This window comes from Aquarana catesbeiana, linkage group LG01, assembly GCF_042186555.1.
Source record: "Aquarana catesbeiana isolate 2022-GZ linkage group LG01, ASM4218655v1, whole genome shotgun sequence".
NCBI classification, from domain to species: Eukaryota; Metazoa; Chordata; class Amphibia; order Anura; family Ranidae; genus Aquarana; species Aquarana catesbeiana.
Genome location: NC_133324.1, coordinates 970,331,933 through 970,476,111, shown reverse-complemented (window position 1 = coordinate 970,476,111; position 144,179 = coordinate 970,331,933). Strand labels below are relative to the sequence as shown.

The 144,179-nt window shown below is 44.9% G+C and overlaps 1 protein-coding gene across 1 annotated transcript; it reads left to right on the top strand.

Moving 5' to 3' along the window:
- The first annotated feature begins 75,657 nt into the window (after positions 1-75,657).
- Positions 75,658-136,109, top strand: LOC141122850 (uncharacterized). The gene is made up of 11 exons (XM_073612009.1): positions 75,658-75,864; positions 102,997-103,284; positions 104,511-104,561; positions 111,988-112,038; positions 114,948-114,998; positions 116,220-116,270; positions 121,289-121,361; positions 130,607-130,704; positions 131,648-131,679; positions 134,284-134,400; positions 135,763-136,109. The coding sequence occupies exons 1-11, from the start codon at positions 75,822-75,824 to the stop codon at positions 135,913-135,915; spliced, it is 1,008 nt and encodes a 335-aa protein (XP_073468110.1). The 5' UTR covers positions 75,658-75,821; the 3' UTR covers positions 135,916-136,109.
- The last annotated feature ends 8,070 nt before the right edge of the window (positions 136,110-144,179 follow it).

The following is a 144,179-nucleotide window of genomic DNA, read 5'->3' as shown; positions in this document are numbered from 1 at the left end:
TAGTATCAACGAGGCATCCTCCTCCGATCACAATGTTTTGGTCTTTTTGGATTTTTGGGATGTGGCACACCCTCTGCTTAGTACTACTCCCTGTCAGAGACCTCTTTTTCCCTCTTCAAAGTTAGGACGTATATCGGCATGCGGCGGTCTGGAAGTGGTTAACGTGTGTTGCTGTGCAATGTGGATATGAATGGTAAGGGGTCTGTTACTGCAATGAGAGAAATCCATGAACATTTTTCTATTATGCAATTCACCGCAGAGCACCACCATATGCTGCAAGGAAGGTGACCTGTCTTCGTGCATTGGGTGCCGTTCATTGCAGCAATGGATGTAACAAGAGCTGCTGTGTATGTGGCTCCGCATTGTGGACGTGTAAATAGGCCTCTAATGATGTATAGATGATTACAGAACTACATGAATTTGTGTCTATTATATCTGAGTTCAGCTATAGTCACAGAAATCGTATCCTGTTGGTACAATGAGGTAAATGTTCTCCTCGTTCCTCTCTTTCAGCTTTGCACCGTTGTACACCACCATCACCACCTTCACCATCATGGTCTCCCTCATTGTGCTTCTGCTCATTCTGGCTGGCTACTCCCTCGGTCAAAGGACAAAGAGAAACGCACAAAGTAATTAGGAAATGCCGGATGTTCTTCCAAAATTAGAAAATCCGAAAATCCGAAAATTCAAAAGAACGAAAATAAGAGCGAAAATTCAAAAATTTGAAAATCTAAAATAACTAACTAATAATATCTTAACTATTACTAACTATTAAATTATAGGTATTGGAATTTCCTTTCAAATTTGGCTGTTAGTGAACCTAACGAATACAAATTTATCTGAAGTTACGAATCACCCTTAATGACGAATGCTGCATCTAATCGAATGGAACGTAACAAATTAATAATAATAAATAACAATAATAATAATAATAAAAATGTATTATTATTATTTATTATTATTTTGTTCCGTTCCATTTGTTTAGATGCGGCATTCTTTATTTCGGACAGTTCGTAACTTCAGATAAATTGGTATTCGTTACGTTCACTAACAGCCAAATTTGAAAGCAAATTCCAATACCTATAATTTAATAGTTAGTTATTATTAGTTAGTTATTATTTAGAATTTTGGGATTTTCGCTCTTTCGAATTTACGGATTTTCCTTTCTTATTTTCGGATTTTCGAATCGACAAATTCCGAATTTCTGAATTTTCTGAAAACAAAACAAATACGTTTTTCAGCAGTGCACATGTCTAATGTACATTCCCACTAATGAACGCAAAAGCAGACTGGTGACAGTACTGGCAGTGCGGCAATCATATCCACCAACTCGGGTTCATTTCATCTAAGATAAGAGCTGATTTTGGATTGGTTAATATGGATGGCGGCGCACATCATGGTCGCTCCTTGACGGTATCCATGGGCTTATAAAATGAATACGTGAAGGACAAACAGTGTTGGGTGAACAATCTTATCTGTATAGGATAAATTGAGTACAGCACAATCATCAGTAAAGTAGTAATACACATATAAACATATACATAAAACACAATATAAGTGTAACAAAAAGAAAAAGTCTCTTAATATTAGAGTATATCAACACAATTCACTTCTTCTTTCCAGAAACATGAAAAAAAAAAACCTTTCAAAATTAGAAAGAAAAATCTAATAAATCCTTAGATCAATAATCACAATAAATCAAAAGCAGGCGCTCATGCAATCCACCACCAGTGCTCTCTAGCAGCTCACCTCCAGCTCCTGTTTTACCAGAGAGTCAAAGCATACAGTTCCCCTTGAGGGATAAATGGAGATCTGTGCGTGTGGATGGATGGATATCCTTATGGCTTTCACAGATCAGCTCTCTTCTTCGTGGATGTTCACATGTAATATCAGCCATATAAAACAGAAAACATACCTCTCTGTAAAAAAAATATTTTATTGTCATAAAATCTGTAACGAAACGTCCCACACTCCACGTGAGTGCTTTCGTCATATACCTCCAGTTTGAATATCAGATATTCCAAACCACTGACAACCAATAACTAGGCAGTACTCGTTTTGGTTGCTCAACATGAACTGTTTATTGAAGCACAGGTACACAGGGGTAACACTCCCTTTGCATTCAGACTGTCCAATCAGCAGGGAGAGGAGAGCTGTTGGAGGAATTCCCACTCCCTCCTCACAGCAAATACACATACACATCACATTATAGCCAAGGCAGACAGACACAATAGAACAATGGAATACAGCCACACCCCAAACGACCCACCAAAGAGTCCCCAATAGTATGAGACTATATATATATATATATATATATATATATATATATATATACAACATTCCAGTGTGGTTGTACAGTGAGTCCGATTGACACAGATCAAACTGGGGTTCTCGGTCGCCCTGTGCCCCTAATAGACACAGGGTGACTTAGACATAGGAGGTGCATGGAGAGCTGGAGAAAGGGTTTCCCAACCTCTCCAAGGGATTCTGTGTTCCATGGGCCCCCCGCTCAAAGTGACTCCCGTCACAAAATCTTATAGTGGTTCACTCACATAAAAAAAAAAGCCGGTCGTGAGACCCTTTTTTTCTGATTGGCCAAAGGAGGATGGAGGAGACGCGCGGCCGTAGGAGAAGCAAGGGAAGAACGACTGACCCACCCACTGCCACTGTGACTTCAGGGATGGCTCACCCGCAGCAGCTCAGACATTCAACACTCCCCGGCTCGGACAGGGGAGGGAGGAGGAGGGGAGATCGGAGTCATCCAAGGCAGGACATCTTCCCCTCCTAAGGAGTCCGTCCTTCTCCCACCGGGGGGGGGTTGTTCTCATGTTCCCCGCATTCATGTCTGTCCCGGGGAGGGTGTCCCTTTCCCCCTGGATTATTAAGCACCAGCTTCCACTGGTGGAGTTCTTTATGTGGACCAAGAATCAATTAAAATCATAAGTTAATATAGATGTTCCCAACATAAAAAGTGTCCCTAACACTAAAGAAGCCCGCCCACTGGGAGTACATGAGCCCATCCCTCTTTTAACCCTTTGCTAGACTCCCTGATGCTATGGGCATACAGACTTTTCTGTAAAAAAGTAGTTACTAGATAAAAAGGACAGTATACTTCACAGATCAGTAAACTGACTGCACCCCGCTCTGCTCCACAGGACATTGAGGTGTAGACATGGCCAGAGTCTACCTACTGATGAATACTGTATATCAACTATACAGTTGGCCAATAAACTATTCAATTTTTAGCTGTGTCTTTGCAAACACCCATTGTCTGAGTAATAGTTTCATTATTAGCCCAAGGCTCCACTCTGTGTTAGCTTTTGTGGTTCTGCATTCATTTTTCTTTGGTTACTGATTTTGGTTTGTATTTGACTACGATTCTTTACTACCCATCCTTTTTTTTTACCCATCCTAACCTTTGACCCATTCCTGTGTCTGAATCTGTCTACTTTGTACCACACTCTGCTTCTAACCCCCTAGCCAGCTGCCACATGCCTATGTGTGCCCCACGGGCCCAACCTGGTACACCCTCCAACTACCCTGCTAACTCCTGTGCTCTGCCCTCCTGACCCCTGTACACTGCCATGATTACCTACTTCTTTGCCCTGCTGACCCTTGTCCTCTGCCCTGCTGACCCCTTTCTTCTCCCCCTTGCTGGCTCTCATTCTCTGCCCTGCTGACCCCTGTCCTCTGATAACCCCTATACTCTACCTGATGACCTCAGTTCTCTGCCCTGCTGACTCCCATTCTCTGCCCTGCTTACCTCTGTTCTCTACTCTGCTGACCCCTGCCCTCTGCTCTGATGACCTCAGTTCTATGCTCTTCTGAACCCATTTTCCACCCTGCCTACCATTGCCCTCTGCCCTGCTGATCCTTGTACACTGCCTGCTGACCACTAACCTCTGCCCTAGTGACCTCCTGTACACTGCTCTACATACTGCTGCCCTCTGTACACTGCTCTACATATTACTGACTTCTGTACACTGCCCTACATACTACTGACCTCTGTACACTGCCCTACATACTACTGATCTCTGTACACTGCCTACATACTACTGACCTCTGTACACTGCCCTACATACTACTGACCTCTGTACACTGTCCTACATACTACTGACCTCTGCACACTGCCTACATACTACTGAGCTCTGTACACTGTCCTACATACTACTGACTTCTGTACACTGCCCTACCCACTACTGACCTCTGTACACTGTCCTACATACTACAGACCTCTGTACACTGTCCTACATACTACTGACCTCTGTACACTGCCCTACATATTACTGACCTCTGTACACCGTCCTACATACTACTGACCTCTGTACACTGCTCTACCTACTACTGACCTCTGTACACAGCTTTACATACTACTGACCTCTGCACACTGTCCTACATACTACTGACCTCTGTACACTGTCCTACCTACTACTCACCTCTGTACACAGCTCTACATACTACTGACCTCTGTACACTGCCCTACATACTACTGACCTCTGTACACTGCCCTACATACTACTGACCTCTGTACACTGCTCTACATCCTACTGACCTCTGTACACTGTCCTACATATTACTGACCTCTGTACACTGCCCTACATACTACTGACCTCTGTACACTGCCCTACATACTACTGACCTCTGTACACTGCTCTACCTACTACTGACCTCTGTACACTGCCCTACATACTACTGACCTCTGTACACTGCTCTACATCCTACTGACCTCTGTACACTGCCCTACATACTACTGACCTCTGTACACTGCCCTACATACTACTGACCTCTGTACACTGCCCTACATACTACTGACCTCTGTACACTGTTCTACATACTACTGACCTCTGTACGCTGCTTTACTTATTACTGACCTCTGTACACTGCTCTACATACTACTGACCTCTGTACACTGTTCTACATACCACTGACCTCTGTACACTGCTTTACTTATCACTGACCTCTGTACACTGCCCTACATACTACTGACTTCTGTACACTATTCTACATACTACTGACCTCTGTACACCGACCTACATCTTACTGACCTCTGTACACTGCTCTATATACTACTGACCTCTGTACACTATTCTACATACTACTGACCTCTGTACACCGACCTACATACTACTGACCTCTGTACACTGCCCAACATACTACTGACCTCTGTACACTGCTCTACATACTACTGACCTCTGTACACTGCCCTACATCCTACTGACCTCTGTACACTGTTCTACATACTACTGACCTCTGTACACTGCCCTACATCCTACTGACCTCTGTACACTGCCCTATATACTACTGATCTCTGTACACTGCCCTACATACTACTGACCTCTGTACACTGCCTACATACTACTGACCTCTGTACACTGCCCTACCTACTACTGACCTCTGTACACTGCCCTACCTACTACTGACCTCTAAACACTGCCCTACCTACTACTGACCTCTGTACACTGCTCTACATACTACTGACCTCTGTACACTGCTCTACATACTACTGACCTCTGTACACTGCTCTACATACTACTGACCTCTGTACACTGCCCTACATACTACTGACCTCTGTACACTGCCTACATACTACTGACCTCTGTACACTGCCTACATACTACTGACCTCTGTACACTGCCCTACCTACTACTGACCTCTGTACACTGCCCTACCTACTACTGACCTCTGTACACTGCCCTACATACTACTGACCTCTATACACTGCCCTACATCATACTGACCTCTGTACACTGCCTACATACTACTGACCTCTGTACACTGCCCTACCTACTACTGACCTCTGTACACTGCCCTACATACTACTGACCTCTGTACACTGCCCTACCTACTACTGACCTCTGTACACTGCCCTACCTACTACTGACCTCTGTACACTGCCCTACATCCTACTGACCTCTGTACACTGCCCTACATACTACTGACCTCTGTACACTGTTTGTGACAGACCTAGCCGGGAGAGAGACTTTAGGAGGTGACTGTATGCTAGCCTCTTGCCGATCGATCGTGGGCCCTGGCATTTGGGGGAACGGTGCTTTTTGTGAGCTGTATGCCTGGGGACCCTTGAGGTGGTATTACTGTGGATTCGGGTCCTGGTCCCCCAGGACACACAGACTCTGGGGACCCTGGATTTGCCATATTGGAATAGTGACTGATTCATACCATTGGGACTCCTACTGTTAAATGCTAATGTCATCAATTCCAGCTACCTGTCTGTTGTCTGCTAAAATGTGTATTGTAAATAAGTCTCTAGTATGGGATCTAAGAGTCATTAGATCCCCATTGTTGTTTGTGTTTAATTAACTCTGCTATTGTGATAATGTTGATTGGGGGTTCTAAGCTACAAGAAGGCCAATCTGGCCTAAAGGTCATGTCTGAGTCATCTAGGCTGTCTAAAGGGATTAGTTAATTAGCCCATGTTAATTAGGTTAATTAGGTTACAGGTGTATTGTTAAAGTAATATGAGCAGGAGGTATGCACCTCCACTGTTAGTGTATAAAAGAGCCTGTATTTTTGAATAAAAAAGAGTCCTGGTTGAACTTACATACAGCCTGCCTGGTGTTTGTTCTGAGCTATCACAACTGGGTTAGAACGGCACATAGCTGTAGTTCTAATCCCAGAGCATTGGATGACCGAACAATCAGATGTTGCGATCTGCAATCTGATTCTATAGCTGCAGAGGAGTGTCGGGAGAGTGGAACCGAGCGAGCAAAGGGGCTTGTTACACTGTTCTACATACCACTGACCTCTGTACACTGCCCTACATCCTACTGACCTCTGTACACTGCTCTACATACTACTGACCTCTGTACACTGCCCTACATACTACTGCCCTCTGTACACTGCCCTACATACTACTGACCTCTGTACACTGCTCTACATCCTACTGAACTCTGTACACTGCTCTACATCCTACTGACCTCTGTACACCGTTCTACATCCTACTGACCTCTGTACACTGCCCTACATATTACTGACCTCTGTACATTTCTCTACATACTACTGACCTCTGTACACTGCCCTACATACTACTGACCTCTGTACACTGTTCTACATCCTACTGACCTCTGTACACTGCCCTACATACTACTGACCTCTGTACACTGCCCTACATACTACTGACCTCTGTACACTGCCCTACATACTACTGACCTCTGTACACTGCCCTACATACTACTGACCTCTGTACACTGCCCTACATACTACTGACCTCTGTACACTGCCTACATACTACTGACCTCTGTACACTGCCCTACCTACTACTGACCTCTGTACACTGCCCTACATACTACTGACCTCTGTACACTGCCTACATACTACTGACCTCTGTACACTGCCCTACCTACTACTGACCTCTGTACACTGCCCTACCTACTACTGACCTCTGTACACTGCTCTACCTACTACTGACCTCTGTACACGGACTACATACTACTGACCTCTGTACACTGCCCTACATGCTACTCTCACTGGCCAGAACTCAGAGCAGACAGCCATTCCTGAAACTAGCCCTGTTGGACTCCTACTGTATATCAGAGTTGCTGACCAATTATTCCTTAGTGATGAGAAAAATTGTGAATAAACATGAATTTCTTCATGCCATCCTTACTTTGTATTTGGGCCTTATTTGTTAATTTCTTTAAAGAAAGAAAGGGTTCCACACCCCAGTGATCTACTGGGTTCTTTGTAGCTCTATGTTGTTTATGTAGATTTACACTTCTTTAAGGTTGCCTACCCCTAGTGTATGCAGAGTGATCTGACAAAATGGAGTTTATAGAGAAGGATATATATCAAAAATTATCTGATAGTGATCTGCATTGTTAAGGCTCTGTGATCCAGATATCCCTAAGTATATAATGATGAAGTGTATAATATGTATTGTGTCATGTAGGATAGTGACATTTATAGAAGAAGAGTATAGTTTAGGGCCTAGACTGTAAACATCACTATCAGATAATCATCAATATATCTCTTTGAAGGCAGTGTGATCTGGGATAGTGGACTATATATCGGGAAATATACTAGATGACTCTAGTTGTCTTTTTTTTCCTTTTAGAATTCGTCTGAGGTCATGCACAATCCTCTCCACATACCCCATGGGTGACCTTCTCAGGAGCAGCCCTTGGGGTCACAGGGTCAGCCTCCATCCAATGGACAATACAGCCTCCTCCAATTACCAGTCAAATAGTGATGGCAGCGAGAAGATGGTGGAAGAGTTTGAGCTGGACATTAGTGGTTCCAAATTAAAGCGGAGTGCCGCCGAAAAATTTTTTTTTAAAAGTCAGCAGCTACAAATACTGCAGCTGCTGACTTTTAAAACATGGACACTTACCTGTCCAGGGCGCCCGCGATGTCGGCACCCGAGGCCGAAGCGTCTCTCCGTCCTCGGGTGCTGCCGCCTCCATCTTCGGTAAGGGAATCAGGAAGTGAAGCCGTGCGGCTTCACTTCCTGGTTCCCTACTGCGCATGCGCGAGTCACGCAGCGCAATGCGGATGGTCCCTGCTGCCTCTGGGACCCATGTGTTTCCCAGCAGGCAGCGGGGAGGGAGCAGGAAGTGGCGTAAATAACCGCAGATTCTGCGGCTATCTATGCCGGAAGTGGGTACAGATACCTGTAATATACAGGTATCTGTACCCCCCTCCCCCCTGAAAGGTGCCAACTGTGTCATCGGAGGGGGGGAGGAATCTGATGAGTGGAAGTTCCACTTTTGGGTGGAACTCCACTTTAATAATAACTACTGCAGTAGGGAACAGACACAAAAGATACTTTCAGCATCTTTCCAAATAACTGTTCTGCTTTATTATGATGCAATTGCAGGTTTTTATACACATGATTGCGTAGGTATCACATTAATATTGCAATTGTATTTTATGATAACAAGGGGGGCGTAACATAGGCAGGCCAATTCTAATCAGGACTTAAAAGAATGTAAACATGTACTGAAAACATTATTAGTGCCATGTGCACAGTGAGGGCAGTGTGTAATACATGCAAAATAGAATACAATTATATACAGAACTTACAAATTTCCATTACAATCTCCTCTCTTTTGATCAGTATTTTGATCACTAACCATACCTGCTATCACCTTTAACCTGGAACCTCCACACGCTTAGGTGGAGGTAGTCCTGGCCAAAGAGGCAAAAACTTCATTGTGGAGAATATAATAGCTGCGCAGCTTTTTTTCATTACAAAATGTCTTTTCATTGTGAAAAACAAATGATTGATAAGACATATTTACAGAGTACTGGCTGTACACTCCTGTGGCCAGAATGGCCTTCTAGCTGAATTGTTGGCATGCTGACTTATCAGTATATGTAAACACAGACAATTCTACATATGACTTCAACATGGCTGAACTACTTTTCAAATCACATTATATATATTATGATCTCTCTCTCTCTCTCTCTCTCTCTCTCTCTCTCTCTCTCTCTCTCTCTCTCTCTCTCTCTCTCTCTCTATATCTATATATATATATATATATATATATCCCTTACAATTAAAGTAATTGAATCAAAAAGTACCCAAACTGTGATCACAAGAGGGAAACAAATCAAATACAGAGATTTCTTTAATTTAGTCATTTTTCCACTGTCTGGTGTGGATCCAGGCGACTTTTCCTTCAAGTTTTGCACAACTTGTACATGAAATAGATGCTGTATTGAGTCTCTAAACATTTCCTTATATATAAATGTCTCTTAACAATCTACAAGTCACCTGGCTTTAGTTTTAGATCCTTCCAAACTTTTAGGATCTGGAATTGGGGAGAAAACACATAAATTAGTTTGTCAAAAACCTTAAAAGATCAGCAACGTTCTCTGTGAGATCCGAATGGAGGACTTCAGCTGCTGAGACAAAACATAAGCAAGTGAGTAACACACTCCCAAACCAAATCCCATAGGGAGAGAGTCCAACATCCCCCTTAGGGGCTTGATAAAATATAAGAAAACATTCAAGCAAAAGTTTTCTAGTTTCTTACTCTACTTTTTCCGCTACATTGTAGACAGTAGGGGGTGTAAAAATAAAACCTCAAAACTTCTAGTAAGGATTCTCCTATAAAAATTATTTCCTCTGTTACTCTCTGTACTTTCTGGCACTCTGTACTGACAAACTACTTCTGATAACACTTTTTACTGTGGCCTTTGCAGTAACATTTGCCACTGGACATCCAGAAAACATGTCCATACAGACAAAATGCATACTTGTAAGATCCTGACTTGGGCATCTGGATATATCTTTTTGTAATATCTGGAAGGGATGTTCAGCTTTTGGTAACACCTTTGGTAACAGGTAAAACAAGAAGTGGTATGTTATAAAAACAACTGTGGTGAACCCTGGCTCTGTCCCACGCTCAATTACTAAGGCAGCCATAACTGCTTGTGACTGATGACACGGTCCATGTGTCAAGCTGGAGAGAAAAGAGTGTCTGGCAGACATAAATGATCACCTTTCCCAAAGTCCTGTTTCATAAGAAGTTGCCCCCTGTGGACCACTTGTTGTTCTCGTTCTGGGGTCCTTAAAGTTGAATTATTAATCCCAGCTATACTGGGCCAGAACTAGGGTGGAATCTGTGAGCTGCACAGACCCATCAAGTGTCCAGGGCTGTAAATGCAGTATCCTTAGTCACCTGGTCTGCTTCCATGTGTGAAAGTTAATATGGCTACCTTAGCAAGAAGCTGGAAGGCTGAAAACAGCCAATCAAATTAACTTGGCATGCTTGATTGGTTTACCTGCCGAAGTAAAAACAAACTTCTGGCCCTTCAAATGAAACCAAAAGCTCTCTATATCTCGACTATCTATATAAATATACACTCTTTTTATAGCTCACAGGCTTTGCTAAAACATGGAGCTCTGCTTCTTGAGCTGGGGAAAAAGGATCCAATGACTCTGAATACAGAGTGTCCTTCTGGGTAATAAACGGCATCCTCAGTATGGGTATTGCCATCCTCAGTATAAAACCAGGAATAGCTCTACAAAAAATGTAATATCTGGGTCTTCAGGGAGTGTGTCCTGCACTGGGCTCACAGCAGCTGATTCCTACGTCATCAATGTAACACATGTGGTTTTTCTTTGTCTCCAGCCTCCTCCAATAGAGGCAATAAGGTGGCTGGACTCAAATGTACGCATTTTTCATTGTTAGATTTGTACATAAACTCATATTTTGAACCTTTCATTAGACAAACATTTAGTTAGCTGTAAATTTGCTGCGCAGAATGTGGGACCATTAAAAATTAAAAATTTGACCAAAATCATGTCTGTAACTTTGTCTAATAGCACCTTTGCATAAGGCTACAGCTCTGATATATTGGGGTGAACCCTTCATTACTGGGTCCAGCTTGCATAAATATATTACAATGGCTTGTTTTTTATCATGCTGTTTGTGTAAGAACTCCATTTTTATGTTTCAAAAAGACAACTTTTACCTGGCAATATTATAATAAATGATAACAATACCCTGCGGTCGTGCAGAGATGTCCAATAAATCAAAAATATTCTTCTGCTTACAAGGCACTTACAAGGAAAAGGGGACACATCATTTCACAATCCACACATTCTGCTTTGGATTTCAAAAATAAAAATAAATAAATACAAAAGGACCAACAATCTGTATGGTGGACCAGAAAGCTCTCAGCCACATCAAAAACTATAAAACAACTGGCTGCAGGTGGGATCTATCCTAACAGGGTTAAGTAGAGACCCTAAAAAAGGGCACAAGTAACCCCCAGTACAGTGGGACTTTATGGGCAAACAAAAAGAAAATCATATATCATAAAATATCATTTATTTGAAAAAGTTATTCTTAAAAACACATATGTGTAGTGACAAACACGTCAACAATTTGTACCATACATTTGTATGAACAGACAAAACATTATGCTCATAATGAGCTATTACAAATTCCAGTAAGGGTAATTTTCCTCCTTTGGCCTGACATGTTTCAGGAATTTCATCCCTTCCTCAGTGGCATTATAGGAGAGAGTACAAATACATTCTGAAAAAGAGCAGGAATAGTTTTAACATGACATTTCAAAGTGGCATCAACATTGTAGCACATGAGCATGTCCAACATACCAACCAATACTGGATTGTAAATGATTTTCATAGAGATGCTTCAAAATCAAAATTTCATGAAAAAGCAAATTTGCTGCTGCTTGTCCATCAAAAAAAACGATGAACCTCCACGAAACAGCCCCCACAGTTCAGCCACAAACAAATTCTGGTAGGTGGTCAAAAATCCTGATATAATAAAAATGTATATGTAAACATACAGAAAATTAAAATCGTTTAACGATATACAGCTAAGTGGCCAAAATATTGTTTATCACATAATAAATAGTGTATAAATAATACACACTATTATTATAAAAGTAATGAAGGAAAAGGGGGGAAAAAAAGAAAAAAAGGAAAGTTTCTCTTCCCCCTTTACAAGAATCATTTGAGTATATGAAAAAAGAGAGAGATACAGAAAATAGCAACGAAAAGGGTACATATATTTTAGCTCACCTAAGATGGATATATATGTATACGTGGCTAGAATGTTGTTAATCCTGAGAGGTAAAGTCTGCAATGGCCGGCGCGCATTCTGCAGACTTTTTTTTTTTTTATTTGGAATATATATTTGTCCACCAGACAATACTGTTTACATAGCATATAAAAACATTACAAAAGCAGACAAAACTAAATACAACCAAACGCTTTTCCCCTTTCCACCCTTCCCCCCCCCAACCACTCCATCCATTCTTGCCTCACCTCCCCCCCACCTACCCCAAACTTTCAACCCACACTCACTCCTACCATTCTACCTAACCAACTTATTCCTATTCACGGCACTCCAACTCCAGCCATAACTTCCATATATTCTTATATTTCTTCATATTACCTCTCTTCCCATACCAGAATTTCTCCTTCACAATCATATCTTTAACCTGGTTCAACAGCTCTCATGATTGGCTGGCAAACATTCAAGGGTATACCCTATACCGCAAGGATAGAGAGGATAAAAAAATAATACTGGGAGTATGCTATAGGCCCCCTAACCTGAGGGAGGAAGTGGAGACGGATCTCCTATCACAAATTGGATTAGCAACAAGGATGGGAAGTGTTATCATAATGGGGGATTTTAATTATCCAGACATAGATTGGGCGGAGGGAACCGCGCATTCATTTAAGGCTCGCCAGTTACTTAATGTCTTGCAGGACAATTTTATGGGTCAGATGGTAGACGCACCAACTAGAAATAAAACATTACTGGATCTACTGATTACCAACAATACAGACCTGATCACAGATGTGGAAATACGGGGCAATTTAGGTAACAGCGATCACAGGTCAATTAGTTTCAGTATAAATCACACAAATAGGAAACATGAAGGGAACACAAAGACACTGAATTTCAAAAGAGCCAACTTCCCTAAACTATAAACCTTGCTAAAAGGCATAAATTGGGATAAAATATTAGGAACAAAGAATACGGAGGAGAGATGGGTTTGCTTTAAGAGCATATTAAATAAGGGCATTAGCCAATGTATCCCATTGGGTAATAAATTTAAAAGAGCGAACAAAAATCCTGGGTGGATTAACTCCAATGTAAAAATGCATATAAAAGCAAAGGAGAAGGCCTTCAAAAAATACAAGGTTGAGGGATCCTCCTCAGCATTCAGACTTTATAAAGAATGCAACAAGAAATGTAAGGGTGCAATTAGGACGGCTAAGATAGGACATGAAAGACACATAGCGGAGGAGAGAAAAAAAAATCCCAAGAAATTCTTTAAGTATGTAAACAGTAAAAAAGGGAGGACAGACCATATTGGCCCCATAAAGAATGAGGAAGGACATCTGGTTACAAAGGATGGGGAGATGGCGAAGGTATTGAATTTATTCTTCTCCTCAGTCTTCACGAGTGAATCTGGGGGCTTCAGTAACCAAAACTGCAGTGTTTATCCTCATGACACAACACAGGAAGCACCTCCATGGTTAACAGAGGACAGAATTAAAATTAGACTTGAGAACCTTAACATTAATAAATCACTGGGACCGGATGGCTTGCATCCGAGGGTACTTAGGGAACTCAGTCAAGTGATTGCCAGACCGTTGTTCCTAATTTTTACAGACAGTCTACTGACTGGAATGGTACCAGCTGATTGGAGAAAGGCCAATATAGCACCAATATTTAAAAAGGGCCCAAAATACATCCCTGGGAATTACAGACCAGTTAGCCTAACATCAATAGTATGTAAACTCTTGGAGGTGATGATAAGGGACTATATACAAGATTTTAGTAATAAGAACGATATCATTAGCAGTAATAAGCATGGATTCATGAAGAATCGTTCTTGCCAAACCAATCTATTAACCTTCTATGAGGAGGTGAGTTGCCATCTAGATAAAGGAAGGCCCGTAGACGTGGTGTATCTGGATTTTGCAAAAGCATTTGACACAGTACCCCATAAACGTTTACTGTACAAAATAAGGTCCGTTGGCATGGACCATAGGGTGAGTACATGGATTGAAAACTGGCTACAAGGGCGAGTTCAGAGGGTGGTGATAAATGGGGAGTACTCAGAATGGTCAGGGATGGGTAGTGGGGTCCCCCAGGGTTCTGTGCTGGGACCAATCCTATTTAATTTGTTTATAAACGACCTGGAGGATGGGATAAACAGTTCAATCTCTGTATTTGCAGACGATACTAAGCTAAGCAGGGCAATAACTTCTCCGCAGGATGTGGAAACCTTGCAAGAAGATCTGAACAAATTAATGGGGTGGGCGACTACATGGCAAATGAAGTTCAATGTAGAAAAATGTAAAATAATGCATTTGGGTGGCAAAAATATGAATGCAATCTATACACTGGGGGGAGAACCTCTGGGGGAATCTAGGATGGAAAAGGACCTGGGGGTCCTAGTAGATGATAGGCTCAGCAATGGCATGCAATGCCAAGCTGCTGCTAATAAAGCAAACAGAATATTAGCATGCATTAAAAGGGGATCAACTCGAAACGATAATTCTCCCGCTCTACAAGACTCTGGTCCGGCCGCACCTGGAGTATGCTGTCCAGTTCTGGGCACCAGTCCCCAGGAAGGATGTACTGGAAATGGAGTGAGTACAAAGAAGGGCAACAAAGCTAATAAAGGGTCTGGAGGATCTTAGTTATGAGGAAAGGTTGCGAGCACTGAACTTATTCTCTCTGGAGAAGAGATGCTTGAGAGGGGATATGATTTCAATTTACAAATACTGTACTGGTGACCCCACAATAGGGATAAAAGTTTTTCGCAGAAGAGAGTTTAATAAGACTCGTGGCCACTTATTACAATTAGAAGAAAAGAGGTTTAACCTTAAACTACGTAGAGGGTTCTTTACTGTAAGAGCGGCAAGGATGTGGAATTCCCTTCCACAGGAGGTGGTCTCAGCGGGGAGCATTGATAGCTTCAAGAAACTATTAGATAATCACCTGAATGACCGCAACATACAGGGATATACAATGTAATACTGACACATAATCACACACATAGGTTGGACTTGATGGACTTGTGTCTTTTTTCAACCTCACCTACTATGTAACTATGTAACCTCTTTCATCCATTCTGCCATTGTCGGGGGATCTTTTGCCTGCCACTTCCGTGCTATTAATTTCTTTCCTTGGAACAAACATCTAATTATTGCAGTCTGGGTGTCTTTTAACATGTCATTCTTCTCCATCAAGCCCATAAGACAAGTCCTAGCCTCCATGCCTAACGATGCCCCAAACACAGAGTTAATTTTATCAATTATACCTTCCCAATGCCTATGCAACTTGGGGCATCGCCAGAACATGTGTATCAAATCGCTTTTCCTATCCCCACAGCGTTGACATTTAGCATCTGGCCTCTTTCCAAACATGCATAATTTTAGTGGTGTATAATATGACCTATATATCAAATACAGGTGGGATACCCCCTGTGACGAAGAAAGAGAGACCCTGGGCCCTAATGCTAAGACATATTTCCATCATTCCTCCGTTATTGTGCCAACATCTCTCTCCCATTCGATCCGGTTTTTAGACTCCACCACTCCCTCCTGCCTCGCTATGTTTATATTCCTATACATATCGGATATTAGCCCTCTGGAAGATCTAGTATTCACCAGATTCCTAAGCAAGGGCATTTCACTCCACTCTATCACCTTCCCTTGTACATTTAGGGCATGCCTAACTTGTAGATAACTAAAAAATAGTCGGTTAGGAACTGCATACTCCTCTCTTATCTCTTGAAACGATTTCAGCCTACCTGCCCTATACAACTATGCCAAGCAATGGATGCCTCTCCTGTCTCATTCCTCTATTTTACCCATCACATTGAGCTCTTTTAAATTTTTGTTGTTCCATATTGGAGAGAACTCAGAGAAACCAGTGTAACCCAACACGGCCTTAACAGTCTCCCAGCTTCTAACCATTAGCTGAACTGTAGGACAACTGGAGCCAAAAGAATCTGCCTCCATTGCTTCCACTATTGTTTCATGGCTAATACTGTTCATCAATATATTACTTCCTCCTCCCCTTTCTTCGGGCAAGTTACTACCTCTCATATACTGCATTTGAGCCTCAAGAAAATAACCCCATGGGTCTGGTAAAGCCAGGCCCCCCGCCTCTCTCGATCGCCGCAATACCTGTAAACGAACCCTTGCCGCCAGTGACGGCCCATCCATCCCACCCAGTGTCTATCCATCCATCCATACCACCCAGTGTCTATCCATCCATCCATCCCACCCAGTGTCTATCCATCCATCCCACCCAGTGTCTATCCATCCATCCATCCCACCCAGTGTCTATCCATCCATCCCACCCAGTGTATATCCATCCATCCATCCCATCCAGTGTCTATCCATCCATCCCACCCAGTGTCTATCCATCCATCCATCCCACCCAGTGTCTATCCATTTATCCATCCCACCCAGTGTCTATCCATCCATCCATCCATCCATCCCACCCAGTGTCTATCCATCCATCCATCCATCCAACCATCCCACCCAGTGTATATCCATCCATCCATCCATCCATCCCACCCAGTGTCTATCCATCCATCTATCGCACCCAGTGTCTATCCATCCATTCATGCCACCCAGTGTCTATCCATCCATCCATCCATCTATCGCACCCAGTGTCTATCCATTTATCCATCCCACCCAGTGTCTATCCATCCATCCCACCCAGTGTCCATCCATCCATCCATCCCACCCAGTGTCTATCCATCCATCTATTGCACCCAGTGTCTATCCATCCATTCATGCCACCCAGTGTCTATCCATTTATCCATCCCACCCAGTGTCTATCCATCCATCCATCCATCTATCGCACCCAGTGTCTATCCATTTATCCATCCCACCCAGTGTATATCCATCTATCCATCCCACCCAGTGTATATCCATCCATCCCACCCAGTGTCTATCCATCCATCCATACCACCCAGTGTCTATCCATCCATCCATCCCACCTAGTGTCTATCCATCCATCCCACCCAGTGTATATCCATCCATCCACCCCATCCAGTGTCTATCCATCCATCCCACCCAGTGTCTATCCATCCATCCATCCCATCCAGTGTCTATCCATTTATCCATCCCACCCAGTGTCTATCCATCCATCCATCCATCCATCCCACCCAGTGTCTATCCATCCATCCATCCAACCATCCCACCCAGTGTATATCCATCCATCCATATATCCATCCCACCCATTGTCTATCCATCCATCCATCCCACCCAGTGTCTATCCATCCATTCATCCCACCCAGTGTCTATCCATTTATCCATCCCACCCAGTGTCTATCCAACCATCCCACCCAGTGTCTATCCATCCATCCACCCCACTCAGTGTATATCCATCCATCCCACCCAGTGTATATCCATCCATCCCACCCAGTGTCTATCCATCCATCCCACCCAGTGTCTATCCATCCATCCATCCCACCCAGTGTCTATCCATCCATCCCACCCAGTGTCTATCCATCCATCCATCCCAACCAGTGTATATCCATTCATTCATTCCACCCAGTGTATATCCCTCTATCCCACCCAATGTCAATCCATCCATCTGTCCCACCCAGTGTATATCCATCCATCCTTCCCACCCAATGTCCATCCATCCATCCCACCCAGTGTCTATCTATCCATCTATCCCACCCAGTGTCTATCCATTCATCTCACCCAGTGTCCATCCATCCATCCATCCATCCATCCCACCCAGTGTCTATCCATCCATCCCACCCAGTGTCTATCCATCCATCCATCCCACCCAGTGTCTATCCATCCATCCCACCCAGTGTATATCCATCCATCCATCCCATCCAGTGTCTATCCATCCATCCCACCCAGTGTCTATCCATCCATCCATCCCACCCAGTGTCTATCCATTTATCCATCCCACCCAGTGTCTATCCATCCATCCATCCATCCATCCCACCCAGTGTCTATCCATCCATCCATCCAACCATCCCACCCAGTGTATATCCATCCATCCATCCATCCATCCCACCCAGTGTCTATCCATCCATCTATCGCACCCAGTGTCTATCCATCCATTCATGCCACCCAGTGTCTATCCATCCATCCATCCATCTATCGCACCCAGTGTCTATCCATTTATCCATCCCACCCAGTGTCTATCCATCCATCCCACCCAGTGTCCATCCATCCATCCATCCCACCCAGTGTCTATCCATCCATCTATTGCACCCAGTGTCTATCCATCCATTCATGCCACCCAGTGTCTATCCATTTATCCATCCCACCCAGTGTCTATCCATCCATCCATCCATCTATCGCACCCAGTGTCTATCCATTTATCCATCCCACCCAGTGTATATCCATCTATCCATCCCACCCAGTGTATATCCATCCATCCCACCCAGTGTCTATCCATCCATCCATACCACCCAGTGTCTATCCATCCATCCATCCCACCTAGTGTCTATCCATCCATCCCACCCAGTGTATATCCATCCATCCACCCCATCCAGTGTCTATCCATCCATCCCACCCAGTGTCTATCCATCCATCCATCCCATCCAGTGTCTATCCATTTATCCATCCCACCCAGTGTCTATCCATCCATCCATCCATCCATCCCACCCAGTGTCTATCCATCCATCCATCCAACCATCCCACCCAGTGTATATCCATCCATCCATATATCCATCCCACCCATTGTCTATCCATCCATCCATCCCACCCAGTGTCTATCCATCCATTCATCCCACCCAGTGTCTATCCATTTATCCATCCCACCCAGTGTCTATCCAACCATCCCACCCAGTGTCTATCCATCCATCCACCCCACTCAGTGTATATCCATCCATCCCACCCAGTGTATATCCATCCATCCCACCCAGTGTCTATCCATCCATCCCACCCAGTGTCTATCCATCCATCCATCCCACCCAGTGTCTATCCATCCATCCCACCCAGTGTCTATCCATCCATCCATCCCAACCAGTGTATATCCATTCATTCATTCCACCCAGTGTATATCCCTCTATCCCACCCAATGTCAATCCATCCATCTGTCCCACCCAGTGTATATCCATCCATCCTTCCCACCCAATGTCCATCCATCCATCCCACCCAGTGTCTATCTATCCATCTATCCCACCCAGTGTCTATCCATTCATCTCACCCAGTGTCCATCCATCCATCCATCCATCCATCCCACCCAGTGTCTATCCATCCATCCCACCCAGTGTCTATCCATTTATCCATCCCACCCAGTATCTATCCATCCATCCCACCCAGTGTCTATCCATCCATCCATCCATCCCACCCAGTGTCTATCTATCCATCCATCCCACCCAGTGTCTATCCATCCATCCATCCCACCCGGTGTCTATCCATCCATCCCACCCAGAGTCTACCAATCCATCCCACCCAGTGTCTATCCATCCATCCACCCATCCCACCCAGTGTCTATCTATCCATCCATCCAACCCAGTGTCTATCTATCCATCCCTCCCACCCAGTGTCTATCCATCCATCCATCCATCCCACCCAGTGTCTATCTATCCATCCATCCCACCCAGTGTCTATCTATCCATCCATCCCCCAGTGTCTATCCATCCATCCATCCCACCCAGTGTCTATCCATCCATCCCACACAGTGTCTATTCATCCATTCATCCCACCCGGTGTCTATCCATCCATCCATCCATCCATCCCACCCAGTGTCTATCCATCCATCCATCCAACCATCCCACCCAGTGTATACCCATCCATCCATCCATCCCACCCAGTGTCTATCCATCCATTCCACCCAGTGTCTATCCATCCATCCATCCCACCCAGTGTCTATCCATTTATTCATTCCACCCAGTGTCTATCCATCCATCCCACCCAGTGTCTATCCATCCATCCACCCCACTCAGTGTATATCCATCCATCCCACCCAGTGTATATCCATCCATCCCACCCAGTGTCTATCCATCCATCCCACCCAGTGTCTATCCATCCATCCATCCCACCCAGTGTCTATCCATCCATCCCACCCAGTGTCTATCCATCCATCCATCCCAACCAGTGTATATCCATTCATTCATTCCACCCAGTGTATATCCCTCTATCCCACCCAATGTCAATCCATCCATCTGTCCCACCCAGTGTATATCCATCCATCCTTCCCACCCAATGTCCATCCATCCATCCCACCCAGTGTCTATCTATCCATCTATCCCACCCAGTGTCTATCCATTCATCTCACCCAGTGTCCATCCATCCATCCATCCATCCATCCCACCCAGTGTCTATCCATCCATCCCACCCAGTGTCTATCCATTTATCCATCCCACCCAGTATCTATCCATCCATCCCACCCAGTGTCTATCCATCCATCCATCCATCCATCCCACCCAGTGTCTATCTATCCATCCATCCCACCCAGTGTCTATCCATCCATCCATCCCACCCGGTGTCTATCCATCCATCCCACCCAGAGTCTACCAATCCATCCCACCCAGTGTCTATCCATCCATCCACCCATCCCACCCAGTGTCTATCTATCCATCCATCCAACCCAGTGTCTATCTATCCATCCCTCCCACCCAGTGTCTATCCATCCATCCATCCATCCCACCCAGTGTCTATCTATCCATCCATCCCACCCAGTGTCTATCTATCCATCCATCCCCCAGTGTCTATCCATCCATCCATCCCACCCAGTGTCTATCCATCCATCCCACACAGTGTCTATTCATCCATTCATCCCACCCGGTGTCTATCCATCCATCCATCCATCCATCCCACCCAGTGTCTATCCATCCATCCATCCAACCATCCCACCCAGTGTATACCCATCCATCCATCCATCCCACCCAGTGTCTATCCATCCATTCCACCCAGTGTCTATCCATCCATCCATCCCACCCAGTGTCTATCCATTTATTCATTCCACCAAGTGTCTATCCATCCATCCCACCCAGTGTCTATCCATCCATCCACCCCACTCAGGGTATATCCATCCATCCCACCCAGTGTATATCCATCCATCCCACCCAGTGTCTATCCATCTATCCCACCCAGTGTCTATCCATCCATCCATCCCACCCAGTGTCTATCCATCCATCCCACCCAGTGTCTATCCATCCATCCCACCCAGTGTCTATCCATTTATCCATCCCACCCAGTGTCTATCCATCCATCCCACCCAGTGTCTATCCATCCATCCATCCCACCCAGTGTATATCCATTCATCCATTCCACCCAGTGTATATCCCTCCATCCCACCCAATGTCAATCCATCCATCCATCCCATCCAGTGTATATCCATCCATCCCACCCAGTGTCCATCCATCCATCCCACCCAGTGTCTATCTATCCATCTATCCCACCCAGTGTCTATCCATCCATCCCACCCAGTGTCTATCCATCCATCCATCCCACCCAGTGTCTATCCATCCATCCCACCCAGTGTCTATCCATTTATCCATCCCACTCAGTGTCTATCCATCCATTCCACCCAGTGTCTATCCATCCATCCATCCCACTCAGTGTCTACTTATCCATCCATCCCACCCAGTGTCTATCCATCCATCCATCCATCCCACCCAGTGTCTATCCATCCATCCCACCCAGAGTCTAGCCATCCATCCCACCCAGAGTCTAGCCATCCATCCACCCATCCCACCCAGTGTCTATTTATCCATCCATCCAACCCAGTGTCTATCTATCCATCCATCCCACCCAGTGTCTATCCATCCATCCATCCATCCATCCCACCCAGTGTCTATCTATCCATCCATCCCCCCCAGTTTCTATCTATCCATCCATCCCCCAGTGTCTATCCATCCATCCATCCCACCCAGTGTCTATCCATCCCACCAGGTGTCTATTCATCCATCCATCCCACCCGGTGTCTATCCATCCATCCATCCAATCCAGTGTCTATCCATCCATCCCACCCAGTGTCTATCCATCCATCCATCCCACCCAGTGTCTATCCATCCATCCCACCCAGTGTCTATCCATCCATCCACCCCACTCAGTGTATATCCATCCATCCCACCCAGTGTATATCCATCCATCCCACCCAGTGTCTATCCATCCATCCCACCCAGTGTCTATCCATCCATCCATCCCACCCAGTGTCTAGCCATCCATCTCACCCAGTGTCTATCCATCCATCCATCCCACCCAGTGTCTATCCATTTATCCATCCCACCCAGTGTCTATCCATCCATCCCACCCAGTGTCTATCCATCCATCCCACCCAGTGTCTATCCATCCATCCATCCCACCCAGTGTATATCCATTCATCCATTCCACCCAGTGTATATCCCTCCATCCCACCCAATGTCAATCCATCCATCCATCCCACCCAGTGTATATCCATCCATCCTTCCCACCAGTGTCCATCCATCCCACCCAGTGTCCATCCATCCATCCCACCCAGTGTCTATCTATCCATCTATCCCACCCAGTGTCTATCCATCCATCTCACCCAGTGTCTATCCATCCATCCATCCCACCCAGTGTCTATCCATCCATCCCACCCAGTGTCTATCCATTTATCCATCCCACCCAGTGTCTATCCATCCATCCATCCCACCCAGTGTCTATCTATCCATCCATCCCACCCAGTGTCTATCCATCCATCCATCCCACCCGGTGTCTATCCATCCATTCCACCCAGAGTCTAGCCATCCATCCCACCCAGTGTCTATCCATCCATCCACCCATCCCACCCAGTGTCTATCTATCCATCCATCCAACCCAGTGTCTATCTATCCATCCATCCCACCCAGTGTCTATCCATCCATCCATCCATCCCACCCAGTGTCTATCTATCCATCCATCCCACCCAGTGTCTATCTATCCATCCAGCCCCAGTGTCTATCCATCCATCCATCCCACCCAGTGTCTATCCATCCATCCCACCCAGTGTCTATTCATCCATCCATCCCACCCGGTGTCTATCCATCCATCCATCCATCCCACCCAGTGTCTATCCATCCATCCATCCAACCATCCCACCCAGTGTCTATCCATCCATCCATCCCACCCAGTGTCTATCCATCCATCCCACCCAGTGTCTATCCATTTATCCATCCCACCCAGTGTCTATCCATCCATCCCACCCAGTGTCTATCCATCCATCCACCCCACTCAGTGTATATTCATCCATCCCACCCAGTGTATATCCATCCATCCCACCCAGTGTCTATCCATCCATCCCACCCAGTGTCTATCCATCCATCCATCCCACCCAGAGTCTATCCATCCATCTCACCCAGTGTCTATCCATCCATCCATCCCACCCAGTGTCTATCCATTTATCCATCCCACCCAGTGTCTATCCATCCATCCCACCCAGTGTCTATCCCTCCATCCATCCATCCCACCCAGTGTATATCCATCCATCCTTCCCACCCAGTGTCCATCCATCCATCCCACCCAGTGTCTATCTATCCATCTATCCCACCCAGTGTCTATCCATCCATCCCACCCAGTGTCTATCCATCCATCCATCCATCCCACCCAGTGTCTATCCATCCGTCCCACCCAGTGTCTATCCATTTATCCATCCCACTCAGTGTCTATCCATCCATCCCACCCAGTGTCTATCCATCCATCCATCCCACCCAGTGTCTATCTATCCATCCATCCCACCCAGTGTCTATCCATCCATCCATCCCACCCGGTGTCTATCCATCCCACCCAGAGTCTAGCCATCCATCCCACCCAGTGTCTATCCATCCATCCACCCATCCCACCCAGTGTCTATTTATCCATCCATCCAACCCAGTGTCTATCTATCCATTTATCCCACCCAGTGTCTATCCATCCATCCATCCATCCATCCCACCCAGTGTCTATCTCTCCATCCATCCCACCCAGTGTCTATCTATCCATCCATCCCCCAGTGTCTATCCATCCATCCATGACACCCAGTGTCTATCCATCCATCCCACCCAGTGTCTATTCATCCATCCATCCCACCCGGTGTCTATCCATCCATCCATCACACCCAATGTCCATCCATCCATCCATCCATCCATCCATCCATCCATCCATCCCACCCAGTGTATATCCATCCATCCATCCATCCCAGTGTCTATCCATCCATCCCACCCAGTGTCTATCTATTTATCCATCCCACCAGTGTCTATCCATCCATCCATCCCACCCAGTGTCTATCCATCCATCCATCCCACCCAGTGTATATCCATCCATCCATCCCACCCAGTGTCTATTCATCCATCCATCCCACCCAGTGTCTATCCATTTATCCATCCTACCCAGTGTCTATCCATCCATCCCACCCAGTGTATATCCATCCATCCCACCAAGTGTCTATCCATCCATTCCACCCAGTGTCTTATTCATTTATCCATCCCACACAGTGTCTATTCATCCATCCCACTCAGTGTATATCCATCATCCATCCCATCCAGTCTATATCCATCCATCCCACCCAGTGTCTATCCATCCCACCCAGTGTCTATCCATTTATCCATCCCACCCAGTGTCTATCCATCCATCCCACCCAGTGTCTATCCATCCATCCATCCCACCCAGTGTATATCCATTCATCCATTCCACCCAGTGTATATCCCTCCATCCCACCCAATGTCAATCCATCCATCTATCCCACCCAGTGTATATCCATCCTTCCCACCCAGTGTCCATCCATCCATCCCACCCAGTGTCTATCTATCCATCTATCCCACCCAGTGTCTATCCATCCATCCCACCCAGTGTTTATCCATCCATCCATCCATCCATCCATCCATCCATCCCACCCAGTGTCTATCCATCCATCCCACCCAGTGTCTATCCATTTATCCATCCCACTCAGTGTCTATCCATCCATCCCACCCAGTGTCTATCCATCCATCCATCCCACCCAGTGTCTATCTATCCATCCATCCCACCCAGTGTCTATCCATCCATCCATCCCACCCGGTGTCTATCCATCCCACCCAGAGTCTAGCCATCCATCCCATCCAGTGTCTATCCATCCATCCACCCATCCCACCCAGTGTCTATTTATCCATCCATCCAACCCAGTGTCTATCTATCCATTTATCCCACCCAGTGTCTATCCATCCATCCATCCATCCATCCCACCCAGTGTCTATCTATCCATCCATCCCACCCAGTGTCTATCTATCCATCCATCCCCCAGTGTCTATCCATCCATCCATGACACCCAGTGTCTATCCATCCATCCCACCCAGTGTCTATTCATCCATCCATCCCACCCGGTGTCTATCCATCCATCCATCACACCCAATGTCCATCCATCCATCCATCCCAGTGTCTATCCATCCATCCCACCCAGTGTCTATCCATTTATCCATCCCACCAGTGTCTATCCATCCATCCATCCCACCCAGTGTCTATCCATCCATCCATCCCACCCAGTGTATATCCATCCATCCATCCCACCCAGTGTCTATCCATCCATCCATCCCACCCAGTGTCTATCCATCCATCCATCCCACCCAGTGTCTATCCATCCATTCCACCCAGTGTCTATCCATCCATCCATCCCACCCAGTGTCTTATTCATTTATCCATCCCACACAGTGTTTATCCATCCATCCCACCCAGTGTCTATCCATCCATCCCACTCAGTGTATATCCATCATCCATCCCATCCAGTCTATATCCATCCATCCCACCCAGTGTCTATCCATCCCACCCAGTGTCTATCCATCCATTCATCCCACCCAGTGTATATCCATACATCTATCCCATCCAGTGTCTATCCATCCATCCCACCCAGTGTCTATCCATCCATCCATCCATCCCACCTAGTGTCTAGCCATCCATCCATCCCACCCAGTGTATATCCATCCATCCATCCCACCCAGTGTCTATCCATCCATCCCACCCAGTGTCTATCCATCCATCCATCCATCCCACCCAGTGTCTATCCATTTATCCATCCCACCCAGTGTCTATCCATCCATCCATCCCACCCAGTGTCTATCTATCCATCCATCCCACCCAGTGTCTATACATCCATCCCACCCAGTGTCTATCCATCCATCCCACCCAGTGTCTATCCATCCATCCATCCCACCCAGTGTCTATCCATCCATCCATCCATCCCACCCAGTGTCTATCCATCCATCCCACCCAGTGTCTATCCATTTATCCATCCCATCCAGTGTCTATCCATCCATCCCACCCAGTGTATATCCATCCATCCATCCCACCCAGTGTCTATCCATCCATCCCACCCAGTGTCTATTCATTTATCCATCCCACACAGTGTCTATCCATCCATCCCACCCAGTGTCTATCCATCCATCCCACTCAGTGTATATCCATCATCCATCCCACCCAGTCTATATCCATCCATACCACCCAGTCTATATCCATCCCACCCAGTGTCTATCCATCCATTCATCCCACCCAGTGTATATCCATCCATCCATCCCACCCAGTGTCTATCCATCCATCCCACCCAGTGTCTATCCATCCATCCATCCCACCCAGTGTCTATCCATCCATCCCACCCAGTGTCTAGCCATCCATCCATCCCACCCAGTGTATATCCATCCATCCATCCCACCCAGTGTCTATCCATCCATCCCACCCAGTGTCTATCCATCCATCCCACCCAGTGTATATCCATCCATCCATCCCACCCAGTGTCTATCCATCCATCCATCCATCTATCCCACCCAGTGTCTATTCATTTATCCATCCCACCCAGTGTCTATCCATCCCACCCAGAGTCTAGCCATCCATCCCACCCAGTGTCTATCCATCCATCCCACCCAGTGTCTATCTATCCATCCATCCCACCCAGTGTCTATTTATCCATCCCACCCAGTGTCTATCCATCCATCTATCCATCCATCCCACCCAGTGTCTATCTATCCATTCATCCCACCCAGTGTCTATCTATCCATCCATCCCACCCAGTGTCTATCCATCCATCCATCCATCCCACCCAGTGTCTAACCATCCATCCCACCCAGTGTCTATCCCCCTATCCCACCCAGTGTCTATCTAACCCTCCCTCCCACCCAGTGTCTATCTATCCATCCATCCATCCCACCCAGTGTCTATCTATCCCTCCCTCTCACCCAGTGTCTATCTATCCATCCATCCCACCCAGTGTCTGTCTATGTGTCCATTTATCTGTCTATCTAACTATCTGTAGGCGCTATTGCGGGCAAGTGACCGGCGGGGGGGTTTGGGGGTTGGTTAGGGCTTTGCGCCCCCCCAAAAAAATTAAGCACCAGCCGCCACTGCTTGCCGCCCCATTTTACCAAATTAATTCTCTAAACACGCTATCCAATTTTTTGAACCAGTGTTTTGGAATCCAAACGGGGGAATTGTGTATTACACATAAAATTTGCGGCATCCATACCATCTTAATTAAATTGCACCAACCGGCGACCAAGAGAGGAAGGCGACCCCACACTTGACTTTTCTGTTTTAGTCTTACCATAAGTGGTACTACATTTCCCGTTATGTACTGCCCCGGGTCTCTTGTTTTATTTACCCCTAAGTATCTCATTTGACTTACTACTTTTATTGAGTCCACCTGTTGCAAAAGAGGTTCTACAAGGGGGTCTATTGGCAAAAGTACAGATTTTTCCCAATTGATTTCCAGTCCAGAAAAATATCCAAACTCTTTAATTATCCCATAGCTGCTTTCAAAGAGACCTGCGTGTCTTCCAAAAATAACAGTATATTATACGCATACATTGCGACTTTCTCCTCCTTCCTTCTTCTTAAAGCAGCAGCCAATGGCTCCAGTGCGAGGGCAAAGAGCAGGGGTGACAATGGGCACCCCTGTCTCATTCCCCTCCCCAACTGGAACCATTCAGAACACTCCCCATTGACCCTAACCTTGGCCCTCAGTTTATCATATAAAAGTCTTAACCATTGCACAAAATTAGGGCCAAATTGAAACTCCGCCAATACCTTCCACAAATTGTGCCACTCGAGGCTGTCAAAAGCCTTGACCGCATCTAATGATAGCATGGCTCTATTTCCCCCATTCTCTACTGGCAGCTGCATATTTAAATATACTCGCCTTACATTCACACTCACCGATCTATCCGGTATAAAACCGGTTTGGTCTGGGTGTATTTCTTTAGAAATTATTCTTTTCAGCCTGGTTGCCAGGGCTTTTGCCAAGATCTTGACATCAGAGCACAAGAGCGAAATCGGTCTATATGAGGCTACATCAAGCAGATTTTTCCCTTCTTTTAATAATACTATTATTGTGGCTTCAGTCATAGATATGTTCAATCTTCCTTCCACCACGGCCCCATTAAATACCTCCAATAGTTTTGGGAGCAATACGTTCCCATATCTCTTGTATATATCTATGCAGACCATCAGGACCTGGTGCTTTCTGATTCGCCATATCTACTATTACCCTTTGCAGCTCTTCCAATGTCAACAGGGCTTCCAGTACTTCCCTATCCTCGCTGGATAAAGGGGTTATTTTCAGTTTTTAAAAAAACTCCCACATTTCCCCCTCTAAAATTAATTTGTGGGGTACTATACAGGGCTTCATAATAATTTTTGAATACCTCTACTATTCCCAGGGTAGCTCTTATAATTTTCCCTTCCCTATCCCAAATTGCTGATATGGTGGATGATGGACCATTTGCCCTAGCTATCAATGCCAGGGTTCTCCCCACTAGTTCTCCTTCCCCAAAAAAACTCTGTTTTTGAAACATTTTCCTTTTTTCCTCTTTCTCCAATACTAATTTCCCGTATTCATCCTGGCTCTCTACCCACTCACCATATCTGACTAAAGTTGATTCCTCCACATACCTCACTTCAGGCCCCCACACCCTTTCTTTTGCTTAATATTGCTTAACCTGTGATTGTTTCCTAACATAGGAGATTTTTTGTATTAATACCCCCCCGAAGAAAAGCCTTCAGGGAGTCCCACATTATGCCCAATGGGGCGGTTCCTGAGTTTAAGTTGATAAATTCCTCTAAACTAACTGCAATAACCCCATCGTCCTCAATTACTTTGAGCGAAAAGGAGTTCATTTTCCAGTCCCCCCCCACCATAGCTCGACCCAATTTTAATTGAAAAAGCTACTGGTGAGTGGTCCGAAAGCCCCCTTGGCTCGTAGTCTACCTCTGGCATTAAATTTAGGGCTTCCTCATTTCATAGCACAAGATCGATTCTAGACAAAGTGGCATCCTCGAGTCCTCGAGTGGCACGAATACTGCTTCACACCCAGATGCCACTTCCTCCAGATATCCACCAGCCCTACCTCCTCACAGAATTGGAGAAGCGGGCCTTTGGGGACCCTCCAGAAGCCACCCTTGATGGGAGCCTGTCTATGCTGTTATCCATGGTCATATTAAAGTCTCCTGCCACTATGACTGGTACCCCGGGTTTATCCGCTATAAAACGTATTAAGTCACACATTATCTCTGTATTAAATGGTGGAGGGATATATACATTAGCTAATACACATTCTCGACTTTCAATAATACAAAAAAGAAAACATACCGTCTATTCTCATCCGTCTTACTCTGTCTGCAGGAGAAAACCAGTCCAGAGTTTATCAATACACTCACACCCCTTGAATAGGAGGTATGAGTTGAGTGATACTGCTCTTGGTAATTCCTGTCCTTCAAGGCACTAGTTGTACCTTTGTCAAGGTGAGTCTCCAGGAGGAAGAGTATCTTAACACCACCCGTCCTGGCCATAGAAAAAAATTGCCTGTTTTTTGGACATCTCCCTTACCCCCCGCACATTCCATGAGCATATCTTAACACGCCTAAAGGGATCTGGGGTTTTCCCTCTACCATCTTTGGTACCTATATTTCTCCTGCCCCTGTACCTTGTCTCCTCTCAAAATAATTCTTACCCCCTAAAGCCATTGTGTCCAGTGTTTGAAAATATTAGTGATTTTAGTTCTTGTGCCAGCTCAAAACATCTTACTTCATTCCACTCCACACATCTTCCACCCTCATACACCCTTGCAACCTTATACATACCCCATACCCCAACCCTCTCCCCCCCATGCCCCCACCCCTCCCTACCCACCCCCCTTCTCCAATCCTACCTCCCCTTTTCCCCCTTTCCCCCTTGCCCAACCTTGGGCCCATACCAAGGGCTTCTAAAGTGACCGTATTAACCCCCTAAAAGTGAGTATAACTCTTTTTTTCCCTTTACGTTGCTACCCGCACCTTATAAGAGGGGAATTAACCCCAACATGACCAGTGTATTCAAATAAAAAAAAATATAATATATACTGCCCCTCATACCCTCACCTCTATAAATGCACAAATATAACAAGGGGAAGCACAAAAAAAAAAAAAAAAAAGGCCACAGGAGCCTTCAACTGAACAGGGACCACCAGAGTCTAGTTTTTGTCCCATTTTCTCATGTCCCTTCACCCCGCTGTAACCTTCCTTCATTCTTCTCCAACCATAATGATACTTCTGTAGGAGCATTGAAGAACTTCACCTCCCCAAATGCTGTTATACGTAAGCGTGCAGGATAAAGTAATGCATAGCTAATTTTAGACTGCTGCAGTCTGCGTTTGCACTCTGTAAATTTTGCTCTTTGTTTCTGTAGCTCAGGGGAGAAATCTGGATATAAAGAAATCCTTACGCCATTATACTGTATGCTTTTCATTTCTCTTGCTTTCTGAAGAATAGTGACTTTGTCCCTGAAGAACAGGAATTTGACAATAAGAGGCCTTGGCTGACCCCCTGAGGATGGCCCCCTGAAGGCGACTCTGTGTGCACGCTCAATTGCAAAAAAGCTTGACAAGGAATCTTAACCAAACATGTCTCTAAACCATCCTTCCATAAACTCTATGGGGTTATTACCCTCACTTCTTTCAGGAAGACCAAGAACTCTTACATTCTTCCTGTGTGACCTGTTCTCTAATTCATCCAGTTTACGTATACACATTTCCAATTGATCCCTCATGATTTTTACTTCTTGTCTCATCGGGTTCACATCATCTTCCACCTGACTGAGTCTCCCCTCAAGAGTGGTAGTCCGAGCACATATCTCCTGCACATCTTGTCTTAGGGTAAATAAATCATCCCTAATACCTCTAAGCTGATCAGATAGGTCAGATAGTGAAGTCTTGCAGTTATTAACTGCTAGGATAATGTCCTTTAAGGATGGTTCCTTCGTAAAAACACCCCCATTCCTTCTGCTAATACATTACTCTAGAAGAGGAGGATTTTGGGACTTTATATGAGGCATGGGTAGGTGCCTCCATCCCTATTTCAGATACATACCAAGGGGAATTGGGACTTTATATGAAGCAATCGGAATGCAGAGGTGAGAATAAAAGGGTTTTAATTGTAACATAGTAAAAAATGAATTGCATATATACATACACAACTGTACTTGCACAAAATGTAGGCATAAATAGGATTACATATAAATATCATATGTCATAATAGGTACACAACGCGTTTCGTGAATACCTTTCACTCATCAGGAGCAGATACATTATATTACCTGTAGTAATTATATTCACCATGTATGTTTAACCAGGCACACTTACCAAAGCAGCAGTGAATACGGCATGTGGTAACCTGCACGAGGTGCATAGGAGGTTACCACATGCCGTATTCACTGCTGCTTTGGTAAGTGTGCCTGGTTAAACATACATGGTGAATATAATTACTTAATGTTTTTCCTCCACTATACAGAGTTGGTTTACCCTATCTATATCTTCTACAGGTAATATAATGTATCTGCTCCTGATGAGCGAAAGGTATTCACGAAACGCGTCGAGCTATAAGCCACATCCAATGGTACAATCCACCCATTATGTATTTACCCTTTTACATCATTACGATCACAGATGCAGTGTCGGGCTAGCTACCTGGTACCTGCAGGCTATGCCATTGTGTAATATCCATTTAACTTCATTACTATTATGTACCTATTATGACATATGATATTTATATGTAATCCTATTTATGCCTACATTTTGTGCAAGTACAGTTGTGTATGTATATATGCAATTCATTTTTTTACTATGTTACAATTAAAACCCTTTTATTCTCACCTCTGCATTCCGATTGCTTCATATAAAGTCCCAATTCCCCTTGGTAGGTAGCTAATACATTACTCAGTCCACACTCCCCTTCAAGGGCTGTTTGTGAAGCAGATTCTGCCAATGCGGATGCACCTATTGCTGCTGAGCCTTGACTTTTGAGCTTGATTTGCCTTATCCTTGGGACCACGCTGGTTGTGGACACCGGCTCCATCCTGCACTGCCGCCTCCTCCGCACCTCTCTTTCTGGTCATCTTAGCACAAACCTCCCCCAGGTGTGCGCTTCCTCCCTTCCCACTAGGAAGTGCGCTGCTGGATCCTGGATACTAGATCCTGGGAGAGAGCCGCAAAAGAGCGCCGAGCGGACACAGTCTCCTTCCTCTCAATCAGCTGTTCAACTTTCCGGCGTCCCCTTCCCTACGCTGCTAGGCAGGCACACTGGGGAACACACTGTAGGCTCCTATCTCAGGGAAGCCACAGGCGGACGTGCAGGCAGAGTGCCGAGTGATCTCTGAATCCGTCCACCTGATCAGCTGTTCAGGCTCCCGGCGTCCCCTTCCCCACATTGTTAGACAGGCTCAAGCATAGGAGAAGCAGCAAGGTCCGGGCACACAACGGCCTCCCCCTCACTTCAACCTCCGGTCATACCCATCTCCCCGTCTGCAGACTTTAAAGGACGCCGGCACATGCGCAGTAGGCAATTCAACTGCCATTAGGAATGTTTCCTGGTGTCAGTGAAAGACGTCACCGCGTGAGATGACGTAGTGACGTCATCTCACCGCGACTAAAGGTAAAGGCGAGTGGGTAACTTGCAGGGCTCAAAAATGGCGTAAGTATGGTGTCTCTGTGAATCAAACATGGCAAGAAGATATCCCCGACAATCACCTTGGCAACCGCTGAGTACTACAATGCTGATTGGATGTCAAAATATTGAAAAAACAGAATAGGGAATGAACACTGAATCAAAAAGAGGAAGGGGTCTAAGTATGTAAAGAAGAACATGGGGAGACATGTAAATGAGATCCTCAGGGCAAAGGCAAAGGCTGCAGGGCGTCAACCCATTCACCCATAAACATGAGAGAACGTCATGCAGATCAAGCCCACCGGCGCAAAACAGCAGCAAAAGCCCGGGTATCCCATGGATAATCAAGGGGCATCCGGGCACGCCACGTATAACAGGTACCCGCCCTCCCAGAAGGATGAAACGGACTCCCGTGCGCCGGGCGGGGATGAACCGAGCCTGAAAGGTGGGAACATGTATGCAGCAGCAGGATTATTTTATTCTAATGGCTTGATTTGTATCAAATAAAGAGAAAAAATTGAGCAATCCTACATGAAAGCCAAAAAATAATGGCACCATATAGGTAATGATAACTATATATAGAGGTGGAAGAGGTGGACTGCAGACATGATCAACTGCATTTAATGGAGCCCATTAGGAGAACAATTGTGAAGGCATACAATCATAACATACATGAAAAAAAAAAGGGGAAGAATAAGAAGAATATAAAACGCATCAACGGTTTATCAATATTGACAGACATGAGTAAGGTATAATGTTTTTCAACATATTTGTAAACATAACTACAGATATGAGGTTACAAAAAAAAATGACTCTTTTTCACAACCTTACTGAAGTGAAACCGCCCAGAAAAGATTGGAAACTTATTTGGGTGTTAAGGCCTGGAAACGAACTTACATTAAGGTCAGCAATCCCACGAGCCTCCATTTGGAGCAGAACTTTGTTCCAGTCACCACCCCTGCCGTCCAGATGGACTCGGTCAAGGATGGTGAATAGAATACGGTGGGGTATGCCCGCATGATGATCTCACACATGTCGTCCCAAAGGGAGGTCGGGATTGGCACATTTGATGCTTGTAATGTGTCGTGCTGCTCTCTTGTAGAACTCTAATTTAATTTTGCCTATATAAAAACATTGGCACTGGCACATTAGTAAGTAAATGACCCCGGGCGTTTTGCAATTTGCATAGTGTCTCGGTTTATGCATTTTGCCGTTTGGTAACATGAATTTAAATTGTGTATTTATGTAACGACAACATGTGCATCTACCGCAGGTAAAAGTACCAAGTCTTCCACAAGGGTCGGACCGAAAGGTCCCAACATACTCATTTTTGACCAATTGGTCTTTTAGTGATAGTGCTCTTCTAAAAGTAATGATAGGAGTTGCGGATATATGTGGACTTAGGTTCGGGTCAATTTGTAATAAGTGCCAGTGTTTTTATAAGATTTTTTAATAGCTTTATGTTGCTTGTTATAGGTCGTTATCAGTCTGGTGACTGATTTTGAAGCATCAGATGTTTTTTTGGAGAAGAGTAAATCTTGTCTCATTTGTCCATTTGCTCGTCTAAAGGACTTTTTGAGGCATGTAGATGAGTAGCCTCGATCTAGGAGGCGATTCTTAAGAGAATTAGCCTCCCGAATGAACTCTGTATCTGTAGAACATTTGCGTCAGGTACTGTTCATATGGAATGGACCTAACAAGAGGCTCAGGATGCGAACTGGACACATGTAGAATGGTGTTTCCAGAGGTCTCTTTGTGATATAGACCGCTGGAAAGTGAACCATCCACTGATTTGGTAATTTTCAAATCAAGAAATGTGATGGAAGTATCACTGAACGTCATTGTAAAATAGAGATTAGAAGCATTCTTATTCATGGCACAAATAAAAGCTTGTAAATTGTCTGGTGTACTGTCCCATATCATCAGAACATTATCTATATACCTGAACCATGATAAAACATGGGTGGATTTTAGACTTTATTCTAACACACAACACCTTTTCTTTTGACGGATCCCACTACCTCCAGGTGCAGGGGGTTGCGATGGGGACTTGTTGTGCCCCATCTTATGCCAACCTGTACCTGGGGGAGTGGGAGCGATCTCTTCTATCTAATGACAGATCATCATCAAAAACCACCCATGTTTTATAATTTGCCTGAGTGCTTGCGTAGCCCCTTGAACGCCTACGGAGCACCGTTGGTTCAGAGGAGAAATATGCAGAGGAAGAGGCCATAGAAGAAGAAGAGAAGGGGGTGGATGAAAGAGCTGTGGCAGACTCACCACCAGCATTTTGGAGGCGTGGTGGCGGAACAAGCTCCAACAATACTGAACCCTGTCCTGCATCCTTCTCAGCTGCCAGCAGAGTTAGCCAGTGCGCCCTGTAAGAAAGGTAAGTTCCCTGTCCATGTCTGCTGGACCATGAGTCAGCAGTAATATGCACCTTACTGCTGACCGCCCTGTCCAACGAGGCCAAGACATTGCCTTCCACATGCCGGTAGAGAGCCAGAATGGCCTTCCGTGAAAAGAAATGGCGTTTGGGAACCTTCACTGAGGTACCGCACATTCCACAAATTCACAAAAGGAGGCAGAGTCTACCAGCTGAAAAGGCAGCAGTTGCAGTTCTAGAAATTTGACCAAGCTAGCATTCAGATGCTGAGCATGTGGATGGCTGGGACCAAACTTCCTGCCTCAAATCACACCAATTCCTGCACCTTCACCCCAATTCCTACAACTTCATCCCTCAGATCACCCCAATTCCTGCACCTTCATTGGATTACCCCAATTCCTGCACCTTCACATCTCAGATCACCCCAATTCCTAAAACTTCACACCTCAGATCACTCCAATTTCTACACCTTGACACCTCAGATCATTCCAATTTCTACACCTTCACACCTCAGATCACCCCAATTCCTGCATCTTCACCCCTCAGATCATCTCACTTCCTACACCTAAACATCTCAGATCATCCCCATTCCTGCATCTTCACACCACAGAAGACCCCACCATTTGCACTTTCACTACTCAGATCACCTTGCTTCCTGCACCTTCACACCTCAGATCAGCCCAATTCCTGCACCTTCCCCACTCAGATCACCCCAATTCCTGCACCTTTACCCCTCAGATCACTCCAATTCCTGCACCTTTACCCCTCAGATCACCCCAATTCCTGCACCTTCACCCCACGGTTCACCCCAATTCCTGCACCTTCACCCCTTAGATCACCCCAATTCCTGCACCTTCACATCTCTGAACACACCGATTCCTGCACCATCACATCTCAGAACACACCGATTCCTGCATCTTCACACATCTGATCGCTTCAATTCCTGCACCATCATCCCTCAGAGCACCTCAATTTATGCACCCTTACAGCTCAGATCACCCCAATTTTTGCACCTATACATCTCAGATCACCTTAATCCCTGCATCTTTACCCCTTAGATCACACCAATTCCTGCATCTTCATACACCTGATCACCGTAATTCCTGTACCATCACCCTCAGAGCACCCCCATTTTTGCACCTTTACATCTCAGATCACCCCAATTCCTGTACTGTCACTCCTTAGATCACCCCAATTCCTGAACCTTCACCCCTCAGATCATACTATTTCCTGATTCTTCATGTCAAAGATTACCCCAGTTTCTGATTCTTCTCACCTCAGATAACCCCCAATTTCTGTACCTACAGAAATCAGTTCACACCAATTTCTGCACCTTTACCCCTCAGATCATCCCAATAGAGCCCTTAGGGTCAGGGACTGATTATGTCATGTTGGTAAATTGATGGTGCTACATAGACACCTTTAATAAATAAGCTCTGTTATATGTTACATGTTACAAGTTATGTGATGAAATAAAACTTAATATGTTTTTTATCCATGTATCAGTCTGAATTTTAGCATATCACAAATATCACCTTGTCTTCTTTTTAAGGTTTCCTTATACTTATTATAATAAAGGTTGTTTCCTCTGACCTCCTTCTTTTCTCTTTGTGATGACCACCCTTCAGGAGTGCCGGGAACCGCACTGCGTTATATCATATGTGTAATAATCTCCCTTTCCAGGACTCTCTGAGGAGAATCTGTAAGGTATCTCAGGGGGAGAAGAAGGAAGGTCTCGGTCTCCTGCAGTGATAACCACCAGAGCCCTACGGAAGGTCATGAGAAGGAAATTCATTTATGGTGTGATAACAGAGAAATCATCTGCCCAGTAATCCCAAGTCTGACCAATGTCAGCATTGATATGAAATCCCAGGAACTCAAATGTGGGATAACGAAGAGATCAGGAGAGGGAAAAGGCAAGACTTACTATTGAGAATAAATAGACAAAACGCCAACGATAATAGATCACCCCAATTTCTGCACCTTCACCCCTCAGATCACCCCAATTCCTGTAACTTCACCCCTCAGATCACCCCAATTCCTGCACCTTCACCTCTCAGATCACCCCAACTCCTACTCCTTTACCCCTCAGATCACCCCAATTCTTGCACCTTCATACATCAGATCACCCCAATTCCTGCACCCTCACCCCTCAGATCACCCCAATTCCTACATCTTCACCCCTCAGATCACCCCAATTCCTGCATCGTCACCACTCAGATCCCCCAATTCCTACACCTTCACCCCTCAGATCACAGAAATTCCTGCATCTTCACCCCTCATATCACCCCAATTCCTGCACCTTCACCCCTCAGATCACCGCAATTCCTGCACCTTCACCCCTCAGATCACCCCAATTCCTGCACCTTCACCCCTCAGATCACCCCAATTCCTGCATCGTCACCCCTCAGATCACCCCAATTCCTACACCTTCACACCTCAGATCACCCCAATTCCTGCACCTTCACCCCTCAGATCACCCCAATTCCTGCATCGTCACCACTCAGATCCCCCAATTCCTACACCTTCACCCCTCAGATCACAGAAATTCCTGCATCTTCACCCCTCATATCACCCCAATTCCTGCACCTTCACCCCTCAGATCACCGCAATTCCTGCACCTTCACCCCTCAGATCACCCCAATTCCTGCACCTTCACCCCTCAGATCACCCCAATTCCTGCATCGTCACCCCTCAGATCACCCCAATTCCTACACCTTCACACCTCAGATCACCCCAATTCCTGCACCTTCACCCCTCAGATCACCCCAATTCCTACACCTTTACACCTCAGATCACCCCAATTCCTGCATCTTCACCCCCTCAGATCACCCCAATTCCTGCACCTTCAACCCTCAGATCACCCCAATTCCTGCACCTTCACCCCTCAGATCACCCCAATTCCTGCACCTTCACCCCTCAGATCACCCCAAATCCTGTACCTTCACCCCTCAGATCACCCCAATTCCTGCATCTTCACCCCTGAGATCACACGGTTGGATTTTCCGACAACAAATTCGGTAGGAGCTTGTTGGCAGAAAGTCCGACCGTGTGTATGCTCCATCGGACATTTGCTTCGGAAATTCCAACAACAAATGTTTGAGAGCAGGTTCTCAAATTTTCCGACAACAAAATTTGTTGTCTGAACTTCTGAGTGTGTGTACACAATTCCGACGCACAAAGTGCCATGCATGCTCGGAATCAAGCAGAAGAGCCGCACTGGCTATTGAACTTCATTTTTCTCGGCTCGTCGTACGTGTTGTACCTCACCGCGTTCTTGATGTTCGGAATTTCTGACAACATTTGTGTGACCGTGTGTATGCAAGACAAGTTTGGGCCAACATCCGTCAGAAAAAATCCATGGTTTTGTTGTCGGGAATGTCCGATCGTGTGTACGCGGCATAAGTCTCCCCCTTATTTAATCACAGGATGTGATCAGCACACAGCACACACACGACATCCAGAGATGGGATTGGGGGCTCAATTCACTCAACAATATCGCATGCAATATTTAGATCACATGACTCATTTGATCCAAATATCATGTGCTATATTGAAAAAGGGAATTCACTATCAGTTTATGCAGATTTTACCACAGAAATAAGAAATGTGCGGTAAATACCACATAAACTGATGTAAAAGTCCATTCTCTAACAATATAAATAAATACATACATTTATCAAAGCGTTTGTTACCCTAAAAAAAAAAAAAAGATACCGTTCCCTTAAAGCATGAATAACAGCACAGTGCTTGTGCTGTGTAATTTGGCCCCCTGTATCACCTGAAATACCCGACTGATCCTGCCTGGTTCTGCTCTCCCCCTATAAACTCAGTTTATGTGCCTCCGTCATCCCCCGTCACTTTTCATTTCAAATTTGGCCGTCAGTGAACGTAACGAATACGAATTTATCTAAAGTTACGAATTATCCAAAATAACGAATAAAGTCTCTAAAAATGTTGTTTACAAAATGTTGGAAAGTAGCCGGTGCATTACAGAGTCCAAATGGCCTAACTAGGTACTCGAAGTGGCCGAAGCGTGGTCGTCTTCCACTCATCCCCCTCACGGATTCTAATCCAATTATAGGCACCTCGCAAATCCAGCTTTGTGAATATCCATGCAGAGCGAAGTCTCTGAAACAGTTCTGGGATCAATGGGAGAGGATAGCGATTCTTAACCTTTATTTTATTTAAGTCTTTGTAGTTCACACATGGGCGGAGGGAATGATCTTTCTTCTCGACGAAGAATATTCCAGCACTGGCTGGAGAAGAGGAATGTCGGATGAAACCTTTTTTGAGGTTTTCGTCAATGTACTCCTTAAGGACCAAGAGTTTGGGTTCTTACAGAGGAAAGATCCTTCCAAGCGTAATAGTTTGATTGGGCAATCATAAACCCGGTGGCTAGGAAGAGTGTCCGCTTTCTGTTTGTCAAACACATCCAAGAAGCTATGGTACACAGATGGGACCAGTTTTTGGGATTCTGATGCAGATTCTAAACAGCCGATGACTGGGGTCACATGGTGGAGGACCTTAAGGCAGTTCTGGAGACAATAGATAGACTGGAAAACTGCTTCACCCGTAACCCAATTGATTTGAGGATTATGGGCTTGCAGCCACGGCATTCCCAGAATAATTGGAAATAATGGGGATGAGATGACATCCAGGCATAGTAGTTCCTGATGGTTGGGTAGTATGTTGGCGAGCAGTGGTTGGATTTTATGAGTAATAGGCCCGGATTTAATATTTGACCCATCTGCCAGCCGTATGGAGAGTTGTTGCAAAGGCAAAGGTTGTTCTGGCGTCGACACTGCTTTTCTTCGGGTGGCAGTGGTGAACGGAGCAGACCTATCTGCATTGGCTCCGGAGCTTCGGAGGTAGTAGCAGGTACATGGGAGGCGGACATAGGAGGATTGCTAGGAACTTTAGGCAACATCCGCATGGGCCGCATCTGGCTGGTTCTCTCAGATCTCCGCTCTCTTAGACGACGGTCTATCTGGATGGACAATTGGATCAGGTCCTCCAAAGAGTCTGGAAGTCCAACACGGGCCAACTCATCTTTCAGTGCCTCAGAGAGTCCGATGCGGAACTGATAGCGGAGGGCGGCATCGTTCCACTGGGTATCGGAACTCCACTGCCTAAAGTCTGTTACGTAGTCTTCCACCGGCCTACGTCCTTGCTGGAGGGCATGAAGACTGGCCTCTGCGGTGGTGGCACGTTGAGGGTCATCATACAATTTGGCTATTTCATTTAGAAAAGAGTCCATAGTGTCTAACAGCTGACTGGCCTGCTCCAGTAAGCGATGAGCCCAGGTTTGGGGTTCCCCCTGGAGTAGTGAGATGATGAACCCCACCTTGGTGCTCTCCAAAGAGAAGGTACGGGGCTGTAGCAGGAAGTATAGCTGGCAGGCATTCTTGAAGGCACGAAACTTGCTGCGATCTCCCGAAAACCTCTCTGGAGTGGGGACTCGAGGTTCTGGGGGTGGCACCATTATTGCGGGTGCTGATGCTGAGGCCGCTGGGCCGGGAAGCCGAGACGCTGCCTGGTGAGTTGAGGGATCTGGAGACAATGACTCCACTCTTTGCTCGAGTTGCCGGTAGCCATCTTGTAGGCCCTGGACTGCCTGGGTAAGGGCCGAAATCTGTTGGCACAGAGCGTCCAAAGGTGAGGTCCCCCTTTCAGACTCCATCTTGGCTGGATCGTACTGTCACGTACCTTACAGCGGAGTCTGAAATGCTGAGGGAGGCCTCTCGCACAGTTCCTGTCCCAACACCCCTGGTAGTGAGGACAGGGAGTGCCGGGGCATGGAAGGGTGCAGGTGCCTGCGGCTGGAAGCTGGAACTTGGAGATTCAGGATCCTCTTGGAAAAGATGAGAAGACTGATTACCAGAACTGCTCAGTAGAAGCCAGGCAGGTAGGTATGGATTCAAGAACAACTGCAACGTCAGGACAGGCAAAGGTTGGCAACTGGCTGGCAACGAGGTATCCACACAGGAGGCAAGTTCGTGGTCAAGGTCAGGCAGAGGTCAGCAACGGGCAGGCAGCGAGGTACAAAGTCAGGAAGCAGAGCCGTAGTAGAGAGTCCAAGCCAGGGTCGGTATAATCAGCAAAGGTAGGTAACAGGCAAGGGAGATCCAGGAGAGTAGTCAAGGAAGCCGGGTAGTCAGGAGCAAGTTAACAGGTCACACAGGAATCAAGAGCTTAGGAACTAGCTGAAGACGATCCAGCACTAGTGTCAGGCAAAGACCTTGTTTATATATGGCGCTGAGCGCCAGGATTGGTGGACGTGAATGTGCGTGCGTGAGAACGTACACCCACTCGTATGGGTGTGCGGGTGCGCACACACGTTCGTACGGGTGCGTGAGTGTGCACGTTCGATCCGGAACTCGTTCGCCTCTGTCGGCACACCGCACATGGCCGTTAGTCACTGCTGCACGGAGACAGGAGCTAGTACTGTGAGTTCTCTGACAGAGAGACTGTGGGGATTAGAAGGTGCTACAGGAACTGTGGGAAAAGAATTAGAGTAGACTAAAAGCATTGGGTGAAAAGACTGCATAAATTGGGGGAATGTATATAATGTATTACAAAGCCAAAAGGTGGGAAGTGGATGTAGATTGCGGGTGTCTGACAAAGATGAGACCACTGGTGAGAAAATAACAGTAAAATCTAGTGCCCTGGGACAGCAGTATTACTACTCAGTATATAGAGCTATAGGGAGGGTGTAGAAAGAGAAGTCGCATAGAAGTAAAATGGAGAGAGAGTTGGTTCCCCGGGACAGGAGGAGATAAATGCACTTACAAGGAGTGTGCTGGGACATGGACACTTCTCATGGAGTGGGGGCATAACAGAACGAGGAAGGCCTCTAGAGAGGGGGCTAAAGGGTCAGTTGACAGACTATGTATGAGCTACATTAGAGACATCATGAGGATCCAGAATTATCCCCATGTAAGATCAGCCAATCATAGCATTTCTGCATCCATTAAACCCAATAAGATGCTTACCTGATCATAAGCAACCCGTATTTCAAGGTTTCCTGGGGAAAAAAAGACAATCCATCTGTTATTGTAAGTAAGGGGAGAACAAAGTCAACAATGCTAAATGACTGATCGGAGTCATGTGCACAGTGTTGGAACCCAAACGAATTGCCAGTATTATCTTAAAGTAGAGCTCCACCTTTATAGCAAGCCAATTTCATATTAGATATGCCAGACAGCACAGTCTGTATCCTTGTTAAACAACTTCTGCTTAAAATAGTTGCATTGGGAGTTCATCGTTTTCATTGGATGTTTATTAACAAAGATCTGTCCTGCTAAGCCAGACACCCAACATTTTTATGTAATAAACTAATATGGCTGCACCCATCTACATATATAATAAATACTGATTACAGAAACACGGTAAAGCAGATGGGATTTACAGGAACAATTCAGCATGGCACTGATGTAAGGGTACATGAATGATGTACAATGACCTGATTAACCAATCAAAAATCATCTCTTAGCTGGGACGAAAATGTCATTGCCTAAAGCCGGCCATAAATGATGTGATTTTCTTTCCTACGGCCATGGGTTGCAGGAAAGAAAATCGTTCGATTCCCCCATCAACACAGCCACAGTGTTGATGGGGGAATTGCTCCTGTGGAGCTATTGTGTTCTCCCAGCTAGGGGCCGGGGGGGGCCGTCCTAGCTGGGAAAACACACAGTGATTATTGCTAGTGGCTATAGCCAATGGCAATAATCGCATGAAAAATCTGACAGGTTGTATCCAAGTTGATTGCTTGATCAACTTGGGTACAATCAGCCTGCCCATACTGCCTGCCCATACATGGTTCTTGGCTGGTTCCTGTTGAACCGGCCGACATTCGAATTGTCTATAGCCGCCTTTAGCTGCAAGGGGATTTTTCACACTCTATTGGAAAATTAAAATTTGGAAGAATATGACTGACCAGAAATTAGAAATATTTTCTCCTTACGTTGAAGATTTTGTATCTTCTTCCATAGAAGAAAAACGCAGATCGCCAGAATGAGCACCACAGTCAGGCACGGGAGGACAATCTTCAGCATTAGAATTCTGAAACCAAAATGCCAAAATTTAAAAAGTGAATACATAAATAAATAACTAAATCAACCAATACATGAATATTAATAGCCTAATAAAATTTTTAAAAAAACAGCTTTTGCTGCAATTACTCACCTTCAATCTGGAGTGGTCCTCCCAAGTAACTCTATTCTGCCACTAGATGTCACCAGTCTTCCACTTTGAAGATGGCAGCATTAAACCCCTTCTCCCGCTTCCTTGGATCACTCTTCACTATTTTTTTTAAGCTGTACAGTGCGTGTTATTATTTATTATTCACAGATTTGTTTGGACACTTACTAGGTGATATCTGAAGTGTTTTCTATACTGTATTTGAGATATACCGTTGCCTTATTTACGATAAAGTATGCATATATGTGCAAACAAAACCCTCTGTTTTTCATGCAAATTGTTAGACAGCGTGAATTTGTTTTGTTTTTTTTCACAGGCAAGCTGGTAAGTGCTCTTGGAAATCCTTTGCTTGTTTGTGATGTGCGTTGACCTTTCATGTTGAACTTACTGCAAAGTTATAAGTTGGGGTGATTGACAATTTTTGTACAGGAATTCAGGTGTTCATCAGGAACATCACCCGGACAGGAAATCAGATGTCCATCGGGACCATCACCCAGACAGGAAATCAGATGTCCATCTGGACCACCACCTAGACAAGAGATCAGGTGTTCATCAGGAATATCACCCAGATGGGAAATCAGGTGTTCATCAACCTCATCATCCAGATAGGAAATCAGATGTCCATCAGCCGCATCATCCAGACAGGAAATCATGTGTCCATCAGCAGCATCATCCAGATAGGAAATAAGTGTCCATCAGCAGCAACATCCAGATAGGAAATCAGGTGTCCATCAGCAGCATCACCCAGATAGGAAATCAGATGTCCATCAGCAGCATCATCCAGATAGGAAATAAGTGTCCATCAGCAGCAACATCCAGATAGGAAATCAGGTGTCCATCAGCAGCATCACCCAGATAGGAAATCAGATGTCCATCAGCAGCATCATCCAGATAGGAAATAAGGTGTCCATCAGCAGCATCATCCAGACAGGAAATCAGGTGTCCATCAGCAGCATCATCCAGATAGGAAATAAGGTGTCCATCAGCAGCAACATCCAGATAGGAAATCAGGTGTCCATCAGCAGCATCACCCAGATAGGAAATCAGGTGTCCATCAGCAGCATCATCCATATTGGAAATTAGGTGTCCAACAGCAGCATCATCCAGACAGGAATTTAGGTGACCATCAGAAACATCATCTAGACCGGAAACCAGATGTCCATCAGCTGCATCACCCAAACAGGAAATCAGGTGTCCATCAGCTGTATTACCCAGACAGGAAATGTCTCCATCAAGAACATCACATAGACAGGAAATCAGGTGTCCATCAGCAGCAACATCCAGATAGGAAATCAGGTGTCCATCAGCAGCATCACCCAGATAGGAAATCAGGTGTCCATCAGCAGCATCATCCATATTGGAAATTAGGTGTCCAACAGCAGCATCATCCAGACAGGAATTTAGGTGACCATCAGAAACATCATCTAGACCGGAAACCAGATGTCCATCAGCTGCATCACCCAAACAGGAAATCAGGTGTCCATCAGCTGTATTACCCAGACAGGAAATGTCTCCATCAAGAACATCACATAGACAGGAAATCAGGTGTCCATCAGCAGCAACATCCAGATAGGAAATCAGGTGTCCATCAGCAGCATCACCCAGACAGGAAATCAGGTGTCCATCAGCCGCATCATCCAGACAGGAAATCAGGTGTCCATCAGCAGCATCATCCAGATAGGAAATCAGGGGTCCATCAGCAGCATCACCCAGACAGGAAATCAGGTGTCCATCAGCCGCATCATCCAGACAGGAAATCAGGTGTCCTTCAGCAGCATCATCCAGATAGGAAATAAGGTGTCCATCAGCAGCAACATCCAGATAGGAAATCAGGTGTCCATCAGCAGCATCACCCAGATAGGAAATCAGGTGTCCATCAGCCGCATCATCCAGATAGGAAATCAGGTGTCCATCAGCAGCATCATCCAGATAGGAAATCAGGTGTCCATCAGCAGCAACATCCAGATAGGAAATAAGGTGTCCATCAGCAGCATCATCCAAACAGGAAATCAGGTGTCCATCAGCAGCATCATCTAGACAGGAAATTCTGTGACCATCAGAAACATCCCTCAGACAGGAAATCGAGATGACCATCAGAACCCAGACAAGAGATCAGGTGTTCATCAGGAATATCACCCAGACAGGAAATCAGATGTCCATCAGCAACATCACCCATATAGGAAATTAGGTGTCCAACAGCTGCATCATCCAGACAGGAAATTAGGTGACCATCAGAAACATCATCTAGACCGGAAACCAGATGTCCATCAGCTGCATCACCCAAACAGGAAATCAGGTGTCCATAAGCATCACCTTGACAGCAAATAAGATTTTCACTAGGAACATCACTCAGACAGGAAATTAGGTGTCCATCAGCAGTATTACCCAGACAGGAAATCATGTGTCCATCAAGAACATCACATAGACAGGAAATCAGGTGTCCATCAGCAGCATTATCCAGACAGAAAATTAGGTGACCATCAGCAACATTGCACAGATGGGAAATTAGATGTTTAACAGGAACATCACCCAGGCAGGAGATCATGCAGGAACTTCACCCAGACAGGAAATTAGGTGTCCACCAAGAACTTCAGCTAGACAGGAAATCAGATGTCCATCAGGAGCATCACCCAGACAGGAAATCGGGTATCCATTAGGAGCATGATCGAGAGAAGAAATTAGGTGTTCATCAGGAACCTTACCCAGACAGGAAATCAGGCATCTATCAGGAACATCACTGAGATAGGAAATCAGGTGTCCATCAGGAACATCACCCAGACAGGAAAACAGGTGGTCATCAGGAACATCACCCAGACAGGAAAACAGGTGTCCATCAGGAACATCACTCAGACAGGAAATCAGGTGTCCACCAGGAATATGTTTCACCTCCCTATATGAAGTTGACCCTGGTGGTATGGATGTGTCATTGCCATCATCCCAAATTATAAATAAAGAAACTGCAAAAAACCTCTAAGGGGATTTTTAAGGCAATGAAAACTAAACATTATAAAAATGAAAGTTTATTATAAATTGATATAAAAATATATATGTTGTATGGTAACAAAAGAGTATTGTAATTGAAAATAACACATAGCAAAACATTAAAAAAAGTGCATTCATGAAAGTGGAATAGGAAAATGATACATCACACTGCCCGATACAATCACCACAGACGAGAAACCGTGGTGTCGAGTAATGAAATTCCAACGCGTTTCAACGTGCTCAATTCAAAGAGAAATGTCTTCTTCAGGGAAATGTATCACAATCTAAACAAAAAATAATAATAACAACAATTTTATTGTAAACTGTATAAGTTATATAAGTATCTCACATAGTGCAGCTCACAGTCTACTCACATCCTCCCAATGCACTTCAAGGGTTAATGAAAACTACCGTGTTAGGGTGAGAGGTCCTGATTCCCTAGGAATAATCAGTGTCCAAGGTCCACTACAGGACAGCTGGATATATCTAATTACGATCCAAATGCAGGCATGCCAACACCTATATATAACAGGGTAGAAGAAATAAATAGAGACCTAGTTAGGAGGCATAAGGAGGTGGAGGGGGGGTTCAAGTCAAAAAGCCCCCTGGTTTTTCTTTTTTCAAAGCTGGTAATGAGGTAAAAACTTACTTGCAGCCAAAAGGTATATCGGTCTGTAGCCTACAGGACGGTCCGTGCACCCTGAGAGCCCTCGGTAATACCGAGGGAAGGAGTGACACCATATGCTGTCCTTGGCGTCCTTTTTATATGGTGTGGGCGGGGATGGGTTGCCGCGCCAGCTAACAGAGGGATCCAGCGTCGTCACGCTGCGCGTTCCCAAGGTAACGGGCGCGGAGTACGTCGCAGAGACACACAGCGGGCTGTATGGGTCGGCCGCCGTAATGGAGAAGGGCCGTGCCCACAGCTGAAAACTCAGCAGTGAGGAGCAGCCGAACCACACCGGTGCGGCGTCCACCCCACAGGGGAGAATCCATCCACCCCATGGATGGAAGTCATGCCCATTAGACCACCGACAGGGATAGTGCATCCCTGCCGGTGGGGGACATAAAGGGGGTGGGAGTTGAAAAAGCCAGGATTGCAACCATACCTGAAACATCATACAGGCCATCCCCCCAATCCACCCCAACATAGAGGGGGGGGGGACAGGGGGGAAAAAAGCAGGCCAGGACTAGTAGCCACCGGCACAGGGGGCCCAACTCAAGAAGATCTTGAGCATTGGGAAAAAGATGCCGCGGCGACCGACAAGTCACCGCGGCCCCCTGTGCCGGGTAGGGACCGGACAAAGGGGATAAAAACCCTTTCCAAAAAGGAATCCCGGGGATGGGACACCCCACCCCACATCAGGTAACCCAAAAATGCATGAGGAAAGTGGTGGTACGAGAGACAGTGAACTACTGCTAGGAGACCCCAATGCCTTGAAAAGATATGATTGAGCAGTAACTCATACATGAAAAAACAATTAAAAAGATCAAAGAACAATAATAATGAATCTCGTAATATCATCCTGAATTGGCCCAAACAGCAAAGACCAAGTGAGGTGCCAACAAGACAACAAATGTAAATACAGCAAACATCTGAATATGTGTGCAAATATGTAAATATAAATATAAAACCCTTTGGGAATGGATTTCAATTGCCGAACCAAGGATTCACCTGGGAAGTCTATGAGGAAAATGATCACTACAGCAGGGAGGGGGGAAGGGGGAGAGAAGGGAAGGGGGGGAGAAACGGGGGGGGAGGGGGGAAAAGGGAGAAAGGGTAGGTAAGGTATAATGACAAGGGGGATGATAATGGAGCCATGGAGAAAAGAATGGGTGACAAAATATGTAGACCCTAGTCAGTTTTACCCGACCTAAAGCCCTTCAAGAAGGGCCTGAAACTCTCTGTTTCATTTAAACCCGGGGGGGTGGTGGCCCTAAGACACCTGATCCAGCGCATTTCTTGCTGGAGCAGGATCTTGTTCCATTCACCCCCCTAATTGGTATATGAAGTCTTTCCAGTACTGTAAAATTAACTTTGGGCATCCTATAATTGTGTTGTCTAGCTACATGTCTTCGCAACAGAAGATAGAGGTTACCAATGCCCATACTGTGCATGTATTTTTCGACTCTTTCGCCAAATTCTTGTCGGGTTTTCCCGACATAGAATGCCCCACATTGGCATTGCATCAGGTAATAAAACTGCCTGTGTTTTGCAATTAGCGAAATGACGTAGTTGAAAACTGTTTCCATTCGGTAATGATATCCTGGTCCCCCTTCCAATCACTCCACACTGTGAGCAAGACCCACATGGGTAAGTGCCCCAAATTTTGCAAGGGGCTCTTCTTGAACTACCCTTGTATTCACTTTGTGTGAGCAGGTTACCGATGGAACCTGCTTTTTTATAGGTGATTTGAGGTCTAGGGGTCACAAGCCTACCCACGATCGGGTCCTCCATCAGAATTGACCAATGCTTTGAGATGATCTTCCTTATTAGATTGTGTTCATTAGAGAGTCTCATGATGATTCTAGTCGTAGTGTCTTCCTTTTATGTGTTTTTGGTCTTGAAGATTAGGCTCTGTCTGTCCGTGTTGTTCACTCGAGTAAACGCTTTTTTGAGGGCCGATTTAGTGTACCCTCTATCCATGAGTCTAATGGTTAATTTGTTTCTCGTTGAAAATCTTCCTGTGTGTTACAATTCCTTTTCAACCTCAGAAACTGGCTGAATGGGATGGATTTCTTCAATGGCTCTGGGTGGAAGCTATCTGCATGCAGCAGTGAATTACCAGCCGTTTCCTTCCTATAAAGCCTGCTTGAGAGTTTTCCAATGTGATCCTTTGAGATAGTAAAGGCTGTTTTTATTCATGTGGTTTAGACAATCTCTAAGTACATTCTCTGGGCCGTCCCAGATGATCAATATGTCATCAATATATCTCTGCCACATGCAGATGTGGCAAGCATATATAGATGACTTTTCTCCAAGCAGAAAATCCTTCTCCCACTCCCCCAGGTACAGGTTAGCGTATGAGGGTGCGCAGCAGGTCCCCATAGCCACCCCCTGTACCTGGAGGTAGTGGGAGCCCTTGAACAGAAAGGTATTTTGCTCCAGGATGAATTCCAACATCCAAAGCACAAAGGCATTAAATTTCCAATCCGTGGTGGCCCGTTGCTTCAGGACCCGTTCAACGGCTGCGATTCCTGCATCATGCGGAATGCTATTGTAGAGTGATTCTACATCAATGGTGACAAGTAGGGCAGAATCAGGAATAACCAGGTTATCTAGAATTTGTAATAAATGTATCGTGTCTCTAGTGTAAGAAGGTGAATCCATTACGTGGGGTCTGAGATGATGATCTATAATTTGACTGATGCCTTCTGTCATAGAGCCATTACCAGAGATGATTGGACTTCCTGGTGGGTCATCCAATTTTTTGTGCACCTTTGGCAAGGCGTAGAAAGTAGGTAAGCGGGGATGCCGTGTTCGTATGAAATCCCATATGTCTCTGTTGATGGCGCCCTCATTGAGGGATTCATCAACTAGGTATAGAAATTCTAGGTTAAATCTCTCCACCACTGATGGGGAGATTTTCTTGTAACATTTGGTATTGTTGAGTATCTTGAAGCACATCTTTTCATAATTAACATTGTCCATCAGGACAATGTTTCCCCCTTTATCGGATGCCTTAATCGTGATGTCTGTATCATTTTTAAGGGTTTTCAGCGCACGTCGGAGTTCCGGGTTGAGATTATTTCTGGTCGTTAATTTGTCTAATTTCTCAATTTCTCTGGTGGTCTGTTTTACAAATAGGGCTATCGCCGGGTTGAGGTTGAGAGGTGGAAACTTATGTGATTTCTTTTTAAATTTTTTGTCTGGGTATCTAGTCAATTTATCCTCCTCTTCTTCTATCTCCTCTTCATCACTCTCCTCACTTTCTAGTTCTTCTTCCCAAAAGTCCTCCAAGACACAATTTTCTTGTAGTAGTAGATTTAAATCTCTTAGGGCTTTGAAATCAGCCGCTTTTAGATTAGGTGCTAATTCTGGTTCAGTATTTATCTGTTTTGTATAGAGACTCTTGAGCAACAGTTTCCTAGCGAATAGGTGAATATCCTTGATGATCTCAAAGCTGTCCATGCCCCGATTGGGGCAGAAGGATAGACCCAAGGATAATACCTCTCGTTCGGCTGCTGTTAAAGAATGTGAGGAAAGATTGATGACATTCAGTTTTCCTTTCGAATTGGGGGTATCGTGGGGATCATCGTCAGTTGTGTGAGAGACAGAGGGTTCGGTGATGGGCTGTTGTTTTTGTCTAAAAAACTGTCTAGTTGTGTTTGCTGGGTTTTTGGATAGGCTCCCTGGTCTTTCTTGTTCCCTTTACCTTGATTGGAGGGTGGGCCTCTTGAATTGCCATGAGATACGTTTTTAGCCGTGCTTGATCCACCACCGCGTGAAGAATCCATAAATTGTGGATCCGTGGTGCGTTTTTTGTTGCTTTGTTTGATCTCTCCTTCCAGTTCCCTTTGTCTCGAAAAGGGTCCCTTTCTTTTGCCTCGAAATTTGCCTGTATGTGAGAAAGCTGAAGAGGAGGAGTTAGAAGGTGTGTCAGACAAATCATCATTTGATTTGTTTGTATTTTCATAGTGTGAAGTTCTTGAATTTCTTTTTTTATTCTTTTTGTCTGTGTTCCATCTGTAAGCTGTGCTCTCTCTGAAAGCGTTCTTATCCCTCCAATATTTCTTTTCTTTTTTGATGAGGATAGCTCTACCGAAAGTTTCCAGGTGATCTTTTAATTTCTTTTCATAGATGGTATATTCCTCATGTTGTTTGAGTGGCGCAAGTCTGTCATAAAGTATACTCATTTCCGCATTCATGCCCTCTAGTTGTTGTCTATATTCCTCTTGAAGTAGTAACATAAGGTTCTTGGAGCAATCATTGAGTTTGCTCTCCCATTTATTTTTTAATTCTTTGGAGATATTTTCTAAAATGGGGAATATTTGGATTCTCAATCCAATGGGGTTTATTCCATCTTTAATGTACCTTCCCAGAGATTCAATATGCCAATGTAAGGTGGATTTTTTTTTCCAGAATTTTAGTCAGACTGGAGAAAAGGGAAGATAGGTCAGAAATAACTTGCTCTTTCCCTTGATAGCTTTTCTGGATGTTGGCCATAAGCTCATCCCATTCCCCTCCCTGCAAATCCCTCATGATTTTCCCCAGTGAAGTCCAGAGACCAGACAAAGAAAAAAGGTGAACTAAATCAAAGAACCAGGGGAGAAAGAACAACAAACTTCTCCTGGTTTATAGTACACTAATCCCCCCCAGAGAAAAAGATAATTCCATGGGGGGTAAAGATAAGTGGGCTACAAAGTACTAAATTGATTTATACAAAAGAAGCCTACCAAAGGATCCACATCCAGTCACCAGGGTCAGAGTTGAGGTATGGGTGTTTTGTCTACCCTAGCGGGATAATATATGAAGTTGACCCTGGTGGTATGGATGTGTCATTGCCATCATCCCAAATTATAATTAAAGAAAAGAATGCAAAGGGAAGTGAGACATTAAAGAAAGTGCAAAAAACCTCTAAGGGGATTTTTAAGGCAATGAAAACTAAAGATTATTTTAGTTTTAGTTTTCATTGCCTTAAAAATCCCCTTAGAGGTTTTTTGCAGTTTCTTTAATGTCTCACTTCCCTTTGCATTCTTCAAGTATTATCTTTCCTCCGGCAAGTGCTAGGAGCCAGAGACAGTTTGCTATCAACTCCTTTCTGGTTGTGGTGTGGAGCAGCCATGCACCAAGGTGGGGTCTTCTGTCCAACATTACAGCCAATGTTACAGGGCACTTTGTCCCATTAGGAACTAAAATATGTAGACACAGTTAGTATTTCTTCTTTAAGCTCCTCCCTAACCAAATAAAAAATATTTAAAAACAACCCATATTAAAGCAATGGAATATACTTACAGTATATGTGGTACCAATTAGCACAATTAGTATATCCCTACAAATAACCATTAATGAGTGGAATTTCACTGAAATATGTAAAATATATCCAAAAATATCACCTGCGAGGCAAGAAAGCTTCCCACAGGTGTTCAGCATAGGTAGTTGCTGTATATTATTGGTACCAAGAGACCCGATGCTGGAAATTATAGCCTCTGCTGTTATTTTCTGCTATTGCTATGTATTGCATTCCCATTACTAATGTTCTTATCTATGCTGACACCTAGTTGTATTTTTGTGCCATATCAACTTGTTTATGTAGCTTTTGGTATGTTCCTTCTTTTCCACCTCCTGATTGGTGCTAGGTAGTAAAAGTGTAATTACCGTAGTTTCTGTCTGTTTTTTTCCATACTCCATCAGTCAGTCTCTAGTCTTCATAGCAGATGCGAGCCTGGGAGGAAAATTGTCTTTGCACAATTCAGAAGACTTGAAAATACATCAATTGAGAAGTACAATTGCGTTGAATTTAACTTTCGTGTTTTATTGGTTGTATTGAGTTGAGCTGTCCTGGTATGTCCATGCATAAAGCTGCATTTGAAACAGAATGGAGATATACCATCTCTTCATCCCTTCACCTTGGTGGACCATACTACAAATGTTCAGCTTTGTGACCCATAAAGACAGAGACAAGGGTGTGTTTACCTTCCAGCAGAGGAAATAAGGATAAGATCAATTTGTGGTTTTAAAGAAAATAGGGAAGTTGATAAGAAATACATCCGATCAGATTGTGTGGTGTATTTCTTGGAAAATGTCTTAGACCCCTTTCACACTGAGCCGCCCCGGGCGTCAGCGGTAAAGCGGCGCTATTTTTAGCACCGCTTTACCGTCATTTTAGCAGCGCTATTCGGCCGCTAGTGGGGCGGTTTTAACCCCCGAAAACGGGTTAAATCCGCCTGCAAAACTCCGCTGCAGCGGCACTTTGCCGGCGGTATGGCGGCGCTGCCCCGTTGTTTTCAATGGGCAGGAGCAGTGGAGGAGCGGTGTATTCACAGTTTCACATAAACAGTTGTTAAATTTTTTTCCTGATTCAATGGAAAGTATTTTGATGCATTGTTGCACAGTCTGGTATTCTGGTTGGACAATGGCAGATAGGGGAGACCTGCATTGGATAGTCAAAATGGCTCTGTGGATTACACTGGTTTACAAGGAGAAATCCTCAGAAATGAAAGTAGCTAAAGTTTACCAGAATTGGGTCACTAATAAAGGAAAATTAGGTCCTGAGTATTAATTGGCTCCAATTTCCAAGATACAGCTTCAGGGCAAAATTGCATCAAAATGTTGCAAAATGACGAGGGGGATGTGTGATTATGCTCCATAATTTTTCTGCAAAATGTGATATAGCAATGAGAATGGTGCCACACCAATCATTATACATTTATCTTTTTATTGATACCAATAAAATAACTTTCCATTCATTTATTGGTTTTTCATACTCCCGCCACACCATTGGGACTGAAAAAGGCATGGACTTTTTCTTCTTTTTTCTTCTTCATTCTTCCAATGATCCAGATAAGTTGCTCGTGTAATGCAACAATACTTGGGGGCCCAACTCTTGCCCTGATCCCCTATTTTGCATCCAAAATATAGGTGGTATGTCTTTTTTACCACTGCCCTCGTACTGCACTTTTGAGATGCAAATGTAACCTCGCCACAAATGTAGCAGAAGTTATCGCCGTTGTTTACACAGTTTTGAGGCATCTTGGCCTCTGAGAGGAAATATCACACAACTGTTCCTTGGAAATGTTAGGCAATGACACTTTCACAAGTCACCAGATCTAACTGTATGATGCGTAGATCTGACCAAGATAAATGTACCTTCTAATAAAAGAAGAACAAATTACGCTCAGGTAATAATCTTTAGTCACAAAGTGAAGATAAATTGATACACTCCCACGAGGTTCCATTTTCATGGTTCTATCGTACTTTGTCGAGAAGTTATGAAGCATCATCAGACACCTCCCTCCCTTGTACGCAAATATACTCGCCTGTGTACAGGGACAGACTGGGAATAAAAACCAGCCCTGGAAATTATTTCAGACCAGTCCCATATCATTCATAAAGCAGCCCAACAGCTTAACGTCATTGTTTTCTTGTTCATAAAAGGGATAACCATGCATTTTAAAGCACATTTGAAGAGTGCATTATACTCATTTGTGCCCATCAGCACAGCCTCATCAGTGCCCATTAATGCAACCTCACCAGTGCCCATCAATGCAGCCTCACCAGTGCCCATCAATGCAGCCTCACCAGTGCCCATCAATACAGCCTCATCAGTGCCCATCAATGCAGCCTCACCAGTGTCCATCAATGCAGCCTCGCCAGTGTCCATCAATACAGCCTCACCAGTGTCCATTAATACAGCCTCACCAGTGCCCATCCAATGCAGCCTCACCAGTGCCCACCAATGCAGCCTCACCAGTGCCCATCAGCTCAGCCTCATCAGTGCCCATCAATGCAACCTCACCAGTGCACATCCAATGCAGCCTCACCAGTGCCCATCCAATGCAGCCTCAGCAGTGCCCATCAGCGCAGCCTTACCAGTGCCCATCAGTGCAGCCTTACCAGTGCCCATCAATGTAGCCTCACCAGTGCCCATCAGCGCAGCCTGATCAGTGCCCATCAATATAGTCTTACCAGCGCCCATCAATGCAGCCTCATCAGTGCCCATCAGCTCAGTCTCAACAGTGCCCATCCAATGCAGTCTCACCAGTGCCCATCAATGCAGCCTGACCAGTACCCATCAGCGCAGCCTTACCAGTGCCCATCAGCGCAGCCCTATCAGTGCCAAACAATGCAGCCTCACCAGTGCCCATCAGTGCAGCCTTACCAGTGCCTGGGGATTAGAGAGAGGAAAACCACCAGATTACAGAGAGCGGGGATCTCCAGTTTACCTAGCGGCCGCTGTCATATGAGGTTCCACCTCCTGGACCGGCTTCTATGATAGACAGCACACTGGTCTAATGCAGGGATGTGTGACAGCATTGGAACAGCGTGCTATCTATCATAGGAGCCGATCCAGGAGGCGGGACTTCGTATGACAGCAGCCACCAGGTAAGCGGGAGATACCCGGTCTGTGTAATCTAGCGGCACTCGCCTTGCCCTCCAAGGCAGCCCAATGGACTCAGCGGGGTACGTGGTATAGCCGGCCCTGGGCACCCCCCCCCCCCTGCCTCAGCTCGTAGTGCCAGGATCTGCAAAGTGGCCCCAGGGCAGGCGGACTACCAGAAAATTTCCCGCTATCCTGGTGGGCCAGTACAGCCCTGCCTGTGTATAACGCTTTATTGTGAAATATCTTGAAAACTTTAGCCAACCAGCACCTTTATCACCTGTTTTCTAATTCATCTAATCAAAGCTCAGTACAGGGGGATACTATGGGTAGAGGGGAGGCTCAGTACAGGGGGACACTGTGGGTAGAGGAGAGGCTCAGTACAGGGGGACACTATGGGTAGGGGAGAGGCTTAGTACAGGGGGGACACTATGGGTAGAGGAGAGGCTCAGTACAGGGGGACACTATGAGTAGAGGGGAGGCTCAGTACAGGGGGATCCTATGGGTAGAGGAGAGGCTCAGTACAGGGGGATCCTATGAGTAGAGGAGAGGCTTAGTACAGGGGGATCCTATGGGTAGAGGAGAGGCTCGGTACAGGGGGACACTATGGGTAGAGGAGAGGCTATGTACAGGGGAATACTATGAGTAGGGGAGAGGCTCAGTACAGGGGGACACTATGGGTAGAGGAGGGCTCAGTACAGGGGGACACTATGAGTAGAGGAGAGGCTCAATACAGGGGGGGACACTATGGGTAGAGGAGAGGCTCAGTACAGGGGGATCCTATGGGTAGAGGAGAGGCTCAGTACAGGGGGACACTATGGGTAGAGGAGAGGCTCAGTACAGGGGGATCCTATGGACAGAGGAGAGGCTAAGTACAGTGGGATCCTATGGATAGAGGAGAGGCTCAGTACAGGGGGGTTCTATGAGTAGAAGAGAGGCTCAGTACAAGAGGATCCTATGAGTAGAGGAGAGGCTCAGTACAGGGGGACACTATTGCCCTGTACACACGATCGGACATTGATCGGACATTCCGACAACAAAATCCATTGGATTTTTTCCGAACGATGTTGGCTCAAACTTGTCTTGCATACATACGGTCGCACAAAATTGTCGGAATTTCCCAACGTCACAAACGCGGTGACGTACACCATGTACGACAAGACTATAAAAGGGCAGTTCAATACCAAGCGCGCCACCCTTTGGGCTCCTTTTGCTAATCTCGTTTTAGTAAAAGTTTGGTGAGAGACGATTTGCGCTTTTTCAGACTCGTGGTTTTCAGATCGTTTTTCTGCTGTTCAGTTTGTGCTTGTGGGTTTGTATCTGGTCTTCAGTGCGTGCAGTGAGTTCCCATTGGTTTATTCAGTGTGTTCTTGTCCGTTTGTTACTGATTTTCAGGTCGCTCTTCACAGGCCTTGCTCTTCTTCAGTGCGTTCTGTTACTTCGTTCTGACCAGCCGACCATTTTGAAGCCATGTTGCATGTACGTACTCATCGTAGAGTTCGTGCTGTGCGGGGGCTTGGTGTTGGGGTCATTACCTTGACACAAGCCCAGTCCATGAACAGGGTGGGGAGGAGTTCATGGACCAAGAATTGGTTACTCCAGCGTGACCAATTCTGTCACATGCCTTTGCTCCGTGAGATCCGTGAGAACAATCCTGACGATTTCAGGAACTTTCTCAGGATGACGGACCCCATTTTTCACCGTTTGTTGACTTTGCTGACCCCTTATATCAGCTGGCAGGATACTTGCATGCGGCAAGCCATCACTCTGGAGCAGAGGCTAGTCGCCACGTTGAGATACTTGGCGACAGGGAGAAGCCTGCAGGACCTCAAGTTCTCGACAGCCATCTCCCCCAGGCTCTGGGGATCATTATCCCAGAGACCTGTTCTGCCATCATCCAGGTCCTGCAGAAGGACTATATTAAGGTAAGATTTGTATCCTTTAACATCACATTATATGTATTTAATGTTTCCTAATATATTGTATTTCTTTCATCATTACCTAATTACCATGATTGTAATATGCTGTGAATGTCCCCTTTGTCCTCATGCATGCTGAAATGTTTTAACTTTTTTTTGTTGTCCTTCATGCATATTTGCCTTCACTTACCTCCCCAGCATGCTCTCCTGGGCCTATATCCACCTCGCCTAGTCACTTAACAATGTATTTTATCAGCTCCATAGTAGTGCTTTAACCTAAACATCCCCTAAAATGTGTACAAATGTTATTTGTGTCCTTAAATTCTGGCAGAGTGCCAGAGGCTTTTTTTTGGGTCCCAAAATCATTTGGAATCCTCCCTCTCCCCAACCGCTAAGTCAACCCATACCAATCTGCTGACTTTGCCAAACCCACACACACTATACCTACCTCTTTTGTGGTCAGATTTCTGTATGAATTCCCCAAAGCATGTGAAAGGGCCTGCCTGAATACTTTTAAATGGTACTGTTTAAAGTTTTTGGATCCTATTATTATCTTGATAGGTAATTGCAGAATGTTAAAATTGTGCTCCAATTTGGACAGTGTGTATTTATATTTTTGTATTATGACACTTCTTACCTGTCCAGTGGGCTGCCAATAATGTAAGTAAGCAGGGGCTGGCCAAAGTAATACACATTATTTAGGCATTCATCTCTCAATGATGTGGAGAGGGTCACCTGTCCAAAACATCTCCCCCCTTAAAACTTTAACAATGGGCCATCATAAAATAAATGTTATACTGATGTTGGCCAAGAATGTTTGTGTCTAATCTGCTTTCAATGTTTATGTGCAAAATGACTAATTTTTATATTCTTGTTTGACTCCCACCCACAGGAATGGCAGACTGTGGCCTCCCACTTCCACATGTATGCCCAGGGGTGGGACTTTCCTAACTGCGGAGGGGCAATTGATGGGAAACACGTCCACATAGTCCCACCCCTCTAACTCGGGGTCATACTATTATAATTACAAGGGGTTTAATAGTATTGTGATGTTGGCGGTGGTGTCGGCTACTTACGAGTTCCTGTATGTGAACCTGGGGAAGAATGGCCGGATGTCGGATGGTGGAGTCATCACCCAGACAGAGTTCTACAGGCGTCTCCAGAATGGCAGCTTGGGCTTGCCACCTCCAGAAGACAATGTGGAAGGACTCCCATTCATCTTCGTTGCAGATGAAGCGTTTGCGCTGGGGGATCATCTTATGTGGCCATTCCCTATGAGGACCCTCACCCCGGACCAGAGGGTTTTTAATTACCGGCTGGCCAGAGCCAGAAGAGAGGTGGAGAATACATTTGGAATAATGGCCAGCCGGTTCCGCCTATTTCTTACACCGATACACATACGCCCCCCCTGTGTGAATTGGTAATGGGGTACAAATGTACCCCTACCATTTCACAAAAAAAGTGTCAAAAAGGTTAAAAAACACAAGAGACGGTTTTTGACAAGTCCTTTATTAATTTCTTCTTCTTTCTTCTGGTCTTACTGCGGTGTTCTTCTTCTTCCTCCATCTTCTTCTTCTCCATCTTCTACTTCCTCCGCTCTTCTTGTCCCGCATCTTCCTCCGGCTTCTTCTCCTCTCCGTCTGCACAATCCGCCTCAGTGGGAGTCTTCCGCCGTGTGACGTTTCTGTTCTTCCGACACTTCTTATATAACGGAGGGTGGGGCCTGATCCCGCCCTTCTCTGACGCACGGGGACTTCCCTGTGGCTTTCCCCGTGTTGTCAGAGGGGGGCGGGGTCACCCAGTGACGTAAGCGGTTTTTTAACCTTTTTAACACTTTTTTTGTGAAATGGTATTTGAAATGGTGAAATTCCTCCTTTTCTAAAGTTGCAATGCCTGTACCAGGCTTTAATTTTCTTTTCAAAAACATGACCTAATTTTTTTAAAAATACAGATAAATCATCTGGTTTAATAGGGGATGGTGTTTCAGAAAAAAACTCATAAAGTTTCACTTCCCTATGTGCTAAGAAGTGAAAAACATCCATGTGTGCTGCTAAAAGGAATGTGATATTAAGCGCTACTTTCTGTCTAAACCAGGGGAATCTTTTCCAGCACCTGTGCATGAAGTCCCTCTAGGCATCCACTCCAACCTAGCTAATAAATCTGTTTTTTAACCCCCCTAAAAATGATCACAAACATATAGAAGTTTTTAAAAACATGGTCTCTAGTGATCTGGAAGCCATGAAAATTAAGAAAGTTAGGGACTCTCATTACCTTAAAGCAGGCATTGCAACTTTAGAAAAGAACAAAAATGTAGTTGTTCGTCCTGCAGACAAGGGTGGGGGTCTTGTTATTATGAGTAAAGTCTTTTATAATGAGGAAATGGACAGATTATTGGCAGATAGATCTACTTATCAAGTGCTTATGAATGACCCAGTGTTTGAATATAGGAACAAATTGCAGGCTCTTATAAAACAGGGCAGAAGTAATGGAGTACTCAATAAGAAAGAATCTTTATATTTGGACCCCAGTGCTTGCAGGAGACCCATCATATATTTTTTGCCTAAGGTCCATAAAAACGCTCAGAACTCGCCAGGAAGACTCATAGTCAATGGCATTGACTCAGTAACCACACGACTGGGTCAATATATTGACTACTTTCTGAAACCGCTGGTATCCTCTACTACAGCTTATCTTAAAGATACTAAGCACGCCTTCCAGATCATTGAATCAATGCCTGCTAGAGACGATAGTATTCTAGTCACTGCAGATGTTGGCTCATTATACACAATAATTGGCCACCAGGATGCCGTTAAATGTGTCAGATGGGACCTTGATGGGTCTCAACTAAGAGTTTTCTTTTGGATGCTTTAAAATTTTGTTTGGCCAAGAATTATTTTTGCCACAATCATAAATTTTTTTTACAGATCCTTGGGGTTGCTATGGGTGCTCGATTTGCACCGAGTGTAGCAAATCTTTTTAAGGCATTGTGGGAGGACGAGACTATTTTTAACAACCGGCCTTTACAAATGAAGTGCTACCAACGCTATATAGATGAGGTGATCATTATCTGGGAGGGTGATATGGTGAGCCTGCAGCTATTTATGTCTAGACTAAATGGTAATACAAAAAATATTAGGCTAACTTGGAACGTCAATGCTTACTGCGTGACGTTCTTAGATTTAGAAATCTTCAAAGAAGGCCAATGTTTCAAAACAAAAAAATCATTTCAAACCAACTGATAGAAATGGGTATATCCCATTGGTCAGTTGTCATCACCAGTCCTAGTTATGTAATATTCCTAGGGGGCAGTTCATACACCTAAGGTGTAACTGCACCAGGGAAGCAGATTATTATGCACAGTCTAACATATTAGCAGAAAGATTCCTACAGAAAGGGTATAAAAAAGAGGTGATCACCAGCAAAATCCAAACAGTTGGGAATTTGGATAGAGCAACTCTAGCCACTTCAATACCCGGCCATAGTAAAATGACGTCCTCTACTTTGTGGGGGGATATCTGAATGATGCCTGCAGCTAGATGCATAATTCAGATATCATTCTTTGCAGCCGGCGATTCTGTGCATGATAAGAATGATCATAGTGGCAGTTCTGCCACTTGATCACTCTTATAGGCGACGGGAAGGGATGTCCCCCCTCCCACCGCCATCCGGTGCTTCTCTGGGCTCTCCCGTGCCACGGGGGCCCGCAGAAAGTATCGGCTGTCGCAGGAAGAGGGTGATAGAGATTTCTGGTAACCAGATGGTCACTAGTCATCTCTATGACTGTTGGAGGCCTGGGCGCGATGTTATGACGTCACGCCCGGGTACCAGGAAATAAACAAAGCCGCGATCGCGGCTGTCAGCATGAGATCTGTGAATTTTTTTTTCACAATCTCATGCTTTCCAGCCTGGAGGAGAGATGTGGGATCTTATTGACCCCACATCTCTCCATAAAGACGACCTGTCACATAGATTCCTATTTCAAGAGATGTTTACATTCCTTTTAATAGGAATAAAAGTGATCAAAAAAATGTAAAAGAAAGTGTAAAAATAAAAAAATTAAGAAAAATGTAAAAAAAAAAAATTTAAACCGCCCCTGTCCCCGGTAGCTCGCGCTCACAAGCGAACGCACACGTAAGTCCTGCCCACATATGTAAAGGCCGCTCAAACCACACATGTGAGGTATCACCACGTGCGTTAGAGCGTGTGCAACAATTCTAGCACTAGACCTCCTCTGTAACTCTAAACTGGTACCCTGTAAAAAATTTTAAAGTAATAAAGTTTGGCACTATTCCATGATTGTGCGCAATTTTAAAGCGTGACATGTTAGGTATCTATTTACTCGGCGTAACATCATCTTTCACATTATACAAAAAAATTGGGCTAACTTTACTGTTTTGTTATTTTTAAATTCATGAAACCGTTTTTTTTACAAAAAAAGGCGTTTGAAAAATTATTGCGCATATACCGTGTGAGACAAAAAGTTGCAATGACCGCCATTTTATTCCCTAGGGTGCCTGCTAAAAAAACATATATAATGTTTGGAGGTTCTGAGTAATTTTCTAGCAGAAAAATTATGATTTTTACATGAAGGAGATAAGTGCCATAATAGGCCCGGTATTGAAGTGGCTAGTGGCAGGCTCTGAAAATAAAAATAAAAAAAACAAACAGGACAATGAATTTAAAATTATTCTTGATTTTAATATTCAATATAAAAAGTTTGAGAAAATTTTCATGAAGCATTGGGACTTTTTAAAGAAGGATCGAGTTTTAGGCGCTACACTACCATCTCGTCCGAGGTTTATTTATAGAAAAGCCCCCACTCTGAGAGATGTTTTGGCCCCTAGTGTGGTAGATCCCCCAGTGATTAAAGAAAATAGGATATTCTCCTTCCTTACAGGCTTCTATGCATGTGGCAAATGCCCTCCGTGCAAACAGTGTAAACATAATATTAAGAGACGCAAAGATTTCACTGCCCCTACCACTGGTAGGACTTATCCCATTAAGAGCCTTATTACCTGCAATACCATGGGTGTTGTTTACATGCTCAAGTGCGATTGCGGGTTGCAATATATAGGGAAAACATCGAGACCCCTGAGCATCCGCCTCACTGAGCACGTCAATAACATTAAAAAGGGTTTGAGGTCACATAATGTCTCTAAACACTTTAGAAATTTTCATAACAGAGACCCCCGATGCCTCAAGTTTTGGGATCTAGAGAGGGTCAATAAGCATTGGAGAGGGAGAAACTTCATTCACCAACTTAGTCAACGGGAATCCTTGTGGTTCCACGAAACCCAGGTTTTGGTGCCAGGGGGCTTAAACGTTGACTTTGATCTCAATTGCTTTATCTCAGATAAATAAATTGTTGTATTGATTTTCCTTTCTTTTTATATATATATATATATATATATATATATTTTTTATATTTATTTTTATACTCAATTTTTATATACATGGTTTTTATATCATAGATGACCGCGTGTTTATGTCCTTATTTTATGCCATTATTTTAATGCATTTTAATATTAGGATGTTTACTTAGACATGTGCAGAGATATACTAAAATGTTTCATCTTTATACTATTTTACTGATGCCGTTAGTATTGTAATATGTTATGCTGGGCCTGTGTCCCCATAGGAGAGACATTAAACGAGAAAGTGCAGCGCTAAATATATATGAAGCATATAGGATCTCTACAAGAATGGGATGCTACCATGTGACTTAACATAAATTAGTGAGCAAAATATCAAATAACAAAAAAAGTCCAATAATAAAACAAACAGCATATGTTGTAAATGCTTGTGAAAAAGGAAAAGATCTGAAAAAAAAAGTCCAAGCAGGAATAATTAATCCATAGGTAGATACAACAAAGCACCCATCCAAGAGAAATGTGAAGAAAAAACGCCAATAGATGATCCACCATGAAGTGAGTATATAGATTCTGCTTACCGGACGGCGATGACTGCTATTATGGCAGTCTCGCCCAGCATAGGGATTAGGGTCTCCCAAAACCAAGGATGCAATACAGGTCCAGCAGCTTTAACAGTCGGTTGTTACCGGAAACATAAAACAAAATACTCCCATAGCGTAAAACCGTATGATAAGAGGGGATTTATTAAAATAAAAGGAATCACACTTACAATGTTGTGGAGAACATATAGCGTAAGGGATATCGTACAAACAGCGGTGTCTCCGTGTGCCGCGATTCACTTCCTATACTCGTAAGCCCATCCAAGAATGTGATGACGTCACCGTCGTAGGCTCCTCCCTATGCGTTTCATCACGATAGGACGTCGTTTGGGGATTGGCCAATATATATACCCCATAGGAGAGGGTAGTGCTTTGTGTACATGAGGCAGTTTCTGCTTCTGGATTTGGTCGTGGCTTCCTGTGTTATATGCCATTATATCAGGTCCTCGGGTGACGCTGTAGCTCCACCCAGCCCTACGTACAGGACGTAATGTGCGTACGGGGGGGAGGAGCTACATTGCGGACGTCACCCGCTGTTCATCTATGTATTTTACTTGCGGTTATTATACCGCTGTACTAGGCGTTTTACCAGACTTCTTGGCTGTGGTTTTTTTATGAACTTTGTACTTGCACCCAGCCTTTTACCTTTTGTTTATTTAATAAATGATTTATAAGTGTACACTTAGATTGTGTCCACTTTTATTTTTGCATATATTATCCATTCACTTGGAGGCTTTCCGTCTACGCTGCCGGACTGATTCATCACCCTTACCCTGTGTGTGGTAAATAAGCGTGTTTGACCATTTTGTTCATTCAAGTGGTCCATCTGATCCGGTAAGAGTGCATAATATTGACGGCGGAGGATTTGTCACTCTGAATTTATTGAATATCAGCTGAAGACCCTCTGATATCACGTGGTGGCTTATACTCTATTCTATTCTAATATTCTATATTGTTTTAAGTGTATGGACTCATTTTTGCGCTGGACCGTTTTACATATTCAATCATTTATTGAGGTCTTGTGATTTGCCTTTTGGGGTCCCGCTTGCAACTCCTAGCATAGCTATTTATATTTGTGTGCGCTGATTGTTTCTTTTTTATAACAAAGCAAATGACTGTTCATTGTCTCAGATGTGATATATGGAAGTCGGGCAGCAGGGTGATATGGTGGATGTTTGTTACTAGTGGCGACTATACCGCTACATAACAATTCTAGAGAATGCTTCAGCGAAATAGCAAATAAATGTAACCACTGCGATTGTTGCATTGTATCTCTTGTTATATATGCACTTCCTATGCTACTCAACTTCATCTAGTGGCCATATTGTGGTATTTGACTGCTGTCTGCATTATGGCCATTAGATGGAGCTGAGAAGCATTGGGAATACATATAACTTTTAAGAAGAGATAAAATGTACTAATTTTAGAGAACACTAGTGGGAATAAGCAAATCAGAGTAACCCTTGGAATTGTTACATTGTATCGCTTGTTACACAGATGTATTTCCTATGCTCCCAAGCTCCATCTAGTGGCCATAATGTGGTGTATTACTACTGCCCATAATAAGAGAACAATTGTTCAGAAAAGAAAACATTTTTACATAGTTACATAGTAGGTGAGGTTGAAAAAAGACACAAGTCCATCAAGTCCAACCTATGTGTGTGATTATGTGTCAGTATTACATTGTATATCCCTGTATGTTGCGGTCATTCAGGTGATTATCTAATAGTTTCTTGAAGCTATCAATGCTCCCCGCTGAGACCACCGCCTGTGGAAGGGAATTCCACATCCTTGCCGCTCTTACAGTAAAGAACCGTCTACGTAGTTTAAGGTTAAACCTCTTTTCTTCTAATTTTAATGAGTGGCCGCGAGTCTTGTTAAACTCTCTTCTGCGAAAAAGTTTTATCCCAATTGTGGGGTCACCAGTACGGTATTTGTAAATTGAAATCATATCCCCTCTCAAGCGTCTCTTCTCCAGAGAGAATAAGTTCAGTGCTCGCAACCTTTCCTCATAACTAAGATCCTCCAGACCCTTTATTAGCTTTGTTGCCCTTCTTTGTACTCGCTCCATTTCCAGTACATCCTTCCTGAGGACTGGTGCCCAGAATGGGACAGCATACTCCAGGTGCGGCCGGACCAGAGTCTTGTAGAGCGGGAGAATTATCGTTTTATCTCTGGAGTTGATCCCCCTTTTAATGCCAATATTCTGTTTGCTTTGTTAGCAGCAGCTTGGCATTGCATGCCATTGCTGAGCCTATCATCTACTAGGACCCCCAGGTCCTTTTCCATCCTAGATTCCCCCAGAGGTTCTCCCCCCAGTCTATAGATTGCATTCATATTTTTGCCACCCAAATGCATTATTTTACATTTTTCTACATTGAACCTCATTTGCCATGTAGTCGCCCACCCCATTAATTTGTTCAGGTCTTTTTGCAAGGTTTCCACATCCTGCGGAGAAGTTATTGCCCTGCTTAGCTTAGTATTGTCCGCAAATACAGAGATTGAACTGTTTATCCCATCCTCCAGGTCGTTTATGAACAAATTAAATAGGATTGGTCCCAGCACAGAACCCTGGGGGACCCCACTACCCACCCCTGACCATTCTGAGTACTCCCCATTTATCACCACCCTCTGAACTCGCCCTTGTAGCCAGTTTTCAATCCATGTACTCACCCTATGGTCCATGCCAATGGACCCTATTTTGTACAGTAAACGTTTATGGGGTACTGTGTCAAATGCTTTTGCAAAATCCAGATACACCACGTCTACGGGCCTTCCTTTATCTAGATGGCAACTCACCTCCTCATAGAAGGTTAATAGATTGGTTTGGCAAGAACGATTCTTCATGAATCCATGCTGATTACTCCTAATGATACCGTTCTCATTACTAAAATCTTGTATATAGTCCCTTATCATCACCTCCAAGAGTTTACATACTATTGATGTTAGGCTAACTGGTCTGTAATTCCCAGGGATGTATTTTGGGCCCTTTTTAAATATTGGTGCTACATTGGCTTTTCTCCAATCAGCTGGTACCATTCCAGTCAGTAGACTATCTGTAAAAATTAGGAACAACGGTCTGGCAATCACTTGACTGAGTTCCCTAAGTACCCTCGGATGCAAGCCATCTGGTCCCGGTGATTTATTAATGTTAAGTTTCTCAAGTCTAATATTAATTCCGTCCTCTGTTAACCATGGAGGTGCTTCCTGTGTTGTGTCATGAGGATAAACACTGCAGTTTTGGTTACTGAAGCCCCCCGATTCACTTGTGAAGACTGAGGAGAAGAATAAATTCAATACCTTTGCCATCTCCCCATCCTTTGTAACCAGATGTCCTTCCTCATTCTTTATGGGGCCAATATGGTCTGTCCTCCCTTTTTTACTGTTTACATACTTAAAGAATGTCTTGGGATTTTTTTTGCTCTCCTCCGCTATGTGTCTTACATGTTCTATCTTAGCTGTCCTAATTGCACCCTTACATTTCTTGTTGCATTCTTTATAAAGTCTGAATGCTGAGGATGATCCTTCAACCTTGTATTTTTTGAAGGCCTTCTCCTTTGCTTTTATATGCATTTTTACATTGGAGTTAAGCCATCCAGGACTTTTGTTCGCTCTTTTAAATTTATTACCCAATGGGATACATTGGCTAATGCCCTTATTTAATATGCGCTTAAAGCAAACCCATCTCTCCTCCGTGTTCTTTGTTCCTAATATTTTATCCCAATTTATGCCTTTTTAGCAAGGTTTGTAGTTTAGGGAAGTTGGCTCTTTTGAAATTCAGTGTCTTTGTATTCCCTTTATGTTTCCTATTTGTGTGATTTATACTGAAACTAATTGACCTGTGATCGCTGTTACCTAAATTGGCCCGTATTTCCACATCCGTGATCAGGTCTGTATTGTTGGTAATCAGTAGATCCAGTAATGTTTTATTTCTAGTTGGTGCGTCTACCATCTGACCCATAAAATTGTCCTGCAAGACATTAAGGAACTGGCGAGCCTTAAATGAATGCGCGGTTCCCTCCATCCAGTCTATGTCTGGATAATTAAAATCCCCCATTATGATAACACTTCCCATCGTTGCTGCTAATCCAATTTGTGATAGGAGATCCGTCTCCACTTCCTCCCTCAGGTTAGGGGGCCTATAGCATACTCCCAGTATTATTTTCCCCTTAGCTTCATCCCTTTGGAGCTCTACCCATAAGGATTTCATCTCCTCCCTAGCTTCCTCAGTGATGTAATCTCTCACATTCACTTGTACATTATTCTTGATATATAGGCATACCCCTCCCCCTTTTTTACCCTCTCTATCCTTGCGGTATAGGGTATACCCTTGAATGTTGGCCAGCCAATCATGAGAGCTGTTGAACCAGGTCTCTGAAATTCCCACAAAATCCAAATCCTCCTTGTACAACAGTATCTCTAGTTCACCCATCTTGTCCGCCATGCTCCTGGCATTGGTGAACATGCCACATAGTTTAGACTGGTCGCATATTGTCCTCGTATTGGGTGTTCTGAGATTGCAACTAGGACTTGCTACTATGCTCACCTTGTGTTTTTGTGCTTTGGTTAACCTACCACTAATGCCCCCAATACTACCCTCTGGAATATCTTCCGCGCTGGCTATCTCTGCCTCTGGACCCTCCCCCCCATCGCCTAGTTTAAAAACCCCTCTAACTTTTTGGCCATCTTCATTCCCAGCAGATCTGCACCCTCCTAATTTAGGTGCAGTCCGTCCCTTCTATAGTACCGGTTACCGACTGAGAAATCGGCCCAGTCCTCCAGGAACCCAAACCCCTTCTTACTACACCAGCTCTTCAGCCACTTGTTTACTTCCCTAATCTCCATAGATAAAAAACAAACAGTGCTGCGCAAATAAAATGTCCTTCAAAAAATGCATCAGATGGAACAAAAGGAGCAGATGGAGTGAAAAGGCAGGGTCACCAGTGCACACTCAAGACAATATGGGGTTAAGTCACAACGTGATTGTGATCCCTTCACCACATAAAGATGGCCCCTCACCTGAAGCATTCGACCTGAGACAGGTCATAAAGCATAAATACCATCAAATAGGTAAGCCGATCCAAATGGTGACAGCACAGTGTTCAGTGTTCCGCACTCATCAGATAATGGGCAGTAGTATATGCAAGAAATAATAACACATATAGTGCTCTCTGCTTGTATGTTTATTTTTAAAAAACAAGATAAAATATATTGCACTTACAATAACCGGCACTCAGATCCGAGTGCCGGCTCAGCAGCGTACAATCGTGTCGATTAGGCTGATGGCCGCGGGTGACGTCATGCGCTCCTAGCCCCCCGTACGCGTTACATCCGCGGGCGGGACTTCTTCAGCGTGGGGCGGGATACGCATAGACGGCCCGCTTTGTTTATATATAGTGTCATGGTAACACTAAACCACCAATCACAGGACAAACGCAGCAATCCCGGGACAGAATGAAAATAACACGTCACACAGGATGCAGAGCATAATCGGCTCACATACAAGATGAAGAGCCGATTAGTACATTGTACTTAATTGCGAATATACATATCAGGGGTATTTTATTTAGGCTAAAGAGATATATACCTAAAAATAATCCCGGAACATGCATGTCCTCGTATATAATAAAATGAAAGGTGGCTAATAAATTACCTAATAAAGCCTGCAGTAGCAGGCCAAAGTAGCATGCAAAATCACATATGCAAAAACATTAGGAAAATACTAAAAAATAATGACATCAGACCGCAGCCATCACCTTGACAAAATCGCACACACATAATCAATTAAATCAATAAAAAAAAAAAATAAAAAAAAATGTAAAAAATAAAAACAACAACATTAGAAAAAGAACCAAAGAGATTAAAAGCAAATTATCTGTTAGAAATAAAACAATTTAAATAAAAATCCACGTTCATTCCCGCTGGGGATAGGACCTTAGTCTCGTAGATCCAGAAAGCTTCTCTACGGCTCAGTTTTCTGATATAATGGCCACCTCTCCAATTACGAGGAACTTTTTCAATTCCCCAAAATTTGAGGCATTTTGGGTCCCTATGGTGACAAAGGCGGAAATGCCTAGACACACTGTGGGTTTTTACCCCCCGTTTGATGTTGCTAATGTGTTCGCCTATTCTGACATGTAATGCTCTGGAAGTGCGGCCCACATACAGGCCTTGGACTCTGTCAAATGGGCTTTGGCAGCCACCAATTTCCCGAATGACCATATCTCATTTTTACTGGAAAGTTTGGAATTTTGCTTGTTGAACAATTACTTCTGGTTCAATGGGGATTACTTTCTGCAGACGCGTGGCGTTGCCATGGGGGCTAGGTTTGCTCCCAGTGTGGCCAACTTGTTCATGGCCCACTGGGAGGAAGATACCATTTTCCATGATCCCCCGTCGCAGCTGTCGTGCTACAGAAGTTACATCGATGATTTAATCATGGTGTGGGAGGGTGATCTGGCAAGTCTTCAAACTTTTATGGATAAACTCAATAATAATATTGAGGTACATCTTTATGTGGTGAAGGGATCACAATCACGTTGTGACTTAACCCCATATTGTCTTGAGTGTGCACTGGTGACCCTGCCTTTTCACTCCATCTGCTCCGTTTGTTCCATCTGATGCATTTTTTGAAAGACATTTTATTTGCGCAGCACTGTTTGTTTTTTATCTATGGAATTTAGGTGTTGTTGAATTTACCTTTGTGTCTGCTAGCATTTAATTTTGTATTGTCCGTTTGTTTAGTCAGCGCTGAATATTTTTACCTGTTACTTCCCTAATCTCCCTCTGCCTTTCTGGTGTGGCTCGATGTACCGGTAGTATTCCTGAGAATACTACCTTGGAGGTCCTTTTCCTCAATTTAGCTCCTAAGTCCCTAAAATCGTTCTTTAGGACACTCCATCTGCCTCTGACTTTGTCATTGGTGCCAACGTGCACCATGACAGCTGGGTCTTCCCCAGCCCCTCCCAGTAATCTGTCCACAAAATCCGTCATGTGCCAAACCCGAGCGCCCGGTAGACAACATACTGTTCGGCGCTTCAGGTCTTGGTTACAGATTGCCCTCTCTGTCCTTCTAAGAATTGAGTCCCCTACCACCAGAATCTGTCTTTCCTTTCCCTTTGCTGCCCCCCCACTCTCACTGGAGGAGTTCTTCCCCTGGCAGTTAGGAGAGTCCCTCATCTCCAGCAGTGCTGGTCCCTGACTGGTTTCACCAATGTCACTCAAAGGAGCGTACTTATTGGGATGCTCCAGTCCTGGATCGGCCTCACTGGCACTTCCCCCTCTACCTCTCCTGACTGTCACCCATCTACTCTTTGCTAGTACCTGCACCTCTTTGTCTCCACCCACCTCTGTGCTGGCCCCTGCCGGCACCTGCCGTGTACGTTCCTGGCTCTCCTTTAGTATGGAGGGACTTCTCAGTGCTGACAGTTGCTTCTCCAGATTCAGAACCTGGGCTTCCAGGGAAACAATGTGCTTACATTTTGCACAGCAGTATTCGCCCTCGATCGGATGATCAAGGAACACATACATGCAGCAAGATGTACAAAGAGTCACCTCTCCACACCCACCGGGCATCGTACCTATTAAATTTAGTGAGGATTGGGGATTTTACCCTGTCCAAATTACTTAACAGCTAGTTTCCTGGCACTAATACTCAAGACAATACACAGGTACACACAGACCTGCATGCACTCGCAGAACAGTCACTGACCTACGTGCACTCACAATACTCAAGTATACAGTACACAATACACAAGTACACAATACACAAGTACTAACGATCCACACACACTACTCAGACAACACTCATGTACTCACACTACACAGGTACTATGACCCCTGTTATAACCTCCTGTTTTAAACTCTGGTTTTTAACTCACCACTTAGACCAGTTCCACTTACACACAGTTCCACAGCCTCAGACTGAGCAGGCTCAGAATGAGTCCTACACAGGGGCGGACTGACCATTCGGTCGATCGGACGCCGACCGAGGGCCCGCAGCCAGTAGGGGGCCCGGGAGACATGCTCGTCGGATCTAGGGGTATGCTGCTGGGCGTGCTGCGGTGGAGCCGTTCTGCCGACTGCCGCGGGGGGGGGGGATGAGGCGGGCATCTCCTCTTTCAGTTTGGGATGCAGTGAGGGGAGTGGGAGGCGGCGATCAGCAGCTCTATGGTGCTCGCAGCATCTCCCGGGGACTTGTATTTCTCCTCCAGATTGTAGAGTGGAAAGGGGAGGGGCCTCTGACCCGGGCAGCTACAAGTTTCACTCTCTGCTTGTACGCTGTTGCCGACTGCTGCCCGGGTCAGAGGCCCCTCCCCTATCTACTGTTCAGAATCAGAAGGAGGACTACAAGCCCCAGTGAGATCCACAGGCACCATAGAACTGCTGATCGCCACCTCCCACCTCCCCCTTGGGTTGGAGGTGCACAGCCAGGTACAGGGGAACCTCTGGGGGGGTTAAGTCTGGGGACCCTGATGTATGGGGGGTTCTCTGGGGACCCTGATGTATGGGGGGGGGCTCTCTGGGGACCCTGATGTATGGGGGGCTCTCTAGGGACCCTGATGTATGGGGGGGGGCTCTCTGGGGACCCTGATGTATGGGGGGCTCTCTAGGGACCCTGATGTATGGGGGGGCTCTCTGGGGATCCTGATGTATGGGGGGGCTCTCTGGGGACCCTGATGTAAGGGGGGGGCTCTCTGGGGACCCTGATGTATGGGGGGCTCTCTGGGGACCCTGATGTATGGGGGGGCTCTCTGGGGACCCTGATGTATGGGGGGCTCTCTGGGGACCCTGATGTATGGGGGGGCTCTCTGGGGACCCTGATGTATGGGGGGGCTCTCTGGAGACCCTGATGTATGGGGGGCTCTCTGGAGACCCTGATGTATGGGGGGCTCTCTGGGGACCCTGATGTATGGGGGGGCTCTCTGGGGACCCTGATGTATGGGGGGGCTCTCTGGGGACCCTGATGTATGGGGGCTCTCTGGAGACCCTGATGTATGGGGGGCTCTCTGGGGACCCTGATGTATGGGGGGCTCTCTGGGGACCCTGATGTATGGGGGGGGCTCTCTGGGGACCCTGATGTATGGGGGACTCTCTGGGGACCCTGATTTATGGGGGGCTCTCTGGGGACCCTGATGTATGGGGGGGCTCTCTGGGGACCCTGATGTATGGGGGGGCTCTCTGGGGACCCTGATGTATGGGGGGAGGCTCTCTGGGGACCCTGATGTAAGGAGGAGGCTCTCTGGGGACCCTAATGTAAGGACGAGGCTCTCTGGGGACCCTGATGTATGGGGGAAGGCTCTCTGGGGACCCTGATGTATGGGGGGAGGCTCTCTGGGGACCCTGATGTATGGGGGGGCTCTCTGGGGACCCTGATGTATGGGGGGAGGCTCTCTGGGGACCCTGATGTAAGGAGGAGGCTCTCTGGGGACCCTAATGTAAGGACGAGGCTCTCTGGGGACCCTGATGTATGGGGGAAGGCTCTCTGGGGACCCTGATGTATGGGGGGAGGCTCTCTGGGGACCCTGATGTATGGGGGGGGCTCTCTGGGGACCCTGATGTATGGGGGGGGCTCTCTGGGGACCCTGATGTATGGGGGGGGCTCTCTGGGGACCCTGATGTATGGGGGGGCTCTCTGGGGACCCTGATGTATGGGGGGGCTCTCTGGGGACCCAGATCTTTGGGGGGCTTTCTGGGGACCCAGATCTATGGGGGGCTCTCTGGGACCCTGATGTATAGGGGGGCTCTCTGGGGAGTTGACCCTGATGTATGTGGGGCTCTCTGGAGACCTTGATGTATGGGGGGCTCTCTGGAGACCTTGATGTATGGGGGGGCTCTCTGGGGACCTTGATGTATGGGGGGGCTCTCTGGGGACCTTGATGTATGGGGGGGCTCTCTGGGGACCCTGATGTAAGGGGGGTTTCTCTGGGGACCCTGATGTAAGGAGGGGGCTCTCTGGGGACCTTGATGTAAGGAGGGGGCTCTCTGGGGACCCTGATGTAAGGAGGGGGCTCTCTGGGGACCCTGATGTAAGGAGGGGACTCTCTGGGGACACTGATGTTAGGAGGAGTCTTTCTGGGGACCCTGATGTAAGGAGGAGGCTCTCTGGGGACCCTGATGTTTGGGGGGGCTCTCTGGAGACCCTGATGTATGGGGGGCTCTCTGGGGACCCTGATGTATGGGGGGGGGGGCTCTCTGGGGACCCAGATCTATGGGGGGCTCTCTGGGGACCCAGATCTATGGGGGGCTCTCTGGGGACCCAGATCTATGGGGGGCTCTCTGGGACCCTGATGCATGGGGGGGCTCTCTGGGGAGTGGACCCTGATGTATGTGGGGCTCTCTGGAGACCTTGATGTATGGGGGGGCTCTCTGGGGACCTTGATGTAAGGGGGGCTCTCTGAAGACCTTGATGTAAGGGGGGGCTCTCTGAAGACCTTGATGTAAGGGGGGCTCTCTGGGGACCCTGATGTATGGGGGGTTTCTCTGGGGACCCTGATGTAAGGAGGGGGCTCTCTGGGTACCTTGATGTAAGGAGGGGGCTCTCTGGGGACCCTGATGTAAGGAGGGGGCTCTCTGGGGACCCTGATGTAAGGAGGGGGCTCTCTGGGGACCCTGATGTAAGGAGGGGGCTCTCTGGGGACCCTGATGTAAGGAGGGGGCTCTCTGGGGACCCTGATGTAAGGAGGGGGCTCTCTGGGGACCCTGATGTAAGGAGGAGGCTCTCTGGGGACCCTGATGTAAGGGGAGGTTCTCTGGGGACCCTGATGTAAGGGGAGGCTCTCTGGGGACCCTGATGTAAGGGGAGGCTCTCTGGGGACTTGTTTACATAGGCAGACCACAGTTCTGCCTCTGTTGGAAACGATCGTCGGGGCCTGGCGGACATGGGGTCCTCCGGACCCGCTGGTTAGCTCTCGGTGTGTCCAATCACAGCGGCAGCAGGTCAAACAGCATGCAGACCCGCAAGTGCAGAATCAAGTACCTGTACATGATTCTGCTCACAGGAGACGCAGCCCTGCAGTAAATGTATGTGGTTAAAGTGAGTTTATTTTTCTTTAATCTTTAAACATTTATTTTGAACATGAAGTAGAGAAATTCTGTGACCAATGCATGTAATGTAGCAGTGCAATATATACGTGGGGCTTTGTGAGGGTGTGGCTTGTGTGTGGGTGGGTGGGGACTAAGGGGGCCCCATGAGCCCCTATTGCCCGGGGGCCCCATGAGTTGTCAGTCCGCCCCTGGTCCTACACACAGTTATATAGACTGCAGGCACCTGTGAGCAATTAACCACTCCCCTTAATTAATAGCCTGAAGGAACCAAAGAAGAAAAAAAAAAAAAGCTATTTAAAATGTGACAGAAAAAGGTGATTGAAAAGCTAAAAGGAAAAGCCCCAAAATGCAACCCAGCAAACAAAAAGTAAGACTTGTTCACTCTCCCTATGGTTTTAACTCACCACTTAGAAAAGTTCCACTTGGTTTAAGTTCCTACAGCTTCACAATGAGCAGGCTCAGAATGAGTCCTACACACAGTTATATAGACTGCAGGCACCTGTGAGCAATTAACCACATTTCTTACAAATACAACATGAATGTGCATGCAGATTTGCTGGACGAACAGCTATCTCATTTGTTTTTTTTTCCAAATAGAGCCTTGCTGTGAATTCCTAATGTAACATGTGCCTATAATTATCATTAGACTCCTACCAGATCTCCTAGAGGAAGATCTGTACATTCTATAGACCTTCAGGTCACTCTCCTGGTATTGGCAGTACACCGATGTCCATGGGGTTTATGGAACTTCCCCTCTTCTGTTGGGTGTTATGATGGAGGAAGTTAAAGCTGTTCAGTAGAAATGTCTGATAGCATCTTAGCACCTCGTCTTAAAATATTAGGCCATGTTCCTTCCTGTACCACTTCCTATTTTTCACCAGACCTCTCTCAGGCACGTAGTGTTGGAGTAGACTGAGCCGGGTTCCTCCGTCCCTTCATTGCCAGACGGAACTCCTGGAGGAGAATTATGATGACCTTCTATTTCTGGGTCCTTGTTGTGGGTGTGATAGGTAAGTCTCCAACTTTATAACTTAAAGAGAACCTGATATCTAGAATTATGGAAACTTCCATTGCTGACTTGTATGGTTGAAGCGGTTGCTTGTAGTCTGGAAATGCTATTTAGAGCCATGTAGAAAATTGCAAAGAAAAAAGGAAGGAGAATGAGGTGGGTGACCGACCAGAATAGAAAACTCAGCAAAGGACGAAGATGAGTCAAAGAACCCACAATAGTCACAAAGAGAGGAAAAGATAAGCCGGACATTTCTGATGGAGATCATTTCTTCAGTCCTTCTCTTTTACATTTACCGATAATGTAAATTAGTCTTAAAGTGTTACTGTGATCCATGTCAGATCCAGTGAGAACCTCATATCACCCCAATTCCTGAACCTTTACCCCTCATATCACCCCAACTCCTGCACCTTCACCCCTCAGATCACCCCGATTCCTGCACCTTCACCCCTCAGATCACCCCAATTCCTGCACCTTCACCCCTCAGATCACCCCAATTCCTGCACCTTCACACCTCAGATCACCCCAATTCCTGCACCATCACACCTCGGATCACCCCAATTCCTGCACCTTCACACCTCATATCACCCCAATTCCTCCACTTCATACCTCAGATCACCCCAATTCCTGCACCATCACACCTCAGATCACCCAAATTCCTGCACCTTCACACCTCAGATCACCCCAATTCCTGCACCTTCATACCTCAGATCACTCCAATTCCTGCACCTTCACACCTCAGATCACCCCAATTCCTGCACCTTCACCCCTCAGATCACCCCAATTCCTGCACCTTCACCCCTCAGATCACCCCAATTCCTGCACCATCACACCTCAGATCACCCCAATTCCTGCACCTTCACCCCTCAGATCACCCCAATTCCTGCACCTTCACACCTCAGATCACCCCAATTCCTGCACCATCACCCCTCGGATCACCCCAATTCCTGCACCTTCACACCTCATATCACCCCAATTCCTGCACTTCATACCTCAGATCACCCCAATTCCTGCACTATCACACCTCAGATCACCCCAATTCCTGCACCATCACACCTCAGATCACCCCAATTCCTGCACCTTCACACCTCAGATCACCCCAATTCCTGCACCTTCACATTTCAGATCAACCCCTATTCCTGAATCTTCACCCCTCAGATCACCCCAATTCCAGCACCTTCATACCTCAGATCACCCAAATTCCTGCACCATCACACCTCAGATCACCCCAATTCCTGCACCTTCACACCTCAGATCACCCCAATTCCTGCACCCTCACACCTCAGATCACCCCAATTCCTGCACCTTCATACCTCAGATCACCCCAATTCCTGCACCATCAAACCTCAGATCACCCCAATTCCTGCACCTTCACCCCTCAGATCACCCCAATTCCTGCACCCTCACACCTCAGATCACCCCAATTCCTGCACCTTCATACCTCAGATCACCCCAATTCCTGCACCATCACACCTCAGATCACCCAAATTCCTGCACCATCACACCTCAGATCACCCTAATTCCTGCACCTTCACCCCTCAGATCACCCCAATTCCTGCACCTTCACACCTCAGATCACCCCAATTCCTGCACCTTCACACCTCAGATCACTCCAATTCCTGCACCTTCACCCCTCAGATCACCCCAATTCCTGCACCATCACACCTCAGATCACCCCAATTCCTGCACCTTTACCCCTCAGATCACCCCAATTCCTGCACCTTCACCCCTCAGATCACCCCAATTCCTGCACCATCACACCTCGGATCACCCCAATTCCTGCACCTTCAACCCTCAGATCACCCCAATTCCTGCACCTTCACACCTCAGATCACCCCAATTCCTGCACCATCACACCTCGTATCACCCCAATTCCTGCACCTTCACACCTCATATCACCCCAATTCCTGCACCTTCACACCTCATATCACCCCAATTCTTGCACCTTCACTCCCTTCAGATCTCCTCAATTCCTGCACCATCACACCTAAGATCACCCAAATTCCTGCACCATCACACCTCAGATCACCCCAATTCCTGCACCTTCACCCCTCAGATCACCCCAATTCCTGCACCTTCACACCTCAGATCACCCCAATTCCTGCACCTTCACACCTCAGATCACTCCGATTCCTGCACCTTCACCCCTCAGATCACCCCAATTCCTGCACCATCACACCTCGGATCACCCCAATTTCTGCACCTTCACCCCTCAGATCACCCCAATTCCTGCACCTTCACCCCTCAGATCACCCCAATTCCTGCACCATCACACCTCGGATCACCCCAATTCCTGCACCTTCACCCCTCAGATCACCCCAATTCCTGCACCTTCACACCTCAGATCACCCCAATTCCTGCACCTTCACCCCTCAAATCACCCCAATTCCTGCACCATCACACCTCGGATCACCCCAATTCCTGCACCTTCACACCTCAGATCACCCCAATTCCTGCACCTTCACACCTCATATCACCCCAATTCTTGCACCTTCACTCCCCTCAGATCACCCCAATTCCTGCACCTTCATACCTCAGATCACCCCAATTCCTGCACCATCACACCTCAGATCACCCCAATTCCTGCACCTTCACACCTCATATCACCCTAATTCTTGCACCTTTACCCCTCAGATCACCCCATTTCCTGCACCCTCACACCTCAGATCACCCCAATTCCTGCACCTTCACACCTCAGATCACCCCAATTCCTGCATCTTCACACCTCATATCACCCCGATTCCTGCATCTTTAAACCTCAGATCAACCTCTATTCCTGAATCTTCACACCTCAGATCACCCTAATTCCTGTACCACCTCAAATCACCCCAATAGGGTCCTTGGGGGGCAGGGCCTGATGTAATTGTGTCATGTTGGTAAATGGATGGTGTTACGAGGGGCGTTCAAGTCAAACCTTTTGAGTTGATATAATAAAAGAACAAATTTCAAGTAGTGGAAACTGCATTTATTTTTCGATATCCTCCCCTGCTACATTTAAACACTCATCCCAGCATTTAACGAATGCCTGGAAAGCATCTGCATAGAAATATTTCTTAGTACGCCTGAACCATCCTAGGACAGCCTGCTTCACTTCATCATCAGTGCTGAAATTCTGACCTCCGAGGAACTATCTTAGGGGTCCAAACAGGTGGAAATCACTCAGTGTGAGGTCCGGGATGTAAAGTGAATTTGGCAATACCTCCCAGCTGAGTTTCTGGAATTTGCACGTAGTGCGGTGAGCAGTATGAGCTTGTGAGTTGTCCTGGAGAAACAGGACCCCCTTAGTGATCAAACCTGGTCAGACGGATATGTACATCTCTCAGAACATGACAGTAATATTCACTGTTGATCGTGGCACCAGGGGGTAGAAAATCCACATAAATAACGCCACGTTTGTCCCAGAAAACACTTGCCATCACTTTACCTGCAGACACAATTGTTCAACATTTCATGCTTCCACTGCTTTGATACTCAATTTGACTCCGGAGTGAAATGACGTGCCCGGGTTTGGTTACATGTAATGATGAAATCCAGAAAATCCTGGCCTTCAACTCTTCTGTGCCAGTCCAAAGCAGAAAGCTGTCTTGGTACCCAGCGTGTGCTAACTTTTCGTGAATGATTGTGTTCACCGTTCCCGCAGAAAGATTTGTCTCTTGTGCAATTTCACAACAGGTTATGCGTTGATTATCCAGGATCAGACTTTCCATGCGCTGAATGATCAGGGGAATGACTGCAGTAGGCTGGGAGCCACCACGGCTGGGATGGTCACTGTCAGACATTTGGCCATCTTTGAAATGTTTACACCATTCAGATGTCTTATGCCGCGTACACACGATCGGACTTTCTGGCATACTTGGTCCGGCACACTTTCCGACGGACTTTGTCCGCCAGGTGCGCCGGACTTTAAAACGGACGGACTTGCCCACACACGACCGGACTTTCCGGCGGGCTAAGTCCGCCCGTCTTTCCGACGGACTTTCGCTGGAGTTACGGCGGACTTTCAGAATGAACGGACTTGCCCACACATGGACAAGTCCGTTCATTTTGAACGTAACTCAGGTGCGACGGGACTAGAAAAGGAAGTCAATCTTGCCGCTTTTATCGGACGTTTTATGTGACGTTTTAGGGGGCGTGGTCACCGGGTGATGTTGACCACGCCCCCTAAAACGTCACAGTCCCAGCATGCCCAGGGACTGTGACATCATAAGGGGGCGGGGTCTCCGCCTATATAAGTCACAACGGAGCCCTCAGAGAGCAGTCCAGCCGGAGAGAGCGTCGTGTCAACATCTGGAGAAGAGAAGAGGGAAGAAGACAAGAAGGCAAGAAGCCCAGAAGCCCAGAAGTCCGGACCTCCGCTGGCAAGAGAGCGGCATGAAGACAGCGGAGGAGCCGGCCGAAGAACTTAACACCGGGAGAAGAGGCCGGAGAGAGCGGAGAAGAACCAACCGGACTCTGGGAGAAGAGGAACCCGGAGGGACCCCGGAAGCCGGAAGAAGACCCCTGAAGCCACAGGAAGACCCCCGAAGCCGGAGGAAGACCCCCCACGAAGCTGTTTAATAAATTATTTTAAAAACCTGTGTAGTGTGTTTTATTATTGACACTTTTTATCTAGGTGAATGGGTAGGGGTACCATGTACCCCATTCTCATTCACATAGGGTGGGGGGCCAGGATCTGGGGGCCCTCTTATTATAGGGGGATCCCGGATTCCGATAAGCCCCCCGCCCGCAGACCCCGACAACCAACGGCCAGGGTTGTCGGGAAGAGGCCCTTGTCCTCATCAACATGGGGACAAGGTGCTTTGGGGGGGGGGCCCCGCAGGGCGCCCCCTCCCCCAAAGCACCCACCCCCCAAGTTGAGGGCATGCGGCCTGGTACGGTTCAGGAGGGGGGGGCCACTCGTTCGCCCCCACCCCCTTTCCTGACCAGCCGGGCTGCGTGCTCGGATCGGGGTCTGGTATGGATTTTATGGGGGACCCCACGCCGTTTTTTCATCGTAGGGGTTTCCCTTTATAATCCATACCAGACCTAAGGGCCTGGTATGCCCCGCGCTCGTCGCAATAGGAAAATTTGTTTTTTCTATGGCAGCGAGCGCGAAATGCAATACCCTGCCCTTGCGTCGTATCTGGTCCGTCGGACCAGCACACAGACGAGCGGACTTTCCGCCAGAAACTGAGTCCGACAGAAAGATTTAAAACATGTTTCAAATCTAGGTCCGGCGGGCTTTTGGGAAAAAGTCCGCCGGAAAAGTCCGCCGGAGCCTACACACGGTCGGATTGTTCGGCGGACTCTGGTCCGCCGGACCAAGTATGCCGGAAAGTTCGCTTGTGTGTACGTGACATTACTGTGGCTTAGCATCTTATCAACATACTGTACTTGAAGTCTTCTGTAGAAATCTGTGGATTTTACGCTTTCATTCACAAGAAACTTCATCACCACACGCAAGGGGTGTTTCTACCAAGAGGCAAACAAGGCGTATGCCTTGGGTGGCATTTTTCAGTGGGGTGGAACAGGCCGGAGGATCTGTGACATTGGACTCGGAAGGGGGAAGCCTGAGGGTGTAACTCTGTCTATTCCTACGGAACATCGGGCAGACACGAGCAACCCCCGGATCCGGTGATCACCCTCCTCTGTGCGCAGACACCACCCTACCTCTCCTATTGCAGGAAATACGGTAAGTGTGATGATATAGTAAGAGTCTCCTGTGGATGTCAGTGGAGCCAGGTGTGGCCCCCCAAGTGGGCTCCTCCCAAGATGGTGACAGAGTTGGACGGTAGTCTTGTTACTCCCTGTTACCCCCATTACTCTTTCTGGGATAGGCTGCGGGTGGTGGTGGCCCTGCTGATCTTCTTCTCGGGCAGGGCATCTGACCTGTGGCTGGCAGTGGATTACCTGCAGAAGCACCGGCTCAGCTGCTTCTGGCCCATCTACCTGCTGGTGCTGCTGCCCTCCCTGCTCACCCAGAGCCCCAGCTTCAGCTGAGTGGTCACTGACCGCAGCCCATCTCCTCCCGGGGGCAACTGCATCTGCTGCCACCTCTGTGCCTGGATTCTGCAGGGCTCTGTCCACCAGGTCTGGAGGTGAGAGGATGAGCAGCACTAGGGGCATCTGAAGGCACATGGAGGATGGAGTGACTGACTAATGGTGGCTGAGGACACATGGAGGATGGAGTGCCTAACTAATGGTGACTGAGGACACATGGAGGATGGAGGGACTGACTGAATATAGCTGAGGAGGGACTGAAGATACAATGACTCATGGAGGGACTGACAGGGTCTATTTAGCATTATGACAACATGGTAACCGTGATGAGGACACCGGGATCACCATCTGCTCACTTGATTCCCCCCATTAAACCCTTCCTCGATCCGACAACCTAACCTGGAGATTGGCTATCGCTCTAACGAATAGGGGTGATACCTCTACAGCATTACCAAGAGAAAGACTTTCCATGTAATCGGTTTATTTATTCCGTTTCTCTTCACTACCAATGGACCTTTTGTACCCTGCAACGATAGAGAACACAGCTCTACCACACCTGATCGGTATCCCTCTGCAGCGGCTGTGACGATACCAGTGGATCACGGAGATCCCGTCTAGATGCCTGAAGCTGCGAGCAACTTTACATCAGAAGCGGTGGTGAGCTGTATCATATTTCTTTACCTGCTGTCGAGATTACCATCTTAAATGATAAGTCAAGCTTATTGTATATCATCCAGGTTGAAACTTTGTGTCATCAGTCAGCTATTTCAAATAACTGCATATACATATGTATACAAGAATCTTTTCTTTGCTACACAGTTTCTATAACGGAGCTATGGAGGAAATTCACACAGCACACAGCACTAGCACTTTCATAAAATTCAACAGATAATTTTTCTTATTCTTGAGGAGAAATAGCCAGGAACTCTTATATTTCTACAAGCAGAGAGCCTGATTACAACCATTGGCACTGATCCAGTGTTCATGGATATCTGTTACCATTAACTTTACAGATTTTTGGATCGATCCAGATCTACACATGTATGTGAGTGCCTGTGTGAATGAAAGGGGATATTTTTGGTTGAATCAGTGATACGGCGGCCACCGTTGTCCTATATAGACATTGGGTCTTTTTAATTTGTATTGGAGATAGGGGTATTAATTGTGTATTCTAGTTTGCAGTTTTTTGCTGAGCTTTTTGTATATATGGATAATCAATAAATGATCTAAAAATCATCCACCGGTCTGTCCTCCATGAAGAATTGCTGTGTGATCTCTTCACAAATGTTGTTCTGACTGACAGGGTCTGAAGACACGTGGGGTTCCCCAGGGTTCTGTGCTGGGACCAATCCTATTTAATTTGTTCATAAACGACCTGGAGGATGGGATAAACAGTTCAATCTCTGTATTTGCGGACGATACTAAGCTAAGCAGGGCAATAACTTCTCCGCAGGATGTGGAAACCTTGTAAAAAGATCTGAACAAATTAATGGGGTGGGCGACTACATGGCAAATGAGGTTCAATGTAGAAAAATGTAAAATAATGCATTTGGGTGGCAAAAATATGAATGCAATCTATACACTGGGGGGAGAACCTCTGGGGGAATCTAGGATGGAAAAGGACCTGGGGGTCCTAGTAGATGATAGGCTCAGCAATGGCATGCAATGCCAAGCTGCTGCTAACAAAGCAAACAGAATATTGGCATTAAAAAGGGGATCAACTCCAGAGATAAAACGATAATTCTCCCGCTCTACAAGACTCTGGTCCGGCCGCACCTGGAGTATGCTGTCCAGTTCTGGGCACCAGTCCTCAGGAAGGATGTACTGGAAATGGAGCGAGTACAAAGAAGGGCAACAAAGCTAATAAAGGGTCTGGAGGATATTAGTTATGAGGAAAGGTTGCGAGCACTGAACTTATTCTCTCAGGAGAAGAGACGCTTGAGAGGGGATATGATTTCAATTTACAAATACTGTACTGGTGACCCCACAATAGGGAGAAAACTTTTTCGCAGAAGAGAGTTTAACAAGACATGCGGCCACTCATTAAAATTAGAAGAAAAAAGGTTTAACCTTAAACTACGTAGAGGGTTCTTTTTTTTTCTTTTTTTTTTTTTAACATAAAGTTTATTTATTTTTTCAGACAGACAGAGAATAAATCACAGTTTCAATACCTTCTGGCATAGTCATTTAACAGTGAAACAAACTGTTGTGCAAACAAATACTTATAGCATGTGCAACAATCATTACAATGATAATTGATAATTGGCAATTACAATAGTAACCAAGATAGCAGTTGAGGACCTAGGGGCGAGGGAGGGGGGTGGGGGGGAGACATAGGGAGGAGAGGGGGGAGGGAGAGGGGGGAGGAGGGGGGGAAGGGGGGAGGGGGGGTGGGCAGGTCTCGTTCGGTCCATCTTTTCAGTTAATTCCTATGAGTAGATTGAGGTTTGATAATGATCGCACAGGAAAGTGGTGCTAGAGGGGAGAAGGTATGGGGAAGATAGAGCTACCAGGAACTATTCTAGGGACAGATGTCTCGCTTTAACCCAACTGGCCCATATCTGATTGAATTTATGTGGGCAATTTCTTCCTAGGTAAGTTAGTTTGTAGAGGGGTAGGGCGGCATTTACCAGGGACAGCCAGAGTTGTTTAGTGGGGGGCTGAGTCTGATTCCATTGTAGAAGAATAGCTTTCCTCGCATAGAAGGACGCATAGAAGACAAATAGTTTCTTCCTCTGGGGGGCATCAAGGAAATCACATATACCTAACAGGAGCGAAATAGGGCTATGGGACCGTGACCTTCCCTATAGAATTAATCTCAGACAGGACTTCCCTCCAGAATCCCCCTACCTTGGTGCAGGACCAAACCACATGGATAAAATCTGCATCGTCTGAGCCGCATTTAGGGCATATTGCCGATCTACCTGGGTAAATCTTTGCCAAGCATGCTGGGGAATAGTAGGCCCGATGAAGAAATTTCAACTGGGTGTATCTGTCTCTGGCTGAAATCATTAGGGGTAGATACTGCTGAACACCCTCCTCCCAGTCCTCATCAGTCAGGTCTGGAATATCGTTCTGCCATGTTGTATACAGTCGAGAGACCTTGGAGGTATCCAGCACGGCCAGCCTATTATAAATGTTAGAGAGTGCACCACCACCGTCTAAAGACCGCAGCATATTTTCTAGGTCAGACATTTGCAGATCTATCAAAGGAGGGAATTGGGAGCGGTATGCATGACGTAATTGGAGGTACCTAAAGAACATCTGATTCGGCAGGTCCTTGTTTCGTTTTAGGGCATCAAAAGTAAGCAACTGTCCCCCGGATACAATGTCTCCCAGACTTATAATTCCATGTCTGACCCATATACTCGGGTCTGGTATAGAAGTAAAGTGGGGCAAACGGGGGGTTGACCCATAGCGGAGTTGAGGGGGACCACGTATTTGGTTTCCCCATCTTCAAGGTGACCGTGTCCCATACTCTAATCGTCGTCTTCATGAGCGTAGTCACCCGGAGGCTAGATTTAGGGCCCTTGTGTATTAAGGCATTCAACTCCTCCAGGGAACCCAACAGCGCTGCCTCCAGTTTAGACGCGGGATTAGCCGGTGTCTCGGACAACCACCATCTAACGGTAACTAGGACCGCTGCCCAATAGTATTTTATGAAGCATGGCAAAACCAGGCCGTCCATTATAACCGGTAATTGCAGCGTTGTTTTAGCTATCCTAGGCATTGCTCCCTTTCACACGAAGGAGGTGAGTATGCTGTCTAGCTTATTAAAGAAGGAGACAGGTATAGGTATAGGAGTATGCCTAAAAAGGTATGTGAACTTGGGCAGCACAGTCATCTTAACTAGATTAACCCTTCCCACAGGCGTGAGTGGAAGATTTTTCCAAGCTACACACCTGTGGGACAGCTGGGAGACTACTGGGGTCAAATTTAGGGGAATAAATTGCTTTAGGTCTCTGTGTATCTCCACTCCCAGGTATCTGAACTGGGAAACCCTCCGGAGTTGCTCATCCGGGGGGGGGGGGGGTGGCGGTGCCGGGATGAAGTGGGAACAGTATGGACTCTCCCCAGTTTATACACACCCCTGAGTACCACCCGAATTCATCAATAACCGAGAGCGCAGTCCTCAGGGAAGTGCCGTCATCTGTAAGATACAGGAGGGTGTCGTCGGCATATAGTGATACTTTTTCGTGGAGGGGGCCTATAGGGATGCCCTGTATCTCAGGGTCGGAGCGAAGGAGGATTGCCATGGGCTCTATCACAAGTGCAAATAGCCCCGGTGAGAGGGGACATCCTTGTCTCGTTCTCCTATTCAGAGAAAAGGGTGTGGAGAGGACAGTACCGGTACGAACCCTGACCGTCGGAGACCTATACACGGCCTCGACCCAGGAGATGAAGACTGGACCAAATCCGAACCTGCGGAGGACCTCCCACAGATATTGCCACTCGACCGAGTCGAAAGCTTTCTCTGCATCCAGGGAGGCCACTACCGCAGGGCGGCTGTCTCCGGTCCCCGAGGCCAAGACCGAGTACAGTCTACGGAGATTGATATCCGTACCCTTGCCTGGCATGAAACCCGATTGGTCTTCATGCACCAGAGTGAGTATCACCTCGTTCAAACGTCTAGCAAGGATTTTTGTCAATATTTTAGCATCCGAATTAAGGAGGGATATCGGCCAGTATGACGAGCATAATTGAGGGTCCTTACCCGCTTTAGGAATCACTATTATAATAGCTTGGGCCAGGATGGGTGTGAGTGAGTGAGTGCTCCTCCCCCCCTCATGTTCCCGGGCTAATCGCACGAGCAATCATCCGGCCGTCAGCTGAGAAGCAGTGAAAGAGGGCTTGACTATCTGCCTGTCTTCAGTCCCGCCACACGCTAAGCAAACACATGCCGGCGCTCTCCTGATAGCGGACGGGCGGCTAGCCGAAGTGGGAGAGAGAGAGAGGTGAGAGGCGAGAGGTGATCGGCGGTTCCTCCCGGATACCTTCCCCCCACTTCTCTACCCCACTCCACTCGAGTAGACTCCGCTGTGTGCAAGGAATCTGAGGATGACAACCCGCAGACAAGCAGCTTTGCAGCCAACAGCAGGGAGAGGAAGAAAATCGACGGACGGCATCAAGGCTTATCTGTTCCCCCGCACACCTGAGCTAGCAGGAAGGCCAGATATAAAGAAGCGGAGCGGAGTTAATGCCACGGACGGTGTGGAAAAAGTAGAGCGGGAGTCCGGGATAAAGCAGGCGAATGCACAGATGACAGGTGACAGTGTCGTGGTGAACGGTAAGAGACCTCCTACAGCAGGGAGAGGGAGGAAGACCCCGGAGCAAAGCCCCCCCGGTGGTGGTGGCGGGAACCCCCGGGTAATAGGGGCTAAGAATATAGGCCAATTAATTCCTGGTAACGGACACCTATCGATGGATATACAAAGCACACCAATAGGGAACCGGGGCACAATGACACAGCGGGAGGATAATAGACAGTCTCTAGAGGAGATACAGTCCATAGACATAGAGACTATGATGGGAAGAGAAGGAGAGGACCCAATCCCCAGTATGGACCGAAGTATCAGTCAGGAACACCTAAAAATAACAGGGGGGGGCATGGGAGGATGCGGGTCACCACATAGACACGTCATGGACTGTGACCAGGAGAGCGCTCAAGATGGTGAAGGGAACCAACAGAGACGGAATGGACAGAGTGTGGACCCAGAAAGGGATATCTGGGGTCTGTTGAAGGCCCTCCCCACTAAAAATGACATTCAGCAATTAATAAACGCAAATTTTTAAAAATATATGTGTCACTGGCGCAAAAACTATCCTATCAAAAATGGTGTAAGTGATATTTATAGCTGCTGCATCCAAAAAATATTTTTCAGAGAAAAAATTAAATTAAAAGTGCTATGTGAGTGGATGCGCTGCTCCCATCTGTGCTCTCTATATTGCCTGTGTATGTGCTATCTCAATAGCCTAATTTGGTTCACCATCCACCTAACAGGTTATATCTCATTTATACAATTCATCACATGTGAACAACAACTTAATCCAAATACTTTAAATCATATAGAAAGTCCAGTGACATATGTCACATAATGATAGACTCTTCTTCATATGTGTTGCGAATCATCCGTTATAATTGCCGTGGGCGGCGTGCTCTTGTGTGTGGTATCAGATTAAAAGTGACTTAGTGCTTCACCACCACCTGTGAGATTTGCCACTCACCAGATTAATCTTTAAAACTGCACCTTTGGTTCATTAACAGGGATAACCACTCCACTCAAAGGAAACTTTCTCCAATATCTGTACCAGGTCCTCAATGTTCCTCATGCAAACGGATAAAAAACCATCATCGCGCAATAACGTTTAAAACCTTTATTCCATACATAAAAAACACTTTGCACTCACATTTCCAAGTGCCATTAGGCCGGCACCGAGCTTTTCCCGCAGTTAAGGACGGGTGGGCACTGCAGCCCGGTTCGTCTAGTGTGTGCTAGATGGTCTCCGTTGCCGCTTACGTTCCCCCCTGTTTGCGTTCGCGTCCTCTCCAAACCCCGTTCGTTCCCGGTCACGTGGGTACGATAATCTCCCAGCAGCCTCTACGCGTTTCGCAATCAAATTTGCGTCATCAGGAAGCTGCTGTGTGATTGGTTCTCATTCTATTTATATTGTGTGCGGGCGGAAATTGTTTTACCGCCATCTTGGATGTGGGAATTCCCTTAGTTCCGTTCTATTGGGGCTTTCTTTCTCTTAGCGCCATTTTGCTTATGGGCAATTCGCCCATTCCGTGATTGTTCATTGCACCCGCTGTTTCCCCCTCTACCATTATTAATGCTCATTCCAATTTACCTATTGTTATATTAGTTGTATATGAATGGTTATAAACTAACCCGTCCGTGTCTGCTGGAGAGGCTCTCACATGTTAAAAAATACATAGATACATGGCCTTTGTTGGCCTTTATATGCTTTAACTAAAAAAACTTTTTATGCACATTGTTATTCCATATTTGATTACCGCTAGATCTGTAATATGGAACAGCAAATCCTTACCCTTTCTAAAATAATTTTTTACATAGCAACTATCCAGAAAATGAAATTAAATTAAGAAATAAAAAATAAAAATAAAAAATAAATAAAATGAAATAAAGAAAAAGAAAGAAAAAATAAAAAATAAAAAATAAAAAATAAAAATAAAAAAAATATTAAAAAAAATAAAAAATATAAAAATAAAAAAATAAAAATTAAAAAAATAAAAAATAAAAAAATAAAGAAAAAATGACAAAAAATTGAAAAAATATGAAAAATATAGTAAAAATAAAAATAAAAATAAAATTAAAATAAAAATAAAATTAAAATAAAAATAAAAATAAAATTAAAAAGATAAATAAAATAAAAATAAAAATAAAAATAAAAATAAAAAATGAATAAAAATAAAAATAAAAATAAATATGAAAATAAATGTAAAATAAAAATGAAAAAAATAAATAAAAATAAAAATAAAATTGCTAAAAATATGAAAATCTAATATAAAATGTAAATTGATTTTAGTAATTTTCCAAAAAACAGTTGATGTCAAGTTCCACGTTCAACCCCTGTGGCCTCATCGTGTCCATTTTGAATATCCAGTGGGTTTCGTTCTTTGAAACCTCCCTTCTCATGTTGGTATTCCTCCAATTGCGTTCTATTCTGTCTATCCCATAAAATTTTAAATGTTGGGGGTTTCTGCCATGTGTGTCCCTAAAGTGTTTTGATACACTATGGTGTTTAAATCCTTTTTTGATATTTCTGACATGTTCGCCTATTCTAATTGACAAAGCTCTAGTTGTTCTGCCTACGTACTGTAGTCCACAACTGCACTCCAGTACGTAGGTGACATGTGTACTACTACAGGTTATCAACTTTTCTATTTTATATGTCTGCTTGTTGGTATTTGACCTAAAGTCTGTTATTTTTCTGTCTTTCTTATTGGTGGATCTACAGGCTTTGCACTTTCCGCATCTATAAAATCCCTTCTGGTTAAAAAAATTTGACAAACTTTTGGGAGGGTCTGGCACATTTTTGACTATTTTGTCCCTGATCCTTCTTGCTTTTCTATATATAAATGTTGGTTTTCGGGGTAGTACTTTGCTCAGTTGTGGGTCGCTACTGATGATGGGCCAGTTGTTCTTTATAATATCTTCTAATTCCTTATATTGAGTATTAAAACCCGTGATAAATGGTATATTGTCATCCTGGTTGTTTTTCTTTGTTTTGTTACTGAGAATTGCTTCCCTATCAATGTTAGCCACTTTTTCACGTGTATTCTCCAGTATACTCCTTTTATAACCTTTTTCTATGAACCTGTCTATCAGGATATTCGTCTGTCGGAAATAGTCCTCCATTTGGTCACAATTCCGTCTAATCCTGATAAACTGGCTCTTTGGAATGGATATTTTCCACTGGGGGTGGTGACAGCTCCCCATTGGTATGTACCCGTTCCGGTCCGTTTCTTTGAAGTGTGTTCTGGTCCCAAGTGTGTTTTTGTTTTTATATATTTCTAAGTCCAAAAAATTAATTGTTTGTTGATGTACTGTAGCAGTGAATTTTATGTCATATTGGTTGCCACCAATATGCTGAATGAACTGTTCCAACTCTTCGTGGCTTCCCTTCCATATTATCAAGATATCGTCTATGTAGCGTTTGTATAGCAGCAAATGTGGCCAGCATCTTCCGTAAATTTCTTCCTCCTCCCATTTACTCAGGAAGATGTTGGCCACACTCGGTGCATACTTGTTTCCCATGCCTACCCCTTTAATTTGTCTATAGTATTTATGGTCGTGCCAGAAAAAATTATTCCCCATGGCCATTCTTAATCCCTCCAAAATAAACCTCCTTTGTTTTAATTTTAGGTCCGATAGGTTTTTCATTCCCCATGCTACTGCTGCCAGGGCATCGGTTTGTTTAATGTTGGTGTACAACGACTCCACATCTAGTGTTACCAATAGTGTGGAGTTGTCTACCTTTAGGTTTTTTAAATTGTTAATAACATCTTTACTGTCTTTAAGGAATGACTTCCCTTCTCCTGCTATAGGTTGGAGGAATACATCTAGGTACTCTCCTAACCTAGAATGTATTGACTCAATGCCACTGATTATGGGTCTCCCTGGTGGCTTGGTTTTACTTTTGTGAATTTTGGGGACTTGGTATATCACTGGTATTCTTGGGGCCTCTGTCAATAAGTATCTTCCTTCTTTTTTGTTCAGGATTTTATCCGCTATACCCTTGTCTAGGTACTCTTTTAATTTCTTTTTTAACTCTCTGTTTGGATTCTTTTTTAGGGGTTGGTAGGTACTTGGATCCTTGACTAATCTTTCCAACTCTTTATAATAGTCTTCTTTTGTTAGGATCACTACACCCCCCCCCTTATCGGCCGGTCGTATTACTATGTTTTTCCTTTTTTCTAGTTTCCTTAATCCCTGCCATATTCTATCCTTACTACTTTTTGTTGGTTTAATGTTTCTTATCTCCTTTTCCACTAGCCTTTTGAACACCTCTATGTGTTGGTTAGTGGTAGACCTGGGGTTAAACGTGGATTTATTCCTCAACTTGCTATGTCTATATACCGTATCGGTATGTTGGTGTTGTGATTCTTCTTTTTCCAAAAAATATTTCTTTAAATTTAGTTTTCTGATAAACTTTTGTAAATCAATAAAAGCTTCAAATTGATTAAAAGTTGCCTTAGGTGCATATTTGATTCCGCTGTCTAATACTAATAGTTCTTCCTGGGTAAAGGTTACATCTGTTAAATTAAAAATACCCTCCCCTAGTTTTCTCTTTTCCTTTTTGCCTCTCCCTCTACAGCCTCTTTTTCTCTTTGGTTTGTACTTTCTCCAGATTCTTGGGGGTTCCTGCTCCAACTCCCCCTGTTGGTTTGGAATACTGGCATGGGTGGTTTGTACGGTTCTCTCCAGTCCCGCCATTCCCCCTGCCACATAGGTGGGCCATAGTTGGGATTATAATTTGAATAATATCCCCTTCCTCTACCCCTGTACCCTCCTCTCCAAGGCCTGGAATATTGACCCAAAGGAGGAGGGTAGGTGGGTGTATTCATCGTTCGATTTTCGTGTTCGGGTTTTTTTTTCACCTTTCTCTGATTGGTAGTTGGGGTGTGTGCTGACTTCCCAATTTCTCTTCTTATTAGATTTGCCTTTGGGGTACCCGGTGTGTCATTGGTTCTTTTGTCTGCATCTACATCCCTGATGTTCACCTCCTCATTCAGGGATGTGTTTGCAGAATTGGTGGGTGTTTCCTCCTCCTGCCACCTATATACTTTCCCTTCTACATAATCTTTTTTGTCCCTTTGATATTTCTTAACTTTTTTGTTCTTTACTTCATTATCCAATTTGGTTAGAAACTCTTGTAGTTTTGCCACTCTAGTTTTATACTCATTTGTTTCTACATGTGGTATCATGTTATCCCTAATGGTGCCAATGGTGGATTCAATCTTTTTCAATTTGGTTCTCCTTCTTTCAATTATGATTTCTAACAATTTATTTTCACAACCATTGAAAAAATCAAACCAAGTTCTGGATAGATTTTCATCTATTATTCCATCATTGGGGCCTAAGTCCCATCTGAGCCTTCTTGGGGTGATTTTAGCCTCTCTATATTGTTCCAATGTGTGGATATCCCACCATATTCTGATTTGCTTGTCCATGGCATTCTTTAAGTGTTTAAAACTTTGTTCCAAGCTGAGTGCTGTGGTGTTATCATAATTATGGAAAAGTTCGCCCAGATCTAACTTGCGATTAGCTAGAAATGAGAAAACCTCCATGTTATGCTGCCCGTGAAAAAAATTATATATATATAAATATATATAAATAAAAAATTTGTAAAAATATATGTGTCACTGGCAGGTTCATAGAAAAAGGTTATAAAAGGAGTATACTGGAGAATACACGTGAAAAAGTGGCTAACATTGATAGGGAAGCAATTCTCAGTAACAAAACAAAGAAAAACAACCAGGATGACAATATACCATTTATCACGGGTTTTAATACTCAATATAAGGAATTAGAAGATATTATAAAGAACAACTGGCCCATCATCAGTAGCGACCCACAACTGAGCAAAGTACTACCCCGAAAACCAACATTTATATATAGAAAAGCAAGAAGGATCAGGGACAAAATAGTCAAAAATGTGCCAGACCCTCCCAAAAGTTTGTCAAATTTTTTTAACCAGAAGGGATTTTATAGATGCGGAAAGTGCAAAGCCTGTAGATCCACCAATAAGAAAGACAGAAAAATAACAGACTTTAGGTCAAATACCAACAAGCAGACATATAAAATAGAAAAGTTGATAACCTGTAGTAGTACACATGTCACCTACGTACTGGAGTGCAGTTGTGGACTACAGTACGTAGGCAGAACAACTAGAGCTTTGTCAATTAGAATAGGCGAACATGTCAGAAATATCAAAAAAGGATTTAAACACCATAGTGTATCAAAACACTTTAGGGACACACATGGCAGAAACCCCCAACATTTAAAATTTTATGGGATAGACAGAATAGAACGCAATTGGAGGAATACCAACATGAGAAGGGAGGTTTCAAAGAACGAAACCCACTGGATATTCAAAATGGACACGATGAGGCCACAGGGGTTGAACGTGGAACTTGACATCAACTGTTTTTTGGAAAATTACTAAAATCAATTTACATTTTATATTAGATTTTCATATTTTTAGCAATTTTATTTTTATTTTTATTTATTTTTTTCATTTTTATTTTACATTTATTTTCATATTTATTTTTATTTTTATTTTTATTCATTTTTTATTTTTATTTTTATTTTTATTTTTATTTTTATTTTATTTATCTTTTTAATTTTATTTTTATTTTTATTTTAATTTTATTTTTATTTTAATTTTATTTTTATTTTTATTTTTACTATATTTTTCATATTTTTTCAATTTTTTGTCATTTTTTCTTTATTTTTTTATTTTTTATTTTTTTAATTTTTATTTTTTTATTTTTATATTTTTTATTTTTTTTAATATTTTTTTTATTTTTATTTTTTATTTTTTATTTTTTATTTTTTCTTTCTTTTTCTTTATTTCATTTTATTTATTTTTTATTTTTATTTTTTATTTCTTAATTTAATTTCATTTTCTGGATAGTTGCTATGTAAAAAATTATTTTAGAAAGGGTAAGGATTTGCTGTTCCATATTACAGATCTAGCGGTAATCAAATATGGAATAACAATGTGCATAAAAAGTTTTTTTAGTTAAAGCATATAAAGGCCAACAAAGGCCATGTATCTATGTATTTTTTAACATGTGAGAGCCTCTCCAGCAGACACGGACGGGTTAGTTTATAACCATTCATATACAACTAATATAACAATAGGTAAATTGGAATGAGCATTAATAATGGTAGAGGGGGAAACAGCGGGTGCAATGAACAATCACGGAATGGGCGAATTGCCCATAAGCAAAATGGCGCTAAGAGAAAGAAAGCCCCAATAGAACGGAACTAAGGGAATTCCCACATCCAAGATGGCGGTAAAACAATTTCCGCCCGCACACAATATAAATAGAATGAGAACCAATCACACAGCAGCTTCCTGATGACGCAAATTTGATTGCGAAACGCGTAGAGGCTGCTGGGAGATTATCGTACCCACGTGACCGGGAACGAACGGGGTTTGGAGAGGACGCGAACGCAAACAGGGGGGAACGTAAGCGGCAACGGAGACCATCTAGCACACACTAGACGAACCGGGCTGCAGTGCCCACCCGTCCTTAACTGCGGGAAAAGCTCGGTGCCGGCCTAATGGCACTTGGAAATGTGAGTGCAAAGTGTTTTTTATGTATGGAATAAAGGTTTTAAACGTTATTGCGCGATGATGGTTTTTTATCCGTTTGCATGAGGAACATTGAGGACCTGGTACAGATATTGGAGAAAGTTTCCTTTGAGTGGAGTGGTTATCCCTGTTAATGAACCAAAGGTGCAGTTTTAAAGATTAATCTGGTGAGTGGCAAATCTCACAGGTGGTGGTGAAGCACTAAGTCACTTTTAATCTGATACCACACACAAGAGCACGCCGCCCACGGCAATTATAACGGATGATTCGCAACACATATGAAGAAGAGTCTATCATTATGTGACATATGTCACTGGACTTTCTATATGATTTAAAGTATTTGGATTAAGTTGTTGTTCACATGTGATGAATTGTATAAATGAGATATAACCTGTTAGGTGGATGGTGAACCAAATTAGGCTATTGAGATAGCACATACACAGGCAATATAGAGAGCACAGATGGGAGCAGCGCATCCACTCACATAGCACTTTTAAATTAATAAACGCAGTTGAACAATCCTGCATGCAAGCAGTGGCAAGTTTAAAAGAGGATATCAGGGAACCGGGACACAGAGTAGAGGGGACGGAAAAAGAACAAGAAATCACCATACAGGCAGTGACGGAGGTTCAAGAATCCATGAAAAAATATGAAGAGACATTAAACGCATACAGAGACCAGCTGGATGAGTACGAGAATAGGGATAGACGACAAAATATACGTATAAAGGGACTGAAAGAGTCAATTACAGCGACAGAATTAGACCCAGCCGTAAAAAAAGTTTTTGGACAGATTTTGGGGGATCAAGCCCCTAATGTCATTGAGATAGACCGGATACATCGGGTCCCTCCCCAGAGTACAAAAACTCATGTACCCAGAGATGTAAAGTTCACAAATATGCAGTGAAGGAGAGTAAAATTAAGATGGCACGTGATAATCCTAGGATTACATTTGAAGGTTCAAACATAGCTCTGTATCCAGATATATCAAAAAGGACTCTTTTTAAGCGAGGGTCGGTCCGCCCACTGCTAGAAATCCTACGGAAGGCTGAGATTAAATATCGGTGGGGGTTCCCCTTCAGTTTAACAGCCTCCAGGAACGGAAGAACTGCAACATTGCGAACAAAGGATGATTTAAAATCATTTTTGGAGAAATTAGACCTCCCGATGGTGGACTTTGCAGACTGGAGAATAAAATTTTTAGGGCCCCCCCTGCAACGAGCAGAGAAGTGGCAAGAAGTACCGGCAAGGGTTAACAGGGGAATAGCCCAAAGAAGGACTTAAAGGACTTAGAGGACTTTTATTTTATTTTTTTTCCCTCCGTTTTTTTTTTTTTTTTTTTTTCTTTTTCTCCATCTGGGAGGGGTTCTATAGGGTAATGCCCGGGAAGAGGGGGGAATAGAAGGGGGGTGTGTGATGGGAAATGAGGACCTTTTGTAGGTCAATAGGCCAGCCCCAATTAAAGGGGAGAATAATCCTGCGGAAGGCAGGGAAGAGAGGTAGCAGGCGCGCAGGAGGTGTCAGTGCACCCAGGCTGCATACCCGATTTTTAGATATACCCCTAAAGAGAGGTTTTTGGTATGGGGGGAAAGTATGCAAGTATGCAAGGTCTATGTTTATGACATATATGTGGTATATTTTTTGTTTTTTTTGTGTTTTTCATTTTTTTTAGGTATAGGTATGTGTTCAATGAGGTGTTGAATGACTGGGAATGGGGATGTAGTAGGGGGGATGGGATTGGCAGAGGAGAAGATAGAGAACAAGGGCAAGGGGCCGGGGGTCCTGAGGATAAAATAAAATGACAGCCATATTAAAAATATTGTCATACAATGTGAGGGGTTTGAGCTCACCAAATAAGAGAGGGCGCTTATGGGTTGAGCTGCAGCATTGGGGAGCTGATGTTGTTTTCCTGCAGGAGACCCACTTTAAGAGCAGCTCAATCCCAAGCCTGCCCCAGAATATACTGAATCAATGGTATCATGCGGTATCCCCGGTAGCGAGGGCAAGAGGGGTCACAATTGCGTTCAAGAAATCATGCCCCTGGACAATGGAGACCTTGCAAAGTGACCCAGAAGGTCGGGACTTGTTCTTAAAAGGTGTGCCGCAGGGGAAACGATATACCTTTGCTTCAGTATATGTGCCCAATGAAGGGACTGCTAATTTTTTGGTTAAAATGTTTAGAAAACTGGAAGAATTTAAGGAAGGGTGTGTAGTGGTAGGAGGAGATTTTAGTATGGTGCTAGAACCGAGTATAGATACCTCCACGGGCAGAACTGCTCTGTCTTTCAGAGCCATAAAACGGGTTAAACAAACTTTATGCTCACAACACCTTGTGGATACCTGGAGAGCTTTACACCCAGGGACTAGGGATTTTAGCTATTACTCTAAAACACACGATATGTACTCGCTGTTAGACCTTTTTTTGGTGGATCAATTCTACCTGGAGAATGTCAACACAAGTACAATCGAACCAATAACTATGTCCGACCATGCCCCAATAATTCTGACCCTCCGACCAACTCAAATGGCTCGGGCGGAACAAATATGGCGTCTGAACGAGTCATTGTTGGACAAGGAGGACATGGTGGAGAAACTAAGTATTAAGATAAAGGAATATTTTGAAATAAATAAAACAGAAGAAGTGTCAGATCAAGTGGTGTGGGAAGCACACAAGGCAGTTGTTAGAGGGGATTTAATTGCCTTTGGCTCGTACATAAAGAAGGAAGGTAAAAGAGAAAAAGACGAATTACTAGAGAAGATCAGTGCCCTAGAGATAAAGCACAAGAAAAACCTTGACCCAACGGATGGTAGATGTCTGGAGAGCTTATGAGCAGAGCTTTCGCAATGCTTAGAACATAAAGCGAAAAACAAAATTAGGTTTTTCGCAAATAGAGCATATGAACAAGGAAATAAATGCGGAAGGCTTCTGGCAAAACAACTTAAAAAACAACAGGACTCTAGACACGTGCATAGCTTACTAGTCCAAGGCAGGAAAATAATGGATACAAAGGTTATAGCAAAAGAATTTGGTAAATTCTATGAGGCCCTATATAACATCTCCAAAACAGAACCATCCGAAGCAGGGGAAAGCGAGGGACAAAGGAGGAATAAGATAGATGAATATATTGAGAGCGCTGCTATGCCCACACTACCAAGAGAAAGTTCTGAGGATATGGAACGCCCAATCACGGTTGAAGAGTTGGGCAGAGTGATAGCAGCCCTGCCCCCGGGGAAAAGCCCAGGGCTGGACGGGCCGACAAACTCATATTTTAAGAAATTTCTCCCAATTTTGTTAAAGCAACTTTGTAATTATTTCAACTCTATTGGCGCTGCAAGTCCACTTTCCCCAGAAGCGTCACTGGCGTATATAACAGTTTTGCAAAAGAGGGAAAAGACCCCCAGGTATGCGCTAATTACAGGCCTATCTCTCTGCTGAACTCTGACACCAAAATACTGGCAAAAATCTTGGCCTTGAGACTTCAGGAAGATGTAGGAGATCTGGTGCACCCAGATCAAACGGGGTTCATAAAGGGACGGGAAGCAAGGGACAACACCACCCGCGCACTCCATATATTGCACTGGATGCGATACGGTCCAGATGGAGCCCCAGGAATCACTCTGTCGATGGATGCCGAAAAGGCCTTCGACAGAGTGAACTGGGGCTTTATGAGAGAAGTACTGGGGAGGATAGGATTGGGGGAAAAAATGTTGGGATGGATTATGTCCTTATATGCGAAACCAAGAGCAAGAATCAAGGTTAACGGGACAGTATCCGAATGTTTTAACATACAAAACGGCACCAGGCAGGGGTGTCCGCTGTCCCCCTTGATATTTGCGATAGTAATGGAACCATTTCTGCGTAGAATCAGAAAGAATAAGGAGATAGCAGGGACGTATATAGGCCATATGGAACATAAAGTAGCAGCGTATGCGGATGACTTATTATTTTTCCTCTCCGCTCCCCAGAAATCTATAGCCGCATTGATGGTGGAAGTACAGAAATTTGGAAGGGTGTCCGGTTTTAAGATTAATTTTGAGAAATCAGTCATCCTTCCTAGTAATGTCCCAGTGGAGACAGAGAGGCCATTGAAAGAGATGTATCCATTTATATGGAATGAGAAGTCGCTGACATACCTGGGGGTACAGATCAGCGCAGACTATGAACTATTGTTTGAGCATAACTATGGCTCATTATTGAAAGAAATAACAGAAGAGCTAAAGAAATGCAAGGGTAAATACCTGACCTGGTTCGGGAGAATCAGTGCTATAAAAATGAGTATACTGCCTAGAATAGTTTACGTGCTGCGCACAGTGCCAATCAGGTTGCCGGCGACTCTCTTTAAACAAGTGCGTCGGCTGTTCGTGGCCTTTGTGTGGAGTGATAAAAGGCCTAGACTGGCTTACGATATCTTAAGAAGGAGTAGAGCAGAGGGCGGCCTAGGACTCCCGGATATAACATCCTATTATAAGGCCATGGCGCTAGCTAGAATACTGGACTGGTGCCATAACCTAAAGAGAAAACCATGGGTACAGGCAGAAATGTCGATGGCGGGGAGAAATCTGGCAGGAGCACCATGGATCCAAGGGTCATTGAGAGGGCTGTCACAATGGACATCACCGATGACCCTGAATTCACTGGAAGTATGGGATAGAATGAATAGAGAGGGTAGATATGCCCCACAGACCTCCCCTCTGGCTCCTCTGGAGGGATTCCCTTGGTTCCCTCCAGGGGAGGAGATGGGAAGTCTGGGGTCAAGACGGGAATACTGGATGTGGTAAGTTTGCCCCAAGTGGAGCTCTATTATCACTGACAGAGATGATCTCGAGATTTGGGGAGACAAGAATGGCGGAATGGAAACATCTTCAAATGACAAGTTTCCTCAAGAAAACAAAACCGTTAAGACCCATAAATTCACTTACTGCATTCGAGAGGCAGTGTGCACAGATATCAGAAGATGGGCATATGTTATCTCGGAGGTACAGAATGATCGTCCCTAATCGCATTATTTGGACTTTGAGTTATTAAGTTCAGGATGGACTATTAGTTTCATTAGAAGTTTATATGTTCACTATTTTTTATGCCAATTTTATTTGTAGCTTACCTTTTCACTACACGCTTAATCTTATCTGCGTGTTAACACAATTTTGTGACGTTGAATACCATCACATTATTTTTGGTCCACTTATATAGAACCGCTCCTCCCTATTGGTGGCATCTGTAGTTCTTCCTTTTTCCCTTTTATTTACACTTATATTGTTTTGTCACTCTTTCACTTCAGGTGCTCATTAATAGTGTATATTTGATTTATTTATATGGTTCACTTATACACCTTCAGGCTTATATTGCCCATTTATTTCTGTTAGTGTCAACTAATAGTCCTTATAAGATTCAGTTTCATTAATATACTTTGTTGCGCATATTGCCTTTCAGATAACATTCAGTTTGGCTTTTTTATATGTTATCTCGGATGTACAGAATGATCCTAAGGGAACAAGAAAATACTTTGTAAAAGAATGGGAGAGGGAGCTGGGCCAAGTTTGGACAGATAAACAAATTAATAGAATGATATCGTTAACATTTACTACCTCCATAAGTTCAAAGGTGCAAGAAATGGCATATAAGTTCCTAGCGAGGTGGTACAGGACACCAGTAAAAATAGCACAAATCTCCTCAGCATCTAATGATAAGTGTTGGAGGGGTTGTGGACAGAGGGGAACCTTTCTTCATCTTTGGTGGACATGTCCAATAATTAAGCTATTTTGGGAATCAGTGGCCCCATGGATTAAAAAAATAACAGCGGACCCCCTGGAGTTTGGGCCTATACAATATCTATTCCATGGAAAGCCCGGACCTGTCAAACATGTACAGAGATAGCATAACCCCACACTTATTAAATGCAGCAAAAAAACGAATTCCGAAGTACTGGAGACAGGACCGGATCCCGTCAGTCATAGAGTGGAGAAACGAGGTTAATATAATAAAGGAAGCGGAGAGATGGGTCCACGTGGTTAAAAACCAAAAAAATAAATTTGTAACGACTTGGGCGAACTGGGAACAGTGCGCCAAGGAGATAAGAGAAGAGGGAAATATAAATGGGTAAGGGAGGAAGAAATGGTATAGTCATTAAGAATAAAGAAATAAGAAGACTGGCCCTGAAGGAAAGACTTAAATAGTGATATGACTTCTCTAATGCTAATCAAAGAGGGAGGGGGTAAGACAATGTATGGTCGTATGTATATGTTTTGGGTTTTTTTTTTTTTTTTTCGTTTCTCTCTCAGGAGTTTTTCCTTTCTCCCCTAATCCCCTAATAAACACTGGATGTTGGGGAAACAGCCTCCGCCTGTTCCAATGTAATCAGATCATTTTTGCGTTCAGTAGCAATAGAGGAGATATAACAACCTCTAATGTAGGCCTTGAAGGCCTCCCATTCGTTCCCCGGTGAGGTGGTGCCTGCATTTAGTGACCAGAATTGTTTATATTAAACTGGTTATTTCAAACTCTATGGTGGGATGGGTTATCCAAAATCTGGATAGACGCCAGATCCTGTCTGCTGAGGGTGTTGTGGTTTGGATGCAACAAAGCTGAGGAGAGTGGTCTGATATACCTCGGGGAAGCATACTGATACTAGCGCATAGAAGGTCTATACTGGATAGTGTGTTATGTGATGAGGAGTGACAAGTATACATGCGTTCTGAGGGATGCTTCCACCGCCAAACATCCACCAATCCGAACACCTGCGCCCATCTAGAGAGGGCAGAATCTGTTGGGGAATCTGACGAAAGCCTATCCATAGATGGGTTAGGTGGGATATTAGAATCTCCGACTAGGAGAACGTTATCTGTGGGGAATTGTGTCAACAGAGAGGCAATGGATTGGAGGAGAGATAGAGTAGCAGGAGGCGGCAGGTATAAACCAACGATCACCAATTCAAACGTAGAGGGTTTTTTACTGCAAGAGCGGCAAGGATGTGGAATTCCCTTCCACAGGCGGTGGTCTCAGCGGGGAGCATCGATAGTTTCAAGAAACTATTAGATAAGCACCTGAATGACCACAACATACAGGGATATACAATGTAATACTGACACATAATCACACATAGGTTGGACTTGATGGACTTGTGTCTTTTTTCAACCTCACCTACTATGTAACTATGACACATGGAGGCTGGAGGGACTAACAACTAGGGCCTGAAGATGTAATGACACATGGAGGCTGGAGGGACTAGCAACTAGGGTCTGAAGATGCAATGACACATGGAGGCTGGAGGGACTAACAACTAGGGCCTGAAGATGTAATGACACATGGAGGCTGGAGGGACTAGCAACTAGGGCCTGAAGATGTAATGACACATGGAGGCTGGAGGGACTAGCAACTAGGGTCTGAAGATGCAATGACACATGGAGGCTGGAGGGACTAACAACTAGGGTCTGAAGATGCAATGACACATGGAGGCTGGAGGGACTAACAACTAGGGCCTGAAGATGTAATGACACATGGAGGCTGGAGGGACTAGCAACTAGGGCCTGAAGATGTAATGACACATGGAGGCTGGAGGGACTAGCAACTAGGGTCTGAAGATGCAATGACACATGGAGGCTGGAGGGACTAACAACTAGGGCCTGAAGATGTAATGACACATGGAGGCTGGAGGGACTAGCAACTAGGGCCTGAAGATGTAATGACACATGGAGGCTGGAGGGACTAACAACTAGGGTCTGAAGATACAATGACACATGGAGGCTGGAGGGACTAACAACTAGGGTCTGAAGATACAATGACACATGGAGGCTGGAGGGACTGACCAACTGGAAGGTGGGGCGCCCGATCTTAGTCTTGCCTAGGGCAGCACCAAATCAATATACACCACTGACCATACGTTGCTTCATGCACGCACTAACACTGTTGTCTGCCATCTTGATTATCGGTCTCTGAACTGGCCCATGACACGTGCGTCACCTATCAGTAATAGGACACGCTTGCCACTTACTTCTGCGTGTAGTACAGCCACGCTATGCTAGCATCCCTTTTTGTAACTGTAAAATGAAAAGTCCCAGTTTGACTTGAACGCTCCTCGTTTATAAACACATTTATTAAGTAAGCTTTGTTTTAAAATAAAACTTCAAACTTTTTTATCCATGTATCGGTCTGAATTTCAGCATATCACATATATCACTTTGTCTTCTTTTTGGGGTTTCCTTATACTTATTATAGTAAAGGTTCCTCTTCTTTCCTCTATGTGATGACCACCTCTCAGGTGAGCCATGGACTACACTGCATCATATTTGAACCTAATCTCCTTTTCCAGGACTCTCTGATGGAAAACCGATAGAGTGTCTCAGGGGGAGAAAGAAGGTCTCAGTCACCTGCATTGAAGGCCACCAGAGGCCTACAGAAGGTTATGAGAAGGAAATTCATTTATGGTGTGATAACAGAGAAATCATCTGCTCAGTAAGTCTGAACAATGTCAGCAATGATACGAAACCCCAAGAAGTCAAATGCAAGACACAGAAATCAGGAGAGGAAAAAGGCAACACTTACTATTGTCAGATAGAAAAGCTCCTCTACATATCAGCCCTCCTTTCCGCTCTTCCAGGTAAGTTAAATCTGCTTATATTTCACCTTCCCTGCCCCCCCCGCCCCTGATGTTAACCCCTTCCCTGCCAGTGTCATTGGTACAGTGACAGTGCATTTTATTAGCACTGATCACTGTATAAGTGTCACTGGTCCCCAAAAAGTGTCACTTCGTGTTCGATTTGTCCGCGGCAATGTCGCAGTCCTGCTAAAAATCGCTAAACGCCGCCATTACTAGTAAAAAATAAAAAACAAATTATAAAAAATGCCATAAAAATATCCCATAGTTTGTAGACTCGATAAGTTTTGCGCAAACCAATCAATATACACTTTTTGGGATTTTTTTTTTTACCAAAAATATGTGGAAAAATATATATTGGCCTAAACTGATGAAGAAATTAGATTTTTTTACATTTTTTGTATTGGATATGTTTTATAGCAGAAAGTAAAACAGATTATTTTTTTTTTCAAAATTGTCGCTCTTTTTTTGTTTATAGTGCAAAAAATAAAAACCGCAGAGGTGATCAAATATCACCAAAAGAAAGCTCTATTTGTGGGGATAAAAGTATATCAGTTTTATTTGTGTACATTGTCGCAATACCGCACAATTGTCATTTAAAGTAACGCAGTGCTGTATCACAAAAAATGCTCTGGTCAGGAAACCTTCCGGGACTGAAGTGGTTAACCCCTTAACCCTGGCTAAGACTCCCTGGCCAATCGTGGCTTCCTGATTGGCTGAGAAGAGAACCAGGAAGGCAATAGTGAATATTAATTTGCTTTTGTCACACAAGTGGGTGGGCACTGCACCCCGAGCCCACCCTTTTTTTAAACCAATTAGAGCCTCAGGTTCTAATTACGTGCTTAAAAAAAAAAGAAATCCATGTGTCCGGTGTTCTGCATGTAGATTAGGGGGCCGGATGCATGCCTGACAGGGGGCGGCACCCCTGCACCCTCCATGGACAGGGGGCGGCACCCCTGCACCCTCCATGGACAGGCCGCCATTGGTGTGAACCCAGCCTAAGGGTTTTAAGTCATCTTCGGGCCTAAAATGTGTTTTTTAAGATAAGTGCAAAAAAAGTTTTCTGTAATAATGTCCTATACAACAGTATTCAGGCAGGGTGAGGGGGGGAGGGGCAGAGTAGTGAACCAGGCAGTACTACATTGCAGGGGGTGGTATTGTAACACTGTGCATAATAAGCTCGTCAAATTAAAAAGTGAGGCCACTGACCTCTCTGTGTTGTCTGACAGGCAAACTCGGATCACAAGACTGGAAAAAAAAAGTGGCCAATATTTCAGTAGGTACGTATATTTTAGAACCTGTCTTTGTATTTGCTTTGTCCTGCAGCTAAACCAAAATACTCAACAACCCACTGATGACAACTGACAGACAGATTTCCACCCTGTCAATCTTCTCTTAACATTTTATTGGCTCAGCTGGGTTGGGGGTGCCGGAAACCTCGAAACAGCAACATAAAACAATTCCCTCCACTCAACATTATCTTGTAATACCTTTAACCTGTCATAGGCTAATGAAGATTCGGTAGGCCAGACAGCTACCTTCAAGCATCTTCAGCCCCTCTGACAAGCTAGTATTTGATTTTTAAGCCAATAATGATAAACTGTATAAATGGACCAATAAGCTGACCCCAGCAAAATGTAGTCGTGGACCATTAAAATGAGACTGTCAATTAGTATTAGTAGACTTTTGAGCTAAACCCAGCAATTGGTAGTAGTGGACCTTTGATCTGAGACCAGCAATTCTTGGTAGTAGCCATTTAGAGCTGAGACCAGCAATTGGTAGTAGTGAACCTTTGAGCTGAGACCAGCAATTGTTAGTAGTAGCCATTTGGAGCTGAGACCAGCAATTGGTAGTAGTGGACCTTTGATCTGAGACCAGCAATTGGTAGTAGTGGACCTCTGAGCTGATACCAGAAATTAGAAGTGAATCTTTGAGCAAGAGATCAGCAATTGTTAGTAGTAGCCATTTCAGCAGAGACAAACAATTAGTATTAGTGGAGCTTTGAGCTGAGACCAGCATTTAGTAGACGTTGACCTTTGAGCTAAGACCAGCAATTGGCAGTAGTGGACCTTTGAGCTGAGACCAGAATTTATTATTAGTGGGTCTTTGAGCCCAAACCAGCAATTGGTAATAGTGGACCTTTGAGCCCAGTCCGGCAATTAATAGTCGTGGACCCTTGAGCTAAGACTAGAAGTTGGTAGAAGTGCACCTTAGAGCTCAGACCAACATGTATTAATAATAATCTTTTAGTCCCAGACCAGCAATAGTTAGAAGTGGACCTTTGAGCCAACAGCAGTAATTCGTAGAAGTGGACCTTTGAGCTGAGACCAGGAATCGGTAGTAGTGACCCTTTGATCTGACACCAGCAATTCGTAGAAGTGGGCCCTTGAGCTGAGACCAGGAATTCATAGAAGGGGACCTTTGAGCCACCACCAGCAATAAGTAGAAGTAGACTCTTGAGCCCAGACCAGCAATTGGTAGAAGTAGACTTTTCAGCTGAGAAAAGCAATTAGTAGAAGAGGACCTTTTAACTGAGACCACCAATTGGTAGTAGTGGACCTTTGAGCTGAGAACAATAATTAGTAGAAGTGGACCTTTGAGTTGAGACCAACAACTGGTAAAAAAAGGACACTTGAGCTGAGACCAGTAATTGGTAGCAGATGACCTTTGAGCCCAAATCACTGGCATAAAATACTCTGTGATTGACCAAGCTTGGATAATCGTTCATGACCCCATAGATTGTATCTTCTCATTATATTTTTGGGTGTATACTCCCCAGAAACAGGAATAAGCAACAAATGCCAAGCTGCTGCTAATAAAGCAAACAGAATATTGGCATGCATTAAAAGGGGGATCAACTCCAGAGATAAAACGATAATTCTCCCGCTCTACAAGACTCTGGTCTGGCCGCACCTGGAGTATGATGTCCAGTTCTGGGCACCAGTCCTCAGGAAGGATGTACTGGAAATGGAGCGAGTACAAAGAAGGGCAACAAAGCTAATAAAGGGTCTGGAGGATCTTAGTTATGAGGAAAGGTTGCGAGCACTGAACTTATTCTCTCTGGAGAAGAGACGCTTGAGAGGGGATATGATTTCAATTTACAAATACTGTACTGGTGACCAAACAATAGGTGTAAAACTTTTTCGCAGAAGAGAATTTAATAAGACTCGTGGCCACTCATTACAATTAGAAGAAAAGAGGTTTAACCTTAAACTACGTAGAGGGTTCTTTACTGTAAGAGCGGCAAGGATGTGGAATTCCCTTCCACAGGCGGTGGTCTCAGCGGGGAGCATCGATAGCTTCAAGAAACTATTAGATAATCACCTGAATGACCACAACATACAGGGATATGTAATGTAATACGGACACATAATCACACACATAGGTTGGACTTGATGGACTTGTGTCTTTTTTCAACCTCACCTACTATGTAACTATGTAGTCCTTGTTCTTAGGAGAAAACTAATGGACATGTGCAGAACGAAAAAATTTGTTTTGTTTCATTTTGATTCGTTATTTATATAAATTTGTTTAGTTAAATATTTTTTTCGGAATTCGTTTTGTTTATTTATATTCAAATCAATTTGCATTTTGCGAATTCGCATTCAAATCAATTTGAATTTGAATTGTTTTTGATTTGTTTTCCAATTTTCAAAGAGAATAAAATAGAATAGAAAATAAAGGAATAGAATACAAAAAAAAATAGAATAGGAAAGAAAAGGATATAACAGAAAATAAAATAATAGAATATAATAGAGTAAAACAGAACAAAATGAAAAAAATAATAACAGAATAGAATTGAATAGAGACAAATAGCAGAGAATGGAATAAAAAAAGAATAGAATAAAATAGAAAGAATATAACCATCTTCTGAAATTAGAATAGAAAAGAATAGATTAGAAAAGAATAGAATAGAATTAAAAAAAACAATAGAATAGAAAGAATATAACAATTTCCCAAAATGCAAATAGAATCAATTTGAATAGAATAGGAAAGAAAAGATTAGAATAGATAGGAAAATAAAAGAATAGTATAAAAGAAAACGACAGAATAGAATAGAATATAAATTATATAACCATCTTCCTATTCTAATCTAATCTTTTCCATTCTATTCAAATTCGAATTGATTCTATTTGAATTTTGGGAAATGATCATATTCTTTCTATTCTGTTGTTTTTAAAAGTCTATTCTTTCTATCTGTTTATTCTATTCTACTCTATTCTATTATTTTCTATTCTATTCTACTCTATTAATTTCTATTCTATTCTTTTCTATTAAAATTTATTCTATTCTAAATTCGATTTTCGGACGATGGTTATATTATTTTTATTCTATTCTATTCTATTTTTTTCTATACTATTCTGTTATTTTCTAATCTATTCTTTTCTATTCTATTCAAAATTGAATTGATTCTATTTGAATTTTGGGAAATGGTTATATTCTTTCTATTATTTTCTATTATTTTCTAGTCTATTCTATAGTTTTTTTAAATTCTATTTTTTTCTATTCAATTCTATCCTATTCTATTCTTTTTTCTATTCTATTATTTTCTAATATATATTCTAATGCAAATTTATTCTATTTGAAACTTGATAATTGAATTAATTGATAATCGATAACTGGATACTTAAAATCCCCCATTATGATAACACTTCCCATCCTTGCTGTTGATCCAAATTCTGATAGGAGATCCGTCTCCACTTCCTCCCTCAGGTTAGGGGGCCTATAGGATACTCTCAGTATTATTTTCCCCTTAGCTTCATCCCTTTGGAGCTCTACCCATAAAGATTCCACCTCCTCTCTAGCTCCCTCAGTGATGTCATCTCTCACATTCACTTGTACATTATTCTTGATATATAGGCATACCCCTCCCCCTTTTTTACCCTCTCTATCCTTGCGATATAGGGTATACCCTTGAATGTTTGCCAGCCAATCATGAGAGATGTTGAACCAGGTCTCTGAAATTCCCACAAAATCCAAATCCTCCTCGTACAACAGTATCTCTAGTTCACCCATCTTGTCCGCCAGGCTCCTGGCATTGGTGAACATGCCACATAGTTTAGACCGGGTTGCATATTATCTTCTTATTGGGTGTTCCGAGATTGCAACAAGGACTTGTTACTATACTTACCTTGTGTTTATGTGCTTTAGTCAACCTACCACTAATGCCCCCAATACTATCCTCTGGAATATGTTTATTGCTTACTATCTCTACCTCTGGGCCCTCCCCCATCACCTAGTTTAAAAACCCCATTAACTTTTTGGCCATCTTTACTCCCAGCTGATCTGCACCCTCCTCATTTAGGTGCAGTTCGTCCCTACTGATGATTGACTGAGAAGTCGGCCCAGTCCTCCAGGAACCCAAACCCCTCCTTACTACACCAGCTCTTCAGTCACTTGTTTACTTCCCTAATCTCCCTCTGTCTTTCTGGTGTGGCTCGATGTACCGGTATTATTCCTGAGAAAACTACCTTGGAGGTCCTTTTCCTCAATTTAGCTCTCAAGTCCCTAAAATCGTTCTTTAGGACACTCCATCTTCCTCTGACTTTGTCATTGGTGCCAAAGTGCACTATGACAGTCGGGTCTTCCCCAGCCCCTCCCAGTAATCTGTCCACAAGATCCGTGATGTGCCGAACCCGAGCGCCCGGTAGACAACATACTGTTCGGTGCTTCAGGTCTTTGTTACAGATTTCCCTCTCTGTCCTTCTAAGAATTGAGTTCCCTACCACCAGAATCTGTCTTTCCTTTCCCTTGGCCCCCCCACTCTCACTGGAGGAGTTCTTCCCCCGGTAGCTAGGAGAGTCCCTCATCTCCAGCAGTGCTGGTCCCTGACTGGTTTCACCAATGTCACTCAATGGAGCGTACTTATTGGGATGCTCCAGTCCTGGATCGACCTCCTTGGCACTTCCCCTCTACCCCTCCTGACTGTCACCCATCTACTCTTTGCTAGTGTCTGCACCTCTTTGTCTCCACCCGCCTCTGTGCTGGCCCCTGCCGGCACCTGCCGTGTACGTTCCTGGCTCTCCTTTAGTATGGAGGGACTTCTCAGTGCTGACAGTTGCTTCCCCAGATTCAGAACCTGGGCTTCCAGGGAAACAATGTGCTTACATTTTGCACAGCAGTATTCACCCTCGATCGGATGATCAAGGAACGCATACATGCCACAAGATGTACACCGAGTCATATTTCCACACCCACCGGGCATCGTACCTACTACTTTAATGAGGATTGGGGATTAAATTCTGTCCAAATTACCTAACAACTAGTTTCCTGACACTAATACTCAACAAGACAATACACAGGTACTCAACAAGACAATACACAGGTACTCAACAAGACAATACACAGGTACTCTACAAGGCAATACACAGGTACTCATCTGGACGATACACAGGTAGTCAACAAGACAATACACAGGTACTCAACCAGACAATACACAGGTACTCAACAAGACAATACACAGGTACTCAACAAGACAATACACAGGTACTCAACTAGACAATACACAGGTACTCAACTAGACAATACACAGGTACTCAACCAGACAATACACAGGTACTCTACAAGGCAATACACAGGTACTCATCCGGACGATACACAGGTACTCAACAAGACAATACACAGGTACTCAACTAGACAATACACAGGTACTCAACTAGACAATACACAGGTACTCAACAAGACAATACACAGGTACTCAACAAGACAATACACAGGTACTCTACAAGGCAATACACAGGTACTCATCCGGACGATACACAGGTACTCAACAAGACAATACACAGGTACTCAACTAGACAATACACAGGTACTCAACAAGACAATACACAGGTACTCAACAAGACAATACACAGGTACTCAACTAGACAATACACAGGTACTCAACCAGACAATACACAGGTACTCTACAAGGCAATACACAGGTACTCATCCGGACGATACACAGGTACTCAACAAGACAATACACAGGTACTCAACCAGACAATACACAGGTACTCTACAAGGCAATACACAGGTACTCATCCGGACGATACACAGGTACTCAACAAGACAATACACAGGTACTCTACAAGGCAATACACAGGTACTCATCCGGACGATACACAGGTACTCAACAAGACAATACACAGGTACTCAACCAGACAATACACAGGTACTCAACAAGACAATACACAGGTACTCAACAAGACAATACACAGGTACTCAACTAGACAATACACAGGTACTCAACCAGACAATACACAGGTACTCTACAAGGCAATACACAGGTACTCATCCGGACGATACACAGGTACTCAAGCAGACAATACACAGGTACCCAACAAGACAATACACAGGTACCCAACAAGACAATACACAGGTACTCAAGCAGACAATACACAGGTACTCAACAAGACAATACACAGGTACTCAAGCAGACAATACACAGGTACCCAACAAGACAATACACAGGTACCCAACAAGACAATACACAGGTACTCAACCAGATAATACACAGGAACTCAACAAGACAATACACAGGTACTCAACAAGACAATACACAGGTACTCAACAAGACAATACACAGGTACTCAAGCAGACAATACACAGGTACCCAACAAGACAATACACAGGTACTCAAGCAGACAATACACAGGTACCCAACAAGACAATACACAGGTACCCAACAAGACAATACACAGGTACTCAACCAGACAATACACAGGTACTCAACCAGACAATACACAGGTACTCAACAAGACAATACACAGGTACTCAACCAGACAATACACAGGAACTCAACAAGACAATACACAGGTACCCAACAAGACAATAAACAGGTACTCAACAAGACAATAAACAGGTACTCAACAAGATGATACACAGGTACTCAACAAGACAATAAACAGGTACTCAACCAGACAATACACAGGTACTCAACAAGACAATACACAGGTACCCAACAAGACAATACACAGGTACTCAACCAGACAATACACAGGTACTCAAGCAGACAATACACAGGTACTCAACAAGACAATACACAGGTACTCAACAAGACAATACACAGGAACTCAACCAGACAATACACAGGTACTTAAGCAGACAATACACAGGTACTCAACAAGACAATACACAGGTACCCAACAAGACAATACACAGGTACTCAACCAGACAATACACAGGAACTCAACAAGACAATACACAGGTACTCAACAAGACGATACACAGGTACTCAACAAGACAATACACAGGTACCCAACAAGACAATACACAGGTACTCAACAAGACAATACACAGGTACCCAACAAGACAATACACAGGTACTCAACAAGACGATACACAGGTACTCAACAAGACAATACACAGGTACCCAACAAGACAATACACAGGTACTCAACAAGACAATACACAGGTACTCAAGCAGACAATACACAGGTACTCAACAAGACAATACACAGGTACACAACAAGACAATACACAGGTACTCAACAAGACAATACACAGGTACTTGCAGACCCAATTTCCGAATTTCTGAAAAACGAAAATGCGTCTGAATTTGGAACAAAACAAACTGCACACGTCTAAAAACTAACAAGCCCAGATAACATGAACAAAGCTCAGGCTGGCTACACTAAATCTAAACTACACCCTGGCTCATGGCAGGGTCTTTACATGTATAATGAAGAAAAGTGATGTCACTAAGTTGTCTATCTTGTCTGGCAGGGGTGCCTGGAGTACAAGAGTTGCTGAATAAAAGTGAGGAATTCTGGGAAGGTATGTATTTTTAATTTAAAATGTATATTCTATTACAAATAGTAGTAGTATCTCAATCTCTCTCTGTATTAGTGTGTTGTGATCCTCTGCTAGGGATGAGCTCCGGCGTGTTCGCATGGCGCACGTGCCGAGCCCGCCAGGAAGTCGGCACGGGGCAGCGCTAATCACAAGCAGTGAGACATTTCCCGATGTGCGGCTGCAGAGATCGGGAAATGTCTCACTGCTTGTGATTAGCGCTGCGCCGTGCCGACTTCCTGGCGGGCTCGGCACGTGCGCCATGCGAACACGCCGGAGCTCATCCCTATCCTCTGCTCAGCAGAAATCAGGCCGGGGGAGGGGGGACCTGAGCTTAGGGTTGCCACCTTTTTGTTAAGCCAAACCCGAACACTTTAGTGGCGCATGGCAATTTTTTTTGTAGTACATGCTATAAGATTGTAAGAAACTTGGGACACCTTTGAGTTATCCTAGGAGAGTAGTAAGGAGGCACATAGCGTGCTGCAGTGAACAGAGGCTGTGACCAAATTGTCTTAACAGTGGAGAGGGGGGGTGGACTTAAAGGGGCATGGTTAAATAAAACGAAAGCATTTGTGTGCCCATAAAATATGATTAGATTAATAAAAGCCTAGCCTACCTTAAAAGTGGACACTGTCAGTCAGTGGGGCGGAGGACGGTGTCAGTAGGGCAGAGGACGGTGTCAGTGGGGCAGTGGACCGTGTCAGTAGGGCAGAGGACGGTGTCAGTGGGGCAGTGGACGGTGTCAGTAGATCAGTGGACGGTGTCAGTAGATCAGTGGACGGTGTCAGTAGATCAGTGGACAGTGTCAGTAGATCAGTGGACGGTGTCAGTAGATCAGTGGACAGTGTCAGTAGATCAGTGGACGGTGTCAGAAGAGCAGTGGACAGTGTCAGTAGATCAGTGGACAGTGTCAGTAGATCAGTGGACGGTGTCAGTAGAGCAGTGGACAGTGTCAGTAGATCAGTGGACAGTGTCAGTAGATCAGTGGACGGTGTCAGAAGAGCAGTGAACGGTGTCAGTAGATCAGTGGACGGTGTCAGTAGATCAGTGGACGGTGTCAGAAGAGCAGTGGACGGTGTCAGTGGGGTAGAGGATGGTGTCAGTAGAGCAGAGGATGGTGTCAGTAGGGCAGAGGACGGTGTCAGTAGGGCAGAGGACCGTGTCAGTAGGGCAGAGGACAGTGTCAGTGGGGCAAAAGGCGGTGTTAGAGGGGAAGAGGATGGTGTCAGTAGGGCAGAGTGCGGTGTCAGTGGGGCAGTGGACGATGTTAGTAGGGCAGTGGATGGTGTCAGTAGGGCAGTGGACAGTGTCAGTAGATCAGTGGACCGTGTCAGTAGATCAGTGGACAGTGTCAGTAGATCAGTGGACGGTGTCAGAAGAGCAGTGAACGGTGTCAGTAGATCAGTGGACGGTGTCAGTAGATCAGTGGACGGTGTCAGAAGAGCAGTGGACGGTGTCAGTGGGGTAGAGGATGGTGTCAGTAGAGCAGAGGATGGTGTCAGTAGGGCAGAGGACGGTGTCAGTAGGGCAGAGGACCGTGTCAGTAGGGCAGAGGACAGTGTCAGTGGGGCAAAAGGCGGTGTTAGAGGGGAAGAGGATGGTGTCAGTAGGGCAGAGTGCGGTGTCAGTGGGGCAGTGGACGATGTTAGTAGGGCAGTGGATGGTGTCAGTAGGGCAGTGGACAGTGTCAGTGGGGCAGAGAATGGTGTCAGTGAGGCAGAGTGCGGTGTCAGTGGGGCAGTGGACGGTGTCAGTGGGGCAGTGGATGGTGCCTGTAGAGCAGAGGACGGTGTCAGTAGAGCAGTGGGTGGTGTCAGTAGATCAGTGGACGGTGCCTGTAGAGCAGAGGATGGTGTCAGTAGAGCAGTGGACGGTGTCAGTAGGGCAGTGGAGGGTGTCAGTAGAGCAGTGGACGGTGTCAGTAGAGCAGTGGGTTGTGTCAGTAGATCAGTGGACGGTGCCTGTAGAGCAGAGGATGGTGTCAGTAGAGCAGAGGACGGTGCCAGTAGAGCAGTGGACGGTGTCAGTAGGGCAGTGGAGGGTGTCAGTAGAGCAGTGGACGGTGTCAGTAGAGCAGAGGACGGTGTCAGTAGAGCAGAGGACGGTGTCAGTAGAGCAGAGGACGGTGTCAGTAGAGCAGTGGACGGTGTCAGTAGGGCAGTGGACGGTGTCAGTAGAGCAGTGGACGGTGTCAGTAGAGCAGTGGATGGTGTCAGTAGAGCAGTGGATGGTGTCAGTAGAGCAGTGGATGGTGTCAGTAGATCAGTGGACGGTGCCTGTAGAGCAGTGGGTGGTGTCAGTAGATCAGTGGACGGTGCCTGTAGAGCAGAGGATGGTGTCAGTAGAGCAGTGGACGGTGTCAGTAGAGCAGTGGATGGTGTCAGTAGAGTGGATGGTGTCAGTAGAGCAGTGGACGGTTTCAGTAGAGCAGTGGACGGTGTCAGTGGGGCAGTGGATGGTGTCAGTAGAGCAGTGGACGGTGTCAGTAGGGCAGTGGACGGTGTCAGTAGAGAAGTGGACGGTGTCAGTAGGGCAGTGGACGGTGTCTGTAGAGAAGTGGACGGTGTCAGTAGGGCAGTGGACTTTTAATTACCAAAGAAATCAAAAATTAATCAAAGTCACCCAGCGGTCGGTGTCCCCTCAGCTCTGCACTCCCCCAGCAGTCGGTGTCCCCTTGGCTCGCACGGCAGGTTCTGTGCACCGGCTATGTGTCTGTTGCGGGTGAATCCCGGACCGGTGGCAACCCTACCTGAGCTGTGGGCTGATTGGTCTCTACTGCAATGCATGATGGAAAAATTGGGATATTAGGATTGGGATATTTAGTTGACTAACCTGTATTGATTCACTGCATTGGAGAAACCTGAGATCTCTGACCTGTATATGTTGTCTGGCAGGAATTCGTAGACCACGAGACTGGTTGAAAAAAGCCAAAGATTATGTGAAAAGTATGTACATTTTAAAACATATATTTTATATATATAATATAATACAGTACACATTTCTGGTATGAGCCGGTTTATTAGGCAATAACTTTTAGCACGATTTTCAAAAACATACAACTTTTTGGAGATAAACACGGCTTCCTTTTGGTAATATTGTCCAGCAAAAATTATTTTAATTTTTTTGCAAACGTTAGACAAAAAACAAAAGACAAAAATAAAAAAGCAAATCTTTGTTTTTTACATTTGATGTCAGTTTAACCACTTGAGGACCGCAAGGATTTTCCCCCCTTAATGACCAGACCTTTTGTGTGATACGGCACTGCGTCGCTTTAAATTTTTTTTACTTTTTGCTATAATACATATCCCCCCCAAAAAATATATAAAAAACGAATGTATTCATCGGTGTAAGCCGATATATATTGTTCTACATATTTGTGGTAAATAAAATCACAATAGGCGTATATTGATTGATTTGCGCAAAAGTTATTGCGTCTACAAACTATGGGACAGATTTGGGGACTTTTATTATTTTTTATTGTTTTTACTGGCAATGGCGGCGATCTGTGATTTTTAGCAGGACTGCGACATTGCGGCGGACAAATCTGAACCCAAATGACACTTTTTGGGGACCAGTGACATTATTACATTGATCAGTGCTAAAAAAATGCACTGATCGGTGTATAAATGTCACTGGCAGGGAAGGGGTTAACACTAGGGGGCAATCAAGGGGTTAAGTGTTTTCCCTCAGTGTGTTCTAACTGTAGGGGGGATGGGCTGCCTGGGACATGACACAGATCGCTGTTCCCGATCACTGGGGACGGCAGATATCTGTCATGTCACTAGACAGAATGGGAATCTGCTTGTTTACAAAGACAGATCCCCATTCTGACTCTGTACTAGGCGATCGCGCTCCGCCCCGCCGACCCGTGGGCGACGACTTTGTATCTCTCTATCCCCCGTCTGTTCAATGTTTATAAACAATGTTACATTGTATCTCTCTATCCCCTGTCTGATCAATGTTGAATATAACTAGTTGTATTATCTATATGCCTTTGTGTTATCTGATGGTAATTCTCTGGGCATAGGAGAGGGAAGTCCGGCATTGTGAGTCATACTGAGTGAGCAGAGAGAAGAAACCATTCAGTGGCGGGTCTCTGACCAAGTTGTATTTCTTATTTGAGTGGAGAAAAATGACATCATTAATCAATTTATTCTTTCTGGCAGAGCTGGTTGAATCCCAGGACTGGTTGAGTAGATTCAAACAATTCTTCCCAGGTAACGTATACCACACATATACAGTTCACATGTGCTTGCTTTCAGATCTGCTTTTACAGGAATCCTGAGGATAGAAATATAACTCCGCTCCTCCCAAGACCTTCTGCTCTCTAGCTCCCTTGTCTCCTCCTCCCATGCTCATCTCCAGGACTTCTCCTGAGCCTCTCCCATCCTCTGGAACGCACTACCCCGATCTGTCTGGCTATCTCCTACTCTGTCCACTTTTAGGCGATCCCTGAAAACCCATCTCTTCCTCCCCTCATCAGTTCATCCCTCACAGTCCCTACCTTTTGTTTCACCAGCCCCTCCCTCTTAGATTGTAAGCTCCCAGGAGCAGGGCTTCTCTAACCCTCTTATTTTGAATTGTACTGTTGGTGTATTGTCTCCCTACATTGTAAAGCGCTGCGCAAACTGTTGGCGCTATATAAATCCTGTATTATAATAATAATATAAGATCTGCCATTGATGGCTTGGCCTTTTTTTTAAATGGCAGTTCTGCCTCTCTAACCTTCATCCTTGCTGCACTCTATAGTAAGTGACTACAAAGAAAATAGAATGTAGATCAAGTACTGGGGAGCTTCACTGGCTACATGCTTTCTCTGGGTCACTTAGTAGTAAAACCAGAATTAGGATGACAGCCTCAGTGCCTGCACCTTCAAAACTATGCAAATCAACCATGCATCAGATATATTATTTTAAGTTAGGTCTTTGAATGCTCAATAATCTGTCTGTGTAACACAACCACATGGGACCAATCCACACACTGCCTCAGCATATACATTTACATTAGTAAATAATGGCTTCAGCTTGGTCTCCTACCAATGGGAGAACCCCCCTCTATTACTTTTCGACCAGAAGGGCCTTAATCGTTGAGGCCTTTACTGGGTGAAACATGTTAGAGTGGGTTCTCCCATGGGTAGGAGACCAAGCTGAAGCTCACTGTAGGTTGAGGCAATGTGCAGACGGGTGCCATTTGGTTGAAGTCCTCGATGTGTCTGAAGAACCATTATTCAACCCAATCAGCACCTGCAAACATTGTGGCATTATAGAACTCTGACATTCACAGACCCGACTAGGCATGATGAGAACTGTAGTTCCTACAGGCCTAGAGTGAGATGATGTCATCAGGATTTACATGATTGTGTCATCTCTAAACCAGAATCTCAGTCCAGAGGTTAGATAATGACCTTGGATGATGTCTAAAAGAAGATGCCATCATCTTTCTGGAGAAAAAAGTAGATAAAGTCATCAGCAGGGGTAGTAATGTGATCTCTGTGAAAGGGAATAGATGCCCCAATTTATTCATCAGAAAAAAAACATCTGGCAACTCCACGAACCTCAAACTTCTTTATTATGCCATCCCAGTGAGCTGAAGGACCTTAATCGCTGAGGCCTTTACTGGGTGAAACATGTTAGAGGGGGTTCTCCTATGGGTAGGAGAGCAAGCTGAAGTTCACTACATGTTGAGGCAATGTGCAGTTGGATGCCATTTGGTTGAAATACTCGATGTGTCGGAAGAACCATTATTCAACCCGATCATCACCTGCAAACATTGTGGCCAGTTATCTGGGATAACAGATTGGCTCATCTCAAACAGAAGCAATGCATCGCTCAGAGCAGTGGAGCCATGGTATGTAGCTGGAAGCTGTATTCCGGGTGCCCAAGTTGTGGTGTCCTCCAATCCACCAAAAGACAATATAGTCAACAGAAAAAAAAAAAAAGCTGGCAAGAACCTCAAACATCTTTATTATGACATCCCACAGACAGTGTCAGATGCGTTTTGACGATAGTTGTGCTGTGAACAAGGCTTGTCGCCGAAACGCGTCTGCCACTGTCTGTCTACTCACTAGGATGGCATAATAAATAAGTTTAAGGTTCATGAAGTTGCCAGTTGTTGTTTTTTTTCTGTTGACTAGATTTGGACATCTATTCCCTTTCACAGAGGTCATATTACTGCCCCTGCTGATGACTTTATCTACTTTTCTCTCTAGAAGGATGGTGACATCTTCTTTCAGGCATCATCCAAGGTCACTGTCTACCTCCTGGACTGAGATTCTGGTTCAGAGATGACACAATCATGTAAATTCTGATCACATCATTTCACTTTAGGCACAGTAATTGAACTGAAGCTCAGGGGAAGGGGGGGGGCTTACTGATGAAAAAAAAAGGTGGAGCGTTGATTGGACAAATTGTGTGACACAGATGTGTAAAGATACTGACAGGTCCACTTTAAGAGACTCTGCCTCCTTCCCCAGTGCTTGCAGCAGCTGTTCTTTTCTCAGATTGAGTGAAGTTATCCTCTCTCTCTAAGGAAAGAGCAGCCTGTTTTTTGTTGGAGTAGGTCAGTCAGAAGTAGGGATCAGATGAATATAGCTGGGTTTGGTTTGGGAGGGGTTCAGGGAGCTTACTGATGATCTGGTGCCAAATTCCCACATTTGAACCCCATTAAAGTCAATGGGAGTCATGGGAGGCTGGGTACTGCCATGTGGGATATGCACCAAGCAAGCAAAAAAAAAAATGTTTGGTGAGAGCAGCAATTTTAATAACGGTTAAAGTAAAACATTAAAATGTAAAATTCCTTTAACCACTTCAATACCGGGCGCTTCCCCCCCCCCTTCCTGCCTAGGACAATTTTCAACTTTCAGCGCTATCGCACTTTGAATGACCATTGCGCGGACATGTAAAACTGCACCCAAACTAAATTTTTATCATTTTCTTCCCACAAATAGAGTTTTCTTTTGGTGGTATTTGATCACCTCTGGGGTTTTTACTTTTTGCTAAACAAACTACAAAAGGCCGAAATTTTAGAAAAAAAATGTTTTTTCTTTGTTTCTGTTGTAAAATTTTGTTTTCTCGTTTACTGATGGGCACTATTGAGGCGGCACTGATGAGGAGGCACTGATGGGCACTGATGAGTTGGCACTGATAAGGTGGCACTGATGGGCACTGATGAGGATGCACTGATATGTAGAATTGATGGGCACTGATATACAGCACTGATGGGCACCGATAGGCGGCACCGATGGGCACTGACAGGCGGCATTGATGGGTACTGACAGGCAGCACTGATGGGCACTGATAGGTGGCACTGATTGGCACTGACATGTGGCATTGATGGACACTAATAGATAGCACTAATGGGCAGCTCTGATTGGGCAGGTACTGACAGGTGTTAATGCTGGGCACTGATTGGCACTGTGAAGGACACTGATTGGCAATATGATGGGCACTGATTTGCACTGTGGTGGCCAATGATTGACACTTTATTGGGCACTGACAGGAGTTAATGATGGGACATGGACTGGCAGCTGCTGGACACTGATTGGCAGCTGATGGGTACATTTGATGGGGGCTGTGCTGATAATCAATGTGCTGATTATCAGCACAGACCCCCCTCTGATAGGGAGAGCCAAAAACAGGACACATGCCCTCAATATAGGGAAGGTACCATTCCAGTGGTGTTTCCCATAGCAAAGCACCTTTTCCCCATGATGATGAATACAAGAGCCTCCTCCCCACAACCCTGGCCCAATCTGTGGGTGGGGGGATTATAAGAATCTGCTAATTACAGTTTCCAGCCTCTTACTTTTGATTGTAAACAAATGGCTGGGGATTGCCTTCATTCACACCAGACCATTACCCTACATGAGGGTCTTGTAAAAATACATACTAGACCCTTATCTTGATGGGGGTCTGGCATGATGATGGGGGTCTGGTATGATGATGGGGGTCTGGCATGATGATGGGGGTCTGGTAGGATGATGAGGGTCTGATATGATGATGAGGGTCTGGTATGATGATGGGGTCTGGTATGATGATGGGGGTCTGGCATGATGATGGGGGTCTGGTATGATGATGGGGGTCTGACATGATGATGGGGGTCTGGCATAATGATGGGGGTCTGGTATGATGATGGGGTCTGGTATGATGATGGGGTCTGGTATGATGATGAGGGTCTGGTATGATGATGAGGGTCTGGTATGAATTTCAAGGGGGACTCCAAGCAAAAATAAAATCCATAGCAGACCCTTATACAACAATGTAGCCTGGCAGGCAAGAAAAGTAGAGGGTCAATCATGCACTTCCACCCCGCTTCCTGAACCATACCAAGCCACATGCCCTCAATATAGGGAGGGTACCAATCCAATGGCGTTTCCCATAACAAAGCACCTTGTCTCCATGATGATGAAGCGCCTCCTCCCCAAAACCCTGGCCCAATCTGTGGGTGGGGGGCTTATCGGAATCTGGAAGTCCCTTTAACAATAAAGGGGCCCCTAAATACCAGCCCCTCCATGTGAAAGAGAAAGGGGTACACAGTGTCCCTACACAGTCACAAAACACGTGTAAATAAAACACACCTTTTGACAAGTGTTTTATTTTAAAAAAAAAAAAGTCCTATTATGAAGTTCCATTGTCACTCACATCATCCAGGGACAATCATGATGAACATTGCCCGCCAACTTGCTAAAAGAAAAAACCCGCCAACTGATGGGCTTGTCTTATCCCACCGCTACACTCACAATAAATGACAGCTCTGGTCCCGTCTACTAAATGTAAACAATAGGGTGGGGTATTCAGAAAATATGGCCAGGTGGCTTTATCTGGGAAATGAGGTCATCTACTGTAGCTGTTGACATGACCATATTTGGTCAGTGATGTCAGTGCTATCCCCGCCCCTTTGTTTACATGGCTGGATATTCCTGGCCAGCAAGTCAATGGGTCTCGATGATGTCACTGACTGCTAAAGACATGGCTGGTGCCTGCTGCTTCCTTCACAACCTCTAACAGGGGAAGAATGAAGCTCTCACATATAGCAGTAGACAAAACATTACTCTATATGACATTTGTCTCCTGCCCAGGCAGAAAAAAGGCCGGATCAGCAAAGAGCTCTCTGAGATTGATGTTCTGTCCTATTCCATGATTTGTGGCTTTAAGAGAAAAGGAATGACTTTCAGGGGAACTACAGACCAACGTGTGGAGGAGCTGTGTAAACTCTGCTTTGTTTTAATTCTTTTAAGGTAATAAAACCAGCGATCTTAGCGACGATGATGATGATGATGATGATGATGATGATGATGATAAAAACTATAGGTGAGAAGCTGTGGATATCTCACTAATTTTTTTTTCCCATTACTTTTTCATAAGTGGCAAAAATACATAAAAAGGCAACAAGATCTTCTAACATGTCCACAGGCCAGTTAGAATAGTTGAGCTAAAAATAGGGTTGGAGGGCTTTGGGTGGGTGGCAGTCTACCTCCAGTATCTCCTCTATACTGAGCCTCTCCTCTACCTCCAGTATCTCCTCTATACTGAGCCTCTCCTCTACCTCCAGTATCTCCTCTATACCGAGCCCCTCCTCTACCACCAGTATCTCCTCTATACTGAGCCTCCTCTCTACCTCCAGTATCTCCTCTATACTGAGCCTCTCCTCTACCACCAGTATCTCCTCTATACTGAGCCTCTCCAGTATCTCCTCTATACCGAGCCCCTCCTCTACCACCAGTATCTCCTCTATACTGAGCCTCCTCTCTACCTCCAGTATCTCCTCTATACTGAGCCTCTCCAGTATCTCCTCTATACTGAGCCTCTCCTCAACCTCCAGTATCTTCTCTATACTGAGCCTCTCCTCTACCTCCAGTATCCCCTCTATACTAAGCCTCTCCTCTACCTCCAGTATCCCCTCTATACTGAGCCTCTCCTCTACCTCCAGTATCTCCTCTATACTGAGCCTCTCCTCTACCTCCAGTATCCCCTCTATACTAAGCCTCTCCTCTACCTCCAGTATCCCCTCTATACTGAGCCTCTCCTCTACCTCCAGTATCTTCTCTATACTGAACCTCTCCTCTACCTCCAGTATCTCCTCTATACTGAGCCTCTCCAGTATCTCCTCTATACTGAGCCTCTCCTCTACCTCCAGTATCTCCTCTATACTGAGCCCCTCCTCTCTACCTCCAGTATCTCCTCTATACTGAGCCTCTCCAGTATCTCCTCTATACTGAGCCTCTCCTCAACCTCCAGTATCTCCTCTATACTGAGCCTCTCCTCTATACTGAGCCTCTCCTCTACCTTCAGTATCTCCTCTATATTGAGCCTCTCCTCTACATCCAGTATCTCCTCTATACTGAGCCTCTCCTCTACCTCCAGTATCTCCTCTATACTGAGCCTCTCCTCTACCCATAGTGTGCCCCTGTACTGAGCCTCTCTACTCATAGGACCCCCCTAGACTGAGCCTCTCCTCTACCCATAGGGCCCCCTGTACTGAGCCTTTCCTCTGCCCATATGACCCCCCTGTACTGAGCCTTTCCTCTACTCATAGTGTCCCCCTGTACTGAGCCTCTCCTCTACTCATAGTGTCCCCCCTGGACTGAGCCTCTCCTCTACCCATAGGGCCCCCTGTACTGAGCCTTTCCTCTGCCCATATGACCCCCCTGTACTGAGCCTTTCCTCTACTCATAGTATCCCCCTGTACTAAGCCTCTCCTCTACCCATAGTGTCCCCCTTTACTGAGTCTCTCCTTTACCCATAGTATCCTTCTGTACTAAGCCTCTCCTCTACCCATAGTGTCCCCCTGTACTGAGCCTCTCCTCTACTCATAGGACCCCTCTATACTGAGCCTCTCCTCTACCCATAGGACAGCTCTGTACTGTGCCTCTCCTCTACTCATAGTGTCCCCCTGTACTGAGCCTCTCCTCTACTCATAGGACCCCCCCTATACTGAGCCTCTCCTCTACCCATGGGACCCCTCTGTACTGAGCCTCTCCTCTACCCATAGGGCACCTCTGTACTGAGCCTCCCCTCTACCCATAGGACCCCCCTGTACTGAGCCTCTCCTCTACCCATAGGACAACTCTGTACTGAGCCTCTCCTCTACTCATAAATACATACAAAACAGCGCGCGCAAATAAATTTATGTTATATGATAATCTTCAAACTCTAACTATCCCGTTGCAGCTGCAGGATAAAAGTGCTGACACTTTAGTAATATATAAACGAAATTCTGCGCTGGCAACTTACCAAGTAGAAAATTAATAAACTATAATAAAACCAAATAATAAAACCAAATAATAAATACACTATGCAAATAGTTGTGAATGTGAAAAAAAATGTATAAAGGGAAAACATTTTTTATGTGGACCTTGCACAATTTGCTGTGTACTGAGTGAAATCGTGCACATATGCACTAACAGACTAGGTCTTTGATAACGCCCTGGGGGAGGGGCGAAACGCGTCGACACAACATCCTGCCTACGTCTGTTTAACCAGTGACATCACTTCCTGGAGTTGGTGGAACGCACGCCGTTCAGCGGCGAACCGACCAAGTATCTGAATGCCTGCTCTGCATGCCGGTCCCGTGAGTAGCGCACATATGCGCAGGTGACCCCATGGTATCCTAAGGTTTTACACTATATGTCTTTTCTTTTCTTTTGGTGGAACGCGAGCTTTGTGGTCCCAAAAGTTTCCTTCTAACCATATCCTACATCAGCATACCTTTTGCCCTGATTTATCATACGGATGAAAAAGCTGGAAGTCTGCTGATTGTCCTTTTGTGAAGGAACATTTTGATTTAATAGATACTCTGTCATTTGCAAATTTTGATCCAATTGACACTTTTGTTTCATAATTTCACTTGGTGTTTATTTTGTTTAGAGGCTCACTTCATTGCTATTTATGATTATGAATACATGAGAGCACTTATATATATTATATATATTTTTTTGCATCAGTTTAGCGATATTCTATCGCCTCAAGTCGCATAGTGTTTTGGATGTGGGGGTTTTTTTTGGATTATTCATCCAAACTGCATCACTTGTATGTACATATATATTTTTGATTTGTCCCTTATTACATTGAGTTACCTAGTCTGTTAGTGCATATGTGCATGATTTCACTCAGTATACAGCAAATTGTGCAAGGTCCACATAAAAAATTTTTTCCCTTTATACATTTTTTTTTCACATTCACAACTATTTGCATAGTGTATTTATTATTTGGTTTTATTATTTGGTTTTATTATAGTTTATTAATTTTCTACTTGGTAAGTTGCCAGCGCAGAATTTCGTTTATATATCTCCTCTACTCATAGCATCCCTCTGTTCTGGGCCTCTCCTCTACTCATAGTGTCCCTCCGTACTGAGCCTCTCCTCTACCCATAGGACCCCCTGTACTGAGCCTCTCCTCTACTCATAGTGTCCCCCTGTACTAAGCTTCTCCTCTACTCATAGGATCCCTCTTTTCTGAGCCTCTCCCCTACCCATAGTATCCCCCTGTACTGAGCCTCTCCTTTACTCATAGTGCCCCCCTGTACTGAGCCTCTCCTCTACTCATAGTGTCCCCCTGTACTGAGCCTCTCCTTTACTCATAGTGTCCCCCTGTACTGAGCCTCTCCCCTACCCATAGTATCCCTCTGTACTGAGCCTCTCCCCTACCCATAGTATCCCTCTGTACTGAGCCTCTCCCCTACCCATAGTATCCCCCTGTACTGAGCCTCTCCTCTACTCATAGTGTCCCCCTGTACTGAGCCTCTCCTCTTCCCATAGTGTCCCCCTGTACTGAGCCTCTCCTCTTCCCATAGTGTCCCCCTGTACTGAGTCTCTCCTCTACCCATAGTGTTGCCCCTGTACCAAGCCTCTCCTCTACTCATAGCATCCCTCTTTTCTGAGCCTCTCCTCTACTCATAGGACTCCCCTATACTGAACCTCTCCTCTACCCATAGGACACCTCTGTACTGAGCTTCTCCTCTACCCATACGATCCCCCTGTACTGAGCCTCTCCTCTACCCATAGTGTCCCCCTGTACTGAGCCTCTCCTCTACCCATAGTGTCCCCCTGTACTGAACCTCTCCTCTACCCATAGTGTCCCCCTGTACTGAACCTCTCCTCTACCCATAGGATCCCCCTGTACTGAACCCTCCTCTACCCATAGGATCCCCCTGTACTGAGCCTCTCCTCTACTCATAGGATCCCCCTGTACTTAGCTTTGATCAGATGAATTAGAAAACAGGTGATAAAGGTGCTGGTTGGCTAAAGTTTTCAAGATATTTCACAATAAAGCGTTATACACAGGCAGGGCCGGACTGGCCGACCAGCATAGCGGGAAATGTTTCGGTAGTCCGCCTGCCCTGGGGCCACTTTGCAGATCCTGGCACTACGAGCTGAAGCAGAGGGGGGGCGCCCAGGTCCGGCTATACCACAAATCCCGCTGGGTCCATTGGGCTGCCTTGGAGGTCAAGGCGAGCGCCGCTGGATTACACAGTATCTCCCGCTTACCTGGTGGCTGCTGTCATACGAAGTCCCGCCTCCTGGATCGGCTCCTATGATAGATAGCACACTGGTTCAATGCCGTCACACAACCCTGCATTAGACCAGTGTGCTGTCTATCATAGAAGCCGGTCCAGGAGGCGAAACCTCATATGACAGCGGCCGCCAGGTAAGCTGGAGATCCCCGCAATCTGTAATCTGGCGGTTTTCCTCTCTCTAATCCCCAGGCACTGGTAAGGCTGCACTGATGGGCACTAGTGAGGCTGCATTTTTTGCTACTGATAAGGCTGCGCTGATGGGCACTGGTCAGGCTGCATTAATGGGCACTGGTGAGACTGCATTGGATGGGCACTGTTGAGGCTGAGCTGATGGGCACAGATGAGGCTGCATTGATGGGCACTGGTAAGACTATATTAATGGTCACTGATCAGGCGGCGCTGATGGGCACTGGTGAGGCTGCTTTGATGGGCACTGGTAAGGCTGCGCTGATGGGCACTGGTAAGGCTGCGCTGATGGGCACTGCTGAGGCTGGACTGATGGGCACTGCTGAGGCTGCGCTGATGGACACCGGTCAGGCTGCATTGAATGGGTAATGGTGAGGCTGCATTGGGTGGGCACTGGTGAGGCTGCATTGGATGGGCACTGGTGAGGCTGCATTGATGGGCACTGGTAAGACTACTTTGATGGGCACTGATGAGGCTGAGCTGATGGACACTGGTGAGGCTGCATTGATGGACACTGGTGAGGCTGCATTGATAGACACTGGTGAGGCTGCATTGATGGACACTGGTGAGGCTGCATTGATGGACACTGGTGAGGCTGCATTGATGGGCACTGGTGAGGCTGCATTGACTGGTGAGGCTGCATTGATGGGCACTGGTGAGGCTGCATTGATGGACACTGGTGAGGCTGCATTGATGGACACTGGTGAGGCTGCATTGATGGACACTGGTAAGGCTGTATTGATGGGCACTGGTGAGGCTGCATTGATGGGCACTGGTGAGGCGGCATTAATGGGCACTGATGAGGCTGTGCTGATGGGCACTGATGAGTATAATGCACTCTTCAAATGTGCTTCAAAATGCATGGTTATCCCTTTTATGAACAAGAAAACAATGACGTTAAGCTGTTGGGCTGCTTTATTAATGCTATGGGACTGGTCGGAAATTATTTCCAGGGCTGTTTTTTTTTTCCCAGTCCGTCCCCGTACACAGGCGAGTATATTTGCGTACAAGTGAGGGAGGTGTCTGATGATGCTTCATAACTTCTCGACAAAGTACGGTAGAACAATGAAAATGGAACCTCGTGGGAGTGTATAAATTTATCTTCACTTTGCAACTAAGGATTATTACCTGACTGTAATTTATTCTTCTTTTATTACAAGGTACATTTATCTTGGTCAGATCTACGCATCATACAGTTAGATCTTGTGACTTGTGAAAGTGTCATTGCCTAACATTTCCAAGGAACAGTTGCGTGATATTTCCTCTCAGAAGCCAAGATGCCTCAAAACTGTGTAAACAACGGCGATAACTTCTGCTACATTTGTGGCGAGGTTACATTTGCATCTGAAAAGTGCAGTACGAGGGCAGTGGTAAAAAAGACATACCACCTATATTTTGGATGCAAAATAGGGGATCAGGACAAGAGTTGGGCCCCCCATTATTGCACTACACGAGCAACTTATCTGGATCATTGGAAGAATGAAGAAGGCAGGGCGTCACAAAAAGTCCTGCCAGCAGCTTCTTTGCAGCGGTGGAGGAGCGGTGAATACACCGCTCCTCCACCGCTCCTGCCCATTGAAAACAACGGGGCAGCGCCACTATACCGCTGGCAAAGCGCCGCTGCACCGGAGTTTTCGGGGTTAAAACCGCCCCGCTATCGGCCGAATAGCGCCGCTACAATGACGGTAAAGCGGTGCTTAAAATAGCGCCGCTTTACCGCTGACGCCCGGGACGGCTCAGCGTGAAAGGGGTCTAAGACATGTTCCAAGAAATACACCACACAATCTGATCAGATGTATTTCTTATCAACTTCCCTATTTTCTTTGAAACCACAAATTGATCTTATCCTTATTTCCTCTGCCGGAAGGTAAACACACCCTTGTCTCTGTCTTTATGGGTCACAAAGCTGAACATTTGTAGTATGGTCCACCAAGGTGAAGGAATGAAGAGATGGTATATCTCCATTCTGTTTCAAATGCAGATTTATGCATGGACATACCAGGACAGCTCAACTCAATACAACCAATAAAACACGAAAGTTAAATTCAACACAATTGTACTTCTCAATGGATGTATTTTCAAGTCTCCTGAATTGTGCAAAAGACAATTTTCCTCCCGGCCTCACATCTGCTATGAAGACTAGAGACTGACTGATGGAGTATGGAAAAAAACAGACAGAAACTAATTACAATTTTACTACCTAGCACCAATCAGGAGGTGGAAAAGAAGGAACATACCAAAAGCTACATAAACAAGTTGATATGGCACAAAAATACAACTAGGTGTCAGCATAGATAAGAACATTAGTAATGGGAATGCAATACATAGCAATAGCAGAAAATAACACCAGAGGCTATAATTTCCAGCATCGGGTCTCTTGGTAGCAATAATATACAGCAACCACCTATGCTGAACACCTGTGGGAAGCTTTCTTGCAGGTTATATTTTTGGATATATTTTACATATTTCAGTGACATTCCCATCAGTAATGCTTAATTGTATGGATATACTAATTGTGCTAATTGTTACCACGTATACTGTAAGTATATTCCATTCCTTTAATATGGGTTGTTTTTAAATATTTTTTTATTTGGTTAGGGAGGAGCTTAAAGAAGAAATACTGACTGTGTCTACATATTTTAGTTCCTGATGGGACAAAGTACCATCTTCCTAGGTGGCCTGTAACACTGGCTGTAATGTTGGACAGAACACCCCACCTTGGTGCATGGCTGCTTCACACCACAACCAGCAAGGAGTTGATAGCAAACTGTCTCTGGCTCCTAGCACTTGCCGGAGTAAAGCACATACTTGAAGAATGCAGAGGGAGGTGAGACATATTTCTGGTGGACACTTGATTTCCTGTCTGGGTGATGTTCCTGGTGAACAACTGATTTTCTGTCTGGGTGATGTTCCTGATGAACACCTGTTTTCCTGTCTGGGTGATGTTCCTGATGGACACCTGATTTGCTATCTCAGTGATGTTCCTGACAGATGCCTGATTTCCTGTCTGGGTAAGGTTCCTGATGAACACCTAATTTCTTCTCTCGATCATGCTCCTAATGGATAGCCCATTTCCTGTCTGGGTGATGCTCCTGATGGACATCTGATTTCCTGTCTAGCTGAAGTTCTTGGTGGACACCTAATTTTCTGTCTGGGTGATGTTCCTGCATGATTTCATGCCTGGGTGATGTTCCCGTTAAACATCTAATTTCCCACCTGTGCAATGTTCCTGATGGTCACCTAATTTTCTGTCTGGATGATGCTGCTGATGGACACCTGATTTCCTGTCGATGTGATGTTCTTGATGGACACCTGATTTCCTGTCTGTGTGATGTTCCTAGTGAAAATCTTATTTGCTGTCAAGGTGATACTTATGGAACCTGATTTCCTGTTTGGGCGATGCAGCTGATGGACATCTGGTTTCGGGTCTAGATGATGTTTCTGATGGTCACCTAATTTCCTGTCTGGATGCTGCTGCTATTGGACACCTGATTTCCTATCTGGGCGATGTTGCTGATGGACATCTGATTTCCTGTCTGGGTGATAATCCTGATGAACACCTGATCTCTTGTCTGGGTCCTGATGGTCATCTGATTTCCTGTCTGAGTGATGTTTCTGATGGTCACACAATTTCCTGTCTGGATGATGCTGTTGATGGAAACCTGATTTCCTGTTTGGGCGATGCAGCTGATGGACACCTGACTTCCTATCTGGATGATGCGGCTGATGGACACCTGATTTCCTATCTGGATGATGCTGCTGATGGACACCTGATTTCCTGTCTGGATGATGCGGCTGATGGACACCTGATTTCCTATCTGGATGATGCTGCTGATGGACACCTGATTTCCTGTCTGGATGATGCGGCTGATGGACACCTTATTTCCTGTCTGGATGATGCGGCTGATGGACACCTGATTTCCTGTCTGGGTGATGCTGCTGATGGACACCTGATTTCTTATCTGGATGATGCTGCTGATGGACACCCGTTTTCCTGTCTGGATGATGCTGCTGATGGACACCTGATTTCCTGTCTGGGTGATGCTGCTGATGGACACCTGATTTCTTATCTGGATGATGCTGCTGATGGACACCCGTTTTCCTGTCTGGATGATGCGGTTGATGAACACCTGATTTCCTGCCTGGGTGATATTCCTGATGAACACCTGATCTCTTGTCTGGGTGGTGGTCCAGATGGACATCTGATTTCCTGTCTGGGTGATGGTCCCGATGGACATCTGATTTCCTGTCCGGGTGATGTTCCTGATGAACACCTGAATTCCTGTACAAAAATTGTCATTCACCCCAACCTATAACTAGCCTTTGCAGTAAGTTTAACATGGAAGGTCAACGCACATCACAAACAAAAAAAGGATTTCCAAGAGCACTTACCAGCTTGCCTGTGAAAAAAAAAACAAAAACAAATTCATGCTGTCTAACAATTTGCATGAAAAACAGAGGGTTTTGTTTGCACATATATGCATACTTAATCGTAAATAAGGTATAACTCAAATACAGTATAGTAAACACTGCAGATATCACCTAGTAAGTGTCCAAACAAATCTGTGAATAATAAATAATAACACGCACGGTACAGCTTAAAAAAAAAATAGTGAAGAGTGATCCAAGGAAGCGGGAGAAGGGGTTTGAATGCTGCCATCTTCAAAGTGGAAGACTGGTGACATCTAGTAGCAGAATAGAGTTACTTGGGAGGACCACTCCGATTGAAGGTGAGTAATTGCAGCAAAAGCTGTTTTTTTAATTCTCTTTTATTAGGCTATTGATATGCATGTATTAGGTGATTTAGGTATTTATTTATGTATTCACTTTTTAAATTTTGGCATTTTGGTTTCAGAATTCCAATACTGGAGATTGTCCTCCCGTGCCTGACTGTGGTGCTCATTCTGGCGATCTGCGTTTTTCTTCTATGGAAGAAGATACAAAATCTTCAACGTAAGGAGAAAATATTTCTAATTTCTGGTCAGTCATATTCTTCCAAAGTTTAATTTTCCAATAGAGTGTGAAAAATCCCCTTGCAGCTAAAGGCGGCTATAGACGATTCGAATGTCGGCCGGTTCAACAGGAACCAGCCAAGAACCATGTATGGGCAGGCAGTATGGGCAGGCTGATTGTACCCAAGTTGATCAAGCAATCAACTTGGGTACAACCTGCCTGTCAGATTTTTCATGCGCTTATTGCCATTGGCTATAGTCTCTAGCAATAATCACTGTGTGTTCTCCCAGCCAGGACAGCTCCCCCGGCCCCTAGCTAGGAGAACACAATAGCTCCACAGGAGCAATTCCCCCATCAACACTGGCTGTGTTGATGAAGGAATCGAACGATTTTCTTTCCTGCAACCCATGGCTGTAGGAAAGAAAATCGCATCATTTATGGCCGGCTTTAGGCAATGACATTTTCATTCCAGCTAAGAGATGATTTTTGATTGGTTAATCAGGTCATTGTACATCATTCATGTACCCTTACATCAGTGCCATGCTGAATTGTTCCCGTAAATCCCATCTGCTTTACCGTGTTTCTGTAATCAGTATTTATTATATATGTAGATGGGTGCAGCCATATTAGTTTATTACATAAAAATGTTGGGTGTCTGGCTTAGGACAGGACAGATCTTTGTTAATAAACATCCAATGAAAACGATGAACTCCCAATGCAACTAGTTTAAGCAGAAGTTGTTTAACAAAGATACAGACTGTGCTGTCTAGCATATCTAATATGAAATTGGCTTGCTATAAAGGTGGAGCTCTACTTTAAGATAATACTGGCAATTCGTTTAGGTTCCAACACTGTGCACATGACTCCGATCAGTCATTTAGCATTGTTGACTTTGTTCTCCCTTTACTCACAATAACAGATGGATTGTCTTTTTTTTCCCCAGGAAACCTTGAAATACGGGTTGTTTATGATCAGGTAAGCATCTATGGATGCAGAAAATGCTATGATTGTCTGATCTTACATGGGGATAATTCTGGATCCTCATGATGTCTATAATGTAGCTCACACATAGTCTGTAGACTGACTCTTTAGCCCCCTCTCTAGAGGCCTTCCTCGTTCTGTTATGCCCCCACTCCATGAGAAGTGTCCATGTCCCAGCACACTCCTTGTAAGTTAATTTATCTCCTCCTGTCCCGGGGAACCAACTCTTTCTCCATTTTACTTCTATGCGGCTTCTCTTTCTACACCCTCCCTATAGCTCTATATACTGGGTAGTAATACTGCTGTCCCAGGGCATTAGATTTTACTGTTATTTTCTCACCAGTGGTCTCATCTTTGTCAGACACCCACAATCTACATCCACTTCCCACCGTTTGGCTTTGTAATACATTATATACCTTCCCCCATTTTATGCAGTCTTTTCACCTAATGCTTTTAGTCTACTCTAATTCTTTTCCCACAGTTCCTGTAGCACCTTCTAATTCCCACAGTCTCTCCTCCAAGTTCCTGCAGCTTCTCATCAGAGTTTCCATAGATAATCCACCTTATTTCTTCAGACAACCCCCTAAGTTCTTGCAGTTTCTCCCCTCCAGTTCCTGCAGTCTCTCTTCTCCAAGTTCCTGCAGTCTCTCCTCCCAGTTCCTGCAGTCTCTCCTCCCAGTTCCTGCAGTCTCTCTTCTCCAAGTTCCTGCAGTCTCTCCTCCCAGTTCCTGCAGTCTCTCCTCCCAGTTCCTGCAGTCTCTCCCCTCCAGTTCCTGCAGTTTCTCCCCTCCAGTTTCTGCAGTCTCTCCTCCCAGTTCCTGCAGTCTCTCCTCCCAGTTCCTGCAGTCTCTCCTCCCAGTTCCTGCAGTCTCTCCTCCCAGTTCCTGCAGTCTCCCCTCCAGTTCCTGCAGTCTCTCCTCCCAGTTCCTGCAGTCTCTCCTCCCAGTTCCTGCAGTCACCCTTCAGGATTCCTGCAGTCTCCCTCCTCCCCAGTGTATAGACTTTTTCCCATAGTTCTCGCAGTCTCTTTAATGAGTTCCTGCAGTCTCTTCCCCTAGATCCTTCAGTATCTTAGCTCAGTTTCGTTATGCACTTCTACTTCCTGAAATATCTCCTCTTAGTCCCTGGAACAGTGGCGGCCCGTCCATTAGGGGCTCCCGAGCACCGCCCCCGGCGCATGAGTAACAGCCAGAGGCTCTAATAGGCTTCAAAACAGGGTGGGCTCATGGTGTAGAGCACTGCGCCCTGATCCTACCCAGGTGTTACAACAGCGAATGAATATTCGCTATTGAAATACTGATCCTCAATCCGGCCATTCAGAGGCAGGTCTGAGACCCTTTTTCTGATTGGCCGAAAAGAGAAGAGTCCCAATTGTCCACTGAGAAAGAGGGAGGAAACGGAAGCTGCCACGATGCCCATGGAGAGCAGGGGTAGGAAAAAGCCATCGCCGCTGAGCAAGGGAAGCCACCGGTGAAGCTCGGGAGAAGCTCTGCCCACCATAGATGAGGTAAGTGCACCAGACCCACCTGACCAAAACCAGGGGGGTGTTACTCTTTGTCACCCTGCCAAAAATAATTACCACTGTCCGCCACTGCCCTGGAGTCTCTTCTTCCAGTATCTGCAGTCTCCCCTCCTAGTTCCTGAAGTCTTTCCTCCCAGTTCCCACAGTCTGTTTTTCTAGTTCCTAGAGTCTTTCCCCCCAGTTCTTACATTTACTCTCCCCAGTTTTCACAGTTTTTCCTCCCAGTTCCTGCAGTCTCTCTCCAGTTCCCACAGTCTCTCCTCCAAGTTTCTACATTCTCTTCCCCAATTCCCTCAGTTTCTTCTTCCCGTTTTGCAGTCTCTCCTCCCAGTTCCTGCAGTCTCCCCTCCTGGTACCCATATGTTGTCTCTTCAGTTCTTGCAGTTTTTCCTCCCAGTTCCTGCAAGCTCCCCTCCCAGTTGTCTCCCCACCAAGTTCCTACACTTTCTTCCCCCTTTACCCCAGTATCTTTAGTTTCTTCTTCCCCCAGTTCTTGCAATTTCTTTGTCCTGTTCCTGCAGGCTATCCTCCCAGTTCCTGCAGTCTCCTTCCCCAGTTCCTGTAGTCTTCCCCCACCCCCACCCCCCGCAGTTTCCCATCCCAGTTCCCCCAATTTCTTCCCCCAATCCCTCCCGTCAACTTCCCTTATTTGCAGTTTCTTCCACATGGAATCTGTCTTCCCAGTGTCTGTAGTCTCTCTTCCCAGTTCATATTTGTTATTCTAAGGCAGGCCATACATTCTTCGTTTTCTTTTCATTCATATAGCAAGTTAAAAAAAAATAGACCCCATTCCCCCTTCCACACACCTGATGTGGATGGGGGAACCCTTCTCGCTGAGTGATTGCATTCTGACAGTGGGTAGACCCCCCACCATCAGAATACACTGATCAGTGCTGCTGGTTATAGCAAGTGGTGGTGATCAATCAAGAAAAACTTGTACAGCAGTCAATCAGTAGAACTGGTCCTTGCTGAACCAGCCAAATTGCGATCCGTGTATGGCCTCCTTAAAGTCAGCCCAATCTCAGATCTGGTGGATCAGTTTTCTTATATGTGTTTTTATAATTGCTGTCAAACAGCAGCAGGTGCAGCTTGAGAAGAAGATGGGATCCATCAGTGACAATGATCTGAGAAACAATGAACATGTATACAGCAGACTTTCCCATATCTACCAGGAGATACCGGCTACTCAAGAGGTGAGATCCAACTCCTGATCACATAGCCATGGAATGAAGAAAGATTCACAACAGTTAATAAAACATATCTCTCCAGGAATAAACAGTATGTACCTCTGATATATGACTGATGTATGAGGCTAGATGGGAACACCTAGTCCCTACCAGCAATGTCCTTCATTCAAAAAATGACATGTTCTCTTGAAGCACAGTTACTAAATGTCCCAGATCCTGCAAAGCAGTCCTGGACATTTTCCCCCATAGTGTCCATGTTCCACAGGCTGTAATACTGGATCCAGGAGATCTTGCACTTTGCAGAATGTCAGAGGGGTCCTAGGTGATGAAAAACATTCTTTTCTAGTACCCAGCATTACAAGTGAAATTATCTCCTGCCCTATAGACAGTCCCAGTATAGTTGTGGTCAACAGCAGGCACAGAGCAGCAAGGTTGCTTCAGGTAATGTCAGGACTTGTGCTGACCTGGGTTGCCTGCGGGTGACACTGTTGTTCTCGGAGCTAAAGGGTGCAGTTCTGGTGGCAACCAGCGGATGTCTCCCAGCAGCCAGCTTCTCCTACTAATTAGGCCCCACCCGATACTGGCTGCTGGGAAGGTATTTAATCCCACCTTCAATGAAGATCAGTGCATCAGTGTTCTACCTGTGAGCTGTGTCCCTGCCTGATCCTGTGCCTTGTATCCTGTGACCTGCTTCCATTACCCAGTATCTAGTATCCTAAATCTCCCCATCTAGTGTCCTGCTCCGCTCCCCTTGTTTCCTGTCCCAGTCCCAATCCTGCCCCGTTCATGTGAGCTCCCTCCGTTTTGTACATGGCGGCTGTTTGTTAGGTTGACGTTCTGGGTTTGCTGCACATTTATTTTTAACTTCTACACTGTTCATGGTTTGAAAGTGTATGAAGGGTGTTATTTATGTTAATAAACTTTATTTCATCATACTTGATCTAGTTCCTGATTACTTGAGGTGTAACCCACTGATCTGGTCATCCCTACTGGATACCTGCATTTGGTATCCTTTACAGGTACATAACAATTGAAAACTAATGGTCATCCTTGTTCCCAATGACACCAACAACGGAACCTATTTTATCTCAATGACATCAAATATGCTGCTCATTATATCCCACTGACACCAACGGTGGGGATTTATTTTATCCCACTGACACTAATGATGGGATTATTTTATTTAACTGAAACCAATTTTAAGGCATATTTTAATACACTGACAGTAAAGATGTGACTTATTGTATTCCACTGACACCAAAGATGAGTCTTATTTGATCCCACTGACACCAACCATGGGGTATTTTATTCCACTGACACTAATGACAAAGAAATATACCAGGTGACACTGTCAATCTTTCTTTTTAGGATTTGGATGAGGCCCTCCAGAATCCTCTGTATATCCCTTCTGGACACCCTTCTCTGGAGCAGCAGTCTGGGTCCCAGGGTGAGCATCCGGCAGAAGGACAATACAGCCTCCTCCAACCCCCAACCCAACTCCAACCCCCAGACCAGCAGTGATCAGACAATGTGGAGAGGCTCAGAAGGTATAATCATTACTTGGGACATATTTCAATGTTCTAAAATGATCAGCTTTAGCGCCAGAGCTTCCACCGAACGTTCCAGAATATTATCTCCCAGTTCTGTTGATATTTTCTTTGCCCGCACATTTCCTTTTTTGTATTATATGTTTATTAAAAAGTTCATAAACTTCAGGTAAACTTTTAAAACCACTGTGTAACAATGTCTCTGAGAGATGGCCGGCAATGGGTTCCAGTTTACTGGTACATTCGGTGGCTGTGGTTCTATTACTACCGGCCAGAACCTCCAATCAGTGTAGATGGGACCCTGAGACTGACCCACATCTAAAGAGCTCCAGTAATGACACCACATGGGGCAGATTCTGGTAAGTTTGAATGTTTCTTGTTATTAGCACATAATTTCCTCTATGAATGGTTGGATGAAATGATGGGCATTGGGTGGTAATAGGGATCTCTGATAGGGGCCATATCTTCAAGAAAACAGTAAACAAAAATAAAATAAAATTTTGGGGAAAAAAAACACAATACACATATCTATACAAACGTTTACAACCTAATATACAAAGATATCTAGGTAAAATACACCTTATATATTACTGTAGCTATTAGAACTTCCAGAAAAAACATAGGTGTATATTTTTTACTTTTAAGTACAGAGTAGAGGGGTCAGGAGTGTGTAATGTACAAAGTACAGGGGTCCGGAATATGTAAAGTACAGAGTACAGGGGTCAGGAATATGTAAAGTACAGAGTACAGGTGTCAGAAGTAAGTGATGCAAAATGCAGGGGTCAGGATTATATAATGTACAGAGTACAAGGGTCAGGAGTATATAATGTACAGGGGACAGGAGTATTTAGTGTACAGAATGCAGAGGTCAAGAGTATGCAATGTACAGAATGCAGAGGTCAGGGGTATGTAAAGTACAGATTACAGGGGTCAGGTGTATGTACTGTACAGAATGCAGAGGTCAGGAGTATGTAATGTACAGAATGCAGAGGTCAGGAGTATGTAAAGTACAGATTACAGGGGTCAGGTGTATGTACTGTACAGAATGCAGAGGTCAGGAGTATGTAATGTACAGAATGCAGAGGTCAGAAATATGTAAGGTACAGATTACAGGGGACAGGAGTATGTAATGTAAAGAATGCAGAGGTCAGGAGTATGTAATGTACAGAATGCAGAGGTCAGGAGTATTTAATGTACAGAGTACAGGGGTCAGAAGTAAGTAATGCAGAGTGCAGGGGTCCGGAGTGTGTAATGTTTCTCTTAATTAGGACTCTCCCAGCATCTCACAAGAAAAGAGGAACAGAGTAGCACAAAAACATGTAACAACTTTGTTAACACACATCTACATATGTAATGCACCTAAAAACACACATGCAGTAATATTCTTAAGGGTCTAGCTATATAAAAAAAAAAAAAGAAAAGAAAAAAGCATAGCCATTTGTCCAGCAAATCTGCATGTACATTCATTCTGAGAAGCAGGGGACCTTCTCTACTGATGCGTTTCATCTGTTTACATACTTTAAAGTGTATGTCAATCCAAAAGTTTGTCACAGCCAAGGGGCTGGTTCATACACTAGTAGCTATAGCAGTAGAGAAGTACCCATCAACCAACAGGATAAGTACAGCGGTAGGTCACCCTGGCAGAAGACGCAAGCTCACCAGAGGTCTGAGGTCTAAGCACAAACCGGTATTCGGCAGAGTGAGCTCCTGATGGTGGAGGTGGGATTTGCTGCATTTTTTTTTCACAAGACAATTGCTGCATGTTTTTACCAGGTCACTGTCTTCAGGATCGCCCCACCAGGAGGTGAGCAAGCCGGGGTCCAGTTGCAGATATAGCAGGTAGGGACCAAGCAGAAGTATATTTTTTAAACAAGCTGAATGATCGGTAAGTGGTCACAAGAAATGATCAAACAGAAGCATAGTTGAGCGAAATGTTGGTAACTTGTGGTATTGGAGATAAGGACAGTTGCAGGGACACAAAGGAGCAAAATATCACCTGGAGAGAGTACAATAATCTGGCAAACAGGACGTGCAGAGACAAGGTTTAAATAGGATGTTTATGGAAGTAATACAACAAAACACTGACTAGCATCTCAGATGGCTCAGGAAGAAGAGCAACTGCTGGCCCCAGCAGAGGTCATGGGTTCAGATCCTGCTCCCGACAGTTTTTTTTTTTCTTTAGTTTTGTATAGAGTAGGTGAGAAGATTCCCCCCAGCAGATTTTCACTGCTATCCTAGGCTTCCTTTGGAAGATGTCCCCTCACTTATTGTTGCTAGGGATGAGCCGAATATACCTGATTCCAGTTTGAGGCGGGTTCAAGATACATTATTTAATTTGCTGCATCCAAATTCCATTGCGTCCAATAGGAACCAGATGTTTCCTAGGCTAATAGGCCAGGACTCAGTCCTACATAGTGACGAAACGCGTCAAGTTGGAACGCACGGTGTGTATGTTTCCAAGAAGGTGGAACGCACGCTGGAGTCTAATGGCCCATAGCTTAATTTTGTACTAATGGGAAGCCAAAGTTTTTAAACTTTCATGTATGCACATCGGCAATGGATATATTTTAAATAAATCTGAAACATTTTACACTATGAGAAGCCCTTCCTCTTTCTTTCTCATCCACAAATAATTCTGAGATTGGAGTCATTGGTGATACCACCACAGGACCAGTGGTGTTGCTAGGTGAGAAAAAGACCAGGGGCTTCAGCCCGAAGTTCAAGCTCGGCATTGGGGGGGAGGGCTCGGCCCGGGGGGGTAGCCTCACTTGCTGATTGCTACTTGGCTCACCAGTGCCCATCAATGCTGACCACTAAACTGATCTACCTGACCATTACACTGACCTACCTGACCATTACACTAACCTACCTGTCCGCTACACTAACCTACCAGACCACTGCACTAACCTACCAGAGCACTGCATTAACCTACCAGACCACTGCATTAACCTACCAGACCACTGCACTAACCTACCAGACCCCTATACTAACCCCCCTGACACCTACACTGCCCTACCTGAAGAGGAGCTGGGGTGAGTCTAATTGGGAACCCTGAAGTTACCAGTTTGGTTTTCTAAGAAGTGGGCTGCCTGACACATACACTGACCAACCTGACTTTTCCACGTTCAGTTGACCTCTTGACACTCCTGCAGGCTGCAGCTCAGCCTTACCTGTAGTGTGCGTCACGCCCATCCCATTCATGACCACTCAGTGATAGCAGGCTGCACGCACCAGGCAGCCAGAGCCAGGGTAGGAGAGGCGCCCATGGCCCGCCCACTTACACAGAGCGTGGAGACCCGATAGTGCTCGGTGCAGCCGCAGTGTCATTTCCGCCTCCTGAACCCGGTGGCGCCTATGATAGACGCCACATGTCCCATGGTCCTGGCATTGGACCAGTGCGATGTCCATCATAGGCCCTGCTGGGTCCAGGATCCCCGCTGGCTGCGCTGAGTAAGACAGTCAGTGACAGTCTGACTCTGAGTCTTTTTATTTGGCCGCTTGGGCTCGGGCCTAATAATACAATAAATTAATGCCCAAGACCCGGGCTTTTGTGTGGCCCCACTCGGGGCTCCAGCCCCCCACGCCCCCCCTACCAACGCCACTGCACAGGACACTGGAGAATGGTTTGGAGGATACCCTTGGTCTCTGGATGACCACTAAGCGCTTCTGACTCTTTTTTATATAACAAGAGGGTCAACTCCATCTGGTGAGTGGGGATCTCTTTCACACACGTGGTGAAGCGGTGGCACTATAGTGGATACCATAGCTGAAGAAAGCACAAGGCAATTTAAAACAGCTGAAAGGACTTGTCATATTGATCACTAATATTAATATTTGGGGACTGAGCACTTTTATTATTTTTCACAACTTCATATTACATTTTTGGTTTGATCAGGACATATGTGCACCGTACAATTCTTACTGCTATCAATTTTTATTCTTTGCAATTATGGTTTTTGTACATTGCCACTATAGCATTCTATCTTGCATGTAATAGATTTGCAATTTGCAAGCGCTGTTCACACACGGAGCTAACACTCGTGTGGGTCACCAAGAACATCACTTAAACTTTATTGGTTTAGAATAGCAGCTGCAAATATTTGCACTGGTGGCATAAGTGTATTGTTCTTGTACGGTAAGTGGTGGGTTAAGAATTTCCTGGTCCGTCAATAGCAGAAGCAGAAGATTAATAATAGCCAGGTAGGCAGACAGCTCAGCTGAAGTGTAATCAACCCTAGAGGTATATAGATCCTGATAGTAAGACTGAAAATTAGACACAATAGAGCTTGTCTGAGTATTAATCTCTCCCTCTCCATTCTTCAGAACGGAAACATGGGTGGGATTAGATTGGGATTGTGACAGACCTAGCCAGGACAGAGGCTTTTGGAGGGGACTGAATGCTAGCCTCTTGCCTACTGATCATGGGCCCTGGCATTTGGGGGAACAGTGCTCTTTGTGAGCTGTATGCCTGGGGACCCTTGAGGTGGTGTTACTTTGGATTCAGGTCCATATCCCACCCCAAGACACACAGACTCTGGGAACCCTGTATATGCCATATTATAAATAGTGACTGATTCATAATGTTGGGGCTCGTAGAAGATGCTGATGTCATCAACTCCAGCCACCTGTCTGTTGTCTGCTATAATGTGTTTATTGTAAATAAGTCTAGTGTGGGCTCTAAGTGACTTTCACCCATTGTTGTTTGTGTTAATTAACTCTGCAATTGTGAGAAGGTTTTCTGTGTTTCTATTTATGATAATGTTGATTGTGTCTTCTGGGCTAAAAGATGGCAAGTCTGTCCTAAAGATCATGTCTCTGAGTCACCTAGTCTGGGTAAATGATTTAGTAAACTAGCTCATGTTAATTAGGTTTCTGGTTACATGTGTATTGTTAGAGTAATATGAGCAGGAGGTAGGAACCTCCTCTTTAACTGTATATAAAGACTTGTATTTTGGTTCTAATAAAAGAGTCCATGTTCAGCAATCAAACGAGTATCGTCTTGTTTGTTGTTGATAGCGGTTGGAATATCTGATACCTATATTCAGACTGGAAGGAACCGGTATATGATGAAAGCACTCAAGCGGAGTGTAGGGACTTTTCTTTACAGGGATCCTACTATCTTGGCTAGCAACCTGCCAGTTGCCTCCCCCACAGCCCAGATCAGCCTCCTCTGAAAAAACTGTTTATTCCTGGTCCTAACCTCCAGCAACTCATTCAGCCTTCTTTGAGAAGATAAGCACTCAAGTTAGTTATCCAAGGTAAGGTCCTGAATGTAGCTGGCCATTGCTTCCACAGTTCCTAGATCACATGACACCACTTGGTGTATAAATGACTCTATATTGACCCATCCTTCTCATCGTATTGAGATTGAGAAAGCACTCTCTGATTATCTTATATCCAATGATACAGGAGATGTCTCTGCCCTTACATTATGGGAGGCACACAAAACTGTCATTAGGGGTAGATTGATACAACAAGCAACTGCGCTTAAAAGAGAACACAAAATCCTGTTTGCAAAACTTGAGTCTACTTTTAATGACTGTCACCAGACTTTTCAATCTGCCCCGACTGCCACTAGTAACTCTAAACTAGAAAAAGCCCGTCTTGATCTAGATCTTTTTTTGACTGATTCAGCAGATAAACTCATACGCAAACACCAGCATATGCAATACCTTAAGGCAAATAAACCTGATACGCCTATGGCTAGAATTTTAAAGAATTAACAACACACACAGACACCTATCAGATTGAAAGTATCCCGAGAAGCGCACACGAGTAACCCAGTAAAGATTCTAGAGATTTTTCATTCTAACTTGGCTAAATTATATTCCTCTGCTCCGAACTTTGATAAGGTAAAAGCGGATACCCTGTTTTCCAATATCACGCTTCCTAATCTCGATCAAAAATAGCAAGATCTTCTTGAATGCCCTATTACAGGTACTGTAGTTTTAAACGCTATAAAATCTTTAAAACTACATAACAGACCAGGCCCGGATGGATTCTCAGCAGCATAATATAGACAGTTTGCACATATCTTAATGCCAGTCTTAACCAAGGCCTTCAATTCGATCCTTAAAGGACAATCATTTAGAACAGAGAAACTTACCTCTATCATAGCCATGATCCACAAACCACATTCTGACTCCACATGCTGGACTAACTATCGTCCTATAGCCCCTCCTTAACTTATATATAAAAATGAATAGCTAAAATCCTGGCCACCAGATTGAATAATACCATTGTCTATCTAATCCATAAGGACCAAACAGGTTTTATACCGTCAGGCAGGCAATAATATTAGGCGAGCACTGTTACTCATCCATGTAGCTAAAACTAGGCATATCCCAGCTTGCCTTGTATGCTTGGATATAAGGAAAGCATTTGATTCTGTCACTTGGCCATATATGGAATATATCCTTCAAAAATGGGGGTTTGGAAACCATTTTCTAACCTGGGTCTCCTCTATATATAATAATCCTAGAGTATATATTAAATATGCTGGTTACAAGTCAACAATGTTTGATATCAGAAGAGGCACTAGACAAGGTTGTTCCCTTTCCCCGTTACTTTTTGCCTTATTAATAGAACCCCTAGCAAAACTAATTAGAACTAATCCTGATATTAAAGGTATCGAATTAGGTGGTCACCAGCATAAATTATGCCTCTTTGCGGATGATATCCTTGTATTTTTGTCACATCCTCATATATCCACCCCTAATCTACTTAATACTTTACATAATTTTGCCCATATCTCAGGACTACATGTTAACCCAATAAAATCAAATGTGTTAAATATTTCCTTATCACAATCAGAACTTCAACAAGCCCAAATTTCCTTACCTTTTAACTAGGTTCCAAAACAACTCCTATACTTAGGAGTACAACTCACAATCTCCCTTAAGGATCTCTTTGCGGCCAATTATCTGCCTCTCCTGAAACAAACTTCTGGCTTAATGAAGCAATGGGCTTCTCTTCCATTGTCATGGCTGGGAAGGATCAATGCTATAAAGATGTCAATACTGCCAAAAGTTTTCTACTTATTTAGAGTACTTCCTATATCACTATCATGTTTTTTTTTTTTTTTATGACTTAGAGTTATGTCCTTTATTTGGGGTATCACGAAACCTTGCATACCTAAATCCACGCTTTACCTCAATAAATTGAGAGGTGGTTTAGGATTACCCAACTTTTCCTCTTATTTCAACGCAGCACAAATAGCACTCCTTCCCAAATATCATGCTACTGTCATGAAAAGGTTTACCTGTTGGTGGCGCTATCGGTGTCTTGGATCGCAGTACCAGTGTCCACCAGCGGGTGTCTTCCAACACCTAGGACCTGTAATAAGAGGACTGACCTGCTGGTGGCACTGTTGCATCCTTGGGCCGTAGTACCGGTGTCCACCAGCAGTTATACTCCGGCAGTGTGGAGCAGACAGCACCCTCTGCGCTCAGGTGTAACGTGAGGTCAATTACTGCAGCCTTATAAATACCCGGCAAGCCCTCACATGCTTGCCTTGGTATCTTTCTCCCTGTGCCCTGACCTCGCTGCTTGTATCCTGACCTTGAGCCTGTTTCTGATCTGATCCGATCCCTATCCCGAACCCATCCTGGACCTGTTCCTCCTGTGCCCTGATTTCCTTGTATCCCTGCCCTGCAGCCTATCCATCCATCCTCTCCCTGTCCTGTTGGTTTCCCATCCTTACCCATCTGCTGACCTCCCTGTGTACAGGGCTGGACTGGGACAAAAATTTGGCCCTGGACTTCATCCAGACTGGCCCACTTTGACAGGTCTCTCCTATGCCGGCTTGCCACCCAAGCCCCCCCCCCCCACTAGCCATTAGCCGTTCTACATTATTTCTCTTATAGGCAGTACCAGTGGGGAAGCTAGACATTATTTCACCTGGGGCAAAGAATCAGTTTGGCGCCCCCCCCCCCCCCCAATGGGACAAGATTAGGCAGGAAAGTGAGGCCGCCCTCCTTCCAGATCGTATGATGAGCTTCTCAGTGTTGACTCCTGAGCATCATGTCTGTATTCAGGCGCGCTGCATAACTAGCCAGGGAGAGGAGGTGAGCACTGCGGGGGGGGGGGGGAAACAGAGGACCGGAGGGAGGCAGCGGTCCACTGTCACTGAAATCGGCCCACTGAGCCATCGGCCCACCGAGAAACTCCCTGTAGTCCCAATGGCCAGTACATGCCTGCCTGTGTATGACCTCGGCCTGGCTTGTTTACGATTCCGGT

Excerpts from the sequence above, each read along its gene's own strand:
- LOC141122850 (XM_073612009.1), top strand. The coding sequence starts at position 75,822 with ATGATGACCTTCTATTTCTGGGTCCTTGTTGTGGGTGTGATAG. Across the intron at positions 75,865-102,996 it reads CCTTGTTGTGGGTGTGATAG|GACTCTCTGATGGAAAACCG; the intron begins GTAAGTCTCCAA and ends CTCCTTTTCCAG. Across the intron at positions 114,999-116,219 it reads AGCCAAAGATTATGTGAAAA|AGCTGGTTGAATCCCAGGAC; the intron begins GTATGTACATTT and ends TCTTTCTGGCAG.